Source organism: Gymnoscopelus braueri, assembly GCF_963280865.1.
Source record: "Gymnoscopelus braueri genome assembly, chromosome: 22".
Lineage (NCBI taxonomy): Eukaryota > Metazoa > Chordata > Actinopteri > Myctophiformes > Myctophidae > Gymnoscopelus > Gymnoscopelus braueri.
The window spans coordinates 5111105-5228929 of record NC_137624.1 but is presented as its reverse complement, the minus strand read 5'-3'; the positions used below and the strand labels follow the sequence as shown (position 1 = coordinate 5228929).

Below are 117825 nucleotides of genomic sequence, written 5' to 3'. Positions count from 1 at the left end.
TTATGTATGTTTTTCTGTTTCTTCCTTTCCATATCTCTTTACAGCTTTCTTAAAACTGCAATGATGGGGTTTGTGCAACAAGTAATTTCACCCACTTGTATTATCTGTAAACCTGTAATGTGACGATACATTTGAGTTGAGCTGGGATACAAATTATAGACTACATAGACTACGAAATGTTATATATATTTTTAATTTACTGAACACGGGCCAATTATATTCATACTGGGATCTTTAAGTGAGCTAGGGTTGATGTGTGGATGTACTCAGATTCTCCCTCATATGTCTCTGCTACAACAGGGAATGACGACACTTTTTAGATATTGTCACTCACTGATAGTATTGCTGTTCTGATGTGGTTCTAGAAAAAATTAAACATGGCCAATATGTATATTCATTATATGACATTAAGTAAAACATTCTTACAATAAACTAAAGATCATTCACACAATAGGAATGAAGTAGCTGTATACTATTGACCCTGTGCCTGTGGTGTAAATTAACTAAGTACATGTACTCAAGTACTGTGCTTAAGTACACTTTTGAGAGGATTTTTTACTTTACTGGAGTATTTCCCACTTTCAGTACTTTTACTTCTACTCCACTACATCTAAGAGGCAAATATTGTACTTTTACTCCACTACAATTGTTTGAAAACTTTAGTTACTAGTTACTTTGCAGATATAAATGATTACATTATAAAACATACATTAACCACTTTAGCCCTATTTTATACATAGGCTACTTGAAAATAGCAGATCTACAAGCTCACAACGCATCGCATCGCGACACATTGTCAGCTCGTAGATCTGCTATTTTCAAATATTTTAGTACTTTTACTTAAAGTACCAAAAGTAAAAGTACTAAAATATTTTAAAGTACGGATCTACACGCTGACAACGCGTTGCGATAAGACGCTTTGTGAGCTTGTAGATCGGCTATTTTCAAATATTTTAGTACTTTTACTTTTTGACACCAATACTTTTTTACTTTTACTCAAGTAAATTTTGAATCCCGGACTTTTACTTGTAACTGAGTACTTCTACATTGCAGTATACTTTTACTAAAACATTTGAGTACTTTTTCCACCACTGCCCTGTGCGTATTTTAACAGCAAGCTTATTTTGTAAAGGATTCTCTCTGCATAACATACACTCTAAACACCTAGACCCTCTCAGTATACTATATCTATACTTAGTAAAACAAGCTACAATACAAAAGTATGGTAGTTATAATGTGCATGATAATGTAATTTGACCAACACTGAAAATACTTCATAAACCTTGTTATAAGTTGTTATGTATCATTATGAACATGTATAACGAGTGTTATGAAGCCTTATAATGAATTGTAAATGTGATTATAACGAAGTATAGACCCGACCTTTAAGTAAAGCATTACACAATACACCTTGCTTTGTCTTTGCATGCATCTCTTTATTCATGATTATGTATTCATTTAAAAGCCCTGACAGGTCACCACTGTAATAATATGTGATACAATACAGATATCTACTGTATGAGTTTAGGATTAAACAAAAAAAAAATGAAACCCAAATGAAAACCATGAAAAAGAGTAAATATTGCATCATGCCTTTTATACCACGGCTGTGCTTTTCTAAAATACATGCATGCGAACCTAAACATGTTTAAGGAACACGTCTGATCTTCATCGCTACAGCCTTCATGGAGAAATAACTACCCTTCCAGTCAGACCAGACTACACCTGTTCCCTCATGAAGTGCCTTTACCCAAAGGTAAACACCGTTGGGATTAGCATTGAGACAGGACCCGTACCAAAATGCACCGGAAAAATGCATTGCACAGTTCTTGGGCCACGAGTCCTGATCTTTGTCAAAGGTTGAGAATTTCGTTCCATTGTGATAGGTCAGTGAGTCTCCTGCTCCTCCATCCTTGAAGCCAGAAACCTGCAGATTGTAGCCATCAGCCTCAGAACCCACAGAGAAAGAGGAGTAAGAGGCAAACACTGTGTTTCCCTCAAAGTCTTCCATGTCCACCCTCAGCTGATACTTTTTGTTCTTGGTAAGGAGATGCATGTTCTCCAGTCCCAGCCAGTACTCGCCTGATGCGTCTCCAAACCCAGCTCGGTACTGAGCCCAGGGTCTGTAGAAGTTCACAGTGCCGTCCACTCTTCTCTGGATGACTGTCCACTTCCCTCCATCTGTGCCCATGTCACAGTAGACCTTGGCAGGTGGAGTAGTGGGGTATATGGTGTACACACCACTCGCTGTGGAGACTTTTTTGTAGATTTCGTCACAGTCCAGAACCAGGTTATGATCACCATTGTTGTCGATTTCCTCACAGCCCAGATCCAGGTTGATTCCACAACGAGGAGCAGAGTGGACTGTTACAGCCAGAAACAGAACTGCAGCAACAAGTATCATCTTGAAGTCTTTGAGTTGTAGCTTGTTGTTCAGATCAAAGGACGTCTGAGTGTGTTGAGTGTATGTTCAGCTCCAGTAGAAGGTTTAATGCAGTCTGAGTGTGAGACCCTTCCTTTATAGTTAAGAATGGTGACGTATTGAAACCAAAGAGATCGTATGATAGATAAAGGTACTCTGTCACCAGACCAGTCTGAGCTGCCTATACATATACACACACACACACACACACACACACACACACACACACACACACACACACACACACACACACACACACACACACACACACACACACACACACACACACACACCAACCAACCACATTATTCAAAGCATGCACTGCTCAAGGTGCGGCCATAGTTGAATGATTATAGAGCCCGCCTTGGAACCCAGAGGTCACAGGTTCAATTCCAGACCCTGCAGCAATGTGTCAAAGTGTCCCTGAGCAAGATACTTGACCCCCAACTGCTCCCCGAGACACTGCTCCCTAGTGCCCACTGCTCCTGTCACTAAGGATGGGTTAAATGCAGATACTGGTGTTTTCCAAAATATCCAGTGACAAATACCACAAAGGTGTGTAGACTACATTATTATTATTATTATTATTGTTCTGAATAAACATAAAAATGCATGACCGTCTGTCTAGGATTCTGTTTAATCAGTCTGTCAGTAATAAAGCTATACACGATTATGCATTATGTGAATTCATATTTTGAATAAGCTTGGTGAAAAGAAAAACATCCTTCAACTCGTTAAAACCGGATAAGCATCTGTGTCATTTTAACGATTTTATCGTTGGCTATTACAAAATAGCAGATATACAAGCTCACAGCGCGTCACTTCGTGCCACGCTGTGAGCTTGTACATCTACTATTATTGAACATTTTTGTTTGAAATTTTGATATATATTTTTTTAACACAAATCTTCTCTTCTGGTGGTCCCTGGCACAAAACATTTTCAGATGGGGGGTCCACGTCCAAATACATATAATTATGGGGGTCCTTGGCACGAACATGTTTGAGATTGGCACAAACATGTTTGAGAACTATAGGGTTAATAGTTCCTGGCAACACAACATGTTTACTATATTTAATGAACGTCCTTACTGGAAACTAGCTGCTGTGTTTGGAATGTGAACTGACAGAGGATTCCTGTAGACTGACAGTAAACAGGATAGACAGCTCATCATGTTGTAAATCGACTATTTTTCGGCAAAAATACAAGTACTACAGACCCCTGGGGAACTCCGGTCAGCCAAGTATATCCAGTAGGGTTTAAATGGTTATAAAGAAAACATCACATGGATGCACCTGGGACGTATCATCAGTGTTGTAGCCTGGGGTCATCGGGTATTTCGGGTCTCGCAACACCATCGCCCAGGTGACCCAGCCGCGGTTGATCAAGCCCCGACTTACGTCCCAGTAGCTACCCACGGTCAGTCCTCTTAGGCAGAGACAGGGCCACTCAAAGAACGTATAGATATTTACTTTGACATTTTTAAAATCAAAACACAGTCCCAGAACCGGCTTTGTTTTAACCAAAAAAAAATCAAGCTTGTGGATCTGGTACTTTTGATGCTTTTGTGTGATGATCAGAGTGTATAAGAGAGAGTTGCGTCACGCTTTGATCTCACCGCAAAGCAGGATGTTGCCTCCTGTAGTTCCAAACAGGAACTTCCTCATTGAAATGGAAACAGAACGTCCGCATTCCATTCTTACGATGGGAGTCAACGCTAGTGTCGTCACTCTCATAGTTATATCACGCTGAGTATGATCAAGTGGTCGTTAAAATACACAAAAACACAAAAAGTTTGAATATGGAGTTCAGAGTTTTCTGCCCGACAACCAGTGGTGGAAAAAGTCAGGAGGGGCGAAATCCCAAAACGGCGGTGGCTGCCGCCGCGCCTCCCGCCACGACCGCCGCCTCCCTGGGTCTGTCTGTCTGTCTGTCTGTCTGTCTGTCTGTCTGTCTGTCAAAGGTCCGCGGCCGTAACACACACACAAATGCGCAACCCCGCTCGCCACACGTCCCCTCCAAGGTGAATAAATAATAATTAAAGAATAATAAATTATATTATCTATCTATCTATCTATCTATCTATCTATCTATCTATCTATCTATCTATCTATCTATCTATCTATCTCTCTCTCTCTCTCTCTCTCTCTCTCTCTCTCTCTCTCTCTCTCTCTCTCTCTCTCTCTCTCTCTCTCTCTCTCTCTCTCTCTCTCTCTCTCTCTCTCTCTCTCTCTCTCTCTCTCTCTCTCTCTCTCTCTCTCTCTCTCTCTCTCCCTCTACACTGATAGCTCTTTGCCAAAAATAGCCGATCTACAACCTCACAACTCACGCTGCGAGGCGTTGTGAGTAAATCCTCTAATAGTGACCTCTATTCAATTAAAAACCGGCCCTCTATTAATGACTGGGAGCGCCTTGAAATAAGCAATTAAAAGCCGACCCTTCTATTACAATCCTCTTTTTTTCCCTCTTTTTTTTTAAGTCTGAAGACTCTCGCCTTGGCTACTATATACGCCTGCCGTCGGTTCAAATCACCGTGACACAGCGTAATGTATAAGACAACATTTCAGTAAAGTACTTGAGTAAATGTACTTAGTTACTTTACACATCTGCAGACGAGCTGCTCAGCGTCCGTTCTGGGCGAGCAGCGTTGCAAGAGAGATTAAGCAACACTGCTAGTGTCAACGAGGTCTATGAAAACAAGCCTCGACCACCTGTAAATGCACTGTTTATTTCACACAGTTGATTTCAATAAATGAACCCAGTACATTTTACTAGGTTCCAACTGACACAAAATGTTGATTTATTCATTCTGATCTGTTTGAAAAATAGAAATATAGGCCTCTCTCTTATACATGCCTCCTTTCAATAAAAGCCCGGTACCCACTACAGTTGAAACAAATACAAGCCCCCCCCCCCCTCCTCTGAATGGAACAACTACCGTAACAGCGGAATTTTACACGTGCGTAATTACGCACGTATACGTGCATGTTGTAACATAATAATACACAACGTGTACTGTACCTATATAGCTCACTGTAGGCTAACATTCTTGGGGGTCTTCTTAGGGACCCCCAAGCTCCTCCTTAGCGCCACCTATGGAGCGGTTTCAGAAAAGAAAAAAGGAAACTTATAACAAAGACAGCGGTTTCAGAAAATAAAAAAGGAAAAAAGGAAACTTAAAAAACAGACAGCTGCTGTTGGCATAGGCTATCAGGTCGATTTCGGATACCGCTGTCTCTCTATAGGCTATACCTGCCAACCTCAGACCGTCATATAAAATGACACTTCTGTTCTGGGGGGGTGGGGGGGATGTTCATCAGTGTGGACGATTATTGTTATGCAGTTATATTTATCGTACTTTGGTGTGAACAGACTTTATAGGTTCGACTCATCTGCCTACACGTTCAAATTCCAAATATGAATTGCTTACCCCATGGCCAGGGATGTTAAAATTATGTTCGGGCCCTCCAAAGTACTTGTCTCGTCCGTATTGTTCAATAAAAATACTTTAATCCGATCGGTGGCCATTGTCTCATAATGTATATGAGTGCAATACACCTCTCAACCAATGGGGTCACGTATTTGAAAGCACATAGAGAAAATACGGAAGAAATGTCCACCAATCCGATTCAAATGTTTTTTATTGAACAATACAGAAGATACTGGTATTAATGAGTAAACGTCCATAAATGTAACATCCGTGGCCATGAGGTCAGCACTTTATTTATTTGAAATATGAACGTTTATGTGATTTACGGTCTAAAAAGGGAGACATTGCAAACAACAGGTTGAAGTTCATCCATGACTGTCATGATATGACATTGATGTTTCAGGGCTAAACTCGTTCATGATTAGGCTACCCCGTTCTCAAATAGATTAGCCAAAATAAATAAAATACTGCGGCACTTGGGTATGCACGTTTTATTACTTGATGCTTTGATAAGGGCAGTCAATCCACATAATCAAAGCTGTAACGTTATGCGTTATGATCATATCAATCAATGAAATTAGATATTAAAGAAAGGAGCCCCACAGTCCGTGTATTATGGCCGGTCCAGTAAAGCAGCTGTAGGCCTATGTAATAAAAATGTTTTAAAATGTCCAAATTTCATACAAATCTTTTGAAATAACCAGATCTACAAGCTAACACAAGCGACGCATTGTGACATTGTAGATTGGATTGATGCCAATGAAAGTTATTATAGCAGAACCTTTTTTTTTCTTCGAATTTTTATTCTTTTATTTTGTTGACTTCAGAGCCATGTTTTTCGAATGCAAAAATTAAGCTGTAATAAAGTTAATTTTGAAGTTATTAAATGATATTTATTTCCATAAAAAAAAAAAAGACAAATGTCTGAGATGTGTTTTTGCTCAAAAAAAAATACCGAAAATTGTATCAAAGTCCGGCTTTAATGGACATTTTAACATAAATGGAGATCTTCATTCTTCTGTGCCCTCTTCATCAGTGTCATCATTTGTTGGGATTTCAGGTCGAATAACTGTCTCCCATGTTATTTTCGCAGATCCACCTTGCTGCATCTTGTCAGTGTTTAGATGAATAAGATGATTATTAATCAACATGTATATTAAATTAACCACAATATAGTCAGACTTTCTTTGCTCCTACATTACATTTTTTGTTGTACATAGTGATATCTTTTTTTGCTGTTTTTTTTTGTAATGATATTCGAACTGTGGTGCCACTATATATGTATATGAATTGAATACCAAGGCCCTCATTGGAAACAAGTCTGCAAGGACTTTTATGAACGGACCTGTTAGACAAAGTATTTTAAATGTAAATGTGCTGTTTTACATTTTTTGCCTAATAAAATATTCAATCAATCAAATTAACGCTGCGGATTTCAACGCAACAACTTACTGTTATCGTTATTAGCACTTTAACAAATGGAAGGACGCTGTCAATACTGCTGTCAATACACTGTCGTACATTGAGTTTCTCTGACTGACAGCGGCCTAGAATGACGACATTGAGTTGCTTTTGGTCAGTAATCACCGAGGCCTACTAGATCTAGGTGATTACTGGGGGGCTGTCAGCTGGCACACCTGTCAGCTGGTACAAATACCTAACATCGTTGCTTATCTGTGCGTCATTACGCACGCACGCGGTCATATTTAATTTTTAATTTGTGTGTGTGTGTGTGTGTGTGTGTGTGTGTGTGTGTGTGTGTGTGTGTGTGTGTGTGTGTGTGTGTGTGTGTGTGTGTGTGTGTGTGTGTGTGTGTGTGTGTGTGTGTCACTGACCTGTCAAGCTGCGGGGGGCAGACAGACAGACAGACAGACAGACCCAGGCCGTTAGAGCACACTCACTCACACCAAAAATAGCCGATCTACAAGCTCACTCGCAGCGAGGCGTTGTGAGCTTGTAGGCTATTTTTGGCAAGGAGCTTGACAGATATAGACAGACAGACCCAGGCCGTTGGAGCACACTCACTTTGATTTCGTTTTGATATAATTTCAACGAGGCATCATTCGAGAAGGCTTTCTGTCCGTCAGACATTCACTGTTTGTCATTATAATAATAATATGAATAATAATAACCATCTTATTTACTATATGCGCGGAGTGTGAGCTTGGAGATCGGCTGTTTTTGGCAAAGAGTTATCGGTGTAGAGGGGGGGGGGGAGAGCAGACCACGTGCGTAATTACGCACGGAAAACTCCGGCTTGATATCGTTTTACATTATAATAAATTATATTAAAAAAAATCATTTCATGACTGATAGACCGGAAAATATAAACTTGACAGATCATATAAACATTAAAATTATAAGAATTCAAGTAAAATTGAGAAAGATCTGGCCGAATGAAATCTCAACTGCTCCTCTGTCTCAATGCGCAAAATATGCCACGGTCATGGCGGAGGAGTGGCTGTCAGTGGCGGACCGCCACTGAGAGTGGCGGATCGGGGCGGAAAGTGGCGGTCAGTGGCGGAAAGTGGCTGTCAGTGGCGGTCAGTGACGGTTCGTGGCGGCAGGCTTGGCGTTCGTGGCGGGAGGCGGCGCTCGTGGCGGGAGGCGGCGCTCATGGCGGGAGGCGGCGATTGTGGCGGGCGGCGGTCAGTGGCGGTCGTGGCTGTCAGTGGCGCTCAGTGACGGGTTGTGGCGGGTCCGTGGCGGTCAGTGGCTGTCAGTGGCAGTCGTTCCGCCGTGACGGTGGCGTCTCCGCCGCGGCGGGTGCGGCGGAGAACTGACGGTCTGTGGCGGAGAGGCAGAGGCTCGGCGCTTGTGGCTGAGGCTCGGCGCTCGTGCCAGACGCGCGGCGGTCGTGCCAGATGCGCGGCGGAGGCGCGGCGGCCGCCAACGCCGTTTTGGGATCTCGCTGTCTCTCTAAAAGTCTGTCCCCCTTTCGTCCATACATGGGCATGTTTTGTACCTGTTTTCTCCATACATGGGCAAAAAATAGGTTTTGGTCACTTTGTCCTTAGGCCCCAGCCATAAAAGTCTGTCCCCCTTTCGTCCATACATGGGCATGTTTTGTACCTGTTTTCTCCATACATGGGCAAAAAACAGGTTTTGGTCACTTTGTCCTTAGGCCCCAGCCATAAAAGTCTGTCCCCCTTTCGTCCATACATGGGCTGACACGTCATGTGAAGTCTGGGTCTGGCAGAACCAGGTCTCCTGGTCTTGTTTTGGAAGTGTGTTCTATTTATTATTCTTAATTATTCTATTATAGCTAGATAACATCATTATCCATTGCCTTCATAATAGGAAATTTAATGAGTGAATTTTATAATAGAAAACGAGACATATTGAAAGATGAAACAATAGCCCTAACCCAACATAATATTTTAAAAGGTGTTTACATGGATATGAATGCATTACAAGTCAGCTATGAGGTGGGAGGAAAACAATAATGAAAACAAACTAACACCACAAGTGGATGCAGTTTTCTAACACAATGCAAGGGTTAAACATGTTGTAGACTAATTGAAAACACACGTCCCTATTTTTTTTTTATTACATTTTCTTTCTATTTTAGAGATCATTGAAAAAACATATCAGTCACCAGAATAAGGGTAGTGTTTTGCAATGAGTCTAACATAGTTAAAAGAGAGTGAATTTGAATGGACAGGAGGGTGGCATGTCTGATAATGAATAGCAAAATATTGAATCAAGCAACTTAAAAACTGTCTGGGGTGCACACAAAAGCCAGAGTAGACATAAAGGTGACCCCAGAGGTGTTTTAAAAGTGAAAGACCCCTTTAAAACCGGGAAAGCATCTGTCATTTCAGATTTGAGCTATATAGCAATATATAGAAAGTTTTTCAGAAAATAAATGTGCCAGATGCATCTGCTATGTTTAAAAAAAATTGAAACATTATCGAAAATGTTTTTTACACAAACCTTCACTTCTGGGGGTCCCTGGCACAAACCCTTTTCAGGTGGGGGTCCGCGGCCAAATACATAATCATTTAGAAGGTCCTTGGCACGAAAAGGTTGGAGAACTACTGATTTAGAAGTCATTTATAGAATGGCCTCATGTCTTAATGGGTTAAGTCCACTAGGTTAGAGGGGAGTGTCCTGCCACTGTATTTTGCGTTTGATAGTGTAGAAGCGTTTTGTTTGTTCAGTGTGTTTTGTTTAGATTAGATGCTTTCTTTGTCCGGTTGGTGGGTTTTTGTTGTATTGATTACATTGATTTGGCACTCACCGATCCCTTCCTGTTTGTTTTTGTTCAGACACTCACTTAGTTTTACAAATAAACACTAAATTCACATCATCCATCAATTGCCTTCCTGTTTTTCACTGGATATGTTACTGTCCCTCAATCCCCTAGACCAGTGGTTCTCAACCTTTTAAGGCTGTGACCCCCCCCCCCCCCAACATAATCATATTTGAACTGGGGACCCCCCACCCTGACAAGCACTTATATTGCAGGAGTTGAGGCATTACATTTAGCATGACAAATGGAACCAAATGGACCCTTATATGTCTGTAACTTACAAGTTAAATGAACACTGATGATTTGAAAGTTTAGATTGGGGTCCCAGAGATTTAAATGTTTTTTGTTATTTTTCAAGTATGAAATGGGGGTCCGTGGCCAAGTGCTTTTTGAAATTAGGGATGTTGAGAATCACTGTATGTCCGTGATCATGAGCGTACCGTTTGATTCTGGAGTCCAGGGAGTCTGTGGAGCCGCGGTGGAAGCTCTCTTCCGTCCGTGTGGAGCTCAACAGCGGTTTACAATCCTCCTCCATCGTCACACGGTGGGCCGACTGTCACAGTCTTCTACCTGAAAAACCACCGGTGGACAAAGTATTCAACCACACCGCTTCATCATCAGGGACATACAATTAAACAATTACAATTTAGGCACAAACATGGGGAATACATTTGTTCACCAAATGTGGAATGCCCTACAAACAACCATCAAAAAGTGTGACTCCTTACCCTCCTTCAAAACTGCCATAAAAGAGCACCTATCTGCACTTTGTAACTGGTCCTAGAAAAGTCTTCTAAGCTTGACACCAGAAATGAAATTTCTTTCCCTGTACATAATATACGTTTATTGCTTGCTATTAGTGTCGATGATTTCTTGTATGTTATTGCATGTCTTTAAATGTCTTGATGAATTGAATACACAGGACCACAATGGAAAAAAGCCCTTAGGGCTTTTTGTGTTCAGTTCAGTTTTACCACACATTAAAAGTCTTTGTCATGGTCCTTCAAACGTGTATAAAAAGTTTGAACAAAAACTTCCACTCCTGTGACTTCACTGCCCAAGGGCCAAGCTCAGATTACTTTTCAGCCTAATTATTCAGAAAACCCCAGACCACAGAAAATCCACTGAATGTTCAAAGTTCAGATTTTTTGGGTGTAATTGAGGTCATAAAACCCCCCAAAAAATGTGAAAATGAATGTCACAGAACCTTTAACAGCATTGTATAAGTGTACCACTGTACATTTTGCTAACTTAATAAAGTATTCAATCAATCAATTTAGCAGACACTCATATAGGGCTGTCACGATCATGACATTTTACTTAACTTTACTTATCTCTCCTGTCCGGCCGGAACCAGCTAAATCCAAAATGGTAATTGTTCAGGAAATGAAAAACTAAATATCAATTTTTCAGAAAATGAAGAAAACCTTATATTTTTAAAACAAAGCAATACTGCCTCATCAAACTTGGTATTGTGATTTTATATATTATCAGATACTTGCATGTGTCATTATATTATCACCACTTTACCCAAATCCAGCTCAAGTGGAGTTAGGAGTTTTGTCCAAACACAAATCAAGCGCAAATGGAGTTAGGAGGTTTTGTCCATCATTGATAAGAACAGCTGGCAATGGATCTCAAAGCTCACAACACATCACAACGCATTGTGAGCTTGGAGATCAGCTATTTAAGCGCCATCCTCATATACTCATATACTAAGTATAGATCAAGCTGAATACTGTACTTAAAGGGGTAGTTCACCCCCAAAATAACTTTTTTTCTATTGATTACTCACCCCATGGAGCCTTGAATTCATGGATATTTTTTTGTTTTTGTCGCATTCCTTCCTTTATTATTTGATTTTAATAAATGTGTCCCCATTGATTCCGGTAGGAGACACAAATGCATTTGTGTCTCCTACCGGAATCAATGGGGACAAATTTATTAAAATCAAATTATTGGCTTAGGAATGTGACAAAAACTAAAAGATATCTATGAATTCAAGGCTCCATGTGGTGAGGAATCAATAGAAAAAAAGTTATTTTGGGGGTGAACTACCCCTTTAAACAACTTTTACTTGAACATGCATTGTAAACAACCATGGATCTAACTGTTACTACTGTTGTTCTTCTACAGTTGAGTGCAACAAACAATTCTGCCTCAATACTCAATCATGTATTTAACAAAAGCAATCATGGCACACCAACAATAAATAAATGGCATATAAATGCAAAATACATTCATGAAAAATAGAATCTGTAGCCTATCAAATCTGTAGCCTACTGCACTAACAATAACAACCACAGTTGAATTTACCTATCATATACCTATCAACATTTTATTATCACACTGTTGTGTGTTGTGTGTTGCGTGTGTGTGTGTGGTGGGTGTTTCTTAGTGCTTTAGATTGTCATAAAAGCTGTGAAAGTCTTTTGGCATGATCTCCTTGAGCTCTTGGAGATGTTTGAAACAAACTCCTGCACACACTCATTCTCTGTCCATTAACATTTAAAAAGAAAACACGAGCAGATGACCTTTGTGAAGACACCCTTCTCCTCTTTACTGGGGTGACATCTATCAAACCTTGCACATACATTCTCTTCTCTTCCCAGTTTATGTCCTCCCAAAAGCATTGAAAGATCTTCTCCCTGTCTGCATCATCAAGTTCAATGCAGTGATGCTTGGAGGACTTGACACACGCAGCAGACTGGCATCTCGGTCCCATCACCCGAGGCTCGTTGTTAACCTCTTCTCCCTTCCTCTTGCTAATGTAGGACTGTCCCATCATTCTTCTCCTTTTCCCATCATTCTTCCCTTCTTTCTTGCACTTTCTTCCTCCAGCTGTGTCTTCCTCAGCCACATCATGGGAATATAAAAACACAACAAAAAACAGTGTGTGTGTGTGTGTGTGTGTGTGTGCGTGTGTGTGTGTGTGTGTGTGTGTGTGTGTGTGTGTGTGTGTGTGTGTGTGTGTGTGTGTGTGTGTGTGTGTGTGTGTGTGTGTGTGTGTGTGTGTGTGTGTGTGTGTGTGTGTGTGTGTGTGTACTGTACATCTATTCACTCAACACTCATACATTGTGATGTCAATGTCAATACAACTCATCAATCATGAACACATTATTCAGTATTATACCTGGGACCACTTCCTCTCTCCTCATCCTCTGAGCTTGCCCAGTCCATTCCACATGCCTTCCCATACACCACCTGGACCATTGCACAGCCACACATTTCCTCCAGCAGGGACATACTGTAAAAAAAAAAAAAAAAACTGCTGATGAACAACTTATTGAATGATGGGCAATAACAGTCTGATAAGTTATTGTTATAGCTTGTTAACTAAGACTCCTCAGTCAGCTAACAACTATATTACTATTACAATAATGGTCAACATTTGCATGACTTGCATGAGTAATTAATGCCCTGATACTTCATGACACTGCTTATATAGGACTACAATAATGAGCAGGACTTTAAAATATTACAATATTTGTTTCAAATACATTGCTCTCCTCACAAAAACAGTACTATATATTTTAGAAATTTTCGTCAGAGGCGCCTTTTAATACTTTTCATAGGTTATTATTAAAAAATGTTTTACACAGATGTAGAGGGGGTTCAATAGCGTTGATCTATAAAAAAAAAAAAAAAAAAAAACGAAAAATGGAGTTAGCTGGTCCAGGCTGGACACCGACCTTATCTAAAGCTTAGATTTCTGTTTGGCTAATAGTTGAAAAAGCCGATCTACAAGCTAACAACATGTCACATTGCAGCGCGTTGAGAGTTGTGGATCTGCTATTTTTATGTTTGAAAATGTATGAAAGTGTTTCAACATTATTATGACGATGCAAAATAATTGTGATTATCTCAAAAATATTTGTGATTAGGCGATTATGTAATAATTGTGACTGTCCTACTCGCATGAAAGAGATAAATCCACTAATTGAATGGGTCCCGTGCGCAGCGCACACACTGAATCTGGTTGGTGTCAGCAGCGTCAACTGCTGCTTAGAGACAGCTGATTTCTTCAGCTTTGTGCAAAATGTGTTCAACTTCTGTTCCAAGTCAACAGCTAGATGGACAGTTGTAACTGCAGGATTACAGGCCAATGAAAACAAACGCTTTGAAACACTGAAATCTCTCTCTGACACCAGATGGGCTGCACACGCACAAGCGACACAGGCACTGTGCAGAAATTATGCAAATATTCAAGACTCACTTAAGAGCATTGCTGATGACAACAAACAAACCCCTGCAACTCGAAAAGAAGCAATGTCACTTTACAAAAAAATGAACAAACTCGAGGTTGCTTTTCTGTGTAATATGTGGAATTGTATTCTCCAGCGTTTTCGGACTACAAGTGAGGCTCTACAGGCTGTGCGTCTGGACCTGTGTAATGCAGTTGATTTAGTCCGATCGTTGAGGGGTTATGTTGCAGGCTTGCGAGATAACTTTGATGTGTTTGAGGCCCAAGCTAAAATGATGTCTCCAACAGTCTCAACACTTTACAAAGCAGACATAGATAGACAAAGAAAACGTACAGTTCGGGTGGATGAGTCCACAGCACATGAGGTTAACTTATCAGGCAGAGAAAAGTTCTCATCTGGTGTATATTTGACTGTTATGGATAGGTTAATTGCAGAACTAGATCGCAGGTATAAGTCATATAATGACCTCAGCAACACTTTTGGCTTCCTGAACAATATCGCTGCTCTGTCTGCACAAGAGCTGCGCGATAAAGCAGCTGATCTCCAGAGGAGATATTCAACCGACTTAGAGTTAAACTTTGTGGAAGAGGTTGTCCAATACAAAGAATACATCAGCAGTGATGATACTTCTTCTGCAATAGAGCTTTTCCAGTCCCTGAGGAAAAAAAATCTGCAGTCCTACTTCCCAAATGTGGACATTGCTTTTAGGCTTTACCTGACATTACCTGTGACTAATGCAAGTGGTGAGCGCAGTTTCTCTAAGCTGGCACTAATAAAGAATAGACTGAGATCCACAAAGGGACAGTACAGGCTAAATAGTCTGACTCTAATGTCATTCGAGAGTGACGTACTCCGCAAATTGGATTTTACTGACCTGATTAAGGACTTTTCTGCCAAGAAATCCAGAAAACACAACATCTAAAATGTAAGCATCATACAGAATACAGTTCATATTTCACAGATGTCATGTTCATCTTGTAGACTGTTTCTGTATTGCCTTTGTATGGGATATTATAGCTTGTGATGGTTTGTGTGTTGTGTCCTGTATGCAAACAGAAAAAAAAAGAATATACTGGATCACTACTTGTTAGGGTTGAACACACAGCTTAAACTGTATGGATCACTTATTATTGTGTTTGTAACGCAGCTTGCTTTTGCGTCTGGATCGCTAACTGTTATTGTGTTCTTGATAATAAGAAGCATAAATAAAGCTTTCACATTGCACAGTGCATACTCTTTCTTTATTGCTCATCTCTGTTACAGTGTTTTTATTTATCAGAGCACATTGTGAAAAAAGGAAAACACCAAGTGGCTGGCTGCATTCAGCACCATGGACAGCGACTCTATGTGTCTGTCTCCGACGAGCCATTCCACCATTTCGGGTGGAAAACACACTGCCCCATTTTTTTCGCGGACCGCGGCCGCCGGATTAGACCTGGGGCGAGGGTGTTTTAGGGCGACGGCGACGGTTCTTCTTCTATTGCATTTCTGAATGGAGAGGCGCGATGCGAAACAAAAGAAGAGTAGACCCTTCCCTTCACAGCTAATAGAGAATTTTTAATTTTAAGAATCGGTTCAGAATTGAATGAGTATAATTAAAAGAAAAATAACCCGAGTTTTTTGTGATAATAAATTGGTAATATCAGGCAAAAATATGAATTAAATAACATAACCCTAACCTAACTCCTAATCCTAACCCTAAAACCAAAATAAAGAAACCAGAAACTGGAAAAAAAACTAACCCAATCCGCCCAGAACCGCGAAAAAAACGAACCCAATCCGCCCAGAACCGCAAATTTTTTTAGCCCACGGGCCTCAACTCCTCTAAATCCGGCACTGGTCCTACTCTTATCCAGAGACTTACAATAAGCAAGGTGATCACACACATACTGTAGAATGCAGAGACAGTGTAGTGCTTCAGTAAACTATACAAAGTAAATTTTCTTAATGCGATGCTGTATTGAAGTATAGAAATGGTATTTTTTGCAGAAATGTTCAGAACTATCACAAAATAGTGAAAATAGCAGACCCACAAGCTCACACAAGCTCACACGCTTGTAAGCTGGCAGATCTGCTATTTTCACTATTTTTGAAATAGGGCATGAAGGAGTAGTTCACCCAAAACAATATTTTCACAGATTTGTTTTGTTTTGTCACATTCCTGAGCCAATAATTTCACTAATCCTTTAAGTGGTTAATAGTCATGAGTCAACTGAGGTTAATATACGTCAAACTTGAAAGTTGTCATGTGAAATAGCCAAATTGTGGCAATTATAAGTCTATATTTTATTATTTGCCACCAAGTGAAGTATTAGTTGTGTCATCTGAGTTGTCTCTCTGGTGATTGTGGCTTTACTTAAATGTTTTCCCTTCATTGAAATGGTTCAATGTGAAGCTGTATATGTCAATATATATTTAATGCACAACTCAAGTTGTATATTGTACAGTTTGAGTGTTTATTTAAATTGTCAGTAATTACAAATGTCACTTTGTTCTGGCATCTTATCAGGAGTCATTTCAAGCACCATTTTTAGTATTTCATTGTTCATTTATTTATATTAAATAAAACACATGATGTCATTCATTTTGTTTCTTTGGCAAAACTAAATGAGAAATACGAAAACAGAATTATACAACTTAACCACTTAAACTCCAGCCTCCTTATTGTGGGGAACTGGGCTTTCGCAGAAAATAGTAGATCAACAAGCTTGTGAGTTGTTGCGTGTGACGTGTTGTGAGCTTGTCGATCGGCTATTTTCAGCGAAAGCTTTCCCCACAACAACAGAAAACAGAAAATACACTAGTATAGAGCCCTGAGGGACTCCGGTCAACCATATGGGGTTTAAAGGGCAAGACCACTTTGGTAAAGGTTTGGGTTGTGTAGTTACCTTGCCATGATGTAACTCCAAAGGTGGGCAAGAAATAAAAAATAATTGCTCCATTGATTAGAAATTGATAATTCAAAATATGCTCCTCATTGACTTACATTGTATGGTAAAACTGCTCTCAAAGTCACTCTTTTAGCACAAAAACGAACGCAAACAAAGTTGATTCAGACAATACAGAACATCACCAAACCCAGTACTGTTTTTTTTTTATATAAAAATGTCAACTTCCTGTTGATTTTGCCATTTTTATTAAGTAGAAAACCCGGACTGGATCAGCGGATCCGGATCCAGATCTTCAAATAGTAAAATCAACAGGAAGTTGACATTTTTATTAAAAAAACAAACAGTACTGGGTTTGGTGATGCTCTATATTGTCTGAATCAGCTATGTTTGGGTTCATTTATGTGCTAAAAGAGTGACTTTGAGAGCAGTTTTACCGTACAATGTAAGTCAATGAGGAGCATATTTTGAATTATCAATTTCTAATCAATGGAGCAATTATTTTTGATTTCTTGCCCACCTTTGGAGTTACCTCATGGCAAGGTAACTACACAACCCAAACCTCTACTAAAGTGGTCTTACCCTTTAAGTGGTTATGTGTTTTTTGTTTGTTTTTTGTATGGGATTGATGGCCGCCCGTCCGCCAATCCTGGCATCATGACTTTTTATAACCTGACAAGACCTGAAGAAAATAATTAACCATAGTCAGCACCATAGCCATTAACTATAGTCAGCACCAAAGTCAGCACCATAGTCAGCACCATAGTCAGCACCATAGTCAGTAGCATAGCCATCAACTATAGTCAGCACCATAGTTAGTACCTTAGTCATTTACCATAGTCATTAACCATAGTCAGCACCATAGTCATTAATAATAGTCAGCACCATAGCCATTAATCATAGTCAGCACCATAGCCATTAATCATAGTCAGCACCATAGCCATTAATCATAGTCAGCATAGTCAGTAGCATAGCCATTAACTATAGTCAGCACCATAGTCAGTACCTTAGTCATTTACCATAGTCATTAACCATAGTCAGCACCATAGTCATTAATAATAGTCAGCACCATAGCCATTAATCATAGTCAGCACCATAGCCATTAATCATAGTCAGCACCATAGCCATTAATCATAGTCAGCGCCATAGTCAGTAGCATAGCCATTAACTATAGTCAGCACCACAGTCAGTACCGTAGTCATTTACCATAGTCATTAACGATAGGCAGCACCATAGCCATTAATCATAGTCAGCACCATAGCCATTAATCATAGTCAGCAGCACCATAGTCAGATTGACCATATTCATTAACCATAGTCAGCACCATAGTCATTAACCAAAGTCAGCACCATAGTCATTAACCATTCAAATCAAATCAAATCAAATCAAACTTTATTTATATAGCACATTTACATCGACAGGTCGAACCAAAGTGCTTCACAGTACAGAGCATAGTAGCATAGACAGGCAATGAATTAAATAGAATTAAAAGCAATAGAGTAAAAATGAGTCTTTAGTAGGGACTTGAAGGCCGTCAAAGACCGAGCAGTGCGAACATGGAGAGGCAGGGCGTTCCAGAGATTGGGACCGGCCACGGCGAACGCACGAGCTCCTCTGGTCCTGAAGTGTGTGTCAGGCACAACCAGGAGAGACTGATTGGCCGATCTCAGGGCTCTTGTTGGGGCGTAAGGAATGATCAATTGAGCTAGATATGGAGGAGACAGGTCATTTTGGGCTTTAAAAACAAACACTAAAATCTTAAAATCAATTCTGAAGTGGACAGGGAGCCAGTGGAGGGAGGCGAGGACTGGGGTGATATGGTCACGCCTATTGGTGTTGGTGAGGAGGCGGGCGGCGGCATTTTGCACAAGCTGAAGACGCCGGATAGCGGACTGATCAATGCCTACATAGAGAGCATTACAGTAGTCTAATCTAGTTAAAATAAACGCGTGGACGACTCGCTCGAGGTCGATACGGGGTAGATAGGCCTTTGCCCTGGCTAGAAGCCTAAGCTGAAAAAAGCTAGCCTTGACCACGGAGCTAATATGCTTATTGAATTTGAGTTTATTGTCGAAGGTGACACCAAGGCTCTTAACTGAGGAACGGATATTATCACTGAGGGGGCCGAGTGGGGTGATGGGTGAGCTAGGGTTATTGTCGAAGATGATGACTTCGGTCTTGCTTTCATTCAGAGTGAGAAAGTTTGTGTTCATCCAGGATTTTATATCAGAGAGGCATTTTAACAGTGGCTGGGCGGGGTCTGTGCTGGTCATATTTAACGGTAAATAGAGCTGAATGTCATCTGCATAGAAATGAAATGATAGATTGTGTTGCTTAATGAGTGAGCCTAATGGGAGCATATAGAGCAGAAAGAGGATGGGACCAAGGATGGAACCCTGAGGGACGCCGCAGGTTAGAGGGGCCGCACTAGAGTTAAAATCGCCTAGTCTAACTTTAAAACTACGGTCAGTAAGGTAAGACATAACAATGTCATCACCATTTCTGTGGAGTGACTATTCGGTTTCATTTTTCATTTATTAGAACAAAACTGTAATTTTAACAAGCATAATGTATTATTATAGTGGAGAACAATGGGGCAAAAAGTGGCAAAAATGCAATTCTGTGGTCAATGACCGCTCAAGGTCACCAGAGGTCAGTCAGAAAGTGCTTCCACATCTGAAATCAAACCTTGGGGTATGTAGATGATATGCTGAAAGTTTCATGCTTCTTTAAATGCACAATTATTTTGCTTAACTGCCCCACTAGCAAGACGCATTGTGAGGTTGCAGATCGGCTATTTTCGGCGCACAACACCGTGGTAGAACAGAGCATAAAATAAGCATTAAAATATTTTTATTTTGATGAGAGAGCAGAACCTCTCATGTCACACATCAAATTAATGCTTCACAAAATCACAACCATAGAGTTATAATATTATACGGTATAATATTATAACTCTGTGTCTGGTATAATTTATCATGTATTTACTCTAGGTATAATTTATAATTTATTTACTCCACATGTATAATTTATACCTAGAGTGGATTTCTATGGAGTTGTTTACCGATCGAGTGCATTCTCTCTTTTAGATAGACATACTCTGCCTTTATTTTAATTCTATGGTCTGTGTCGCCCTCAAGTGGACAAAATCTATATATAAAATGCCAAACATTTGTTACAGCTTCTAACTGGTGACAAAATATTTTTCCTGTCTTAAAATGATTTAATTTCATTTTAATTATGCATAAAATGTGAAGATTACAGACCACTCAATGAATGTACCCATTGAATTAACTTTAAAGGCCCGATATAACCCATGACTTTTTTTTTCATTGTATTATTTCATTCCTGAGGGTTATTATACAGTAGTTCATAGATCATAGCCCAACCAGTGCAATTTACCAGTTGGAATACCCGGCGGTATTTAAGGTGCCAATGTACCCATAAAAAAAAAACCCTGCCACCAATTTCTGCCTCAAAATGACTTGATTTCATTCTCGAGGGTTATATTTGGAAAAAAATATACAACCCACCCATTATACCAGAGTAATACCTGGTTGAGGGGTAAGGATTAGACGTTAATAAACTGGGGAAATGAATAGATGTGAATAATATTTTGTCTTTGCTTTAAAGTGACAACAATGAATACAAATACATTTGTTTGGTGTGCAGTGGTGACTCCAAACGGGTGTATCAACAAATATATATATTTTTTTAATTTGTATTAATAATAAAACATAATTAATAATATAGCAGCTAATGTATTATGTATCTTTGCTTTATTGATTTAGAGGGCGGGGAAGGGAAGGGAAGCAACACAATGCAAATTGTATACATTATTATTCTACCATTTCTTAATTCATTGTCAGAAATCCCATCAACAAGATGCAGCTGAGTGTGGTCTAAAAATAAAAGCCTGGAGATCGAGGCTAAAGTGAGGTCTGACTTGGACGTCGTATCGACGTTGTATGGAGGGTACAAGGGGACATCGTGTGGACGTCGTTTCGACGTTTTGTTAGAAGAACCTGTGGTTAGAACGCAGCTGAGGTCCGACTCGGACGTCGTATCAACGTTGTATGGAGGTTACAAGGGGACGTGGTGTGGACGTCGTTTCGACGTCTTGTTACAAGCAGCTGAGGTCTGACTCGGATGTTGTATCAACGTTGTATGGACGTCTTTCCGCGACGTCGTCCTGGGACGTCTTTTTGCAACGTTTATATAGAGTTCTGACTTGGACGTCGTTTGGACGTTGTATGGACGTCCGTTGGTTGTGCGCCCACGCCGCCCAGTGAAACGAGAGTTGAAAACACGTCATATTAACTAGTCTTTGTGCAAGTACAATTTTGAGGCATTTTTACTTTACTGGAGGATTTCCAATTTTCAGTACTTTTACTTCTACTCCTCCACTACATCTCAGAGGCAAATATACAATTATTTGACAACTTTAGTTAGTAGTTACTTAAGCTTACTTTATAGATTTTGATTATTATTACAGAACATACACTTCAGCTCTGTATAAATTTCGTCCATTTGAAAATAGCAGATCTACAAGCTGCGACGCGTTGTGAGCTTGTAGATCTGCTATTTTCAAAAGGCTTTATACATTTTATATACACCTGTATAATGAGCACTTTTACTTTTGATACTTTAAGTATATTTTGATGCCAATACTTTTGCCCTTTTACTCAAGTAAATGTTTAATTCCGGACTTAGGCCTACTTGTAACAGTATTTCTATGATGTTTCAAAATGTATTCTAAAAAATCGTAGATCTACAAGCTCACAACTGTAGATTGGCTATTTTCAAATAGCCGAAATATATATTAGATAGCATGTTATTAGGTTCATTTGTTGACCTGACATCCTTTGTATGGTGGGGTCCTTGGTGGGGTTCCAGGGGGTCCCCAGCAAAATGTGTTAATACAGCATCACAATCAGTTTAACTACTTTAACCATATTTTATACACTGGCTATTCAGAAATATAACTAGGCCTACATCAATTTGGAAACTTTACTAGTTACGTACTTTGTAGATTCAGATTATTATAAAACATACATTAATCACTTAAGCCCCATTTTATATTTAGTCATTCTGTTCTACAAACTGTTCTAAATAGCTGTTGTTGAACAGTTATTTTCAATAAGTTTGACACATTTTAACAAATTGCAGTCTCTCTTATTCACCACTGGAAGGCAGTGTTTGATCTGTAAATGACCAGTTATCTACTCTAACTCTGTGCTTTCATAGATTATAGAAGTCATTTCAGAGTCAGAAGTGGAAACTTGTTTATGGAAATGGAATATTCTCATGAGTTTTTAAACATAAATAGCAGAGGATGTGTCGATTGTGAGTTGTTGCTCCAAAGGTTATTGGTTTCTGACATCATTTTGTAAACATTTGTAGATCTGCTATTTTCAGCAAAGATTTGAGTGGTTCTCAAAGTGGGGTCCGTGGACCGGCAGGGGTCCTAGGGGGTTCCAGGTGTCTCCAACGAAATGAAGGATTTTGAAAGATTTGAAATAATACATGTTTAACAACACAAATCCTCTGTCATGGGGGTCCCTGGCACAATATCTTTTCAGATGGAGGATCTGCAGCCAAATGCATTGGGGGCCCTTAAAATGAAAATGTTTGAGAACCACTGTTGAAGAGGGAAATACTAGTTTACCGAGTATGGAGCCCTGGGGGACCCCAGTCAACTAAGCATTATAGGGTTTAAGAGGTTAACGTTGTGGCTGTCATGACACTGAGCGTACAAAATGGAATCCATTTATCACAGGTCCATTTGGTTCCATTTGTACACTCTCAGAGTTGGACCTGTAAGGATCCATTTGGACCCCTAGTGGTCACTGGACCACACATTGAGAAACAGTGATATATTCGGCAGAAAGCTATATTTTTCATTATAAGCATTAATAAAACATATACAGACAGTCATTTTCATAAGAAACTTTTTTTTTTAACAAAGCTGAAGTGGAGAACACTGGTAAATCAAATCAGAATCAGAATCAGTATCATGGTCAGTATCCTCATGTCAGCATCATGTCAATATCAGGGTCAGTATCATGGCCGTATCACGTAAGTATCATAGTCAGTATCATGTTACTATCATGGTCAGTATAAACATGATATATTGACATATTACTGACCATGATACTGATCATGAAATGGAGAAACAATGACCAGTTCCATGACATTTCTGTCACACAGTGCTGTGGGAGGGGCCTGATGTGTTCGCCCCCGTTGAGAAACACTAACGCAAAGCCATGAAGAGTGCATGCATGTCACTGGAGGCCTCTACATTTATACATCAAGTAAATCACCCCAAAAATATGTATAAAAAATAAAACATTTATCATAATTGGTTTACAAAGCTTAATTTTTATTCTGTTGTCGAAAAAGGGTTATTGAATGGCTTTTATCATCATTCAATTATGAAATTCTCTACATATTTCTTCATTGTTTGTGGACAAACTTAACAGTAATCACCAATTCCCACACAATGGCACATTTTAAGAGGCCAACTCATGTAATTTAACCTCGTCCAACAGATGGTTGCTATAACAACCCAATGTCATCTCCCATTGTTTTGCTCTTATTCAATGAAATAATTGACTTTGTGATTGACGATATGATCATTTATTTTTGTGAATCAGAACACCTAACATAATAGAATGATCCATGTGTGACCTAATGTGTCTGAATTTACAATTCATAACCAATATATATATATATATCTTATTTTACTAGGAATTCATAATGAGATTGAGAATCTCTTTTCCCTACAGTATGTGCATGGGTACATTATGGTTCAGCCTCGTTTTTGTCACCCCCTGCGTAGACACATTTTGCAGACAGGGTGACATACACACATCAACACATACAAACAGCCTACTGTAATTCATTACAACTGTTTTGCATCACGGCTCAATAATAGCATGATAATAACGGCCTCATTTGCATAGGTTTCCCTTGTAGCCTAATATTCATTGTATTTCAACACTAAATCTTCCATTTATCAATTCTTACATTGCATTTTCAGAGTTCAATGCTAAGCAATCAAAACTTCAGACTCTAACAACAGCATGGACTTCCTGTCCAATCTCTAGTGATGGATAGTAAGTTCAACATCATTTCAACATTTCCACAGTTACGTAATAAAAAATATGATTCATAATCATTTCGTTTTTTCCCTCCATTCTCAGCTTGCACTGTCTTCCTAAAGATGCTGTTGATGCTACTTCAGAGTAGCTAGTATGTATGGAAAATCACCTCGCTTAAAGTTGACCGGAGTGCCCCAGGGCTTAACATTAGGACCCCTCCTGTTTTCCCTATACATTAAATACCGTAGCCAATCAAAAAGCTCACAGTGAGCTTGTTGATCGGCTATTTGTTGATCGGCAATTAAGACCATTTGGAGGGTTGTGGTGGGAGAGTGGAGTACTTCTTAAATCAATACTGTATGTTGTATTTATGAATGGACACTACAACATTTCCCTCATAATTCTTGATAGTATTTCAATAAAAAAAATATAGCTGCAAGCAGCGATAAGCGGGGCCAGGGAATAGAGAGAGAGAGAGAGAGAGAGAGAGAGAGAGAGAGAGAGAGAGAGAGAGAGAGAAAAAGAGAGAGAGAGACTAATGAGGAGTGAGTGAGGGCAGGTGTGATTATGGATTGAGAGGGAATGACAGCAGGTGAGGTGGGTAGATCCAATCCATGGGAATAGGCCAGGTGGACTGTTGCTGTTGCTCACTTTCTAAAAGAACATAATTATGAGAAGAGAGAGAGAGAGAGAGAGAGAGAGAGAGAGAGAGAGAGAGAGAGAGAGAGAGAGAGAGAGAGATAGAGAGAGAGACGGAATAGATTGAAGAGAGAGAGAGAGAGACGGAATAGATTGAAGAGAGAGAGAGATAAACGGAATAGATTGAAGAGAAAGAGAGAGAGAGAGAAACAGAATAGATTGAAGAGAAAGAGAGAGAGAGAAACGGAATAGATTGAAGAGAAAGAGAGAGAGAGAGAAACGGAATAGATTGAAGAGAAAGAGAGAGAGAGAGAGAGAGAGAGAATCGGAATATATTGGAGAGAGAGAGAGAGAGAGAGAGAGAGAGAGAGAGAGAGAGAGAGAGAGTGAGAGAAAAGGAATAGATTGAAGAGAAAGAGAGAGAGAGAGAGAGAAACTGAATAGATTGAAGAGAAAGAGAGAGAGAGACTTGGAAAAGGAATAGATTGAAGAGAGAGAGAGACATGGAAACGGAATAGATTGAAGAGAGAGAGAGCGAGAGAGACATGGAAACGGAATAGATTGAAGAGAGAGAGAGACATGGAAACATAATAGACTGAAGAGAGAGAGAGATGGAAGCAGAACGGATTGAATGGACATCTCAACCTATTGCCATTAACAGGAATCGAACCCTCAACCTTCGGATTGACAGGCTGCAACACTACCTATAGTGCTATAGCTTTGTACAGATTGAGGTTGTCTGTTGAAGATAAAAGTGAACCAGTGAAAGCAGCCGACCTACAAGCTCAGAAATACGTTGCTATCTGAAAAGTTGTGAGATTGTAGATCGGAGAGAGAGACATGGAAACGGAATAGATTGAAGAGATAAGGGTTAAGAGTCTTGCTCAGGGACAAATTTCATTTGCTGGCCTGGCCTGGAATCGTATCTGGGGCAACTAGGGGCTCTGGCTCCCTAGGCTGGCTCACTAACCACTCAGCTATGGCCGCCCCTCAAAAGAGAGAGAGAGAGAGAGAGAGAGAGAGAGACATGGAAACGGAATAGATTGAAGAGGGAGACATGGAAACGGAATAGATTGAAGAGAGAGAGAGAGAGAGAGAGAGACATGGAAACAGAATAGATTGAAGAGAGAGAGAGAGACATGGAAACATAATAGATTGAAGAGAGAGAGAGAGATGGAAGCAGAATGGATTGATTGGACATCTCAACCTATTGCCATTAACAGGAATCGAACCCTCAACCTTCGGATTGACAGGCTGCAACACTACCTATAGTGCTATAGCTTTGTCCAGGCTAAGGTTGTCTGTTGAAGATAAAAGTGAACCAGTGAAAGCAGTCGATCTACAAGCTCAGAAACACGTTGCTATCTGAAAGGTTTTGAGATTGTAGATCGGCTATTTTCAGAATGAAGTATGTCATACATTGCAAAAACATACCTTCTCAGATAAGCATTTCATGTTATCTTTATCAATTGCATATGTATTCATTAATACAGTCTTGTTGTTTGCAATGTACTTTAAAGGAAGTCTCCACCAAGGGAGGCTTGAACCGGCAACCTTGCTGTTGTGAAACATTCACTTAAGCGGGAAGCCATTGGACCAACAGACCTGATCCAGTGAAAACGGATGTCAAACAGATGATACCATTTCACGCAAATAAATGAAAAATCCTGGGTTTAAGTGTTTTTCAAACTGCTCAAAATTGCGGAAAATCTAAGGGCGGAGAGAGAGACATGGAAAAGGAATAGATTGAAGAGAGAGAGACATGGAAACATAATAGATTGAAGAGAGAGAAAGATGGAAGCAGAATGGATTGATTGGACGTCTCAACCTATTGCCATTAACAGGAATCGATCCCTCAACCTTCGGATTGACAGGCTGCAACACTACCTATAGTGCTATAGCTTTGTCTAGGCTGAGGTTGTCTGTTGAAGATAAAATTGAACCAGTGAAAGCAGCCGATCTACAAGCTCAGAAACACGTTGCTATCTGAAAAGTTTTGAGATTGTAGATCGGCTATTTTCAGAATGAAGTATGTCATACATTGAAAAGACATACTCTCAAATAAGCATTTCAGGTTACCTTTAACAATTGCACTTGCATTAATTGACACAAGTAAGACGCGCGAACGCTGGAAGCGAACGCAGATTGACTGAGGCTGCTATATTTCAACCACACTGTAGTAGTGCACTGTGCCGTACTCTGCCGCACTCTGCCGGCTGTATACAGGCAGTGCAGCTGCTGGCATTTCAGCACGGAGTTTCGAGTCACATGGGGGCGCGAGCCAATGAGAGCGTGAACACACGCTGTATACAGGCAGTGCAGCTGCTGGCATTTCAGCACAGAGTTTCGAGTCACATGGGGGCGCGAGCCAATGAGAGCGTGAACACACACGGAAAGACCATAAATAAGGGACAGACACACACACACAACCCAAGCACGGTGATATAGTAAGCTCCACTTGGTCGGAGGCCTCCTTCCGCGTTCGCAACAATCATGTTGTGTGCAATGCAACTTAAATGAAGTCTGCATCAAGTGAGGCTTGAACTGGCAACCTTGAGATTGTAAGGCACACACTTAAGCGAGAAACCATTGGAACAACAGACCTGACCTGGTGAATGAGAGAGAGAGAGAGAGAGAGAGAGAGAGAGAGAGAGAGAGAGAGAGAGAGAGAGAGAGAGAGAGAGAGAGAGAGAGAGAGAGAGAGAGAGAGAGAGAGAGAGAGAGAGAGATGGAAACGGAATAGATTGAAGAGAGAGAGAGAGAGAGAGAGAGCGAGAGAGCCATGGAAACGGAATAGATTGAAGAGAGATAGAGAGAGAGACATGGAAACGGAATAGATTGAAGAGAGAGAGACACGGAAACATAATAGATTGAAGAGAGAGAAGCAGAATGGATTGATTGGACATCTCAACCTATTGCCATTAACAGGAATCGAACCATCAACCTTCGAATTGACAGGCTGCAACACTACCTATAGTGCTATTGCTTTGTCCAGGCTGAGGTTGTCTGTTGAAGATAAAAGTGAACCAGTGAAAGCAGCCGATCTACAAGCTCAGAAAGAACGTTGCTATCTGAAAGGTTTTGAGATTGTAGATCGGCTATTTTCAGAATGAAGTATGTCATACATACTTCATACCCTCTCAAATAAGCATTTCAGGTTATCTTTATCAATTGCATTATGTATTAATTGACACAATTACTGGTAGTGTCTGTTGATATTTATAAGTATTTCCGTCCATTATGAACCAAGCCTCTGTGTCCCGAACTACTCTAGATCACTGGTTCACAAACCATTTACCAATAAAGGCATTTTTGTGTCTCCTCGGAACGAAAACTAGTGAAAGTAGCCGATCTACAAGCTCACAAAACGTTGCTATCTGAAAAGTTGTGAGATTGTAGATCGGCTATTTTCACAATGAAGTTTGTCATACATTGCAAAAACATACTCTCTCCAAGAAGCATTTCATGTTACCTTTAACAGTTGCACATGCATTAATTGAGAGAGAGAGACATGGAAACATAATAGATTGAAGAGAGAGAGAGATGGAAGCAGAATGGATTGATTGGACATCTCAACCTATTGCCATTAACAGGAATCGAACCCTCAACCTTCGGATTGACAGGCTGCAACACTACCTATAGTGCTATAGCTTTGACCAGGCTGAGGTTGTCTGTTGAAGATAAAACTGAACCAGTGAAAGCAGCCGATCTACAAGCTCAGAAACACGTTGCTATCTGAAAAGTTTTGAGATTGTAGATTGGCTATTTTCAGAATGAAGTATGTCATACATTGCAAAAACATACCTTCTCAGATAAGCATTTAATGTTATCTTTATCAATTGCATATGTATTCATTAATACAGTCTTGTTGTTTGCAATGCACTTTAAATGAAGTCTCCACCAAGTGAGGCTTGAACCGCCAACCTTGATGTTATGAAACATTCACTTAAGCGGGAAGCCATTGGACCAACAGACCTAATCCAGTGAAAACGGAGGTCAGACAGATGATACCATTTCACGCAAATAACTGAAAAATCCTGGGTTTAAGTGTTTTTCAAACTGCTCAAAATTGCGGACAATATAAGGGCGGAGAGAGAGACATGGAAACGGAATAGATTGAAGAGAGAGAGACATGGAAACAATAGATTGAAGAGAGAGAAAGATGGAAGCAGAATGGATTGATTGGACGTGTCAACCTATTGCCATTAACAGGAATCGAACCCTCAACCTTTGGATTGACAGGCTAGACGGAATAGATTGAAGAGAGAGAGACACGGAAACATAATAGATTGAAGAGAGAGAAGCAGAATGGATTGATTGGACATCTCAACCTATTGCCATTAACAGGAATCGAACCATCAACCTTCGAATTGACAGGCTGCAACACTACCTATAGTGCTATTGCTTTGTCCAGGCTGAGGTTGTCTGTTGAAGATAAAAGTGAACCAGTGAAAGCAGCCGATCTACAAGCTCAGAAAGAACGTTGCTATCTGAAAGGTTTTGAGATTGTAGATCGGCTATTTTCAGAATGAAGTATGTCATACATACTTCATACCCTCTCAAATAAGCATTTCAGGTTATCTTTATCAATTGCATTATGTATTAATTGACACAATTACTGGTAGTGTCTGTTGATATTTATAAGTATTTCCGTCCATTATGAACCAAGCCTCTGTGTCCCGAACTACTCTAGATCACTGGTTCACAAACCATTTACCAATAAAGGCATTTTTGTGTCTCCTCGGAACGAAAACTAGTGAAAGTAGCCGATCTACAAGCTCACAAAACGTTGCTATCTGAAAAGTTGTGAGATTGTAGATCGGCTATTTTCACAATGAAGTTTGTCATACATTGCAAAAACATACTCTCTCCAAGAAGCATTTCATGTTACCTTTAACAGTTGCACATGCATTAATTGAGAGAGAGAGACATGGAAACATAATAGATTGAAGAGAGAGAGAGATGGAAGCAGAATGGATTGATTGGACATCTCAACCTATTGCCATTAACAGGAATCGAACCCTCAACCTTCGGATTGACAGGCTGCAACACTACCTATAGTGCTATAGCTTTGACCAGGCTGAGGTTGTCTGTTGAAGATAAAACTGAACCAGTGAAAGCAGCCGATCTACAAGCTCAGAAACACGTTGCTATCTGAAAAGTTTTGAGATTGTAGATTGGCTATTTTCAGAATGAAGTATGTCATACATTGCAAAAACATACCTTCTCAGATAAGCATTTAATGTTATCTTTATCAATTGCATATGTATTCATTAATACAGTCTTGTTGTTTGCAATGCACTTTAAATGAAGTCTCCACCAAGTGAGGCTTGAACCGCCAACCTTGATGTTATGAAACATTCACTTAAGCGGGAAGCCATTGGACCAACAGACCTAATCCAGTGAAAACGGAGGTCAGACAGATGATACCATTTCACGCAAATAACTGAAAAATCCTGGGTTTAAGTGTTTTTCAAACTGCTCAAAATTGCGGACAATATAAGGGCGGAGAGAGAGACATGGAAACGGAATAGATTGAAGAGAGAGAGACATGGAAACAATAGATTGAAGAGAGAGAAAGATGGAAGCAGAATGGATTGATTGGACGTGTCAACCTATTGCCATTAACAGGAATCGAACCCTCAACCTTTGGATTGACAGGCTGCAACACTACCTATAGTGCTATAGCTTTGACCAGGCTGAGGTTGTCTGTTGAAGATAAAACTGAACCAGTGAAAGCAGCCGATCTACAAGCTCAGAAACACGTTGCTATCTGAAATGTTTTGAGATTGTAGATCGGCTATTTTCAGAATGAAGTATGTCATACATTGCAAAAACAGACCTTCTCAGATAAGCATTTCATGTTATCTTTATCAATTGCATATGTATTCATTAATACAGTCTTGTAGTTTGCAATGCACTTTAAATGAAGTCTCCACCAAGTGAGGCTTGAACCGGCAACCTTGATGTTGTGAAACATTCACTTATGCGGGAAGCCATTGGACCAACAGACCTGATCCAGTGAAAACGGAGGTCAGACAGATGATACCATTTCACGCAAATAACTGAAAAATCCTGGGTTTAAGTGTTTTTCAAACTGCTCAAAATTGCGAACAATCTAAGGGCGGAGAGAGAGACATGGAAACGGAATAGATTGAAGAGAGAGAGACATGGAAACAATAGATTGAAGAGAGAGAAGGATGGAAGCAGAATGGATTGATTGGACGTGTCAACCTATTGCCATTAACAGGAATCGATCCCTCAACCTTCGGATTGACGGGCTGCAACATTACCTATAGTGCTATAGCTTTGTCCAGGCTGAGGTTGTCTGTTGAAGATAAAAGTGAACCAGTGAAAGCGGCCGATCTACAAACTCAGAAACACGTTGCTATCTGAAAAGTTTTGAGATTGTAGATCGACTATTTTCAGAATGAAGTATGTCATACATTGCAAAAACATACCCTCTCAAATAAGTATTTCAGGTTATGTTTAACAATTGCACATGTATTAATTGACACAATCATGTTGTGTGCAATGCAACTTTAATGAAGTCCGCATCAAGTGAGGCTTGAACTGGCAACCTTCAGGTTGTGAGGCACACGTTTAAGGGAGAAGCCATTGGACCAACAGACACAAACTTGTGAAAAAGGAGATCACACAGATGATACAGTTTCACGCAAATAGCTGAAAAATCCTGGGTTTAAGTGTTTTTCAAACTGCTCAAAATTGCGGACAATCTAAGGGCGGAGCTTACTGGTCAACGTGATACATGTGTTCCTCATGAGTCAAGGCACATGTGTAAGCAGGTTTAATGGCTGTCGGCCAAACGAGGCATGACTTTTGCCTGTTTAAAGTTTGCACTTTCAAAAAATCGCTATAGCGCCCCCCTTTGACCAATTGGAGTAAGATTGGTTTCAGTAATATTTGGAATGACCCTCAACATTAACGCAAAGTTTCAAAGAAATGTGAGTCTGCATGTATGTGTTAGGGGCAGATGAATAATTGTCATAAAACTGCAATATTCATTGGCTCATTAAAGCTTCATTTTTTCACTTATGGAAAATCTTTTGCATCAGTTTGTCGGCATAGGTCCAAAGTTCATGTGTAAAACGTTTCGTGCAGATTACTCAAAAATCCCAGGAGGAGATAGGTTTTAACTGTTTTTCATATAATTCAAAATGGTGGGAGATCTAAAGGTCAGAGGTCAAAAGTCAGAGGGTTAAAGTTGTTCATCATGAGTAGACGCATGTGTGTATTGAAGTTTTATGGCTGTAGGTCAAACAGGGCATGAGTTGTACCTGTTCAAAGTTGGCATTTTCAATTGAGTGCTATAGCGCCACCTTTTGACGAAAGATTGTGAGATTTATTTCTTGATAGTTTTTCATGACCATCTACCATATGGCCGAGTTTCGTAAAAAGCGACAGCACGGTTCACCCAGAACTGCGAAAAGTGGCAGAAGAAACAGATTACAGGGAATAGCTGAGCTCTGGCCCCGTAATAAAGAAAAAAGTAAAATACAATAAGCACCGGCAAAAAAGGTCACTTTTTGGGCCCCAGTGGGCGCTATTTGTGCACGGGCCTGCTTTCCCTTGTAAACATCTAAATCTCTCATTGGTTCGCTACATAGTAAAAATCTACATAGCCCACTACACTGAAGAATCCTGAGAGTTCACTTTCAAACTCACGATTTCACGGTGTGCGTAAAGAACCGTCAAAACGTGGGCGGAACACGTGGCATATCCCACAATCCCACGGTCCCTTTTAACTTGACTGTTGAGAAAAGTTTAGAATCTAAATAAAAAAAACAAAAAAACCCGTTCATCTGTGGGTAAAGTAAACACGTTCAGTGATAGCCAACATTAGCATAAATGCCACACAAATGACTTCAGTCATTCAAGCTACAAATAGCCAAGAAAAAGGGCAATTAGCCATAAAATGTAGCCTTGATAAAATGCTATAAAAAAATAAAGTGAACACATTTTTACAGATGAGGAAGGCACATCGTCTTCCTCACCGCCGTCACGCTCGTTTCTTTTGAACCGTCAAACACTGTCGCTTTGCATTATGGGACATTTGCGCTGACCCGGGTTGTTGGTTCGTTCGCTACATTCTGAGGTGCGTTGTGAGTAATTTTGCAGTGGACTTGGATATCGTGGCTGTCGGGTGGAAACCTCAAATGTCCAAAACTGTTACTTTTAAGGATTCGAATGCAAAAATAGCAGACCTGCAAGCTCAAAACCTGTCGCCTCGCGATGCGTTTTGAGCGTGTACACCTGCCATTTTTGCTACTTTTGTGTGACACGGTAGTATGACAAAATAGGGTATTCATTTACGAAAAAACATAAAACGTTAAAATATGTTGATAGGAGCTTTCTACATGACAGCAACTAAATACTGAACAGAGTTTTTCATCAAGGTTTGGAATCACCCTCACAAAAATGGCTGCCACTACATACTGAGCCATCCGGGACCCAGACCCAGACCCATCTGGAACCCATTTGGGACCCAGTTGGGTTCAGCCTCTACACAAAGAACTGTCCCAGAAGGTTGGCGATGCCCAGCAGGATGAGGAAGCTGTGGAAGAGCACAGACGGCCAGCGGAGTCTCTCCTGCCGCTTCAGAGCGATCATGTGGATCAGAGCAGGGAAGATGAACACCAACGCCAGGCCGCACGTTGCACCAGAGTACCTGCAGAGGAACACAGTCTCATTTTATTTTTCCTTTTAAAGAAGAAAGATTACTTTGAGATGTTTATTTTCCCTCATAGATAAAATATTTTCATGAGTTTGTGTGTGTCTGAAATTTTCCATGCAGGCAAATAATTATTTATTCTTTGGATCAATCATAAATACATCCAATATGAATGCATTCATTTTGTGGCACAATTGATTTATAGGATGCATAAATAATAGCTTCAGCCTAAAATTTCAATTGGAAAGGTTTCTTCAGACTTCAGAGATAAAAGTAAGGACATAAATACATCTCACTACTGAAAAGTTTGCTTAGACCAAGTCTCAGTCTGTGATTTGTGAAACTTGTGAAGCTTGAAGATTGCCTACTTTCTGAAAATCTTGACACATCGTCTCTAATTATTTCAGATGTTGGTCTGCGGCCAAAAACTATCAATTTTGGAGGCTCCTTGACATGAAAATGTTTGAGAACCACTGCTCTATGCCATAGAACAAAATGTGAATCCCCTCTTAGGCTTACGTTAACCAGACAGAGGTGATTACAGATTGAATAATAATGTTAGAATGTTCATACCTTATGATGGATCCAATGTTGGGGTAGAACATGGCCATGAGGACCCCAGCGCCAACAATCACAATGTTCAGAGCCAGAACATGAAGGAAACTGAGAGAAAAGATACTCATTAATGACAACATAAACCACTGTCTCCCAAACAGTGGGTCGGGGACCCATGTTTGGGTCACAGACCAATTTTTATGGGTCGCGAGCAAATATCCCTTTATTTTTAGTTTTCCTGCATTTTGTTTTTTTATTTTTAACAAAAATAATTCACGTTTCATAAATTAAAAACAAATTCATAGATTTTTGCAAATTCCATAAAATAGAAAAAAGAAGGAGTGAATAAAGCAGATCTACAAGCTCACAACGCGGCACATCGCGGCAGGTTTTGTACTTGTAGATCAGCTATTTTCACTAGTTTGGGTACTGGAGACACTTCAAATTTCTCTTTCGGGTCGAGTGCTAAAAAGTTTGGGAACCACTGGTAAACCAATAACAATCACAACGTTCAGAACCAGAGGAGGACAGACAGACAGACGGACGGACCGACTCACGGGAGCGAAAACATAATCTCTGCAGATAATCATTACTTGTACTTTTAAGTAATATTTTGAATCCTATTTTCATTAACAGAAATGTTTTTATTCATCATTTTCCAATGTTCAATGCCAAACAGTGCCCTACCTGGGATAGTGTTTTCCAAAGATCTGGCTCATAACCTGCACTCTGACCAGGTAACCCAACAGTGGATAGACTGTGGTCATCTGGAACAACAGACAGGTGCGAGCCACGAACACCATGATGTCACTGCTGGGGAAGTTATCCAAGAAGTTCTGCAGCAAAAACACAACAACACAAAGTCAATAATATACCACTTAAACTCTCTCTTCTTAGTAAAAAACAGACCTGTTTTCAATGAGTCTAACGTTCATTAGAAGGACAATATCAGTCACCAGAAGCAGGGACGTGTGTTTTCATAACATATGGAGTATAAGAACATCTTACTGGTAGGCCTGTCACAATTATTACATAATCGTCTAATCGCAAGTATTTGCAATCGTCATAATCGTGTCCATGTTGAAAGATTTTCACACATTTTCAGATTTAAAAAAAAGCAGAAATAGCTGATCTACAAGCTTACAACGCGTCACGAAGTGACACGTTGTAAGCTTGTAGATCAGCTGTATCTTCTCTCCTAATTGGATGAAATTGGTATCCCGACCTGAAAATGTATTTTCTGTTCACTAGGGCAGTGTCTATCAACCTTTTTTGTGCCAAGGCACACCTGGCATAGCCAAAAAATCCCAGGGCACACCTAGATATACGGTATATATAATTATATATATATATACGGTATATCTATATACACACACTAGGGGTGTGCCGATTTTCACATTTCACGAAACGATACGATACGATACGATATTGGGCGCACAACTTCGATACGATTTCGATACGATACGCACTTTTTTATCATGAAAATATATGGGGGAGAAAAAAAGCAAATGCAAACAAATATTTCTGTTTTTGCATTATTCAGACATGCAAACTTGTAGCTTTTCAGCTTCCACTTGCCGTTTTGAATCCAAATAGGGCAATAGTGTGACACCTGACCCGAAAAAAAACAGCATGTTGTCACCCTTTTCACCTCGGGGCTGTTTGCATGCCTGATTATTATTATTGTTTAAAAAAAAATATATATATATATATATATATTTATTATTATTTATTTTTTTTCAAAATGATTTTTTTAAAAACCTCCTTCAAACGGCGCGGCACACGCACACCTCAGCAGTAGCCCCGGCCCAAAATTGGGACGTTTGCCAGGGTTGATATACACTGCACTAGGGGTGTGCCGATACACTAATTTCACGATACGATACACAATATTGGGCTCACGATATCGATACGATACGATATATGGCACTTTTTTATTATGGAAATACATGGGGGCAAAAAAAGCAAATGCAAACAAATACTTTTTTGCATTATTATTATTGCAAAAAAATATATATATATTTTTTAAAACAAACAAATATAATAATAATATAATATATATAATATATAATATAATATTCACCCGCAACATGGGTTTAACGAGACAGCAGCCAAAATGAAAATCACACTATATGATCCGATAAAAAAAATATATAAGTGCTTAAGATTTTAGCCCAAACCCAACGGGACCCGACCCGGCCCGTCGGCACCGGCTGGGCCGGGTCTACGTTTTTTTTACATCCAAATAAATTCATATATTAATTAATTTGTAGCGTATTGTGTTCACAATAAGCTTGTCATATTAGTCAGATCCCCAAGAGTATATGAAAGCCATTTAAAATAGTTATATATTCTTACACAGCTGATGCCAAATAATTAATCAACAGGGCAGCGCAACTCAAAAGTAGGTCAATTCAATCACTGTCTTGTCATGACGCAGCAGCAGAGAGCCCCCTTTAAAGTTTAAACCATATGTAACCCAGGTCATATAGACTGGTTACCAGATTAATTGATAAATGAGGATATTCTGTCAAGTAATGTCACTATTGAAGAAACAGAGCAGGTCTACCTAACTTGACTGTCCTGTCAACAACAACCCTGCTGCTGACAGAAAGCCAGCCAAGGAGACTGACAGATGAATTCCCCCAATCACATGACACCTCTCTACTACTTCTCCCGCCCCTCTCTGTCACTGCCCCAATTCTCTGCTGTGAATCCCTATACCCAAGAACCAACCTGGCAACCTCCATTGCAGGAGAGATCCCTTGATAGAGACACAGACAGTCACTGAGCCACAGAGCCTATTAAGAACAAAATAATACTTTAACTTTAATCTAAGTAATATAGAAGCCATACCAGACAGCACACACACTTTGCCCATCATCTCATTCTTGCCAGAGGACAAAGAGTTTGTTTCTGATAACATTGGTGAGTTTCTACAAACTTTGTGTTTGCTACTTTAGCAGCTAAAGCAGCCATGCTGTTAGCCATGATAGCAGCTAATAGGCTAAGTGACCATGCAATGCCAATGCAGAGTTAGCACAATTGTTTGGCTAGGGCTAGCATTGTTCCAAGCTAACATACCTGGTTACTTATGTGAGATATATTGTGCACTCTAAATGGAACAGAGCTGTTTCATGTCACCACTGTGGATGACTGTGTGTTGCTTTTATTTCATTTTGATACATTTTGTTATATTTTAGCTTTTGATAAAATAGGTTTCTAAATAAGGGTATGTTCCACCTTCATTCCTAGTGAGTGTGTGCTGGGTGTAGCTGCTCTCTGTCTGCACCACCATTCCTGGTGGTTAGAGGAGCACATTATTTGGATGTCATTGGTGAGAAAAGCACTTTATTACAATGCATCTTATTTTATTTCATTATGAGAATGTATTTTATTTTATAAGAAGTTTGTTGTACTACAAAAGAGATTGTATTTTATTTGAATTGATTGAAAGACATTGTGAAACGCTGTCAAGAAATACTGTTAATTATAGTTTTTCATTGTGGTCCTGTATGCTTGTCATACAGGTCAGGTTTTTGGATGAGGCCAGAGTTTAGGTCTACCAAGGATGGCGAGCTACCAACCCAGGATCGAATGCATGTGAAGACCACCTTTTGATTTTCCTTGGAGACCACCACCTCTGCCCTAACTCCACCACCTCTGCCCTAACTCTATGGTTTTACCAGTGTGGTAGGACAGAACTTTGCTCAAACACAGAACAGAACTGAACACAACACACTGATCTGCACAGTATCTATCCCATAATACTGCACTCCACAGTGTAGTTGGACTGTCAGTGGACTCACTCACATACACACCTCTGTGATTCATGGTGGGGTCATTGACTGAATTGATGTGTATTGTGTATTGATTTGAAGGTAATTGTAAAACCATACTGTGTTGGGTATAAGAGTTCATGGATCCATAGTTCATTATCTAAAATACTCATACAGTTAAAAAGGATATTTACAATTTAAAAAGATATCTACAGTTAAAAGGATATTTAACTAAAACAGATACTTATCAGGGTGCACCCGTAGATCAAAACCTGTAGGATTGAAGGCCTAAACTTAAAGGGTATTTTCACCCAAAATATTCCAAGGGTTTGACAGTGGAATTTACAGTGATTTCATCACTGGTGTAAAGAGGTGACTACAACAGTTACACTGTTACTGAGCTCATTCTATTGTTGTCCATCCTATGTCTGTTGTATGTGTGTATTTTGGTACCATTCCATTTATTTCTGTTTTCTATAATACAAGCCGGCCCTTCTTTATTATATCATACATACCTGTCTGGTCTCTTCATTATTTACTCTTAAATGCTCCAGTAGTCGAACCTTACAGATCACTAGCCCAGGATTAATACCTTATATGGTAGTGGTCAAAGTCCACTATACACAAAGGTGTTACACGTGTTACACATAACATGACATAAATAATTGCTATTTTGGAAAATCATTGTATTTTAATTGATTCAACTTCAGAGCTTTCTTCATGTCTTTTTCACCTCAAAGTAAATGTTGGATTATTTCTTCAAATGATAGCACAGGCAGCGGCCAGTAGAAGGTAACATTGGATGTGATTTCTCCATTGCAAAAATGATTACGGTTATTCTATGAAACATATATTTCATAGAATAACCATAATCATTTTTAAAATGGTTATGGGGCAGCGTATATATTTATATAGCCCTATTTGCTCCAAGCTGTTTTTTAAATAAAATATAGACTGTTGGAATAGGGTAGAATGACTCCTGTTCTTAACGAATTACCAAGATTTAATGAGAAATAAGGCTTCCTTATAAAGAAATGACTGACGGGCTGGGCTGGGTCTAATTTGTCAATTATTAGTCGAGCCGGGCTGAAATATTTAGGGGATATGAAAGCTCTAGTTAGTAGTTTGAAGTGCTCATGTGGCCTTATAGTTGCTTCTTTTTGTTTTCATAGACCTGCGGACTGCGGTTGCTTATTTCTCGCCAAGGCTGGCAACACGGCTCATGGTCCAACGCACAAAGCCATTGTAGTGTCTGTGTGCACTTGATGGGTGATTTTATAAACCAGCGGGTGGTATTAGATTCCACTAACCCCCCCCCCGAAACCCGTACCCATGTGTGTCTGTAGAATTGCAATGTGGGGGATATAGCAACAACACGCCCACGGGCACACCTCCACGCGCAAATAACGGCGTCGGCATAATGGTGACGGGTAGAGCAGGTGCTAGAATAACCTATTGGGGCGGCGCAGCTCCATTATCAGTATTTAACAGGTTAAGGGTAGCGTTGCGGCTGGGAAAACTGGCACAGAATAGAGCCGTAAAGCTAAAAGCTGTCGGCCACCGTTTCCCTGAAACACCTTCGATGAAAGCCAGCCATCCTTCAATCCAATACTCATGTTTAGGCTAGCAAACAGTTAACCCATTTAGACCTGATGCCGGTTCTAAAAACACATTCTCAAGTTTTTTGAAAAGCTTAATTATTTTATTCAAAATGTACTGTATGTACTAAAATGACACAGAGGCGTTCCCGGATTGAAAGGTATAACAACGTATAGGTGTAACAGGTCAAAATGGGTTTTCACCCATTTTTAACCTATCTTCATATAATTGGTCCTCACTCATTTTATCCGCTCTGTGTCTCAGAGGAGGGCTGTGGACAGTTTAGAGACCTGCCTACCAGTGGCATCATCGGTAGGCAGGTTTGGTCATTTCGAACAAGATTTCAGATTTTTACATTTATTATGTTATTAATGCCTAGCAGCAATGATGACGACGCAACGCAGAGAAGAATGCCCACTTCTGGTCAGACGAAGGAGGAGCCAGGCCCGGAGTCAACCCACAGTGCCTAGAGCCTCTTAGTGTCGCCAAAACTTGCTGTTAACATCTCACCTGCCACCCTAAACCCTAACCCCCTAATTAGCACCGTCTCTTACTCCCCTCAAGAGACAGTAGGGGCTGTAGTATGCCACTTGGACACAGACCGGGGTCTGGTCAGCCTCGGTCGGGTCGCCTGGAGGAGGGTGTCTGTTGCGAGACCCGAAACACCCAGTGACTCCAGGTAACAACACTGATGATGTGTCCCAAGTTTGTGCATCGGTAGATGTATTTATTTACAATAACAATGACTTCTGTTTTGGCAAGCTAACTTTCCAGGAAGAGAAAGGCTGTCGTTTCTAATGGATCCCCATCGATGACGTCATTGGTCGGAAGGTTTCTGAACTGTGATAGTCCACCAATGAGACACAGAGTGAACAGACCCATGAGCGAGGACCCCATTATATGAAGATAATAATCTTTTGATTAATCTGAAAAGCATAGTATAGTTGCAGCCCTACTCACGTTGTTATCCTGGTGTTTGTTGCTCTTCATGAGCGTAATGACACAGTTGTGGATGAAGAAGGCCAGCGTCAACACCCCACTCAGCTGAGGGAACAACAGTCTGAACTCTACAGGAGACATGGAGGAGACAAGCTAATGAGTTTACACTTAGGATGCCTGTGAGATTTCTTTGGTTGAAATTTCATTCAAATACGAAAATAGATTAAAGGTTATTTAATTTATATTGTTAGCTTAAAACCAAACATAATTTGTCAAAAGGTTAAAGCTTTATAATGGGATATACAGTAGTCTCTCCAGCTCTTTACTAAACAGAAAAGACATTTTCAGGTGCGTTGCAAATTTGATCCAATAAGGAGAGAGTACCATCAGATTTAATGTTATAGTTTTCCACTTCCAACATTTTAGATGAATCTGTGTGTGAATGGGTGAATGTAATGAACAATCTATGTAAAGCGCTTTGGATAAAAGCGCTATATAAATGCACCTTTTACCATTTACCATTTCATGGACATTATGTGTCATTTTGGACGCATTGTCTTCATGGACATGAAATGGCATCAAAGAGAGGTAAACTGACCTGGAACAAAGTACTCTGTGGGTTCAAACCAGTGGAACTCCATGTGAAAACCCAGACGAAAGGCCTTCAGCGTGACCAGGAAGATCAGATAGACCACTGAGATGGTACCTGAGGACACATCATCAAACTATCACTGAGACAGTACCTGAGGAGGACAACAAACTATCAAATAGACCAGAGGTTCTCAAACCTTTCAGGCAGCGACCCCCCCCCCCCCCCCCCCCCCCACCCCAGAATAATCATATTTGACACACCCTAACAAGCACTTGGAATTGTAGCAGCTGAGGCATTATATAGTTTGACTCTGATGAAAATAGCCAATCTACAAGCTCACGGAGCATGTAGATCGGCTATTTTCACACCAATCTTTAGGTAATATTTGACAATTTGGCCAATGTTATGATGAATCTTTTTACAACTATAGTTTGTTGATTAATTTTGACGCAGTAATAGTCTTAAAGTGGTATTAAAAAGCTCTTAGAGTCCTTAAAGTGTCAAAAATGCCCCAAAAGGAGTGGGACCAAATGATTAGTTATTAAACACGGGCTTACCCAAGAAGGTGAACCTGGCAAAGAAGGAGGCCGAGCGGAAGTTGAGCAGAGGCAGCAGCAGGATGATGAGGTAGAGAGGTATGGTTTCTGTCTTGTTCCACCAGCGATCGAACATGGTTGTATCGTCTGTGGTGTTGCTGTTGCCGTCCCCCAAAACACTGCTGCCCAGAGGGCCCATGTGGGACGGACAGATCACTGGAGCATGCAAAACAGCACGTTAGGGCAGTAGTTCTCAAACGTTTTCATGTCAAGGACCCCCAAATTGATATATATTAGCCCACGGACCCCCCGTTTGAAAAGATATGCAGGGACCCCCATAAGAGAAGATTTTTACGGCGTGGCTCTATAGTTAGCAGCGGTGTTACTCAAACTTTTACATTTCAAGGACCCCCATTTGATACCATTATTTTATCTCCGGTACTCCAATCTACACAGTAAATTCATCAGTGTTAATTTAACCCATTAAGGCCTGAGGTTCCGATTCTACAAATGTCTTCTAAATCCTATGACAGTTTTCTGAAAAAACGTATGTCGTTATATCAGTGGTTCTCAAACTTTTTCATGTCAAGGACCTCCAAAATTATATCTATTTGGGCCGTGGACCATCTCAAACTATTTTGTTCCAGGGACCCCCAGAAGCAAAGATTGAGTTAAAAAAAAATATATATATATATTCAAAGATTTGCACACATTTTCACAAAAAAAAAAAAATTGCAGATCTACAAGCTCATAGCGCGGCTATGAGCTTTATCTGCTATTTTAGAATAGTCAAAGTATAAAATAATGGTTTAAGTGGTTAAACCATTTGTACACTCTCAGACATACATACTCATAAAGGTTCTATTGGTTCCCAACTATCAATCATTTAGCTGAGAAGCCCCTGGAACCCCCCTCAAGGACCCCTGGGGGTCCACCGGACCCCACATGAAGAAAGACTGCATTAGGGGTACGACATAGCCTGATTATCAGACTGAGGAGCTCACTCAGAGAGTGGGCGGGGTCTATGGTCTGGAACCAAGCTAGGTACGACAGCTAATCCAACACATCAATTTCATTACGAAAGACAATCAATTTAAATACAATGATTTTCCAAAATAGCAAACTTCCTGTTTTTGCTGATTGACTAGTGATTCCCACTGTGTCTGTGACTTGTGCCCCAGAAGATAAGCTTTCACGGAAATGAAATAAATGAGGCCATTATTGATCCCAGACCTTTAAGATTACAAAACCACAGATACAACTTGTCTTCAGTGGTATACTAGGTCATATAAACACCCTCATCATCAGTGTGATCTTACCTCGGTCCGAGCCGTTGGTCCCATAGTCTCCTGAATCACTCATACTGACATTGTAAGCATAGTCTGTGGACACAAAATACAAGTTTTAAATGACTAAACCAGAGCCCGATCATTTTTTCAAATCATCATCGACATCCAATGGCTTCCTGGGAAATCATAAATCATAAAACTACAACAATCAAATCAAACCGGCAGCACTATGGTGCCTTAACCCATTCAATCTGGGAATTTTTTATTTGAGCTATAACCATTGTTTTATACTTTGGCTATTCATAAATAGCAGATCTACAAGCTCATAGCGGACTACGAGCTTGTAGATCTGCTATTTGTGCAAATCTTTGAATACATATATATTTTAACATCAAATCTTTGCTTCTGGAGGTCCCCAGAACAAAATATTTTACAAATGTTTGCTTTAAAAATATACAGTATATATATTCAAAGATTTTCACACATTCTCACAATTTTTCTAAAATAGCAGATCTACAAGCTGAGTGCTTGTACATCTGAGCTTGTATATCTGCTATTTTTTAATAGCCACAGACATCTTAAATGACAGAAATGTGTTTCCAGATTGAATGGGTTAAATTAAATGCTGAATAGTGCATTTATATACAGTCTTTATCCAAAGCGCTTTACAATGTGCATTACATTCACACACCAATGGCAGAGGAAACCATGCAAGGCCAACCAACCTGCTCATCGGGAGCAGTTCGGGGTTCAGTTTCTTGCTCATGGGCACTTCGACAGTAATCCAGGATCAAACTGGGAAACCTTCCAATTCCCAAGTGGCCCCTCGACCTCCTGAGCCACTGCTTCCCCCATTGCATTGTATTAGTGCTCAATTATTATTCATTAAGTATATTCAACTCACAACTTGAATGCGACTGCTGCTGGCGGTTACTTACTATGGATGAATTTTCCAGTGTTGTAGAGGAAGTTGGACATCAGGACCCAGTAGACAACCATGGCGCCCATCAGAGACACCAGGGAGAACAACAGGCTGGACCACTGGCCAAACTTGCCAAAGTAGTACTTACACACGTCTGGAAACTCCCAGTCTGATGTAGAAATGTACGCTGTGGAGAGAGAGGGGGATAGAGAGAGAGAAATATATGTCAAGATATAGATAGTTTTATTTTGATGTTTCGGCTATTCAGCTTTCATATGGAAAAGTAAGACAAATAAATTGACTTTTAATTCGGAGTGCGACCGTCCTTTTTTTGATTTTTTTGGGAACAGTTTATTTGGACAACGCACCAGAGTGGTCAGAGCTCGGTGGTATAGAGATAAGTTTAACCCATTTAATGCAGGAACGCATCTGTGTCATTTTACAGCTACGAGCTTGTAGATCTGCTATTTTAGAAAAATCTCGAACATTTGAGCAAATCTTTGAATACAGATATTTTTTTAAACAACATTTTTAACTCAAATCTTTGCTTCTGGGGGTCCCTGGAACAAAATACTTTGATGGGGTTCGGCGTCAAAAAACATAATTTTGGGGGTCCTTGACATGAAAAAGTTTGAGCACCGTTGATAAAGCAACATACCTTTTTTTTTAACTGTTCTAAATATTTTGTTCCAGGGACCCCGCCCCCACGATGACAGCCTGTTTCATAATTGGCTGCGTGCCGATCTACAAGTTCACTGCGACGTGTTGTGAACTTGCAGATCTGGAGAACCAAGCATAAAGAAACAAGCATAAAATGACTTGTCTTAGTTCTACTGGATCTCTTCTCCACTAGTACCTCCCTAACATTTTAGTCTAGTTTTTAATTGTTGAAAAATTGTCAATATTTAGTCATAGTTTTAGTCATCATAGCTTAGTCTAGCTTTCATTTAGTTTTCGTCAGTGAAAGAATTTTTTTTTGTCATGGTTTTAGTCGACAAAATGAACCCTGGTGTAGTTACGTATGGACTTAGGTGACTTCAACACACGTAAACAGCAGTAGAGCATCAACAAGCCCATGGTGATGAGGATGATGATCCCCAACGTGAAGCCAGCCTGACGACAATAAACACACAGTCACACACAGAGCATCAACAAATGCCCTATTCTATACGTCATCACATGACAATGTCGTGCAACAGCAGCAAAAATCGACAATCTACATGCTCACAACACGCCGCAAAATGACACATTGTGAGCTTGTAGATCTGCTATTTTCGCACCTATAATGATGTGCCCAAAATAGACACCAGGTTAAAAGTGGTTAAGTGTGTCTGTGGATTTTATAAATATTGAAACAATGAAAAGCATCAACAAGAGCTTCCGTCAATTGGAACACGTTTTTCTTTTTTTCCATGTCCTGAAAAGTAACAGTTTGGGCCGTACAAATTGTTTCCACCTGACAGTTGATTGTTGTTCAAATGTAACAATTGATGAGGTAAACAAAAACATCCCTATGAGGAAAAAGCTCTTAATGCTGTGTTTCCAAGGGTTTCCAAGTTTTAAGAGGTTATTTAGAATTAGAATTAGGAGCTGTACAAACAGAACTCAAGTATGTGCAAACAGAATAATCACCTGTTTTATTCCCCAGGGTATACTGAGGATGGAAGTCCCCATCATCGTGTTCCAGATAGCGAATCTGACAGGTAGGAGGAAATGACATCATTAGAAACCGGAAACAGGGCAGGTCCGTTTGAGGTACTCGCGTTGTTTCCTCGTGCCTTAGCCCCGCATCCACAGAGGACAGAGGACAGGGGAATCGATCAGGTTGGCTTTTAAAGAATGGGGACGCTCCTCCCTCTGTCAGCGTCATTTTTAAGCGACTGCGATTACTTATGATGTGTCATTTTGTTTTGCTTTTCATGTCAAAACACAAAAAAACACAAAACCCAATCATGGTTAATATGCCCTCAACTTCATTAAAACATTTCAAAATTGGTGACATTTCCCTTTAAAATTTGGGTGACGGCTGGAGGATGGAGGAGGCACAAAATGTGAATATTTGAACTTGGCTATACTTGGCTATTGGCTCTACTTACATGGTGACAATACTGGGGTTTCTAGAGGCACGGTCTCCCGTATTACAATACCAGCAGTCTATCAGAGCTTCCAGTCAGTCTACTGAAGTAGTGTACTCTGCTGCTGAGGATTGCAGCCTCAGCAGACACTCTCTCCTGCGGAGCGTCTTCTACGATGTTGCGTGGCTCCACGTAGAACGGCCTGAGACACAGACACAGTTATCATGATGATGAGCTCTCTCTTATTACACTAACACTAACTAATAAAAGGTATCATGACGTTCAGTTTTATCACACATTAAAAGTCTTTGTCACGGTCATTCAAACGTGTATAGAAAACTTTAACAAGAAATTCCACTCCATTGATCCATGGCAGGTGTTTTTCTCTCACATTTCTAAAGCCTTTTCAACTGCAATGAAAAAAGAAATCTTTGCCTGCGGGTGTCGCTGGTGAGGGATTTTGCCTGTCAATCATCGCCTCTGCTCCGCCCCCCCCCCGCAAAGGAAAGGATAGGGGAGGGGAGGGGCGAGGAGGAGAATGGGCGGGATTAATCGGCTGTGACCTCACTGCCGAAGGGCCAAGCTCAGATTACTTTTCAGCCTAATTATTCAGACCCGTTTTCAAGTTTAAATAGGTAAAAAGTACCCTTTACATTTCTTTATTGGAACGAGGCTTCATGATATCCTCAGAAATAGCCATTTTAACGCAACAAAATGATTTATCATCATTTTAATTAATTCTGGTCTCTATAAAAAAGTGACACTTGTGGTGTTGGGGTCCGAAATGACCCGGCAGAGAAGTGTGGCTTATACATTTTTTGACGGACCCAGGGGGTCTGGCTTATATGAGGCTTTGTACCTGTTTCCTCCATACATGGGCATGGTCACTTTGTCCTTAGGCCCCAGCCATAAAAGTCTGTCCCCCTTTCGTCCATACATGGGCATGTTTTGTACCTGTTTTCTCCATACATGGGCAAAAAACAGGTTTTGGTCACTTTGTCCTTAGGCCCCAGCCATAAAAGTCTGTCCCCCTTTCGTCCATACATGGGCTGACACGTCATGTGAAGTCTGGGTCTGGCAGAACCAGGTCTCCTATTCTTAATTATTCTATTATAGCTAGATAACATCATTATCCATTGCCTTCATAATAGGAAATTTAATGAGTGAATTTTATAATAGAAAACGAGACATATTGAAAGATGAAACAATAGCCCTAACCCAACATAATATTTTAAAAGGTGTTTACATGGATATGAATGCATTACAAGTCAGCTATGAGGTGGGAGGAAAAAAATAATGAAAACCCGCTAACACCACAAGTGGATGCAGTTTTCTAACACAATGCAAGGGTTAAACATGTTGTAGACTAATTGAAAACACACGTCCCTATTTTTTTTTTTATTACATTTTCTTTCTATTTTAGAGATCATTGAAAAAACATATCAGTCACCAGAAGCAGGGTAGTGTTTTGCAATGAGTCTAACATGGTTAAAAGAGAGTGAATTTGAATGGACAGGAGGGTGGCATGTCTGATAATGAATAGCAAAATATTGAATCAAGCAACTTAAAAACTGTCTGGGGTGCACACAAAAGCCAGAGTAGACGTAAAGATGACCCCAGAGGTGTTTTAAAAGTGAAAGACCCCTTTAAAACCGGGAAAGCATCTGTCATTTCAGATTTGAGCTATATAGCAATATATAGAAAGTTTTTCAGAAAATAAATGTGCCAGATGCATCTGCTATGTTTAAAAAAAATTGAAACATTATCGAAAATGTTTTTTACACAAACCTTCTCTTCTGGGGGTCCCTGGCACAAACCCTTTTCAGGTGGGGGTCCGCGGCCAAATACATAATCATTTAGAAGGTCCTTGGCACGAAAAGGTTGGAGAACTACTAATTTAGAAGTCATTTATAGAATCGGCCTCAGGTCTTAATGGGTTAAGTCCACTAGGTTAGAGGGGAGTGTCCTGCCACTGTATTTTGCGTTTGATAGTGCGTTTTGTTTGTTCAGTGTGTTTTGTTTAGATTAGATGCTTTCTTTGTCCGGTTGGTGGGTTTTTGTTGTATTGATTACATTGATTTGGCACTCACCGATCCCTTCCTGTTTGTTTTTGTTCAGACACTCACTTAGTTTTACAAATAAACACTAAATTCACATCATCCATCAATTGCCTTCCTGTTTTTCACTGGATATGTTACTGTCCCTCAATCCCCTAGACCAGTGGTTCTCAACCTTTTCAGGCTGTGACCCCCCCCCCCCCCCCCCCAACACAACATAATCATATTTGAACTGGGGACCCCCCAACATAATCATATTTGAACTGGGGACCCCCCACCCTGACAAGCACTTATATTGCAGGAGTTGAGGCATTACATTTAGCATGACAAATGGAACCAAATGGACCCTTATATGTCTGTAACTTACAAGTTAAATGAACACTGATGATTTGAAAGTTTAGATTGGGGTCCCAGAGATTTAAATGTTTTTTGTTATTTTTCAAGTATGAAATGGGGGTCCGTGGCCAAGTGCTTTTTGAAATTAGGGATGTTGAGAATCACTGTATGTCCGTGATCATGAGCGTACCGTTTGATTCTGGAGTCCAGGGAGTCTGTGGAGCCGCGGTGGAAGCTGTCTTCCGTCCGTATGGAGCTCAACAGCGGTCTACAATCCTCCTCCATCGTCACACGGTGGGCCGACTGTCACAGTCTTCTACCTGAAAAACCACCGGTGGATAAAGTATTCAACCTGTTGTACCTGTTTCCTCCATACATGGGCATGGTCACTTTGTCCTTAGGCCCCAGCCATAAAAGTCTGTCCCCCTTTCGTCCATACATGGGCATGTTTTGTACCTGTTTTCTCCATACATGGGCAAAAAACAGGTTTTGGTCACTTTGTCCTTAGGCCCCAGCCATAAAAGTCTGTCCCCCTTTCGTCCATACATGGGCTGACACGTCATGTGAAGTCTGGGTCTGGCAGAACCAGGTCTCCTGGTCTTGTTTTGGAAGTGTGTTCTATTTATTATTCTTAATTATTCTATTATAGCTAGATAACATCATTATCCTGTCACAGTCTCAGACTGTGCCCGTCTAGGTGTTGTATTTCTATGTTGTGTTCTAGTCGTTCTGGTTCTATGTTGTCTTCTCCAGCTGTATCTCATGTGTAATCAGCCCTCATGCGTATATTAGTCTTGTTCCCCAGTCAGTGCTTGTCGGATCATTGTTTGTGTCACATCCTCTGTCTGTATGTTAGTCTGTAATAAAATCCCAATCTTGGGTTTGAACACTACTCTGCCTGGCTGTCTGCATTTGGGTCCTCACCACACCACCAGATCGTGACATATCCATTGCCTTCATAATAGGAAATGTAATGAGTGAATAGAAAACGAGACATATTGAAAGATGAAACAATAGCCCTAACCCAACATAATATTTTAAAAGGTGTTTACATGGATATGAATGCATTACAAGTCAGCTATGAGGTGGGAGAAAAATTATGAAAACATTTATTTTGAGTATTTTGGGCTGATTTAAATCACAGGTCAAATTTGTTCCGCTAACACCACAAGTGGATGCATTTTTCTAACGCAATGCAAGGGTTAAACATGTTGTAGACTAATTGAAAACACACGTCCCTGGTTCTGGTGACTGATATTAACCTTCTAAAGCGTGTTTTTTATTTTAATTTTTTTGCCGCGGTGGAAGCTCTCTTCCGTCCGTGTGGAGCTCAACAGCGGTTTACAATCCTCCTCCATCGTCACACGGTGGGCCGACTGTCACAGTCTTCTACCTGAAAAACCACCGGTGGACAAAGTATTCAACCACACCGCTTCATCATCAGGGACATACAATTAAACAATTACAATTTAGGCACAAACATGGGGAATACATTTGTTCTACTGCTATGCCACCAAATGTGGAATGCCCTACAAACAACCATCAAAAAGTGTGACTCCTTACCCTCCTTCAAAACTGCCATAAAAGAGCACCTATCTGCACTTTGTAACTGGTCCTAGAAAAGTCTTCTAAGCTTGACACCAGAAATGAAATTTCTTTCCCTGTACATAATATTCGTTTATTGCTTGCTATTCGTGTCGATGATTTCTTGTATGTTATTGCATGTCTTTAAATGTCTTGATGAATTGAATACACAGGACCACAATGGAAAAAAGCCCTTAGGGCTTTTTGTGTTTTAAAGGTTTCATGACATTCAGTTTTACCACACATTAAAAGTCTTTGTCATGGTCCTTCAAACGTGTATAAAAAGTTTTAACAAAAACTTCCACTCCTGTGACTTCACTGCCCAAGGGCCAAGCTCAGATTACTTTTCAGCCTAATTATTCAGAAAACCCCAGACCACAGAAAATCCACTGAATGTTCAAAGTTCAGATTTTTTGGGTGTAATTGAGGTCATAAAACCCCCCAAAAAATGTGAAAATGAATGTCACAGAACCTTTAACATCATTGTATAAGTGTACCACTGTACATTTTGCTAACTTAATGAAGTATTCAATCAATCAATTTAGCAGACACTCATATAGGGCTGTCACGATCATGACAATTTACTTAACTTTACTTATCTCTCCTGTCCGGCCGGAACCAGCTAAATCCAAAATGGTAATTGTTCAGGAAATGAAAAACTAAATATCAATTTTTCAGAAAATGAAGAAAACCTTAATATTTTTAAAACAAAGCAATACTGCCTCATCAAACTTGGTATTGTGACTTTATATATTATCAGATACTTGCATGTGTCATTATATTATCACCACTTTACCCAAATCCAGCTCAAGTGGAGTTAGGAGTTTTGTCCAAACACAAATCAAGCGCAAATGGAGTTAGGAGGTTTTGTCCATCATTGATAAGAACAGCTGGCAATGGATCTCAAAGCTCACAACACATCACAACGCATTGTGAGCTTGGAGATCAGCTATTTAAGCGCCATCCTCATATACTCATATACTAAGTATAGATCAAGCTGAATACTGTACTTAAACAACTTTTACTTGAACATGCATTGTAAACAACCATGGATCTAACTGTTACCACTGTTGTTCTTCTACAGTTGAGTGCAACAAACAATTCTGCCTCAATACTCAATCATGTATTTAACAAAAGCAATCATGGCACACAAACAATAAATAAATGGCATATAAATGCAAAATACATTCAGGAAAAATAGAATCTGTAGCCTATCAAATCTGTAGCCTACTGCACTAACAATAACAACCACAGTTGAATTTACCTATCCCTATCAACATTTTATTATCACACTGTTGTGTGTTGTGTGTTGCGTGTGTGTGTGGTGGGTGTTTCTTAGTGCTTTAGATTGTCATAAAAGCTGTGAAAGTCTTTTGGCATGATCTCCTTGAGCTCTTGGAGATGTTTGAAACAAACTCCTGCACACACTCATTCTCTGTCCATTAACATTTAAAAAGAAAACACGAGCAGATGACCTTTGTGAAGACACCCTTCTCCTCTTTACTGGGGTGACATCTATCAAACCTTGCACATACATTCTCTTCTCTTCCCAGTTTATGTCCTCCCAAAAGCATTGAAAGATCTTCTCCCTGTCTGCCTCATCAAGTTCACTGCAGTGATGCTTGGAGGACTTGACACACGCAGCAGACTGGCATCTCGGTCCCATCACCCGAGGCTCGTTGTTAACCTCTTCTCCCTTCCTCTTGCTAATGTAGGACTGTCCCATCATTCTTCTCCTTTTCCCATCATTCTTCCCTTCTTTCTTGCACTTTCTTCCTCCAGCTGTGTCTTCCTCAGCCACATCATGGGAATATAAAAACACAACAAAAAACAGTGTGTGTGTGTGTGTGTGTGTGTGTGTGTGTGTGTGTGTGTGTGTGTGTGTGTGTGTGTGTGTGTGTGTGTGTGTGTGTGTGTGTGTGTGTGTGTGTGTGTGTGTGTGTGTGTGTGTACTGTACATCTATTCACTCAACACTCATACATTGTGATGTCAATGTCAATACAACTCATCAATCATGAACACATTATTCAGTATTATACCTGGGACCACTTCCTCTCTCCTCATCCTCTGAGCTTGCCCAGTCCATTCCACATGCCTTCCCATACACCACCTGGACCATTGCACAGCCACACATTTCCTCCAGCAGGGACATACTGTAAAAAAAAATACAAACTGCTGATGAACAACTTATTGAATGATGGGCAATAACAGTCTGATAAGTTATTGTTATAGCTTGTTAACTAAGACTCCTCAGTCAGCTAACAACTATATTACTATTACAATAATGGTCAACATTTGCATGACTTGCATGAGTAATTAATGCCCTGATACTTCATGACACTGCTTATATAGGACTACAATAATGAGCAGGACTTTAAAATATTACAATATTTTTTTCAAATACATTGCTCTCCTCACAAAAACAGTACTATATATTTTAGAAATTTTCGTCAGAGGCGCCTTTTAATACTTTTCATAGGTTATTATTAAAAAATGTTTTACACATATGTAGAGGGGGTTCAATAGCGTTGATTTATGAAAAAAAAAAAAGAAGAAAAATGGAGTTAGCTGGTCCAGGCTGGACACCGACCTTATCTAAAGCTTAGATTTCTGTTTGGCTAATAGTTGAAAAAGCCGATCTACAAGCTAACAACATGTCACATTGCAGCGCGTTGAGAGTTGTGGATCTGCTATTTTTATATGTTTGAAAATGTATGAAAGTGTTTCAACATTATTATGACGATGCAAAATAATTGTGATTATCTCAAAAATATTTGTGATTAGGCGATTATGTAATAATTGTGACTGTCCTACTCTTATCCAGAGACTTACAATAAGCAAGGTGATCACACACATACTGTAGAATGCAGAGACAGTGTAGTGCTTCAGTAAACTATACAAAGTAAATTTTCTTAATGCGATGCTGTATTGAAGTATAGAAATGGTATTTTTTGCTGAAATGTTCAGAACTATCACAAAATAGTGAAAATAGCAGACCCACAAGCTCACACAAGCTCACACGCTTGTAAGCTGGCAGATCTGCTATTTTCACTATTTTTGAAATAGGGCATTAAGGAGTAGTTCACCCAAAACAATATTTTCACAGATTTGTTTTGTTTTGTCACATTCCTGAGCCAATAATTTCACTAATCCTTTAAGTGGTTAATAGTCATGAGTCAACTGAGGTTAATATACGTCAAACTTGAAAGTTGTCATGTGAAATAGCCAAATTGTGGCAATTATAAGTCTATATTTTATTATTTGCCACCAAGTGAAGTATTAGTTGTGTCATCTGAGTTGTCTCTCTGGTGATTGTGGCTTGACTTAAATGTTTTCCCTTCATTGAAATGGTTCAATGTGAAGCTGTATATGTCAATATATATTTAATGCACAACTCAAGTTGTATATTGTACAGTTTGAGTGTTTATTTAAATTGTCAGTAATTACAAATGTCACTTTGTTCTGGCATCTTATCAGGAGTCATTTCAAGCACCATTTTTAGTATTTCATTGTTCATGTCTTTATTTATATTAAATAAAACACATGATGTCATTCATTTTGTTTCTTTGGCAAAACTAAATGAGAAATACGAAAACAGAATTATACAACTTAACCACTTAAACTCCAGCCTCCTTATTGTGGGGAACTGGGCTTTCGCAGAAAATAGTAGATCAACAAGCTTGTGAGTTGTTGCGTGTGACGCGTTGTGAGCTTGTCGATCGGCTATTTTCAGCGAAAGCTTTCCCCACAACAACAGAAAACAGAAAATACACTAGTATAGAGCCCTGAGGGACTCCGGTCAACCATATGGGGTTTAAGTGGTTATGTGTTTTTTGTTTGTTTTTTGTATGGGATTGATGGCCGCCCGTCGGCCAATCCTGGCATCATGACTTTTTATAACCTGACAAGACCTGAAGAAAATAATTAACCATAGTCAGCACCATAGCCATTAACTATAGTCAGCACCAAAGTCAGCACCATAGTCAGCACCATAGTCAGCACCATAGTCAGTAGCATAGCCATCAACTATAGTCAGCACCATAGTTAGTACCTTAGTCATTTACCATAGTCATTAACCATAGTCAGCACCATAGTCATTAATAATAGTCAGCACCATAGCCATTAATCATAGTCAGCACCATAGCCATTAATCATAGTCAGCACTATAGCCATTAATCATAGTCAGCATAGTCAGTAGCATAGCCATTAACTATAGTCAGCACCATAGTCAGTACCTTAGTCATTTACCATAGTCATTAACCATAGTCAGCACCATAGTCATTAATAATAGTCAGCACCATAGCCATTAATCATAGTCAGCACCATAGCCATTAATCATAGTCAGCACCATAGCCATTAATCATAGTCAGCGCCATAGTCAGTAGCATAGCCATTAACTATAGTCAGCACCATAGTCAGTACCGTAGTCATTTACCATAGTCATTAACGATAGGCAGCACCATAGCCATTAATCATAGTCAGCACCATAGCCATTAATCATAGTCAGCAGCACCATAGTCAGATTGACCATATTCATTAACCATAGTCAGCACCATAGTCATTAACCAAAGTCAGCACCATAGTCATTAACCATTGTTTTTAATGTCATAACAATGTCATCACCATTTCTGTGGAGTGACTATTCGGTTTCATTTTTCATTTATTAGAACAAAACTGTAATTTTAACAAGAATAATGTATTATTATAGTGGAGAACAATGGGGCAAAAAGTGGCAAAAATGCAATTCTGTGGTCAATGACCGCTCAAGGTCACCAGAGGTCAGTCAGAAAGTGCTTCCACATCTGAAATCAAACCTTGGGGTATGTAGATGATATGCTGAAAGTTTCATGCTTCTTTAAATGCACAATTATTTTTGCTTAACTGCCCCACTAGCAAGACGCATTGTGAGGTTGCAGATCGGCTATTTTCGGCGCACAACACCGTGGTAGAACAGATAATATAAAATAAGCATTAAAATATTTTTATTTTGATGAGAGAGCAGAACCTCTCATGTCACACATCAAATTAATGCTTCACAAAATCACAACCATAGAGTTATAATATTATACGGTATAATATTATAACTCTGTGTCTGGTATAATTTATCATGTATTTACTCTAGGTATAATTTATAATTTATTTACTCCACATGTATAATTTATACCTAGAGTGGATTTCTATGGAGTTGTTCACGGATCGAGTGCATTCTCTCTTTTAGATAGGCATACTCTGCCTTTATTTTAATTCTATGGTCTGTGTCGCCCTCAAGTGGACAAAATCTATATATAAAATGCCAAACATTTGTTACAGCTTCTAACTGGTGACAAAATCTTTTTCCTGTCTTAAAATGATTTCATTTCATTTTAATTATGCATAAAATGTGAAGATTACAGACCACTCAATGAATGTACCCATTGAATTAACTTTAAAGGCCCGATATAACCCATGACTTTTTTTTTCATTGTATTATTTCATTCCTGAGGGTTATTATAGTTCATAGATCATAGCCCAACCAGTGCAATTTACCAGTTGGAATACCCGGCGGTATTTAAGGTGCCAATGTACCCATAAAAAAAAAACCCTGCCACCAATTTCTGCCTCAAAATGACTTGATTTCATTCTCGAGGGTTATATTTGGAAAAAAATATACAACCCACCCATTATACCAGAGTAATACCTGGTTGAGGGGTAAGGATTAGACGTTAATAAACTGGGGAAATGAATAGATGTGAATAATATTTTGTCTTTGCTTTAAAGTGACAACAATGAATACAAATACATTTGTTTGGTGTGCAGTGGTGACTCCAAACGGGTGTATCAACAAATATATATATTTTTTTAATTTGTATTAATAATAAAACATAATTAATAATATAGCAGCTAATGTATTATGTATCTTTGCTTTATTGATTTAGAGGGCGGGGAAGGGAAGGGAAGCAACACAATGCAAATTGTATACATTATTATTCTACCATTTCTTAATTCATTGTCAGAAATCCCATCAACAAGATGCAGCTGAGTGAGGTCTAAAAATAAAAGCCTGGAGATCGAGGCTAAAGTGAGGTCTGACTTGGACGTCGTATCGACGTTGTATGGAGGGTACAAGGGGACATCGTGTGGACGTCGTTTCGACGTTTTGTTAGAAGAACCACAGTCTATGGTTAGAACGCAGCTGAGGTCCGACTCGGACGTCGTATCAACGTTGTATGGAGGTTACAAGGGGACGTGGTGTGGACGTCGTTTCGACGTCTTGTTACAACGCAGCTGAGGTCTGACTCGGATGTTGTATCAACGTTGTATGGACGTCTTTCCGCGACGTCGTCCTGGGACGTCTTTTTGCAACGTTTATATAGAGTTCTGACTTGGACGTCTTTTGGACGTCGTATGGACGTTGTTGGTCCGTTGGTTGTGCGCCCACGCCGCCCAGTGAAACGAGAGTTGAAAACACGTCATATTAACTACCCAGACAGCACCCAGCGTCGCTGCGACGTCAGAATAAGAGCGTCATATCGCCGATACATCGCGTTACATTTCTGTGCATAGCGTGGGTGTTGCTAGGGGATCGGCAGAGCGACTTATTTTCCCTGCGTTGGCTATGTAGGGGCTATGTTGCTGCTACATCGGTGCTATGTCGCGTTCAACAGGATGGATTTTAATCAGAGTTAAATAGTTGGCTCACTTGCCTTTCACGCCACAGGGAGGCGCTAACCTCGCGTCACCAGTCTAGGGATGAGCTGTGAACCACTCCCACCTTACTAGCTGCTCGTCAGAGCCCAGCTGGTGATACAACAACACTTTCTCCGGCCGACTTTCTCCTCATTTCAGCTGTTTAAAACAGGTTTGTAATGTAAAACATCACAGTTATGCACTAGAAATGGTTAGGATATGTTCTAAACTTCATAATTTCATGGATGATATGTCAAATATGTTTTTATTTTTTAGGTTATATTGAGCTGAAAACTTCAGTTCTGTTAGTAGCCTACGTCACGCTAGACTAGACACTACACAGGGCGGTACCTGTTTTATGGCTACACATGTTTTTCTATTTATATTCGACTTATTGACAGCTTATTTTTTAAGATAATGGTTCAAAATGACACATTGTACTGTACACATGAGGAAAAGAGTGCCAGGCTTAGCTTATATGCTCCTAGCCCTGTTTGGAACCTCACTCTCTGTACGAAAGCTATCGTGGAGAGGGGACCGTACCTATGTTCCCCAGGTTCTATGTTCCCCAGGTTCTATGTTCCCCTCCCCCCCAAAAAAGGTTCTATGTTCCCCGGGTTCTATGTTCCCCGCTCAACCAAAAAAGGGTTCTATGTTCCCCACTCATCCAAAAAAAAGGTTGTATGTTCCCCACTCGACCAAAAAAGGTTCTGAAAAAGCTTCTATGTTCCCCACTCAACCAAAAAAAGGTTCTATGTTCCCCGCTCACCCAAAAATGCAGGAAATGGTGAGACATTTAAAAAGGTTTAAATACATGTATTTATACCCATTAGTTATTTGTAATTTTTCAGTTTTTAAAGTGTCAAAATATCATGTTTTGAAAACTTCTTTGACATGACTCAAAATCTATTTGGGGTGTCACGATACATTAATTTCACGGTACATATGATACGATACACGATATTGGGCTCACGATATCGATACGATATTATTATCATTTTTACTATCATCAACATTGGCCATCATCTTCAATTTCAAAGTGCTTAATTTATAAAGCATATAAAAAAAGTTACAAAGTTTTTTACACACAAAAATAAATACAACTAGAAAAAGTGCTCCTCGGAGCACAGGTCTACGCCAGGTCAGGTACGTTATTGTGGCCTCCTGGTGGCGGTATAATAAGCCAATGTGAAAAGGGTGCCATTTCTTCCTAGGCCTTTCACGGCAATCGGACACTGCATTTATGATTTGTGACATTTTGTTCCAAAAATGTGTTTTGCTAAATTAGACCTGCTGGTGGCGCTATAACAGGCCAATGTGAAATAGGTGGCATTTCTTCCTCGGCCTAGTGGGAATGTGCGTGTGAAATTTCACGGAAATTGCAAGCTGCGTTCATGATTCGAGGCATTTTGTTCAAAACGGACCAATCCTGCAAACTTTAGCCAAGCCAACCTTAGCCAATCAGGATGGAAATCGGACAGATCCGGGTTGATCACATGACTATAGAGATACTGTGGAACGATTTGCATGGCGTTTGGATAAAATCTGTAGGAGTAATGTAAAAAAATGTTTTTTGCACAAATCGGCCTCCTGGTGGCGCTATAACAGGCCCATGTGAAAAATTTGGGGCAGAGGTTCTGAATTGGTATCGAGGGAGTGTATGTGCATAGTTTCGCAGCGAGCGGGCTAATGGTGCCGGAGATTAGCTGGTAACACACGGACAGGACACACACACGGACGGACGGACGGACGGACGGACAGGGGGTAAAACATACTCTCTCGCAGGGCCGCATTAAGGCCCCTCAGGGCCGTGGAACTACACCAAATCAAAGGCCCCCCCTCAACATTAATCGGACAATATTGGGTGCGTTCACGCGCACGTGCGTTTGGTGCACGTGCCACCGCCAGCACGATCGGTGCTGACACAGGCACTGGGCAGAGCCTTTCCAACTTCAGTCTATGCTATAACTACAGTGTCTATCATTACAAATTACATTTATTATTAAGGAGGTTACTTTATGGTCATTACAGTCGTAGCCTACTAGACATATGGTGATGAGATGGGTAACAAATGTTTCATATTTATTTTCTTATTCTTCATAAGAAATTCAACAATTCAAGTTTAGAATTGAGAAAACAATACTCAGCAGAGATGGTAAAAGTACTACTCACTTTCTTTACTTAAAGTAGAAGTATCCTCAGATACATTTACTTATGTAAAATGCGACTTTAGTAAAAGTACTCATTCAACTAATTACTCAAGTAAAAGTACAAAAGTACAGGCTCTGAAATGTACTTGAAAAGTTAAAGTAAAAAGACCTCTTGAAGTCTACCGCAGTGGTTCTCAACCTTTTTACCACCTCAGAAAATAATATTATGGCTCACCTTTATGACCGACTGATGTTAAAATACAGTAGCGTAGACCTACTACCCCATCCTATTCAGCTATTTGCACAGTACAAATGTATTAAGAATATGTCATTTAGATTTTCACAGTGTACATTATGGTAGCACTAAGACAGACAGACAGACAGACAGACAGACAGACAGAGATGACATTAACAACCGTGAGCTACATTATTCAAACACAGCACGTGAGATACAGTCTAAGCTAAGCCTACTTCAAACAAACACACACACGCACACACATCTTCATTGTAAGGTTAACTCACCATGCTGCGCCGAGGTTCAAAGAGTTTAATGCACGGCACTTCCAAAGTTTGTACAATGTTTAAGTCACAGGAGCTGGTTTTCATATCGTAAATATGAACGTTGGCCCAAATCTTGCGTTTAATCCACATGGTTCTTGTTTATTTGTGTTGCTGTCACAGACCATGATAGCAGAGTCATACTGGTTAACAGAAACAAACTTACCCTAAAAGCGGAGGATTTCAAAATAAGAGCCGCTTGTAAAGATTAGTCGACAGTAGTTTAATTTTTTTGTCTACTTACAGGAAGTAGAAGTGACACATCAGTACCAGCGACGTATGCAAGAGGTTTGCATCTGTTCTGCCGCGCAACATTAAAACTAAAGCAACATATGTTTCTAAATATATATAATTCACACAGCAGGGCCCGAATGTATACATTTTTATAAATAAGAAGAAGAAGAATATATATAATATTATAATAAAATAATATAAATTTAAAACAAAATTACAATAATATATATATTTTTTAAATACATAATTCACACAGGGCCCCTGCAGGCTGCAGGCCGTGGAACACAAGTTCCACTAAGTTCCGCGGTTAATGCGGCCCTGCTCTCTCGCCATGCCTTTCGGCCTGGTGGAGACAATTATGCAAGCTTAAAGGACAACCCATCTTCACCCATTTTCATATAATTGGTCCTCACCAATGCTTATTATCATTATGGTACAATTTTTGTCCAAGATGGCCACCAGGGGAAAGGGGCGGGCAAGTTTCTGATAGTAATTTCTCCCCATTATGTTCAGTTGTGTGTGTTCAGAGATGTTATTAATAATTGGAAATTAAACATTTATTTTGGGTGAGCGGGGAACATAGAACCTTTTTTTTGTTAATGGGGAACATAGAACCTTTTTTGGGGTAAACGGGGAACATGGAACCTTTTCTTTGGTAAAAGGGGAACATAGAACCCAGGGAACATAGAACCTTTTTTGGTAAGTGGGGAACATAGAACCTTTTTTGCGGGGAACATAGAACCTGGGGAACATAGAACCTGGGGAACATAGAACCTGGGGAACATAGGTACGGTCCCGTGGAGAGTGAGGGTCACTGTGTGTATATATTGGGCCTTGAGAGAGAGGTGTGTGTGTACTAACCTGACATGTTGGAGATGATTCTTGAACAAATTGAATGATAAATAAATGGTAATTTATTTATTTATTTAGTATAATGTTGTGTATGTATTTTTATGTGATGTCTATCTGCTCTGTTTTTGTTTGATTTTTTTATAGGCTTTTTTTTTTTTAAACAAGAGCCTTACTGTTGTCATGTTTTATATAATTGAAAAATGCAAAAAATAAGGGGAAAAAGGAGGAGATTGGTACTGGAACAGAACTAGTATTATCTGTTAAAACTGTTATTGTGTGTCATGCTTGGTGCCTTTAGATTTTTGGCTGATGGCTGCTGGGACTGATTCTGTGACCTATGAACTACGAATGAGACACATGACCAGACAAGACCACGGACATACAGCCAGTGACCGGCGACCACAGGGCACGAGGGATCCAGGCTGAGAAAGTATGCTGTGCATCTGGTACGTTCAAAGTGACTCTGTATCTCTTGTACATTCTTGTGTCTTTCTTCACCAGCGACTATATAGACGCCTTAACAGACTACGTCACACTAATAAGAACCAGTTTGCGCACGCAGGCCGGCACCAACTGAACCCCACTGCTCATAAGATGCGATGTAAAAGTGGTCACAGCCTCACGTGTAAAAATGCATCCCATCAAACTTTCAGATGCTGTTTTTCTCCCAGTGTGGAGGAAGAATGCTTAGGATTTTTACTGTGATCTCTCGCTCTTGAAATATATAATCCTTGGTTTCTGTTGTGTGTAAACAATAATAGCAATTCAAAACAGTTGTCCCCCAAACCCCACCTCCAGTGGCTGTCATAAGAATGGAGGGAGCGCTCTATGATCATGGCACCAGAACCTGCTCTTGCTCACGCAGCTGCAGCCCGTCCGTCCCGCAAAGGTGTCGTGCGCAGAGAACGTCTGAGAACAGCAGACCTCCAAGCTCACAACAGTCTCATCCGCGACGTGATTGTGAGCGTGTATATCAGCTGTTCTCGGCACGCAATACCGTTGCGGGGTGAAGTACATATGTCTCACTAGGACGCACCTCACTAGCCAACACACAAGAGGGGGTTGAATGAACTAAAACCAGCGCACCCCAAAACAGCAGGTTTGGGGTTTGGAAATCTGTTGGGAATTGATTACATGAAGCAGTCACCTGTGCGTCCAGTGTCAATGTTTGTTAACAAATAATTGGTCTATACTACACTGACTACTTATATTGACACATCAAAATGTACACTTTGTTCAATTGTAAACTTTTGTTGTATTGCCAAGTGTTCCATTTTTCTTTTTTTGGGACTTTTCTGACTTTATTTATAGGTATAGTGGAGAAGGACAGGAAAAAAGATGTGAGAGATGGGGAGAGACGTGCAGATCGTCGTGAACGGGACTCGAGGCCTCCCATCTTTTTAAGCAGCTCAGCCAACACCAGACATTTCTGAGACTTGTATCCCAACAACCTGAATGTGAGTTTTTAATTTTGATGCCTTTTTATTCAATGGTGTCCTCTTTGTAGCTGAAGACTGAAGACTATCTATTCCACTGTACATTTGTAATAATTATCCTCTCTAGGTAACATGCTGGCCATGCAAGCATGTTACCTAGAGAGGATATGTTGTGCTGTTGACAGCCCCTCTCCACACCAGGTATACTTAAAGAAAGGCTATCTTGATTGACTTATGATCCCTACCACCTAAGCCGTTTTTAATAAGCTACTGTGTGTGTGTGTGTGTGTGTGTGTGTGTGTGTGTGTGTGTGTGTGTGTGTGTGTGTGTGTGTGTGTGTGTGTGTGTGTGTGTGTGTGTGTGTGTGTGTGTGTGTGTGAACTAACCAAACAACAGATGTTTCTTGACAAAAAATAACTAATTGAATGATAAACAAATGTTTATTTTTAAAAATAGACTGATAAAGGTACAGAGAAACACAGCAACCAGTACCATATGTTCATTTCATCTGTTAATACTGACATTTATCTGTTATTGTGTGTCATGCTTAGTGCCTTGAGATTTTTGTCTGATGGCTGTTGGTACTGATTCTGTGATCTATAAACAAGACATATGACCAGAGAAGACCAAGGATATGCAGCTAGCGGCAGGCGACCACGGCATGACGGGACTTAAGCAGCTCAGCCAACACCAGACACTTCTGAGACTTATCAGTGATCACCCAACACCTAAATGTAAGTTTTCAATTTGTATCTTTTTTTTATTCAACGTGTCCTCATTGTAGCTAATTATGAAGACGATGTATTCCACTGTACATATGGAATAAGTATCCTCCCAGGTACATGCCGGCCATGTCAAATATGCTGGTGACAGCCCCTCCCCACACCTCAACACCAGGTATACTTAAAGAAAGGCTATGTTGATTAATTCATAGTCCCTAATCCCCTGAAGCAAGCCCATTTTATGACCATGCATACACCTCATGGTACACTAGTACCATGGTACACTTAAGGCATTAAAAGCAAAACTTCAGACCTCCCAAAACAAACTGATCAGGTTACTACTAAACCTCACACCTAGGACGTGTGTGTGTGTGTGTGTGCGCGCGCGCGCTCCGGCACCGTTGGCCCGGTCGCTGCGAAACTGTGCACACCCACTCCCTGGATGCCAATTCAGAACCTCTGCCCCACATTTTTCACATGGGCCTGTTATAGCGCCACCTGGAGGCCGATGTGTGCAAAACCCATTTTTTCCTATTACTCCTACAGCTTTTAACTAAACGTCATGCAAATCGGTACACAGTATCTCTATAGTCATGTGATCTACCCGGATCTCTTCAATTTCCCATATTCCATCCTCATTGGCTCATTGGCACATTCCCACTTGGCCGAGGAAGAAATGCCACTTAAAACTTTTCAAATCAGCCTCATGGTGGCGCTATAACAGGCCGATTTGCATTTTTAACTATAACTGCACCGATCTGCGTGAAACTTTGCACGCACACTCCCTAGAAGCCAAGGAAAAACATCTGCACTGCATTTTTCACATTTGCTTTTTACAGCGCCACCAGGAGGCCGACTTATGTCAAATAAATTTTTGGATATTAATCCTTCTTATCCAAACATCACACAAATCGGTACACAGTATCTCTATAGTCATGTGATCAAGACGCATCTGTCCGATATTTCATATTCCATCCTGATTGGCTAAGGTTGGCTTCCAAAGTTTGCAGGATTGGTCCGTTTTGAACAAAATGTCTCAAAGCATGAACGCGGCGTGCGATTTCCCTGAAAATTTGCACGCACATTCCCACTAGGCCGCAGAAGAAATGCCACCCTTTTCACATTGCCCTGTTATAGCGCCACCAGCAGGTCTACTTTAGCTAAACACATTTTTGGAACAAAATGCCTCAAATCATGAATGCATGCACATTCCCACTAGGCCGAGGAAGAAATGCCACCCTTTTCACATTGGCCTATTATAGCGCCACCAGGAGGCCACAATAACCTACCTGACCTGGCGGAGACCTGTGCTCCGAGGAGCACTTTTTCTAGTTATACTATAGGGTGGGATGGCTCAGGGTAGAGGACAGAGTACAGCAACTTGCAATGGGCCTGGTCTTCAATATACTCAAGGGATCATTGAGCCCATGTACCTGTCTAACTGCTTCAAGAACGTGAGAGACACATGCAGGCCCAACATCAGAAGGAGCTCCACTGAACTCGTTCAACCCAGATTCGGCACAAACTTGGGGTTAAATTTGTTCTGTTATGCCACCAAAGTGTGGAATGCCCTACCAACACCCATCAAAAAGTGAGACTCCGTACCCTCCTTCAAAACCGCCATAAAGAGCACCTGTCTGCAATTTGCAACTGGTCCTAGACAAGTCTTCTAAGCTTGACACCAGGAATGTATTCAATCAATCAAAATGGCTTGATACCGTAATGTCAATCTTTACAGCAGCTATAAGTATAAATGTCAAACCACATAACATTGAATTTATTTCATTGTGTTTTCCGCTGTAGATCTTGAAAGTACTCTCTACTGCACATCAAGAGCCAGAACAAGCACAAGGTATCTCTATATGTATATATTAAAATATTGTTTATGTTGACTGTTTTTGTTCATTCGTTTTCTCACATGCATTATCAGGCCAAAAACTAAATATGCTCTAGGCCCTCTTGAAGAAAACGGCACAGGGCTAACAATCTGTAGAGCTGGAAAGTGTTAAACTGTATTTTGTATTCAACATTGGGACCATATTCCTTTACAGCAAAGAGTGAAGACTGCACAAGGTACATTTTAGCCACATTAACCCTATAGTCCCTATTCTGGACACGTCATAATAGACAAACCATCTGTGAAAGTTGCCGATCTATAGCTCACAACATGTCGCGTTGCAACGTGTTGTGAGCTTGTAGATCAGCTATTTTCGGCACAATGGATTTGGTGTTGCAGTGATGGCATCGAAGAGATGCAAGGCTTTAACTAACACCATATTGGTGTATATCAGTGGTTCTCAACCTGTGGGTCGGGATCCCCAGGGGGGTCCCCACATGATTTTGGGGGGGACCATTACTGCATCAAACTATACCATAAACGGGTAAAACATTGGCCAAATTGTCAAATAGCCTAATATAACAAAATTGTGAAAATAGCCGATCTACAAGCTCACAACGCCTCGCAACGTGAGGCATTGTGAGCTTGTAGATCTGCTATTTTCACAATATTTATCTGTGGAACCGAGTCAAACTAAATTGAATGCCTCAACTCCTTACATTCCAAGTGCTTATCAGGGTGAGGGGGTCCCCAGTTCAAATATGATCATTTTGGGGGGTCACGGCCTGAAAAGGTTGAGAACCAGTAGTGTATATAACACCATATTGGGAGGCTTCCACGACGAGGTGGTCATATTAATGCTCTTCTCCTTAAACGGGAGAATGGCGAAAGCCTGAAACGTCACAGCAGCACTCGGGTGCAATGAAGCACTTTGCAACAGGAGCCCACAGTGTGCAAGCCTTTTTTGTTTTACAACATGGGAAGAGCGCCTTAAGGAAGACAGCCACTGGGGCGCCCGCTGGCCTAGTGGTCCTTTGCTGGGTGTCACCCCCCATCTCTCTCCCCGTTTCCTGTCAGTCTACTTTCCTATCAATAAAGGCAGAAAAAGCCCCCAAAAATATCTTAAAGAAAGACAGCCATCCATTCTGTCAGTGGAAGAGTTATCTGTTGATTGCTTCTTCACGGTGTACACATGTGATTGATAAGATGTATAGTCATGAAGGATTTTTTTCCCTTGTCTGTACTACGCAACATCTACAGTGTATTTGCTGTTGATGTTTTTTTGTTTGTTTGTTTTTTCATTGCAGAAGCCATTGGGACTACATGTACAAGCTACAAAGCATCAAGTCAACAGCGCCATGACCGATCACTTCAAACAGGCTTCAGGTCGAAAGTGGTGGTGGGGGCTAAAGAAACGGACTGCAATCAACAACAGAATGAAGTGGTCTTCTTGTCTTTGTGGGCTCCTCAGCTTTATCATATCGTTAGCGTGAAACAGAAACCTTGCATGTCTAAAACTGTTTCGTTTTCAGGAAATGGGGAAAAAGAACCTGTGTTCCAATGTAGTATTTAGTCACAAGCTCTTTTCATTGGTTAAATATTTTTTAAACCCACAGACACACTTGACCACTTTCGCTTTACATTTTTTTTTTAATGGCAGATCTATAAGCTCACATTCTGTCGCTATGCGTTGTGAGCTTGTGGATTCACTGTTTTTGCTACTTAAACTCATGGTTCAAGGTTGTTTTATGTTGTTACATCTTGTGCACAGGTAGATGGACTGCATTTATGCATTTAACGCCTTTATAGTCTTTCCGGCCCTTCAAATCGCTGTACGATGTACTTCACATTCACCCATTCACACACCGATGGCGGAGGAAACCATGCAAGGCACCAACCTACTATCGGAAGCAGTAGGGGTTCAGTGTCTTGCTCAAGGACACTTATGATACTTAGCCAGCTTCCTTCCTCTTGTATGTCAAAGTAGGGCATTCATTTACTAAATATTCTAAAATAATAGTCTGCACACTATGGCTTGCAGGGCACCCAGTTAAAAGCTTTATTGGGTATATCAGAGGTCTTCAACATTTTTCAGGCCAAGGACCCCTTAGCTGAGCGAGAGATGGAGCAGGGACCCGCCGCTACATACTGGATTCATGTTAAATGTGTGTTTTCAGACATTTAACCACTTAAAACCCTCAATACTTTGTAAGCTTGAGCTTTGACCTGCTCTTTTTTTCCCTGTACACAAAACCTCTTTGCCGAAAATAGCAGATCTACAAGCTCGTATGCTATTTTCGGCTAATGTTCCACCCAGAATAGGGATGCAAGGGTTCAAGTGGTTAATGTAAAAAATGAGAAAAAAAATCCCTATCACACAAAGATTTGGCGGCCCCCCTTCAGTATCTCTGAGGGGTCCTAGGGGTCCCGGAGCCCCTGTTGAAGACCCCTGGTGTATATCATACAATAAAGCTTTTGACTTGGATCCCTGCAAGCCACAATGCAGACTATTTTAAAATTGCCTGTAATTTTTGACATTTGTGACATTCTGCATAATGAGTACTTTTACTTTTGGTACTTTAAGTACATTTTAATGCCAATACTTTTGTACTTTTACTCAAGTACATTTTGAATTCCGGACTTTTACTTGTAACAGAGTACTATATTGCAGTATTGATACTTTTACTTAAATAAAAAATGTGAGTACTCTTTCCACCACTGGTGTTGTGACTTGTGACACTGCACTTTTTGGACTTGTTTTATTTTTATATATTGCTCTGTATATTATGATTATATTTGCACTGAAAATAACAGACTACATAAAGAAAAAGGTTTCGTACAAAGCTTTGCTAAATGTTTCTTTGTTGAAATGACAGGGAAAAGGGTATTGTGAATGAAGTAGAATTTTGCAGAACAATTTTAAAAGGTATAGTAAGAAAATGTGTCATTTCTATGCAGTGGTAGGCTAAACAATGGAAAACTATTACTGTTAAACTAACTTATATTTAAATATCCAGAGACCAAAGACATTTTAATTTATATTTATCATATGAAAGGCTTCCATTACCAGGTACAGCAGGTAAGGACTTTTTCTAATAAATGATTTATTCATTTTAGATTTTTGGAAAATATTAACCATCATAAAACAATGTTTGCACATGTAGAGTAGTGTAGAATAAGTGTAGAATGGACAGCGTGAGAAGAGAGGATAAAGAGAGGACAAGGAGAGAATGAGGAGAGGGTGAAGGGAGGATAAGCGTCCAACCGTCGGAATTAAGATCGCACAGAGAGAGCAGCGATGTCGGCGCAAAAGCGGCCAGCGACGTCGCGGAGACATCTTCCCAGTGAGCAAACGCTCCCCACGCGACATAGCCCCCCTACAATGCTACAGAGGGATGTAGGCATAGGCACTACATCGGCGCTATGTCGCTGTGCTGTCTGGGTAGTCTTTGTGCAAGTACAATTTTGAGGCATTTTTACTTTACTGGAGGATTTCCAATTTTCAGTACTTTTACTTCTACTCCTCCACTACATCTCAGAGGCAAATATACAATTATTTGACAACTTTAGTTAGTAGTTACTTAAGCTTACTTTATAGATTTTGATTATTATTACAGAACATACACTTCAGCTCTGTATAAATTTCGTCCATTTGAAAATAGCAGATCTACAAGCTGCGACGTGTTGTGAGCTTGTAGATCTGCTATTTTCAAAAGGCTTTATACATTTTATATACACCTGTATAATGAGCACTTTTACTTTTGATACTTTAAGTATATTTTGATGCCAATACTTTTGCCCTTTTACTCAAGTAAATGTTTAATTCCGGACTTAGGCCTACTTGTAACAGTATTTCTATGATGTTTCAAAATGTATTCTAAAAAATCGTAGATCTACAAGCTCACAACTGTAGATTGGCTATTTTCAAATAGCCGAAATATATATTAGATAGCATGTTATTAGGTTCATTTGTTGACCTGACATCCTTTGTATGGTGGGGTCCTTGGTGGGGTTCCAGGGGGTCCCCAGCAAAATGTGTTAATACAGCATCACAATCAGTTTAACTACTTTAACCATATTTTATACACTGGCTATTCAGAAATATAACTAGGCCTACATCAATTTGGAAACTTTACTAGTTACGTACTTTGTAGATTCAGATTATTATAAAACATACATTAATCACTTAAGCCCCATTTTATATTTAGTCATTCTGTTCTACAAACTGTTCTAAATAGCTGTTGTTGAACAGTTATTTTCAATAAGTTTGACACATTTTAACAAATTGCAGTCTCTCTTATTCACCACTGGAAGGCAGTGTTTGATCTGTAAATGACCAGTTATCTACTCTAACTCTGTGCTTTCATAGATTATAGAAGTCATTTCAGAGTCAGAAGTGGAAACTTGTTTATGGAAATGGAATATTCTCATGAGTTTTTAAACATAAATAGCAGAGGATGTGTCGATTGTGAGTTGTTGCTTCAAAGGTTATTGGTTTCTGGCATCATTTTGTAAACATTTGTAGATCTGCTATTTTCAGCAAAGATTTGAGTGGTTTTCAAAGTGGGGTCTTTTTTGGGGTCACATTTTAAGAGGCCAACTCATGTAATTTAACCTCGTCCAACAGATGGTTGCTATAACAACCCAATGTCATCTCCCATTGTTTTGCTCTTATTCAATGAAATAATTGACTTTGTGATTGACGATATGATCATTTATTTTTGTGAATCAGAACACCTAACATAATAGAATGATCCATGTGTGACCTAATGTGTCTGAATTTACAATTCATAACCAATATATATATATATATCTTATTTTACTAGGAATTCATAATGAGATTGAGAATCTCTTTTCCCTACAGTATGTGCATGGGTACATTATGGTTCAGCCTCGTTTTTGTCACCCCCTGCGTAGACACATTTTGCAGACAGGGTGACATACACACATCAACACATACAAACAGCCTACTGTAATTCATTACAACTGTTTTGCATCACAGCTCAATAATAGCATGATAATAACGGCCTCATTTGCATAGGTTTCCCTTGTAGCCTAATATTCATTGTATTTCAACACTAAATCTTCCATTTATCAATTCTTACATTGCATTTTCAGAGTTCAATGCTAAGCAATCAAGACTTCAGACTCTAACAACAGCATGGACTTCCTGTCCAATCTCTAGTGATGGATAGTAAGTTCAACATCATTTCGACATTTCCACAGTTACGTAATAAAAAATTTGATTCATAATCATTTAGTTTTTTCCCTCCATTCTCAGCTTGCACTGTTTTCCTAAAGATGCTGTTGATGCTACTTCAGAGTAGCTAGTATGTATGGAAAATCACCTCGCTTAAAGTTGACCGGAGTGCCCCAGGGCTTAACATTAGGACCCCTCCTGTTTCCCTATACATTAAATACCGTAGCCAATCAAAAAGCTCACAGTGAGCTTGTTGATCGGCTATTTGTTGATCAGCTATTTCCGCCAAATGTCCCCCCCCCCCCCCAGAATGGGTATGCTAGGGTTCATGTGGTTTAGATTTTGGACAAACCTGTCACAAAAAAAATACTGTTCAATGAGTATTTTATCAAATACGTAGGTACAGCAGCTCATTTCATTTCACTGACAACCATTAATCATTTTGGGGGTTTAAGGTCTATATATACTTGGTCTTATGTAACTTAAACACACTCCTTGCTTATAGTTGTTACATCTACTGTATATGTGTGGCTACAAAGCTGATCCAGAGTCAAGGAGGTGAGAAAGATGTAGTTTGCCTTTCATTGACAGGTGTATTTGCATCTTCTAGCAGTAGTTTATTCAGCTTTTTAAGGTCTTATATTTCCCAATCAAATGGATTTATTTACCGACTGAAGCTTTCATTTTAACAGAAAAAGAAAACCAACTCACTGTCCTGTGACTGACATGCCCAAACGATAATACATACAATAATAATGTTTTTCATGACCAGATTAATTTCGAAATTTCGTAAGATGCAAAGTTGATTGATTAACTGACTGACTGATTGATTGATTGACTGAGACAATTAAGACCATTTGGAGGGTTGTGGTGGGAGAGTGGAGTACTTCTTAAATCAATACTGTATGTTGTATTTATGAATGGACACTACAACATTTCCCTCATAATTCTTGATAGTATTTCAATAAAAAAATAAAGAAAAAAGAAAAATACAATAAGCACCGGCAAAAAAGGTCACTTTTTGGGCCCCAGTGGGCGCTATTTGTGCACGGGCCTGCTTTCCCTAAGTAAACATCTAAATCTCTCATTGGTTCGCTACATAGTAAAAATCTACATAGCCCACTACACTACTTTCACTACAAACGATTTCACGGTGTGCGTAAAGAACCGTCAAAACTTGGGCGGAACACGTGGCATATCCCACAATCCCACGGTCCCTTTTAACTTGACTGTTGAGAAAAGTTTAGAATCTAAATAAAAAAAACAAAAAAACCCGTTCATCTGTGGGTAAAGTAAACACGTTCAGTGATAGCCAACATTAGCATAAATGCCACACAAATGACTTCAGTCATTCAAGCTACAAATAGCCAAGAAAAAGGGCAATTAGCCATAAAATGTAGCCTTGATAAAATGCTATAAAAAAATAAAATGAACACATTTTTACAGATGAGGAAGGCACATCGTCTTCCTCACCGCCGTCACGCTCGTTTCTTTTGAACCGTCAAACACTGTCGCTTTGCATTATGGGACATTTGCGCTGACCCGGGTTGTTGGTTCGTTCGCTACATTCTGAGGTGCGTTGTGGGTAATTTTGCAGTGGACTTGGATATCGTTGCTGTCGGGTGGAAACCTCAAATGTCCAAAACTGTTACTTTTAAGGATTCAAATGCAAAAATAGCAGACCTACAAGCTCAAAACCTGTCGCCTCGCGACGCGTTTTGAGCGTGTACACCTGCCATTTTTGCTACTTTTGTGTGACACGGTAGTATGACAAAATAGGGTATTCATTTACGAAAAAACATAAAACGTTAAAATATGTTGATAGGAGCTTTCTACATGACAGCAACTAAATACTGAACAGAGTTTTTCATCAAGGTTTGGAATCACCGTCACAAAAATGGCTGCCACTACATACTGAGCCATCCGGGACCCAGACCCAGACCCATCTGGAACCCATTTGGGACCCAGTTGGGTTCAGCCTCTACACAAAGAACTGTCCCAGAAGGTTGGCGATGCCCAGCAGGATGAGGAAGCTGTGGAAGAGCACAGACGGCCAGCGGAGTCTCTTCTGCCGCTTCAGAGCGATCATGTGGATCAGAGCGGGGAAGATGAACACCAACGCCAGGCCGCACGTTGCACCAGAGTACCTGCAGAGGAACACAGTCTCATTTTATTTTTCCTTTTAAAGAAGAAAGATTACTTTGAGATGTTTATTTTCCCTCATAGATCAAATATTTTCATGAGTTTTTGTGTGTCTGAAATTTTCCATGCAGGCAAATAATTATTTATTCTTTGGATCAATCATAAATACATCCAATATGAATGCATTCATTTTGTGGCACAATTGATTTATAGGATGCATAAATAATAGCTTCAGCCTAAAATTTCAATTGGAAAGGTTTGTGGTATCTGATGACTGAAGGCTACAAGAAATATGAAATTATGATTTAAGTACATTGGTTTACTAAAATAAATTGCAGGCCGGGAAAATACTAAAGAAAATCACACGCCTGCTACATCAATGACTAGGTGTGACACTCTGTTTACACTTTCTATGGTAAGACAATAAAAGACAGATAGAATCAATTTAAATATATGGAAATAGCCTTTTGTGTGAACAGATGTCCCAGTGGGAAACCTCTTTGAAGCAGGGGCCACTGACGGCAATTATCGGCTCTGGAATGCAAGACAGATAAAGTCTTTTGTCTGATTTACAGAGTCAATAGACAGCTGCTGAACCATTTGACGTGAAGATCACCTGTTTGAAGTATTTTAAACCTCTAGCTAATTGCTAGAGTTATACAGTACTAATAATTGAATCTAATGTGAAAACATAATGATATTCTGATATGAAACTTAGAACTTGTTGAATACACACAGGATACATTGTGCTAAGGATTTTCTACTCATACTTCTTAATAAAACTGGATTAAAGATTCACAGATTAAATAATCAATGAAGTTCACATACTAAATAGTAACCACCTAACTCTCTTTAAGTTCTTCTCATAGTAATTACATGCCGGCACACGGGAAAACTCTGAAGTGAGCTTATATTTTTAATAAGACTTTATGAGTGTAACTTTGGTTCGCAATGATTTAATGAAATAACCTTTGGTCTTATTTTAATGTGTGTAATATATTGAATGTAGATAATTGATTGAAGCTATGTTTAATTAATGAAATGAAGGGACAAATGTACTAATCATGATACATGCTAAGGATTAAATACAGTTGCATTTGCATACTAATTCAACACGCAACCGCTGCTACAGAGAGACAGGGTCTCTGTGATTGGCCGAGAATCATGTCACTAAGAGGCGGGTTTTGGGTCAACCCCGGATACAGTAACATGTGAGAACAGTATATATGCAATAGCCTTGCTTAGTTCATGGCGCAATACAACATTTGGAATCGTGTATCTGTTCGCCATTTCTGACAATAAAACATTGTTTGAAAACGACTCCCTCGGACTCTAAAGCTTGTGAATTATTCCCACCAAAGAGAAACATTTCTGCTTCCGTCTTTTAAACGGGCTCAAGTTACGACAGGTTTCTTCAGACTTCAGAGATAAAAGTAAGGACATAAATACATCTCACTACTGAAAAGTTTGCTTAGACCAAGTCTCAGTCTGTGATTTGTGAAACTTGTGAAGCTTGAAGATTGCCTACTTTCTGAAAATCTTGACACATCGTCTCTAATTATTTCAGATGTTGGTCTGCGGCCAAAAACTATCAATTTTGGAGGCTCCTTGACATGAAAATGTTTGAGAACCACTGCTCTATGCCATAGAACAAAACGTGAATCCCCTCTTAGGCTTACGTTAACCAGACAGAGGTGATTACAGATTGAATAATAATGTTAGAATGTTCATACCTTATGATGGATCCAATGTTGGGGTAGAACATGGCCATGAGGACCCCAGCGCCAACAATCACAATGTTCAGAGCCAGAACATGAAGGAAACTGAGAGAAAAGATACTCATTAATGACAACATAAACCACTGTCTCCCAAACAGTGGGTCGGGGACCCATGTTTGGGTCACAGACCAATTTTTATGGGTCGCGAGCAAATATCCCTTTATTTTTAGTTTTCCTGCATTTTGTTTTTTTTATTTTTAACAAAAATAATTCACGTTTCATAAATTAAAAACAAATTCATAGATTTTTGCAAATTCCATAAAATAGAAAAAAGAAGGAGTGAATAAAGCAGATCTACAAGCTCACAACGCGGCACATCGCGGCAGGTTTTGTACTTGTAGATCAGCTATTTTCACTAGTTTGGGTACTGGAGACACTTCAAATTTCTCTTTCGGGTCGAGTGCTAAAAAGTTTGGGAACCACTGGTAAACCAATAACAATCACAACGTTCAGAACCAGAGGAGGACAGACAGACAGATGGACGGACCGACTCACGGGAGCGAAAATATAATCTCTGCAGATAATCATTACTTGTACTTTTAAGTAATATTTTGAATCCTATTTTCATTAACAGAAATGTTTTTATTCATCATTTTGCAATGTTCAATGCCAAACAGTGCCCTACCTGGGATAGTGTTTTCCAAAGATCTGGCTCATAACCTGCACTCTGACCAGGTAACCCAACAGTGGATAGACTGTGGTCATCTGGAACAACAGACAGGTGCGAGCCACGAACACCATGATGTCACTGCTGGGGAAGTTATCCAAGAAGTTCTGCAGCAAAAACACAACAACACAAAGTCAATAATATACCACTTAAACTCTCTCTTCTTAGTAAAAAAAAGACCTGTTTTCAATGAGTCTAACGTTCATTAGAAGGACAATATCAGTCACCAGAAGCAGGGACGTGTGTTTTCACAACATATGAAGTATAAGAACATCTTACTGGTAGGCCTGTCACAATTATTACATAATCGTCTAATCGCAATTATTTGCAATCGTCATAATCGTGTCCATGTTGAAAGATTTTCACACATTTTCAGATATAAAAAAATGTCTGCTATTTTTACATGAATAAAAATGAATAAATAATGTATTTGTATATTTCAGTTATTTGTCATATCTGCTGTGTGCAATTTTTGATTACGAAGCCTAAAAGGCTTTATACGTTCCAATGTTCAATGGCCAAACACACAATGAAATCGTTAATCGCAATCATTTGAGACAATTAATCGTCAACTTAAATGTGTAATCATGACAGCCATACTTACTGGTTCAATACAGCTTTTAGCCAGAGGAGGAGAAGGGAAAATACCAAAGATCAACACTCCCACATACAGGTAGGTCAGTCCTACCAGGATGTATGCTATAGACAGGTCCCGTACCTGGAAAACACAACATATGCATTCATTTACCACAATGTACACACACACCCATTTATCACCCTTCAATCTTACAGTGTTCATTTTTTTGTGGTGCAGAAAAAGGATAGTCATGTTGTATTTTAAAGCAAAATGCCAGATGCTAGACTCTAGCATCTGGCATTTTGCTTTAAAATACAACATGACTATCCTTTATAGTATAAACAAGTGAAATTGGAAGTGATTAACCCTCTAGCAGCTAGAGGGTTAATCACTTCCAATTTCACTTGTTTATACTGTATCCTGCATGAGTTCTCTCTCCTCATTGGATGAAATTGAAATGTATTTTCTGTTCACTAGGGGTGTGCCGATTTCACAATACGATACACGATATTGGGCTCACGATATCGATATGATACGATATATGGCACTTTTTTATTATGAAAATATATGGGGGAAAAAAGCAAATGCAAACAAATACTTTTTTGCATTATTATTATTGCAAAAAATATATATTTTTTGAAAAACAAACAAATACTTCTGTTTTTGCACGAAAACGTATTGTGATATATCGCGGAACGATATATCGGCACACCCCTACTGTTCACTAAAGAGCTGGAAATACAGGGAGACTTCTGTTCATGAATAAAGACTCTATAGCAATCATTACTATCACAAAATGGAGCTATTTCACACATTTCAACAAGAAATATCACCTACGCCACCACCTTCAACATATTCTTTCATACACTTTGGTTAAAATACAACTGGATTCATTCAAATAAAGTGTAATTTGTTAGAATAAGTCCCATATTGTAGCTTTAACCCAAAGACACGCAGACGGACAATTATTAGAGTCTATTAAGTCAAAGCTTGTCTACAAAAATGGGCTTTGACATGTGATACAAAATACAATATGGCTTTTTCTTCACTGATATGAAGGTGGTTCTAGAGTCCAAGGGCTAAAGCTAAAAGCTGTCGGCCACCGTTTCCCTGAAACACCTTCAATGAAAGCCAGCCATCCATCAATCCAATACTCGTGTTTAGGCTTGCAAACAGTTAACCCATTTAGACCTGATGCCGGTTCTAAAAACACATTCTAAAGTTTTTTGAAAAGCTTAATTATTTTATTCAAAATGTATCTACTAAAATGACACAGAGGCGTTCCCGGATTGAAAGGTTATAACAACGTATAGGTGTAACAGGTCTAAATGGGTTTTCACCCATTTTCAACCTATCTTCATATAGACTGAAAGAACGAGCCCAATCGATGGTCTTGAAGGGCGGATCCAAACCCAGCCGGCGGATTCCTCCGGCGCTTCCTATTGCTTCACCAATCTATGTCCCCGCCTCCCCTCCCCCTCCCCCCCCGGCCTGTGCACGGAGCACGCTGACGTCACCAAATTTAGAGCGACGCCCCTCTGCACTCTGATTGGTTAGGAGATAACAAGGTCCTAAGACCAGTGTTCCTGCATGGTTCGCCCAGGCTTTTTTTCTTTTGAAACAAAAAAAAAATGGGTATGGGTTTCCGAAGCTAATCTTCATATAATTGGTCTCAGAGGAGGTCTGTGGACAGTTTAGAGACCTGCCTACCGGTGGCATCATCGGTAGGCAGGTTTGGTCATTTCGATTTTTATCTATGTTATTAATGCCTAGCAGCAATGATGCCGACGCAACGCACAGAAGAATGCCCACTTCTAGTCAGACAAAGGAGGAGCCAGGCCCGGAGTCAACCCACAGTGCCTAGAGCCTCCTAGTGTCGCCAAAACTTGCTGTTAACATCTCACCTGCCAACCTAAACCCTAACCCCCTCATTAGCACTGTCTCTTACTCCCCTCAAGAGACAGTGGGGGCTGTAGCATGCCACTTGGACACAGACCGGGGTCTGGTCAGCCTCGGTCGGGTCGCCTGGAGGAGGGTGTCTGTTGCGAGACCCGAAACACCCAGTGACTCCAGGAAACAACACTGATGATGTGTCCAAGTTTGTGCATCGGTAGATGTATTTATTTACAATGACTTTTGTTTTGACAAGCCAACTTTCCAGGAAGAAGAAAGGCTGTCGTTTCTATTGGATCCCCATCGATGACGTCATTGGTCGGCAGGTTTCTGAACTGTGATAGCCCACCGATGAGACACAGAGTGAACAGACCCGTGAGCGAGGACCCCATTATATGAAGATAATAATCTTTTGATTAATCTGAAAAGCAAAGGATCGTTGCAGCCCTACTCACGTTGTTATCCTGGTGTTTGTTGCTCTTCATGAGCGTAATGACACAGTTGTGGATGAAGAAGGCCAGCGTCAACACCCCACTCAGCTGAGGGAACAACAGTCTGAACTCTACAGGAGACATGGAAGAGACAAGCTAATGCGTTTACACTTAGAATGCCTGTGAGATTTTTTGGTTGAAATTTCATTCAAATACGAAAATAGATTAAAAGATAATTACATTTATATTGTTAGGTTAAAACCAAACGTAATTTGTCAAAAGGTTAAAGCCTTAACCCATTCAATCCGGGAACGCATCTGTGTAATTTTAGATTTGAGCTATAAACATTGTTTTATACTTTGGCTATTCATAAATTGCAGATCTGCTATTTGTGCAAATCTTTGAATACATACTTTTTTTTAAACAACATTTTTAACTCAACTCTTTGCTTCTGGAGGTCCCTGGAACAAAATATTTTACAAATGTTTGCTTTAAAAATATATATATTCAAAGATTTGCACACATTTTCACGATTTTTCAAAAATAGCACATCTACAAGCTGAGTGCTTGTACATCTGAGCTTGTATATCTGCTATATAATAGCCACAGACATCTAAAATGACAGAGATGCGTTCCCAGATTGAATGGGTTAAATTAAATGCTGAATAGTGCATTTATATAGCGTCTTTATCCAAAGCACTTTACAATGTGCATTACATTCACACAACAGTCATGGCAGAGGAGACCATGCAAGGCCAACCAACCTGCTCATCGGGAGCAGTTCGGGGTTCAGTTTCTTGCTCATGGGCACTTCGACAGTAATCCAGGATCGAACTGGGAAACCTTCCAATTCCCAAGCGGCCGCTCAACCTCCAGAACCACTGCTTCCCCGATTGCATTGTATTAGTGCTGAATTATTATTCATTAAGTATATTCAACTCACAACTTGAATGCGACTGCTGCCGGTGGTTACTTACTATGGATGAATTTTCCAGTGTTGTAGAGGAAGTTGGACATCAGGACCCAGTAGACAACCATGGCGCCCATCAGAGACACCAGGGAGAACAACAGGCTGGACCACTGGCCAAACTTGCCAAAGTAGTACTTACACACATCTGGAAACTCCCAGTCTGATGTAGAAATATACGCTGAGGAGAGAGAGAGAGATATGTCAAGATATCATAGATTGTTTTATTTTGACGTTTCGGCTAACCAGCCTTCATATGGAAAAGTAAAACGAATGAATTGACTTTTAATTTGGAGTGCGACCCTCCTCGTTTGGATTTGATTAACAGTTTATTTGGACAACGCACCAGAGTGGTCAGAGCGCGGTGGTATAGAGATAAGTTTAACCCATTCAATGCAGGAATGCATCTGTGTCATTTTACAGCTACGAGCTTGTAGATCTGCTATTTTTGAAAATAGCAGATTTTAAAATCTTTTAATACATAGATTTTTTTAAACAACATTTTTAACTCAAATCTTTGCTTCTGGGGGTCCCTGGAACAAAATATTTTGATGGGGTTCGGTGGCAAAAAACATACTTTTGGGGGTCCTTGACATGAAAAAGTTTGAGCACCACTGATAAAGCAACATACCTTTTATCAAAAAAAACTGTTTGAGACATTTGTAGAATCTAAATATATTGTTCCAGGGACCCCGCCCCCACGATGACAGCCTGTTTCATAATTAGCTGCGTGCCGATCTACAAGTTCACTGCGACGTGTTGTGAACTTGCAGATCTGGAGAACCAAGCATAAAGAAACAAGCATAAAATGACTTGTCTTAGTTCTACTGGATCTCTTCTCCACTAGTACCTCCCTAACATTTTAGTCTAGTTTTTAATTGTTGAAAAATTGTCAATATTTAGTCATAGTTTTAGTCATCATAGCTTAGTCTAGCTTTCATTTAGTTTTCGTCAGTGAAATAAATTTTTTTTGTCATGGTTTTAGTCGACAAAATGAACCCTGGTGTACTTACGTATGGACTTAGGTGACTTCAACACACGTAAACAGCAGTAGAGCATCAACAAGCCCATGGTGATGAGGATGATGATCCCCAACGTGAAGCCAGCCTGACGACAATAAACACACAGTCACACACACAGCATCAACAAATGTCCTATTCTATACGTCATCACATGACAATGTCGTGCAACAGCAGCAAAAATCTACAATCTACATGCTCACAACACACCGCAAAATGACACATTGTGAGCTTGTAGATCTGCTATTTTCGCACCTATAATGATGTGCCCAAAATGGACACCAGGTTAAAAGTGGTTAAGTGTGTCTGTGGATTTTATAAATATTGAAACAATGAAAAGCATCAACAAGAGCTTCCGTCAATTGGAACACGTTTTTCTTTTTTTCCATGTCCTGAAAAGTAACAGTTTGGGCCGTACAAATTGTTTCCACCTGACAGTTGATTGTTGTTCAAATGTAACAATTGATGAGGTAAACAAAAACATCCCTATGAGGAAAAAGCTCTTAATGCTGTGTTTCCAAGGGTTTCCAAGTTTTAAGAGGTTATTTAGAATTAGAATTAGGAGCTGTACAAACAGAACTCAAGTATGTGCAAACAGAATAATCACCTGTTTTATTCCCCAGGGTATACTGAGGATGGAAGTCCCCATCATCGTGTTCCAGATAGCGAATCTGACAGGTAGGAGGAAATGACATCATTAGAAACCGGAAACAGGGCGGGTCCGTTTGAGGTACTCGCGTTGTTTCCTCGTGCCTTAGCCCCGCATCCACAGAGGACAGAGGACAGGGGAATCGATCAGGTTGGCTTTTAAAGAATGGGGACGCTCCTCCCTCTGTCAGCGTCATTTTTAAGCGACTGCGATTACTTATGATGTGTCATTTTGTTTTGCTTTTCATGTCAAAACACAAAAAACACAAAACCCAATCATGGTTAATATGCCCTCAACTTCATTAAAACATTTCAAAATTGGTGACATTTCCCTTTAAAATTTGGGTGACGGCTGGAGGATGGAGGAGGCACAAAATGTGAATATTTGAACTTGGCTATACTTGGCTATTGGCTCTACTTACATGGTGACAATACTGGGGTTTCTAGAGGCACGGTCTCCCCCGGTAACCGTGAAGGTGGTCCCTAGAGCACTGTAGATGTAGATCTCCTCCGGCCGTGGGATCACATGGTCCGGGGGGCTCTGTGGGGGGTTTAAGATAATGATGAGTAATTGAAAAAGTAATCGATAGTATAATCGCTAATAACATTTTTGATAGTTGCAGCCCTAAATGCTTGTGGCAGTGATTTGACACAATAGGCCTATATATATATACATATATATATAAGAACAAATGCAATAATTATTGTTTTCTATTCAATAACAGTGTGTCAATGTTTTATCATTTAATCATAACAGTAAAATATTCTATTCCATTTTCCAATTTCTCTCATGTACCTCCTGTAGTACCCCTGCATACCCCTAGGGGTGGATATAGGCTACCTCCATTTGAGAAACCATCTGGTCTGACATCCAGATAGTCTACTTGAACATGTGTGTGTGTGTGTGTGTGTGTGTGTGTGTGTGTGTGTGTGTGTGTGTGTGTGTGTGTGTGTGCGTGTGCGTGCGCGTGTGCGTGTGCGTGTGCATTACAATACCAGCAGTCTATCAGAGCTTCCAGTCAGTCTACTGAAGTAGTGTACTCTGCTGCTGAGGATTGCAGCCTCAGCAGACACTCTCTCCTGCGGAGCGTCTTCTACGATGTTGCGTGGCTCCACGTAGAACGGCCTGAGACACAGACACAGTTATCATGATGATGAGCTCTCTCTTATTACACTAACACTAACTAATAAAAGGTATCATGACGTTCAGTTTTATCACACATTAAAAGTCTTTGTCACGGTCCTTCAAACGTGTATAGAAAGTTTTAACAAAAAATTCCACTCCATTGATCCATGGCAGGTGTTTTTCTCTCACATTTCTAAAGCCTTTTCAACTGCAATGAAAAAATTAATCTTTGCCTGCGGGTGTTGCTGGTGAGGGATTTTGCCTGTCAATCATCGCCTCTGCTCCGCCCCCCCCCCCAAAGGAAAGGATAGGGGAGGGGAGGGGCGAGGAGGAGAGTGGGCGGGATTAATCGGCTGTGACCTCACTGCCGAAGGGCCAAGCTCAGATTACTTTTCAGCCTAATTATTCAGACCCGTTTTCAAGTTTAAATAGGTAAAAAGTACCCTTTACATTTCTTTATTGGAACGAGGCTTCATGATATCCTCAGAAATAGCCATTTTAACGCAACAAAATGATTTATCATCATTTTAATTAATTCTGGTCTCTATAAAAAAGTGACACTTGTGGTGTTGGGGTCCGAAATGACCCGGCAGAGAAGTGTGGCTTATACATTTTTTGACGGACCCAGGGGGTCTGGCTTATATGAGGCTTTGTACCTGTTTCCTCCATACATGGGCATGGTCACTTTGTCCTTAGGCCCCAGCCATAAAAGTCTGTCCCCCTTTCGTCCATACATGGGCATGTTTTGTACCTGTTTTCTCCATACATGGGCAAAAAACAGGTTTTGGTCACTTTGTCCTTAGGCCCCAGCCATAAAAGTCTGTCCCCCTTTCGTCCATACATGGGCTGACACGTCATGTGAAGTCTGGGTCTGGCAGAACCAGGTCTCCTGGTCTTGTTTTGGAAGTGTGTTCTATTTATTATTCTTAATTATTCTATTATAGCTAGATAACATCATTATCCATTGCCTTCATAATAGGAAATTTAATGAGTGAATTTTATAATAGAAAACGAGACATATTGAAAGATGAAACAATAGCCCTAACCCAACATAATATTTTAAAAGGTGTTTACATGGATATGAATGCATTACAAGTCAGCTATGAGGTGGGAGGAAAAAAATAATGAAAACTGCCTTCCTGTTTTTCACTGGATATGTTACTGTCCCTCAATCCCCTAGACCAGTGGTTCTCAACCTTTTCAGGCTGTGACCCCCCCCCCCCCCCCCCCAACACAACATAATCATATTTGAACTGGGGACCCCCCAACATAATCATATTTGAACTGGGGACCCCCCACCCTGACAAGCACTTATATTGCAGGAGTTGAGGCATTACATTTAGCATGACAAATGGAACCAAATGGACCCTTATATGTCTGTAACTTACAAGTTAAATGAACACTGATGATTTGAAAGTTTAGATTGGGGTCCCAGAGATTTAAATGTTTTTTGTTATTTTTCAAGTATGAAATGGGGGTCCGTGGCCAAGTGCTTTTTGAAATTAGGGATGTTGAGAATCACTGTATGTCCGTGATCATGAGCGTACCGTTTGATTCTGGAGTCCAGGGAGTCTGTGGAGCCGCGGTGGAAGCTCTCTTCCGTCCGTATGGAGCTCAACAGCGGTCTACAATCCTCCTCCATCGTCACACGGTGGGCCGACTGTCACAGTCTTCTACCTGAAAAACCACCGGTGGACAAAGTATTCAACCACACCGCTTCATCATCAGGGACATACAATTAAACAATTACAATTTAGGCACAAACATGGGGAATACATTTGTTCTACTGCTATGCCACCAAATGTGGAATGCCCTACAAACAACCATCAAAAAGTGTGACTCCTTACCCTCCTTCAAAACTGCCATAAAAGAGCACCTATCTGCACTTTGTAACTGGTCCTAGAAAAGTCTTCTAAGCTTGACACCAGAAATGAAATTTCTTTCCCTGTACATAATATACGTTTATTGCTTGCTATTAGTGTCGATGATTTCTTGTATGTTATTGCATGTCTTTAAATGTCTTGATGAATTGAATACACAGGACCACAATGGAAAAAAGCCCTTAGGGCTTTTTGTGTTTTAAAGGTTTCATGACATTCAGTTTTACCACACATTAAAAGTCTTTGTCATGGTCCTTCAAACGTGTATAAAAAGTTTTAACAAAAACTTCCACTCCTGTGACTTCACTGCCCAAGGGCCAAGCTCAGATTACTTTTCAGCCTAATTATTCAGAAAACCCCAGACCACAGAAAATCCACTGAATGTTCAAAGTTCAGATTTTTTGGGTGTAATTGAGGTCATAAAACCCCCCAAAAAATGTGAAAATGAATGTCACAGAACCTTTAACATCATTGTATAAGTGTACCACTGTACATTTTGCTAACTTAATAAAGTATTCAATCAATCAATTTAGCAGACACTCATATAGGGCTGTCACGATCATGACATTTTACTTAACTTTACTTATCTCTCCTGTCCGGCCGGAACCAGCTAAATCCAAAATGGTAATTGTTCAGGAAATGAAAAACTAAATATCAATTTTTCAGAAAATGAAGAAAACCTTATATTTTTTAAAACAAAGCAATACTGCCTCATCAAACTTGGTATTGTGACTTAATATATTATCAGATACTTGCATGTGTCATTATATTATCACCACTTTACCCAAATCCAGCTCAAGTGGAGTTAGGAGTTTTGTCCAAACACAAATCAAGCGCAAATGGAGTTAGGAGGTTTTGTCCATCATTGATAAGAACAGCTGGCAATGGATCTCAAAGCTCACAACACATCACAACGCATTGTGAGCTTGGAGATCCGCTATTTAAGCGCCATCCTCATATACTCATATACTAAGTATAGATCAAGCTGAATACTGTACTTAAACAACTTTTACTTGAACATGCATTGTAAACAACCATGGATCTAACTGTTACCACTGTTGTTCTTCTACAGTTGAGTGCAACAAACAATTCTGCCTCAATACTCAATCATGTATTTAACAAAAGCAATCATGGCACACCAACAATAAATAAATGGCATATAAATGCAAAATACATTCATGAAAAATAGAATCTGTAGCCTATCAAATCTGTAGCCTACTGCACTAACAATAACAACCACAGTTGAATTTACCTATCATATACCTATCAACATTTTATTATCACACTGTTGTGTGTTGTGTGTTGCGTGTGTGTGTGGTGGGTGTTTCTTAGTGCTTTAGATTGTCATAAAAGCTGTGAAAGTCTTTTGGCATGATCTCCTTGAGCTCTTGGAGATGTTTGAAACAAACTCCTGCACACACTCATTCTCTGTCCATTAACATTTAAAAAGAAAACACGAGCAGATGACCTTTGTGAAGACACCCTTCTCCTCTTTACTGGGGTGACATCTATCAAACCTTGCACATACATTCTCTTCTCTTCCCAGTTTATGTCCTCCCAAAAGCATTGAAAGATCTTCTCCCTGTCTGCCTCATCAAGTTCACTGCAGTGATGCTTGGAGGACTTGACACACGCAGCAGACTGGCATCTCGGTCCCATCACCCGAGGCTCGTTGTTAACCTCTTCTCCCTTCCTCTTGCTAATGTAGGACTGTCCCATCATTCTTCTCCTTTTCCCATCATTCTTCCCTTCTTTCTTGCGCTTTCTTCCTCCAGCTGTGTCTTCCTCAGCCACATCATGGGAATATAAAAACACAACAAAAAACAGTGTGTGTGTGTGTGTGTGTGTGTGTGTGTGTGTGTGTGTGTGTGTGTGTGTGTGTGTGTGTGTGTGTGTGTGTGTGTGTGTGTGTGTGTGTGTGTGTGTGTGTGTGTGTGTGTGTACATCTATTCACTCAACACTCATACATTGTGATGTCAATGTCAATACAACTCATCAATCATGAACACATTATTCAGTATTATACCTGGGACCACTTCCTCTCTCCTCATCCTCTGAGCTTGCCCAGTCCATTCCACATGCCTTCCCATACACCACCTGGACCATTGCACAGCCACACATTTCCTCCAGCAGGGACATACAGTAAAAAAAAAATACAAACAGCTGATGAACAACTTATTGAATGATGGGCAATAACAGTCTGATAAGTTATTGTTATAGCTTGTTAACTAAGACTCCTCAGCCAGCTAACAACTATATTACTATTACAATAATGGTCAACATTTGCATGACTTGCATGAGTAATTAATGCCCTGATACTTCATGACACTGCTTATATAGGACTACAATAATGAGCAGGACTTTGAAATATTACAATATTTTTTTCAAATACATTGCTCTCCTCACAAAAACAGTACTATATATTTTAGAAATTTTCGTCAGAGGCGCTTTTTAATACTTTTCATAGGTTATTATTAAAAAAAAATTTACACAGATGTAGAGGGGGTTCAATAGCGTTGATTTATGAAAAAAAATAAAGAAAAAAAAAGAAAAATGGAGTTAGCTGGTCCAGTCTGGACACCGACCTTATCTAAAGCTTAGATTTCTGTTTGGCTAATAGTTGAAAAAGCCGATCTACAAGCTAACAACATGTCACATTGCAGCGCGTTGAGAGTTGTGGATCTGCTATTTTTATGTTTGAAAATGTATGAAAGTGTTTCAACATTATTATGACGATGCAAAATAATTGTGATTATCTCAAAAATATTTGTGATTAGGCGATTATGTAATAATTGTGACTGTCCTACTCTTATCCAGAGACTTACAATAAGCAAGGTGATCACACACATACTGTAGAATGCAGAGACAGTGTAGTGCTTCAGTAAACTATACAAAGTACATTTTCTTAATGCGATGCTGTATTGAAGTATAGAAATGGTATTTTTTGCAGAAATGTTCAGAACTATCACAAAATAGTGAAAATAGCAGACCCACAAGCTCACACAAGCTCACACGCTTGTAAGCTGGCAGATCTGCTATTTTCACTATTTTTGAAATAGGGCATTAAGGAGTAGTTCACCCAAAACAATATTTTCACAGATTTGTTTTGTTTTGTCACATTCCTGAGCCAATAATTTCACTAATCCTTTAAGTGGTTAATAGTCATGAGTCAACTGAGGTTAATATACGTCAAACTTGAAAGTTGTCATGTGAAATAGCCAAATTGTGGCAATTATAAGTCTATATTTTATTATTTGCCACCAAGTGAAGTATTAGTTGTGTCATCTGAGTTCTCTCTCTGGTGATTGTGGCTTTACTTAAATGTTTTCCCTTCATTGAAATGGTTCAATGTGAAGCTGTATATGTCAATATATATTTAATGCACAACTCAAGTTGTATATTGTACAGTTTGAGTGTTTATTTAAATTGTCAGTAATTACAAATGTCACTTTGTTCTGGCATCTTATCAGGAGTCATTTCAAGCACCATTTTAGTATCTCATTGTTCATGTTTTTATTTATATTAAATAAAACACATGATGTCATTCATTTTGTTTCTTTGGCAAAACTAAATGAGAAATACGAAAACAGAATTATACAACTTAACCACTTAAACTCCAGCATCCTTATTGTGGGGAACTGGGCTTTCGCAGAAAATAGTAGATCAACAAGCTTGTGAGTTGTTGCGTGTGACGCGTTGTGAGCTTGTCGATCGGCTATTTTCAGCGAAAGCTTTCCCCACAACAACAGAAAACAGAAAATACACTAGTATAGAGCCCTGAGGGACTCCGGTCAACCATATGTGGTTATGTGTTTTTTGTTTGTTTTTTGTATGGGATTGATGGCCGCCCGTCCGCCAATCCTGGCATCATGACTTTTTATAACCTGACAAGACCTGAAGAAAATAATTAACCATAGTCAGCACCATAGCCATTAAATATAGTCAGCACCAAAGTCAGCACCATAGTCAGCACCATAGTCAGCACCATAGTCAGTAGCATAGCCATCAACTATAGTCAGCACCATAGTTAGTACCTTAGTCATTTACCATAGTCATTAACCATAGTCAGCACCATAGTCATTAATAATAGTCAGCACCATAGCCATTAATCATAGTCAGCACCATAGCCATTAATCATAGTCAGCACCATAGCCATTAATCATAGTCAGCATAGTCAGTAGCATAGCCACTAACTATAGTCAGCACCATAGTCAGTACCTTAGTCATTTACCATAGTCATTAACCATAGTCAGCACCATAGTCATTAATACTAGTCAGCACCATAGCCATTAATCATAGTCAGCACCATAGCCATTAATCATAGTCAGCACCATAGCCATTAATCATAGTCAGCGCCATAGTCAGTAGCATAGCCATTAACTATAGTCAGCACCATAGTCAGTACCGTAGTCATTTACCATAGTCATTAACGATAGGCAGCACCATAGCCATTAATCATAGTCAGCACCATAGCCATTAATCATAGTCAGCAGCACCATAGTCAGATTGACCATATTCATTAACCATAGTCAGCACCATAGTCATTAACCAAAGTCAGCACCATAGTCATTAACCATTGTTTTTAATGTCATAACAATGTCATCACCATTTCTGTGGAGTGACTATTCGGTTTCATTTTTCATTTATTAGAACAAAACTGTCATTTTAACAAGCATAATGTATTATTATAGTGGAGAACAATGGGGCAAAAAGTGGCAAAAATGCAATTCTGTGGTCAATGACCGCTCAAGGTCACCAGAGGTCAGTCAGAAAGTGCTTCCACATCTGAAATCAAACCTTGGGGTATGTAGATGATATGCTGAAAGTTTCATGCTTCTTTAAATGCACAATTATTTTTCTTAACTGCCCCACTAGCAAGACGCATTGTGAGGTTGCAGATCGGCTATTTTCGGCGCACAACACCGTGGTAGAACAGAGCATAAAATAAGCATTAAAATATTTGTATTTTGATGAGAGAGCAGAACCTCTCATGTCACACATCAAATTAATGCTTCACAAAATCACAACCATAGAGTTATAATATTATAACTCTGTGTCTGGTATAATTTATCATGTATTTACTCTAGGTATAATTTATAATTTATTTACTCCACATGTATAATTTATACCTAGAGTGGATTTCTATGGAGTTGTTCACCGATCGAGTGCATTCTCTCTTTTAGATAGGCATACTCTGCCTTTATTTTAATTCTATGGTCTGTGTCGCCCTCAAGTGGACAAAATCTATATATAAAATGCCAAACATTTGTTACAGCTTCTAACTGGTGACAAAATCTATTTCCTGTCTTAAAATGATTTCATTTCATTTTAATTATGCATAAAATGTGAAGATTACAGACCACTCAATGAATGTACCCATTGAATTAACTTTAAAGGCCCGATATAACCCATGACTTTTTTTTCCATTGTATTATTTAATTCCTGAGGGTTATTATAGTTCATAGATCATAGCCCACCCAGTGCAATTTACCAGTTGGAATACCCGGCGGTATTTAAGGTGCCAATGTACCCATAAAAAAAAAACCCTGCCACCAATTTCTGCCTCAAAATGACTTGATTTCATTCTCGAGGGTTATATTTGGAAAAAAATATACAACCCACTCATTATACCAGAGTAATACCTGGTTGAGGGGTAAGGATTAGACGTTAATAAACTGGGGAAATGAATAGATGTGAATAATATTTTGTCTTTACTTTAAAGTGACAACAATGAATACAAATACATTTGTTTGGTGTGCAGTGGTGTATCAACAAATATATATATTTTTTTAATTTGTATTAATAATAAAACATAATTAATAATATAGCAGCTAATGTATTATTTATCTTTGCTTTATTGATTTAGAGGGCGGGGAAGGGAAGGGAAGCAACACAATGCAAATTGTATACATTATTATTCTACCATTTCTTAATTCATTGTCAGAAATCCCATCAACAAGTCAAGATGCAGCTGAGTGAGGTCTAAAAATAAAAGCCTGGAGATCGAGGCTAAAGTGAGGTCTGACTTGGACGTCATATCGACGTTGTATGGAGGGTACAAAGGGACATCGTGTGGACGTCGTTTCGACGTTTTGTTAGAAGAACCACAGTCTATGGAACGCAGCTGAGGTCCGACTCGGACGTCGTATCAACGTTGTATGGAGGTTACAAGAAGACGTGGTGTGGACGTCGTTTCGACGTCTTGTTACAACGCAGCTGAGGTCTGACTCCGATGTTATATCAACGTTGTATGGACGTCTTTCCGCGACGTCGTCCTGGGACGTCTTTTTGCAACGTTTATATAGAGTTCTGACTTGGACGTCTTTTGGACGTCGTATGGACGTTGTATGGACGTTGTATGGACGTTGGTTGTGCGCCCACGCCGCTCAGTGAGACGAGAGTTGAAAACACGTCATATTAACTAGTCTTTTTGTGCAAGTACAATTTTGAGTCATTTTTACTTTACTGGAGGATTTCCAATTTTCAGTACTTTTACTTCTACTCCTCCACTACATCTCAGAGGCAAATATACAATTATTTGACAACTTTAGTTAGTAGTTACTTAAACTTACTTTATAGATTTTGATTATTATTACAGAACATACACTTCAGCTCTGTATAAATTTCGTCCATTTGAAAATAGCAGATCTACAAGCTGTGACGCGTTGTGAGCTTGTAGATCTGATATTTTCAAAAGGCTTTATACATTTAATACACACCTTTATAATGAGCACTTTTACTTTTGATACAAGTATATTTTGATGCCAATATTTTTGCCCTTTTACTCAAGTAAATGTTTACTTCCGGACTTAGGCCTACTTGTAACAGTATCTATATGATGTTTCAAAATGTATTCTAAAAAATCGTAGATCTACAAGCTCACAACTGTAGATTGGCTATTTTCAAATAGCCGAAATATATATTAGATAGCATGTTATTAGGTTCATTTGTTGACCTGACATCCTTTGTATGGTGGGGTCCTTGGTGGGGTTCCAGGGGGTCCCCAGCAAAATGTGTTAATACAGCATCACAATCAGTTTAACTACTTTAACCATATTTGATACACTGGCTATTCAGAAATATAACTATAACTATAACTAACCTACATCAATTTGGAAACTTTACTAGTTACGTACTTTGTAGATTCAGATTATTATAAAACATACATTAATCACTTATATTTAGTCATTCTGTTCTACAAACTGTTCTAAATAGCTGTTGTTGAACAGTTATTTTCAATAAGTTTGACACATTTTAACAAATTGCAGTCTCTCTTATTCACCACTGGAAGGCAGTGTTTGATCTGTAAATGACCAGTTATCTACTCTAACTCTGTGCTTTCATAGATTATAGAAGTCATTTCAGAGTCAGAAGTAGAAACTTGTTTATGGAAATGGAATATTCTCATGAGTTTTTAAACATAAATAGCAGAGGATGTGTCGATGTGATGATTGTGAGTTGTTGCTCCAAAGGTTATTGGTTTCTGACATCATTTTGTAAACATTTGTAGATCTGCTATTTTCAGCTAAGATTTGAGTGGTTCTCAAAGTGGGGTCCGTGGACCGGCAGGGGTCCTAGGGGGTTCCAGGTGTCTCCAACGAAATGAAGGATTTTGAAAGATTTGAAATAATACATGTTTAACAACACAAATCCTCTGTCATGGGGGTCCCTGGCACAATATCTTTTCAGATGGAGGATCTGCAGCCAAATGCATTGGGGGCCCTTAAAATGAAAATGTTTGAGAACCACTGTTGAAGAGGGAAATACTAGTTTACCGAGTATGGAGCCCTGGGGGACCCCAGTCAACTAAGCATTATAGGGTTTAAGAGGTTAACGTTGTGGCTGTCATGACACTGAGCGTACAAAATGGAATCCATTTATCACAGGTCCATTTGGTTCCATTTGTACACTCTCAGAGTTGGACCTGTAAGGATCCATTTGGACCCCTAGTGGTCACTGGACCACACATTGAGAAACAGTGATATATTCGGCAGAAAGCTATATTTTTCATTATAAGCATTAATAAAACATATACAGACAGTCATTTTCATAAGAAACTCTTTTTTTTAACAAAGCTGAAGTGGAGAACACTGGTAAATCAAATCAGAATCAGATTCAGTATCATGGTCAGTATCATGGTCAGTATCCTCATGTCAGCATCATGTCAATATCAGGGTCAGTATCATGGTCAGTATCCTCATGTCAGCATCATGTCAATATCAGGGTCAGTATCATGGTCAGTATAAACATGATATATTGACATATTACTGACCATGATACTGATCATGAAATGGAGAAACAATGACCAGTTCCATGACATTTCTGTCACAGTGCTGTGGGAGGGGCCTGATGTGTTCGCCCCCGTTGAGAAACACTAACGCAAAGCCATGAAGAGTGCATGCATGTCACTGGAGGCCTCTACATTTATACATCAAGTAAATCACCCCAAAAATATGTATAAAAAATAAAACATTTATCATAATTGGTTTACAAAGCTTAATTTTTATTCTGTTGTCGAAAAAGGGTTATTGAATGGCTTTTATCATCATTCAATTATGAAATTCTCTACATATTTCTTCATTGTTTGTGGACAAACTTAACAGTAATCACCAATTCCCACACAATGGCACATTTTAAGAGGCCAACTCATGTAATTTAACCTCGTCCAACAGATGGTTGCTATAACAACCCAATGTCATCTCCCATTGTTTTGCTCTTATTCAATGAAATAATTGACTTTGTGATTGACGATATGATCATTTATTTTTGTGAATCAGAACACCTAACATAATAGAATGATCCATGTGTGACCTAATGTGTCTGAATTTACAATTCATAACCAATATATATATATATATCTTATTTTACTAGGAATTCATAATGAGATTGAGAATCTCTTTTCCCTACAGTATGTGCATGGGTACATTATGGTTCAGCCTCGTTTTTGTCACCCCCTGCGTGGACACATTTTGCAGACAGGGTGACATACACACATCAACACATACAAACAGCCTACTGTAATTCATTACAACTGTTTTGCATCACGGCTCAATAATAGCATGATAATAACGGCCTCATTTGCATAGGTTTCCCTTGTAGCCTAATATTCATTGTATTTCAACACTAAATCTTCCATTTATCAATTCTTACATTGCATTTTCAGAGTTCAATGCTAAGCAATCAAGACTTCAGACTCTAACAACAGCATGGACTTCCTGTCCAATCTCTAGTGATGGATAGTAAGTTCAACATCATTTCGACATTTCCACAGTTACGTAATAAAAAATATGATTCATAATCATTTAGTTTTTTCCCTCCATTCTCAGCTTGCACTGTCTTCCTAAAGATGCTGTTGATGCTACTTCAGAGTAGCTAGTATGTATGGAAAATCACCTCGCTTAAAGTTGACCGGAGTGCCCCAGGGCTTAACATTAGGACCCCTCCTGTTTTCCCTATACATTAAATACCGTAGCCAATCAAAAAGCTCACAGTGAGCTTGTTGATCGGCTATTTGTTGATCGGCTATTTCCGCCAAATGTCCCCCCCCCCCCCCCCCCAGAATGGGTATGCTAGGGTTCATGTGGTTTAGATTTTGGACAAACCCGTCACAAAAAAAAATACTGTTCAATGAGTATTTTATCAAATACGTAGGCTCATTTCATTTCACTGACAACCATTAATCATTTTGGGGTTTTAAGGTCTATATATACACTTGGTCTTATGTAACTTAAACACACTCCTTGCTTATAGTTGTTACATCTACTGTATATGTGTGGCTACAAAGCTGATCCAGAGTCAAGGAGGTGAGAAAGATGTAGTTTGCCTTTCATCGACAGGTGTATTTGCATCTTCTAGCAGTAGTTTATTCAGCTTTTTAAGTTCTTATATTTCCCAATCAAAATGGATTTATTTACCGACTGAAGCTTTCATTTTAACAGAAAAAGAAAACCAACTCACTGTCGTGTGACTGTGACATGCCCAAACGATAATACATACAATAATAATGTTTTTCATGACCAGATGAATTTCGAAATTTCGTAAGATGCAAAGTTGATTAACTGACTGACTGATTGATTGATTGACTGAGACAATTAAGACCATTTGGAGGGTTGTGGTGGGAGAGTGGAGTACTTCTTAAATCAATACTGTATGTTGTATTTATGAATGGACACTACAACATTTCCCTCATAATTCTTGATAGTATTTCAATAAAAAAATAAAGAAAAAAGTAAAATACAATAAGCACCGGCAAAAAAGGTCACTTTTTGGGCCCCAGTGGGCGCTATTTGTGCACGGGCCTGCTTTCCCTTGTAAACATCTAAATCGCTCATTGGTTCGCTACATAGTAAAAATCTACATAGCCCACTACACTGAAGAATCCTGAGAGTTCACTTTCAAACTCACAATTTCACGGTGTGCGTAAAGAACCGTCAAAACGTGGGCGGAACACGTGGCATATCCCACAATCCCACGGTCCCTTTTAACTTGACTGTTGAGAAAAGTTTAGAATCTAAATAAAAAAAAACAAAAAAACCCGTTCATCTGTGGGTAAAGTAAACACGTTCAGTGATAGCCAACATTAGCATAAATGCCACACAAATGACTTCAGTCATTCAAGCTACAAATAGCCAAGAAAAAGGGCAATTAGCCATAAAATGTAGCCTTGATAAAATGCTATAAAAAAATAAAGTGAACACATTTTTACAGATGAAGAAGGCACATCGTCTTCCTCACCGCCGTCACGCTCGTTTCTTTTGAACCGTCAAACACTGTCGCTTTGCATTATTTGCGCTGACCCGGGTTGTTGGTTCGTTCGCTACATTCTGAGGTGCGTTGTGGGTCATTTTGCAGTGGACTTGGATATCGTTGCTGTCGGGTGGAAACCTCAAATGTCCAAAACTGTTACTTTTAAGAATTCAAATGCAAAAATAGCAGACCTACAAGCTCAAAACCTGTCGCCTCGCGACGCGTTTTGAGCGTGTACACCTGCCATTTTTGCTACTTTTGTGTGACACGGTAGTATGACAAAATAGGGTATTCATTTACGAAAAAACATAAAACGTTAAAATATGTTGATAGGAGCTTTCTACATGACAGCAACTAAATACTGAACAGTTTTTCATCAAGGTTTGGAATCACCCTCACAAAAATGGCTGCCACTACATACTGAGCCATCCGGGACCCAGACCCATCTGGAACCCATTTGGGACCCAGTTGGGTTCAGCCTTTACACAAAGAACTGTCCCAGAAGGTTGGCGATGCCCAGCAGGATGAGGAAGCTGTGGAAGAGCACAGACGGCCAGCGGAGTCTCTTCTGCCGCTTCAGAGCGATCATGTGGATCAGAGCGGGGAAGATGAACACCAACGCCAGGCCGCACGTTGCACCAGAGTACCTGCAGAGGGACACAGTCTAGTTTTATTTTTCCTTTTAAAGAAGAAAGATTACTTTGAGATGTTTATTTTCCCTCATAGATAAAATATTTTCATGAGTTTTTGTGTGTCTGAAATTTTCCATGCAGGCAAATAATTATTTATTCTTTGGATCAATCATAAATACATCCAATATGAATGCATTCATTTTGTGGCACAATTGATTTATAGGATGCATAAATAATAGCTTCAGCCTAAAATTTCAATTGGAAAGGTTTCTTCAGACTTCAGAGATAAAAGTAAGGACATAAATACATCTCACTACTGAAAAGTTTGCTTAGACCAAGTGTCAGTGTGATTTGTGAAACTTGTGAAGCTTGAAGATTGCCTACTTTCTGAAAATCTTCGTCTCTAATTTTTTCTGATGTTGGTCTGCGGCCAAAAACGATCAATTTTGGAGGCTCCTTGACATGAAAATGTTTGAGAACCACTGCTCTATGCCATAGAACAAAACGTGAATCCCCTCTTAGGCTTACGTTAACCAGATTTCAGATTGAATAATAATGTTAGAATGTTCATACCTTATGATGGATCCAATGTTGGGGTAGAACATGGCCATGAGGACCCCAGCGCCAACAATCACAATGTTCAGAGCCAGAACATGAAGGAAACTGAGAGAAAAGATACTCATTAATGACAACATAAACCACTGTCTCCCAAACAGTGGGTCGGGGACCCATGTTTGGGTCGCAGACCAATTTTTATGGGTCGCGAGCAAATATCCCTTTATTTTTAGTTTTCCTGCATTTTGTTTTTTTATTTTAATTATTTCAAAGGAATGTCAAAAATGACAAAAATAATTCACGTTTCATAAATTAAAAACAAATTCATAGATTTTTGCAAATTCCATAAAATAGAAAAAATAAGTAGTGAAAAAAGCAGATCTACAAGCTCACAACGCGGCGCATCGCGGCAGGTTTTGTACTTGTAGATCAGCTATTTTCACTAGTTTGGGTACTGGAGTGCTAAAAAGTTGGGAACCACTGGTAAACTAATAACAATCACAACGTTCAGAACCAGAGGAGGACAGACAGACAGACAGACGGACAGACATAACTCACGGGAGCGAAAACATAATCTATCCTATTTTCATTAACAGAAATGTTTTTATTCATCATTTTGCAATGTTCAATGCCAAACAGTGCCCTACCTGGGATAGTGTTTTCCAAAGATCTGTCTCATAACCTGCACTCTGACCAGGTAACCCAACAGTGGATACACTGTGGTCATCTGGAACAACAGACAGGTGCGAGCCACGAACACCATGATGTCACTGCTGGGGAAGTTATCCAAGAAGTTCTGCAGCAAAAACACAACAACACAAAGTCAATAATATACCACTTAAACTCTCTCTTCTTAGTAAAAAACAGACCTGTTTTCAATGAGTCTAACGTTCATTAGAAGGACAATATCAGTCACCAGAAGCAGGGACGTGTGTTTTCATAACATATGGAGTATAAGAACATCTTACTGGTAGGCCTGTCACAATTATTACATCATCGTCTAATCACAATTATTTGCAATCGTCATAATCGTGTCCATGTTGAAAGATTTTCACACATTTTCAGATATAAAAAAAAGCAGAAATAGCTGATCTACAAGCTTACAACGCGTCACGAAGTGACGCGTTGTAAGCTTGTAGATCAGCTATCTATTAAATAGCAGAAAAATAGCAGATTTTTTTTTAAATAGCAGAAAAATAGCAGATCTACAAGCTTCGTGACGCGTTGTAAGCTTGTAGATCAGCTATTTCTGCTATTTTTACATGAATAAAAATGATATGTAAATAAGTTATTTGTATATTTCAGTTATTTGTCATATCTGCTTTGTGCAATTTTTGATTACGAAGCCTAAAAGGCTTTATACGTTCCAATGTTCAATGGCCAAACACACAATGAAATCGTTAATCGCAATTATTTGAGACAATTAATCGTCAACTTAAATGTGTAATCATGACAGCCATACTTACTGGTTCAATACAGCTTTTAGCCAGAGGAGGAGAAGGGAAAATACCAAAGATCAACACTCCCACATACAGGTAGGTCAGTCCTACCAGGATGTATGCTATAGACAGGTCCCGTACCTGGAAAACACAACATATGCATTCATTTACCACAATGTACACACACACCCATTTATCACCCTTCAATCTTACAGTGTTCCATTTTTTTGTGGTGCAGAAAAAGGATAGTCATTTTGAATTTTAAATCAAAATGCCAGATGCCAGAGGGTTAATCACTTCCAATTTCACTTGTTTATCCTGTATCCTGCATGAGTTCTCTCTCCTCATTGGATGAAATTGGTATCCCAACCTGAAAATGTATTTTCTGTTCACTAGGGGTGTGCCGAATTTCACGATACGATACATGATATTGGGCTCACGATATCGATATCAATACGATATATGGCACTTTTTTATTATGGAAATATATGGGGGGGGGGGGGGGGAAAGCAAATGCAAACAAATACTTTTTTGCATTATTATTATTGCAAAAAATATATATATATATATATATTTTTTAAACAAACAAATACTTCTGTTTTTGCACGAAAACGTATCGTGATATATCGTGGAACGATATATCGGCACACCCCTACTGTTCACTAAAGAGCTGGAAATACAGGGATACTCCTGTTCATGAATAAATACTCTATAGCAATCATTACTATCACAAAATGGAGCTATTTCACACAGTGTTTTTGTTAGGCTCCAATCCATCTGGAAGTCAAAAACAGTACACGCTAAGAACCAAAATCCGACTCTACAGCAGTAATGTTAAGTCAGTACTGTTGTATGGATCTGAATGCTGGCGAGTCACAATAAGTGATATGAAGAAAATCGATGCCTTCCATAATCGATGCCTGAGGAAAATCTGGCGCATTTTCTGGCCTGAGAGGATATCCAACGAAGAGCTACACAGGGTGACCAAGTGCAACAGCATAGTGTTAGAGATCAAACGCCACCGATTTCGATGGCTAGGTCATGTGTTCAGAATGAGTGCTGCACAATTAATCGAAAAAAGATCGTGATCTCGATTCCGACACCTATGCAATCTCGATTTTAAATTATGGCGATTTTCTTTTCAATTAAAAAAAAAAAAAAACTTTTTTTTTTTTTTTTTTTTTTTAAACTTTTTTTTTTACATTATATTTTTATATTTACAAGAGAATCGTGTGAGAATCGTGATCTCAATTCTTATGGAGGAAAATCGTGATTCACATTTGAGCAAGAATCGTGCAGCACTACCACGGTGAGGATCGTTTTAGGTCGCTTTAGGATGGACTCCTGCAGGGAAAAGAAAGAAAGGTCGGCCCAAAACAACCTGGCGACGAACCGTGACTGCTGAGCTAAAGGAGATGAACCTGACATGGGGCGAGGCACAACATGCAGCACAAGACAGGTCCCGATGGAGGCAGATCGTTAACTTGGACACAGACCGGGGTCTGATCAGCCTCGGTCGGGTCGCCTGGAGGAGGGTGTCTGTTGCGAGACCCGAAACACCCAGTGACTCCAGGAAACAACACTGATGATGTGTCCAAGTTTGTGCATCGGTAGATGTATTTATTTACAATAACAATGACTTTTGTTTTGGCAAGCTAACTTTCCAGGAAGAGAAAGGCTGTCGTTTCTATTGGATCCCATCGGTGACATCATTGGTCGGCAGGTTTCTGAACTGTGATAGCCCACCGATGAGACACCATTATATGAAGATAATAATCTTTTGATTAATCTGAAAAGCAAAGGATCGTTGCAGCCCTACTCACGTTGTTATCCTGGTGTTTGTTGCTCTTCATGAGCGTAATGACACAGTTGTGGATGAAGAAGGCCAGCGTCAACACCCCACTCAGCTGAGGGAACAACAGTCTGAACTCTACAGGAGACATGGAGGAGATAAGCTAATGAGTTTACACTTAGGATGCCTGTGAGATTTCTTTGGTTGAAATTTCATTCAAATACGAAAATAGATTAAAGGTAATTACATTTATATTGTTAAAACCAAACATAATTTGTCAAAAGGTTAGTATGGAGTTACATTTGTGTCTTTATTAACCAAACAAAAGAAAAACATTTGAGAGAGAAAAAATATAAACAGAGCAAAGAATAGTTTTGAATGAAAACAAATTAAAACAGCAAGCGAAAAATAATAATTTGTAAGCAAAGGAAATTATATAAACAGAGCAAAAAAATATTTTTAATTAAAACAAATTAAAAACGAAAAAAATATATAAGATTTGAAAGAAAAGAAAAAATAATTGAGAACAAAACTTTTAAAATTCAAGAGTAAAGAAATAAGGAAAAACTGTTTAAACTACATAAAACAAAATACTTAGTAAAATGTTTGGGAAATAAAATGTTTTTAATGTTTTTTTTCCTCATTTGCGAATGAAAGTAGTTTTTTCTGATTGCAAAATGCCTTCTCTCTCAAAACCTATGTCTTTGGTCTCGATTTTTTTTTCTCTCTCTTGGATTTGTTTGTGTGAGGGGTTAAAGTTCAGAAGGCGGGTCCTACGCTGATAGATGTAAGACACCTCTCCATTGGTCACTTGGAATCTGAGTGACAGCTCCCCCTTCCTTATGTAGCTTGTTGAATGCAGGGATGGAGGTGTGTTACGGCCAGCATGGTTTTTTGATTGATTGAATTATTAGCAGTTTGCAAAAAAAAACTAAAAAACATGAAAGTATAATGCAAGGTCAGCTAAGAGTATTTAAAACCCAAGAAAGATGACTTGTTTCCATTGGGGTCCTTTGTACTCAATTCATAGACATTTAATGACAGACAGATATACACTACTATGCAAAACATCATAAAAAACTAAAACAAAACAAATATGTACAGTAAACAGTTTGAGTAAACAGATTGATGGAATACTTTATTAACAGTAGGATACAGAGGTACAATTGTACAATGATTGTTATAAGGATAACACAAAAAGGCTCGTTTCCATTGTGGTCCTCTGGGACTGAGGTCAGAGCTCCATTCCAGCTCTGGACGCTACACTATTCGTTACAATATTGAGCATTTTAGGCTATTAGCAATTCAGATGATTCCCTAATGTTAGGTTTCTGTTCTACTACAGTTTGTGATCTGTATTTAAAATTGTTGTATTGTTGTTACTGTTATAGTAGGCCAGTGGTTCCCAAACTTGGGATCGGGACCCTCAGAGGGGGTCCCCAGATTAGCTTAAAGGGATACTTCACTTTCGGGCCGGGGACACATTTAAAAAAAATATTAAAAATAAATGAAAAAAGTTATGGAAAATTCATGGCCCCCTCACACATTAGTAGGACACTGCGTGTCGTGAGGGGGCCATGAATTTTCCATAACTTTTTTCATTTATTTTTAATATTTTTTTTAAATGTGTCCCCGGCCCGAAAGTGAAGTATCCCTTTAATGGGCAACATTGGTTTCTCTCTCAACAATAAACAAACCAACCTATACAGTATAAGTGTATACAGGGTAACACATTTCTAAAGTGACAATTTAATGACTTTTAAGACCTTTTTAAGGCATTGTGCGCTTGTAGTTCGGCTATTTTCACAATATTTATCTGTGGAACCGAGTCAAACTAAATCTAATGTCTACAATTTCAAGTGCTTGTCAGGGTGGGTGGTCCCCAGTTCAAGTATGATTATTTTGGGGGGTCCCCGGTTCAAATATGATTATTTTAGGGATTCACAGCCTGAAGCACACTATCAGACGAAACGTTTCCAAAGCAGTCTATCTGGAATGGGCCTGGCCAATAGGCCAGTCACTTCAGCCTTGCCTTAATTAGAATAACGAATATAACATAAAATAATGTAGCTTTATTTTATAATTTCAAAGGGTTCCGAGGCTGTGAATCCCTAAAATAATCATATTTGAACTGGGGACCCCCCAAAATAATCATACTTGAAGTGGGGACCACCCACCCTGACCCAGGCATTAGATTTAGTTTGACTCGGTTCCACAGATAAATATTGTGAAAATAGCCGAACTACAAGCGCACAATGCCTTAAAAAGGTCTTAAAAGTCATTAAATTGTCACTTTAGAAATGTGTTACCCTGTATACACTTATACTGTATAGGTTGGTTTGTTTACTGTTGAGAGAGAAAACAATGTTGCCCATTAAGCTAATCTGGGGACCCCCTCTGAGGGTCCCGATCCCAAGTTTGGGAACCACTGGCCTACTATAACAGTAACAACAATACAACAATTTTAAATACAGATCACAAACTGTAGTAGAACAGAAACCTAACATTAGGGAATCATCTGAATTGCTAATAGCCTAAAATGCTCAATATTGTAACGAATAGTGTAGCGTCCAGAGCTGGAATGGAGCTCTGACCTCAGTCCCAGAGGACCACAATGGAAACAAGCCTTTTTGTGTTATCCTTATAACAATCATTGTACAATTGTACCTCTGTATCCTACTGTTAATAAAGTATTCCATCAATCTGTTTACTCAAACTGTTTACTGTACATATTTTTTTTGTTTTTGTTTTTATGATGTTTTGCATAGTAGTGTATATCTGTCTGTCATTAAATGTCTCTATGAATTGAGTACAAAGGACCCCAATGGAAACAAGTCATCTTTCTTAGGTTTTAAATACTCTTAGCTGACCTTGCATTATACTTTCATGTTTTTTTGTTTTTTTTGCAAACTGCTAATAATAATAATAATCAAAAAACCATGCTGGCCGTAACACACCTCCATCCCTGCATTCAACAAGCTACATAAGGAAGGGGGAGCTGTCACTCAGACTCCAAGTGACCAATGGAGAGGTGTCTTACATCTATCAGCGTAGGACCCGCCTTCTGAACTTTAACCCCTCACACAAACAAATCCAAGAGAGAGAAAAAAAAAATCGAGACCAAAGACATAGGTTTTGAGAGAGAAGGCATTTTGCAATCAGAAAAAACAACTTTCATTCGCAAATGAGGAAAAAAAACATTAAAAACATTTTATTTAGCACAACACATTTTATTACCCAAACATTTTACTAAGTATTTTGTTTTATGTAGTTTAAACCGTTTTTCCTTATTTTTTTACTCTTGAATTTTTAAAGTTTTGTTCTCAATTATTTTTTATTTTCTTTCAAATCTTATATTTTTTTGCTTGCAAATATATTTTTTTGATTGCGTTTTTAATTTGTTTTAATTAAAAATATTTTTTGTTCTGTTTATATAATTTCCTTTGCTTACAAATTATTATTTTTTGCTTGCTGTTTTAATTCGTTTTCTTTCAAAACTATTCTTTGCTCTGTTTATATTTTTTCTCTCTCAAATGTTTTTCTTTTGTTTGGTTAATAAAGACACAAATGTAACTCCATAGGTTAATGCTTTATATTGGGATATAGTCTCTCCAGCTCTTTACTAAACAGAAAATAAATGTTCAGGTGGGTTGCAAATTTGATCCAATAAGGAGAGAGTACCATCAGATTAAAATTTATATTTAATTTTTTTTTGTCATCACTTACAATTTCACAGTATACAAATACTCGACTACTTTGATTAACTGTTGCATCATCATCATTTTAAATGTCTTCACGGACATCGTATGTCATTTTGGATGCATTGTCTTCATGGACATGGTATGGCATTCAAGAGAGGTAAACTGACCTGGAACAAAGTACTCCGTGGGCTCAAACCAGTGGAACTCCATGTGAAAACCCAGACGAAATGCTTTCAGCGTGACCAGGAAGATCAGATAGACCACTGAGATGGTACCTGAGGACACATCATCAAACAATCACTCAGATGGTACCTGAGGAAGACAACAAACTATCAAATAGACCAGAGGTTCTCAAACTTTTCAGGCAGCGACCCCCCCAGAATAATCGTATTTGACCCACCCGAACGAGCACTTGGAATTGTAGCAGCTGAGGCATTACATATACCGTAGTTTGACTCTGATGAAAATAGTCAATCTACAAGCTCACGGAGCATGTAGATCGGCAATTTAAAAAATAAAATGCCTCTCCCGACCCAGTTTGATAATACCTTCATCAATGATATACAACACTGGTTCTCAGCCAGTGGTTCATGGACCACCATGCATTATTACAGGTGGGGCAATACACAAATCCATGGAGCGCTGCCCTGTAGGTGGCCCTTACTGCGGTGTCAGTCAGCTGGAGTCACGTTTGACTAACCACACACACACACACACACACACACACACACACACACACACACACACACACACACACACACACACACACACACACACACACACACACACACACACACACACACACACACACACACACACACACACACACACACACACACACACACACACACACAAACTTTACAAAGATGTACAGAAAATCGGGACAACCACCTACAGTGTACATCAGGTGCCAGTAGTTTATGGCTGCTCTGCTAACGTCAACAGACGGACAGAACCGCAGCAGCAGCTGACTGACACCGCAGCAATGGCGGCACCACAAAAAAAAGAAACTAAAAGTGCTGCCAAACAGTGTAGTGGGACAGAAATGTTTCGGTTAAAAGAACATCCTGAATGGATTTTGTCATTGCACCTGAAAATCTAGCATCGGTCGGGGTCTAATGATAACAAACATGAGACGGCCGTAGCTTAGTGGCTTATTAGCTTCTGTTCTATTAGCTAGAATGGGTAAATGCAGAGGAAAAATGTCACATATTTGCTCAAATACAACGACAAAAATACACCCAAAGGAGCAGGGACCAAATTATTTACCCAAGAAGGTGAACCTGGCAAAGAAGGAGGCAGAGCGGAAGTTGAGCAGAGGCAGCAGCAGGATGATGAGGTAGAGAGGTATGGTTTCTGTCTTGTTCCACCAGCGGTCGAACATGGCTGTATCGTCTGTGGTGTTGCTGTTACCGTCCCCCAAAACACTGCTGCCCAGAGGGCCCATGTGGGACGGACAGATCACTGGAGCATGCAAAACGGCACGTTAGGGCAGTAGTTCTCAAACCTTTTCATGTCAAAGACCCCCCAAATCTACAGTGAATTCATCAGTGTTAATTTAAGTGTACAAATACGGGTCCATTTGGTTCCATTTGTACACTCTCAGAGTTACAGACTCATAAGGGTTCATTTGGTTCCTAACTATCAATCATTTAGCTGGGAAGCCCCTGGAACCCCCCTCAAGGACCCCTGGGGGTCCACCGGACCCCACATGAAGAAAGACTGCATTAGGGGTATGACAGCTAATCCAACACATCAATTTGATTACGAAAGACAATCAATTTAAATACAATGATTTTCCAAAATAGCAAACTTCCTGTTTTTGCTGATTGACTAGTGATTCCCACTGTGTCTGTGACTTGTGCCCCAGAAGATAAGCTCTCACGGAAATGAAATAAATGAGGCCATTATTGATCCCAGACCTTTAAGATTACATAACCACAGATACAACTTGTCTTCAGTGGTATACTAGGTCATATAAACACCCTCATCATCAGTGGGATCTTACCTCGGTCCGAGCCGTTGGTCCCATAGTCTCCTGAATCACTCATACTGACATTGTAAGCATAGTCTGTGGACACATGAAGAAGAAAAAAAATACAAGTTTTAAATGACTAAACTAGAGCCCGATATTTTTTTCAAATCATCATTCGACATCCAATGGCTTCCTGGGAAATCAATAAAACTACAACAATCAAATCAAACGGCAGCACTATGGTGCCTTAACCCATTCAATCCGGGAACGCATCTGTGTCATTTTAGATTTGAGCTATAACCATTATTTTATACTTTGGCTATTCATAAAGAGCAGATCTACAAGCTCATAGCGGACTACGAGCTTGTAGATCTGCTATTTGTGCAAATCTTGGAATACATTTTCTTAAAACAACATTTTTAACTCAAACCTTTGCTTTTGGAGATCCCTGGAACAAAATACTGTACAAATGTTCGCTTTAAAAAATTAAAAAAATATATATTCAAAGATTTGCACACATTTTCAAGATTTTTCAAAAATAGCAGATCTACAGGCTGAGTGCTTGTACATCTGAGCTTGTATATCTGCTATTTTCTAATAGCCACAGACATCTAAAATGACAGAAATGTGTTTCCAGATTGAATGGGTTAAATTAAATGCTGAATAGTGCATTTATATACAGTCTTTATCCAAAGCGCTTTACAATGTGCATTACATTCACACACCAGTCATGGCAGAGGAAACCATGCAAGGCCAACCAACCTGCTCATCGGGAGCAGTTCAGGGTTCAGTCAGTTTCTTGCTCATGGGCACTTCGACAGTAATCCAGGATCGAACTGGGAAACCTTCCAATTCCCAAGCGGCCCCTCAACCTCCAGAACCACTGCTTCCCCCATTGCATTGTATTAGTGTTGAATTATTATTCATTAAGTATATTCAACTCACAACTTGAATGCGACTGCTGCTGGCGGTTACTTACTATGGATGAATTTTCCAGTGTTGTAGAGGAAGTTGGACATCAGGACCCAGTAGACAACCATGGCGCCCATCAGAGACACCAGGGAGAACAACAGGCTGGACCACTGGCCAAACTTGCCAAAGTAGTACTTACACACGTCTGGAAACTCCCAGTCTGATGTAGAAATGTACGCTGAGGAGAGAGAGGGGGATAGAGAGAGAGAGAGAGAGAGAGAGAGAGAGATATATGTCAAGATATCATATTATTTTATTTTTTCCATTCGCCTCAAGGGTGACAGACGTTTCGGCTATCCAGCCTTCATATGGAAAAGTAAAACAAATGAATTGACTTTTAATTCAGAGTGTGACCCTCCTTGTTTGGGTTTGATTAACAGTTTATTTGGACAATGCACCAGAGTGGTCAGAGCGCGGTGGTATAGAGATAAGTTTAACCCATTCAATGCAGGAACGCATCTGTGTCATTTTACAGCTACAAGCTTGTAGATCTGCTATTTTTGAAAAATCTTGAACATTTGCGCAAATCTTTGAATACAGATATTTTTTTAAACAACATTTTAACTCAAATCTTTGCTTCTGGGGGTCCCTGGAACAAAATATTTTGATGAGGTACGGCGGCAAAAAACATTGGTCCAGGGACCCCGCCCCCACGATGACAACCTGTTTCATAATTAGCTGCGTGACGATCTACAAGTTCACTGCGACGTGTTGTGAACTTGCAGATCTGGAGAACCAAGCATAAAGAACCAAGCATAAAATGACTTGTCTTAGTTCTACTGGATCTCTTCTCTACTAGTCCCTCCCTAATATTTTAGTCTAGCTTTTATTTGTTGACGAAATTGTCAATATTTAGTCAAAGTTTTAGTCATCATAGCTTTGTTTTCATTTAGTTTTCGTCAGTGAAATCGTGAACATTTTGCAAATCTTTGAATATATATTTTTTAAAGCGAACATTTTTAACTCTGTTACAACTTCTAGGGGTCCCTGGAACAATATATTTTGAGATGGGGGTCCACGGCCAAATACATATAATTCTTGAGAACCACTGATATTATAGCAACATTAGTTAGGATTTAGAATATATTTGTAGAATCCCCAGGAGCAAAGATTTGAGTTACAAATGCTTGAGTTACAAAACATATATATTCAAAGACCCACGATTTTTCCAAAAAATAGCAGATCTACAAGCTTATAGCGCGGCACTCTGTGCCGCGCTATGAGCTTGTAGATCTGCTATTTTTGAATAGCCCAAAGAAATCTAAAAATGACAGATGTGTTCCCGGTTTGAATGGGTTAACACTGGTGTACTTACGTATGGACTTAGGTGACTTCAACACACGTAAACAGCAGTAGAGCATCAACAAGCCCATGGTGATGAGAATGATGATCCCCAACGTGAAGCCAGCCTGACGACAATAAACACACAGTCACACACACAGCATAAACAAATGCCCTATTTTATACTTCATCACATGACAATGTAGTGCGACAGCAGCAAAAATAGCAGACAATCTACGCGCTCACAACACGCCGCAAAATTACACATTGTGAGCTTGTAGATCCGCAATTTTCGCACCTATAATGATGTGCCCACAATAGGAACACCAGGTTAAAAGTGGTTAAGTGTGTCTGTGGATTTTATAAATATTGAAACAATGAAAAGTATCAACAAGAGCTTCCGTCCATTGGAACATGTTTTTCTTTTTTTCCCCATGACCTGAAAAGTAACAGTTTTGGCCATACAAATTGTTTCCATTGTTGTTCAAATTGAACAATTAATGAGGTAAACAAAGTACATAATCCCAATGAGGAAAAAGCTCTTAATGCTGTGTTTCCAAGGGCTTCAAAGTCTTAAGAGGTTATTTAGAATTAGAATTAGGAGCTGTACAAACAGAACTCAACAGAATAATCACCTGTTTTATTCCCCAGGGTATACTGAGGATGGAAGTCCCCATCATCGTGTTCCAGATAGCGAATCTGACAGGTAGGAGGAAATGACATCATTAGAAACCGGAAACAGAGCGGGTCCGTTTGAGGTACTTGCGTTGTTTCCTCGTGCCTTAGCCCCGCATCCACAGAGGACAGAGGACAGGGGAATAGATCAGGGTTGGCTTTTAAGGAATGGGGACGCTCCTCCCTGTCAGCGTCATTTTTAAGCGACGGCGATTATTTACGATGCATCATTCTGCTTTTTGCTGGCTATTTCATTAGGCTATTCTTGGCCAGCGATACCGTCGGTATATTAATTTAAATCGGGCTGAAAGGGGAACTTCATACATAATAAAGACGATGGATGATGGAGTGTGTTTCTTTCTGTGTTTTGATATTTTTAACATGATTCCCTCGACTATGACATCAAAGTACAGATCGGAATGTCAGTTCTTCCTGGACTACGGCCTATGTTTCCTGTAGTTCCAGTCAGACCTTCTCCTCCAGCTGATGTCAAAACACAGAAAAAACACAATCATGTTTATTATGCCCTCAATTTCATTAACACATCGACCGCCAGAGGTTAATCTCATAATGTACTCACCAGTGCCAAGGTGTTTTTGTTGTTTTTTTCATGTCGCCATAGATCTTGTTAAAATCCTTAAGATTGAGCCGTACACGGTCTGTTTACATCCGCGACATCCCACTGTATCTCCCAGTGAAAACCACGTGTCAAACGGGGTATCCATGTTGTAGTTAGAGCGGATTACGTTAAACAGTGAAATGCAAGGAGAAAAAACTACAGGAAGAGAATTGAGTTTCAGTTTCGTCTGTAGAACGAGGGCGGACGTGATCGTCAAAACCGGATCCCAAATAATTCCGTTTCCGGTCATCAAACCGGAAACGGAAGTGGATCAAAAAAATTCCGAAAGTGCACCCGGAATTTTTTTGCGCGAAAAGACCGTGGACCGTAGGGCTACGGTCTCGGCGCTTAACAGTTGGATTTAACGGGCCGTAGGACTACGTTCTTGGCGGTTAATGTGTTAAAACAGGATGTGGTTGCAAACTCGGTGACATTCCCTGTTAACATTTAGGTGGCGGCTGGAGGATGGAGTAGGCAAAAATGAGAATATTGGAACTTGGCTATTGGCTCTACTTACATGGTGACAATACTGGGGTTTCTAGAGGCGCGGTCGCCCCCAGTAACCTTGAAGGCGGTCCCTAGAGGACTGTAGATGTAGATCTCCTCCGGCCGTGGGATCACATGGTCCGGGGGGCTCTGTGGGGGGTTTAAGATAATGATGAGTAATTGAAAAAGTGATCGATAGTATAATCGTTAATAATGTTTTTGATAGTTGCAGCCCTAAATGCATGTGGCAGTGATTTGACACAATAGGCCAATATATATATTTTTTAATAAGAACAAATGACCAGACTAGTACCGTACTACAATATTTTGTACAGAAAACTTCAAAAGAATGCTATGAATGTACGATAGGACACATTTTGAAGACTATAACATTACAAATAAGAAATGGAGTGGAAAAAGTTGCAAATAGTGCCTCATGAACTGATTTGTTTTAAACTGTGGTCATAACATTTCACTAAGTCCATTTTTGATGTCAATAAGTTAAAATGATGTGCCAATAAGTACTGTTTTCTATTCAATAACAGTTGTGATAGTCAGGTTAACTCGGTTTAACACTTTAGAGATCAGCAGGTTCACACAAAGTGTGTCAATGTTTTATCATCTAATCATAACAGTAAAATATTAGTTTCCATTTTCCACTTTCTCTCATGTACCTCCTGTAGTACCCCTGCATCTCCCTAGGGGTAGATATAACCCCATTTGAGAAACCGTCTGGTTGACATCCAGATAGTCTACTTGAACAGAGTGTGTGTGTTGTGTTGTGTTGTGTTGTGTTTGTGTGTGTGTATTACAATACCAGCAGTCTATCAGAGCTTCCAGTCAGTTTACTGTAGTAGTGTACTCTGCTGCTGAGGATTGCAGCCTCGGCAGACACTCTCTCCTGCGGAGCGTCTTCTACGATGTTGCGTGGCTCCACGTAGAACGGCCTGAGACACAGACACAGTTATCATGATGATGAGCTCTCTTATTACACAACTAATTAAAAAGGTGGGTGTAAATGATAGTTTTTGGTTAAAACAAAAACAAAAGCTTTATATTGTGATAGTAATCGTTGCTTATAGAGCGTTCGTTCAGTGGTATCCCCACCTGAAAATGTAGTTTCTGTTTACTAAAGAGCTGGAGAGACAGGGAAGACCCCTGTTCCTGAACAAACACTCTATAGCAATGCTCACAATATAGAGCTATTTAACACATTAAAAAAAAATTACCAAAATGTATCACTTACACCAACCACCTTTATAACCCACCCACACCATCTCTTGCATGTCTTCTCTGTTTCCTGTGACATGACCGATGATGTCACATGACCTTTGAGTGTCATGTCTTCAGTTCCAATAAACAGACAGCAATAAACAGCAAGAACACAGAAACGAACCATCGTCAAAGCCTGATTTATACACCAACAAACTACACTATAAAACCTGGTCAAACATTGGTCCAAATTGTCAAATAATAAAAAAGGCAAACGATTTGAAAATAGCCGATCTACAAGCTCACAACGTTGCGAGCTTATAGCGTTGTGAGCTTGTAGATCGGCTATTTTCAGCGGGTGACACCGTCATTATGATGAAGTACACATTATGATGAAGTATTACACAAGCTTTTCCCCCAATTAGGAATGGCTAACCGTATACACGAGGTGAAGAAAACCCTGTCTAGGACTAATTAACTAACTCATATAAATCTATCTATAAATGGCACGGAATCTGTGTGTGCGTGTGTGTGTGTGTGTGTGTGTGTGTGTGTGTGTGTGTGTGACGTGTGCATGGCATAACTCGAGCACCGTCCAACCGCTGAACTTCAGACTTGGCATGTGAATCCTTGAGGACCCAAGGGTGTGTTGTGCTGACGGAGTGGGAATTTCAGTCGATCCCTGATGTGATCAATATGAAGTCAAAGTACCGACGCCACAGACTGGCCTCCAAGTACTACAATAATGGGTACTGCACAAGGGAATGTGGTCCGAACAGGCATTGGCCTAGTTATGTTAATAAAATATTATATAGAATTGTAACTCACAAGACTATACCAGGGTTACAGGCTTATTCTGTTTGTCAAACTGACTGTCAGAATACATATCTTTCAGACTGCAGCATGGATGTATGCTCGATGCTGGTTGGAAAATCTACAATAAACATAATTTTCTTTTATTCCACACGTTTATGTTAAAGGGATATTTCACTTTAAAACCCTTCTGGGGTCATTTCAACGTCTACTCAGGCTTTTGTGTGCACCCCAGACAGTTTTTATGTTGCTTGATTCATTAGTTAGATATTTTATCAGATGATAAATATAGAAACCCATTTTAACTCCAAAACCCATTTTAACCATGTTGTAGACTAATTGAAAACACACGTCCCTGGTTCTGGTGACTGATATTGCCCTTCTAAAGCGTGTTTTTTTTTTTTCAATTACATTAAAAAAAGAAATTAAAGATCATTGAAAAAACATATCAGTCACCAGAAGCAGGAACGTGTGTTTGCAATGAGTCTAACATGGTTAAAAGAGAGTGAATTTGAATGGACAGGAGGGTGGCATGTCTGATAATGAATAGCAAAATATTGAATCAAGCAACTTAAAAACTGTCTGGGGTGCACACAAAAGCCAGAGTAGACGTAAAGATGACCCCAGAGGTGTTTTAAAGACCCATTTAAAACCGGGAAAGCATCTGTGTCATTTCCGATTTTAGCTATATAGCAATATATAGAAAGTTTTTCAGATAAGAAATGTGCCAGATGCACAAGCTTGCATTTTTTACACAAACCTTCTCTTCTGGGGGTCCCTGGCACAAAACATTTTCCGGTGGGGGTCTGTGGCCAAATACATATCATTTAGGAGGTCCTTGGCACGAAAAGGTTGGAGAACTACTGATTTAGAAGGCATTTATAGAATCGGCCTTAATGGGTTAAGTCCACTAGGTTAGAGGGGAGTGTCCTGCCACTGTATTTTGTGTTTGATAGTGTAGATAGCGTTTTGTTTGTTCAGTGTGTTTTGTTTAGATTAGATGCTTTCTTTGTCTGGTTGGTGGGTTTTTGTTGTATTGATTACATTGATTTGGCACTCACCGATCCCTTCCTGTTTGTTTTTGTTCAGACACTCACTTAGTTTTACAAATAAACACAGAATTCACGTCGTCCATCAGTTGTCCATCAGTTGGATATGTTACTGTCCCTCAATCCCCTAGACCAGTGGTTCTCAACCTTTTCAGGCCGTGACCGCCGCAACATAATCATATTTGAACTGGGGACCCCCCAACATAATCATATTTGAACTGGGGACCCCCCAACATAATCATATTTGAACTGGGGACCCCGCAACATAATCATATTTGAACTGCGGAGTGGGGACCCCCCACCCTGACAAGCACTTATATTGCAGGAGTTGAGGCATTACATTTAGTTTGACTCGGTTCCACAGATAAATATTGTGAAAATAGCTGATCTACAAGCTCACAACACAAAAAGGTCTTAAAAGTCCTTAAATTGTAACTTTACTGTCATGTAGGGAACCCACAGGTTGTGAACCACTGCCCTAGAGCAGTGGTTATAAACCTGTGGGCCGTGAGTATACTGTAAGTTCATTTATTAATTTGGGGGTCCTTGACATACAAAAGATTGAGAACCACTGCCCTATACTATACCAGCATCAGCTCTTCTAGGTCCTGGGTTCAAAGGCCCGGTGGTATATTTATTTTTTAATTTCCATATTGTTTAATAAAAACAAAAAAAACAATGGTCCACGACAACAGAAGCAAGACAACACAGCAACACAAGCTTCCAGTAGATTCCACTTCCACGTTCCAAACTAATTGTGTGTGTGTGTGAGAGAGACAGCGTGCGTACGTTGCGTAATATGGAAAGCTAGTTAGTAGCTGTGAAATACCGAAGTGGATTAAAGTTAACACAAACTGGCGAGGTCACACACACACACACACACACACACACACACACACACACACACACACACACACACACACACACACACACACACACACACACACACACACACACACACACACACACACACACACACACACACACACACACACACACACACACACACACACACACACACACACACACACACACACACAGGGCTCTAACCAGTAAACAAGTTTAAAAGCTTAAAGGTCCAATCCAGGATTGTTCTGAACATAACAATAAGGCTTATTAACCCTATTAACTTTCTTAACCAATCATAAATCAAAGTACGGTATATAGGTCTGTACAATTATAATGTTAACAAACCTATTAAAAGGCGGCGTAAGTGATATTTTGAGGTTAAAACTAAAAACTCAAAATGTTAAAGCTCTATATTGTGAGAATAATCATTGCTATAGAGTGTCTGTTCAGTAACAGGGAGTCTCCCCCGTCTCTAATAAACAGAAAATACATGTTCAGGTGGGACACCCATTTCATCCAATCAGGAGAGAGCACCCATTAAGCAGCTTATGCTTTATAGTGTTCCACTTCCAATACCAATTGCTGCATCCTGTATCCTGCATGAGGTCTCTCTCCTGATTGGATGAAATTGGTATCCCGACCTGAAAGTGTATTTTCTGTTTACTTAAAGAGCTGGAAAGATGGAGACCCCTGTTACTGAGCAAAACACTCTATAGCAATGACTACTATCACAATATAGAGTTATTCAAGACATATTTTAACCCCCAAAATGCATTTATTCCATTTAAGATCATTATGATTAACCACCTAGAGTGTAATATACTATTTATGCACTGTTTAGTCACTAAAATGTCCTTCAAAGTCAATGCTGTGGTCAATGCTGTTAGCTTGACCACAACACAGAGCTCTTTCACTGAAGTGCATTCGTCATGAATGATCTTTATCATGCCAGCGTGTGTCTGTTTAATCTTTCTAGGCTCCAGCCTCGTCACACTTCCATGAGAAACCCCTCTTACTAAACAAGCAAAAGAATGAATATTGTGTTTGACTTTGACTTCAAAGAATATGCTCATTATAATGGCCATATCATTGGAGTCTCAAGTCATATGATATGTGTTTACCATGTTATTCATGGCTATGATTTTACTGCCCATATCATTCGCTGCAAACGGCATGTCATGGACCATGTTATTCCCAGAATCGGCGTATAATTCAAAGAATTTGTGGCAGCTGTAGCTTAGTGGGTAGAGAGAGGCAGTCTATCAGCAGTTCGCAGGTTCAACTCCCGGCCCCGGTCTATGTGTCAAAGTGGCCAATGAGCAAAACATTTAACCCCTAACTCGAATGCGTTAGTGTGGGTTTTGCAAAATAAATTAGTAGAAATCGACCCCGGAGGAAAGATCGATTTATGAATGCTACTGGATTCACCTTCCATCCTACTGTAACAGAAACAGACGGTAACAATCGTGTACACCACTGGTTCTCAAAGTTGGGTCCAGGGACCGCCAGAGGTCCTTGAGGGGGCTCCAAGGGTCCCCAGCTTCAGGATTGATAGATAAGAGCGTACAAATGGAACCAAATGGACCCTTATGTGTCTGTAACTTACAAGTCAAATGAACACTGATGATTTTAAAGTTTAGATTTGATACCTTTTTTTTAAAGGTATCAAATGGGGGTCTGTGGCCTGGTGCATTTTGAAATTAGAGATTTTGAGAATCACTGGTGTGTATGTCCATGATCATGAGCGTACCGTTTGATTCTGGAGTCCAGGGAGTCTGTGGAGCCGCGGTGGAAGCTCTCTTCCGTCCGTATGGAGCTCAACAGCGGTCTACAATCCTCCTCCATCGTCACACGGTGGGCCGACTGTCACAGTCTTCTACCTGAAAAACCACCAGTGGTCACTGCTCAAAGTATTCAACCACATCATCCTAGAAAATTTCACTTAACGTTACTTGCATAAAAGCTTAGATTTCTGTTTGGCTAATGGAAATAGCCGATCTACAAGCTCACAACATGTCACATTGCAACGCATTGTGAGCTGGATCTGCTTTCCACTGTTTTTGTTTGAAAATGTATGAAAATGTTTCAACATGGAAACGATTATGCAAAAATAATTGTGATTATCTCAAATCATTGTGATTATAGGCGATTATGTAATAATTGGGACTGGCCTACTCTTATCCAGAGACTTACAATAAGCAAGGTTTAGAATATTTCAATTTTTTTCAGAAATGTTCAGAACTATCACAAAATAGTGAAAATAGCAGACCCACAAGCTCACACGCTTGTAAACTTGCAGATCTGCTATTTTCACTATTTTTGAAATAGGGCGTAAAGGAGTAGTTCACCCAAAAGATTACTTATTTTCACAGATTATTTTGGTTTTGTCACATTTCTGAGACAATAATTTGACTACTCCTTTAAGTGGTTAATTCAAAAGGTAGTTTTTCCCTTACTAGAAATGTAGGGGAGTCAAAAGTACAATATTTGTCTTTGACATGTAGTGGAGTGAAAGTCATGAAAGAAAAGGATCTAACCCAGACTCTAAAAAGTTACTTAAGTACAGTACTCAAGTAAATGTACTCTGTTACTGTCCAGTGTCCACCACTGGTGACAACAATAGGAACTCAAGTCACTCATATACAGTAAAACCATCTGTTCATTTAACTCTGAGCGTACAAATGTAACCAAAATGCATAAATGGCCACTGAGGATTTTACTGTATAGTGTACAGACACTAAAAACTATACAACTTGTACACTACTGTAGCAGCATGTAATATTGAATTCCTATAACGCTGAGCACGGTTTGAAAATATTCACAAAGGCATTTATCATCACACCACTCACGAATATTCACAGTATTGCAACAGTTTATAATAACAATAATAATAATAATAATAATAATAATAATAATAATAATAATAATAATAATAATAATCCGAAAATAAATATAACAAAAATAAATATAACAAAAATAATAATAATAACAATTATTATTATTATTATTATTATTATTATTATTATTATATCAATAAAATATATGAAGTAAATATTTCATAATATTACAGTTTGCTTGGATGGGGGGGAAATGCTGATCAAAGCTCAATAAGCATGTGATCTTGAATACAGCAAGTCTATTTCAGCCAGGAAGGGAAAAAGGGGGGGGGGGGGGTCTAGGAATGTTTTACAGATTAATGTATTTGTTATAGAAATGAATTAATGTACTTACTGATCACTGCCCTGCCTGTCAGGATCAGGAAAAGGGTCGTTATACTTTGTTCAGAATGTCATCAAATCACTAGAGGAGGGTTTTCCTCACAGCTTGGAGCTCCCTTCCTTTTCGACAAGAGAGACACACCGTCGTACCATGAAGTGCAATTTAAGACCGACTAATTGAAATTAAATTGAATGTAATTAGATCAGATCAAATTAGATTAAACAGCTTCTTACCAGACTTCCAGACTTGGTGTGTTTCGTGTTGTCAGGTCTTCCGCTGAGCCCCAGTCAGCTGATGTGCAGTGTTGCCAGATTTTGTGAGGGAAATAAGCAACAAGCCCAAAAGAGGCGACGACAGGACAACTGGGCACGAAAACCATCTCTGGGCACATCGACAAGTGTTTTTTTTAACTTTACATAGCATGCTGTTTTGTTGTTGGTAGCCTAAGTGATATTTAACCCACTGTTCTTTAAACCCCCAAACACAACATGTACTTTTGACCTCTGTACTATTTTGGCAAATAAACTCTTATGTTATATTGTACTTTTGACCTAGTTGTACTAGTAGTGTGTTGTGTTTGGATGGTTTAAAGAACAGTAGGTTAAATATCACTTACCAACAACAAAAGCAGCATGCTAAAATTGTGATGCGTAGTGAGCTTGTAGATCTGCTATTTTCAAAAAAAGTTGAAATAAAATGTGGAATATTTGGAATATTTTTGAAACTTTTCTAACAACACAAATCTTGTATGGGGGTCTCTGACACAAAATATTTTCAGATGGGGGTCCGCGGACCGGGACAAATACATATTACTTTGGGGGTCCTTGACATGGAAATGTTTAAAAACCACTGGTTTAAACAATATTAGGATATTGCAAGCCCAAATAAGCAACTACACTTTAGAAACAAACAAGCCCCCAAAACCCGGTCGCAAATACCAATATTTACAATATTTACAAAACAAGCCCAAAGTCGCTTATAATAAGCGGACATGGCAACTTTGCAGCTGATGTTTACAACAAGACGCCGGTCACGTGATCATGTTTTTATTACGTTTCATTTTGTTTTTATTTAATGTGATTTATTCCGTTTTAATTGAATAACTTAAGTAGCCTTGTTCTGACGTGGATGCTAAATGATCATAATTATTATGTTTATATTTATATTATTATTGATGAAATACGACTTCCTTGTCAAGGGCTTCCGCGTCCAATGGTCACGTGATACGTCGTCACATTTTGGCTTGGGTTTATTATTCTATTTTATTATTTCTTCATTTGATGTAAATAAAGCACCGTTGCCTTGTTTTTAATAGTGTTCCATAAAATAACGTTTATTATTCATGTGTTATTATTATTGATCAAAAAACACAAGTTCCGACCGGCCTTGATATCAAGGCTATGCGAAGAAGGAGAGGTCGTATACGTCACTTTAGTGGTCTGTGTCTGTCAGACCTGCGAGGGCCCATTTGGAACCCCCTCAAGGAACCCTGGGGGTCCCCAGACCCCACTTTGAGAACCATTGTACTGCAGAACAGAGCAGAAGGGGGGGTTGGGGGGCTCCTGGCCCTCTTGGACAGTAAAAAAAAAGGCAGTATCAATATGTCAGTACAATATACACAGTATCTGTGAAGAAAATACAGTACAGTGTCGTGTACATTTGTGTTAAAGACTGCAACAGTTTGTTATAATGTGCTTTGTTTATTTGTAGTTTTTTGTCAAAAAATCTGACCTCTTTGTTCCACTGCCTGACACCACTGTAACCTTTATTTTGTCTGAAAAAATAATAAAGAGATTTGTCCAAAAAAAAAGACTGCAACAGACTAGAGCAAAAACAATATGAATACCCGCCGGGTATTGATATTGTTTTTAACTGGTATCAGTCCAAATACAGAATCAGTATAAATAGGCCTACAGTTTGAGTACAAATACATTATCAGTAGAGAGGAGTAAGTATTATTTGTCAGAAAATACATTAGGACAGCAATTGATGCAGACAACCCCCAAATAAACCAAGAGCAAAAGAAAAAAACACACCAGTTATTATGGACTGAGCAGAGCGACCATGTGCAGCTTTGTTTAACCTCCTCAGTCAAGACTACCTGCACAAAGGACTGACCCAGTCTGTTATTGTTCTGCCTGGAGGAGGATCAAAGTGTCTGCTCAGTTACGCCACTTTTCACTTGTTCTTAAAAGATTTTTTTTTTAATGAAAATATTTCGAAAAATTGTAGAATTTATATATTTATATATATTTTTTATGTAGGAAACGAAAACTCCCGACCCATACAAATGGGTCCCCGGCCCAGTGTTTGGTAAAGACACCTGTAGAGGGTGTCTGAGCAGACAAGCTCAGTGTCTTGTTCAAGAGTACGCCTAGGAACTTGCAGGTGGTCATGATGATCTCCACTGACACCCCGTGGATGGTGCTGGGGACTGGGGGTGAATTATTTTGCTGGTGCGGTTACGGTGGTCCACCACCAGCTCCTTGGACTTGCTTGTGTTGAGCCGGAGGTGATAACTGTCCCTCCACACTTGAGTTAAAGCACCTAGTTACTATCCACCACTGAAGAAGGAAGGCACTGGAGCAAACTCAGACAATTAAAGCCTTTTTAATAAGAGGGTGCAGGCAAATAACGTGACAATTTTTCCATGTCAATACAATACATCATGTCATTACTTTCCAACACTGTACGTACATGAAAGTGGATTATGTGCTACTGTATGTTTTTGTCTCATAAGCAACAACTGCACAGTGATGGTGAAGAAAGGGAAATGGAAAGACATGCACTTTCTGACTAGCCTCAAATCAAATGACAATTTTTTTCCAGCCGACAGTGAACTGAGAAAATGAAGGAAGAGAAATCTCTAAACCATATGTACATAGTACTTACATGAAACTGCTGAAAGTGCTGTCATCAGTGTTTTAAAACTACCATAAATAATTTCTACATAATTGATTCATGTGCATAACCGTTTTTTCCCCCTTTCTATTGTTGATCTTGCCCTTATTATTACAACTATTGACTCATTCTGTGTTTGCATAATTTGAATAAGCAGTCTATAATGACATGTAGAAGTTATGGTGATTTTCACTGTCTTGTGAATGTAGATCTCATCAGTCTTGAAAAAC

At 39.5% G+C, this 117825-nt stretch overlaps 4 protein-coding genes and 2 long non-coding RNA genes across 7 annotated transcripts; 2 read left to right on the top strand and 4 right to left on the bottom strand.

Annotated features, from left to right (window-relative positions):
• Nucleotides 1–1554: 1554 nt before the first annotated feature.
• Nucleotides 1555–10640, bottom strand: LOC308078322 (microfibril-associated glycoprotein 4-like; the record flags this gene model as incomplete). Its single annotated transcript, XM_080419440.1, has 3 exons — nt 1555–2364; nt 7372–7397; nt 10546–10640. 3 exons carry the CDS (start codon nt 10638–10640, stop codon nt 1649–1651), a joined length of 837 nt encoding a protein of 278 aa, XP_080275566.1. The 3' UTR covers nt 1555–1648.
• Nucleotides 10641–33217: 22577 nt separating this feature from the next.
• On the bottom strand, nt 33218–82459 carry LOC308078321 (neutral amino acid transporter 9-like). Its single transcript, XM_080419439.1, has 16 exons — nt 82347–82459; nt 80670–80799; nt 80096–80214; nt 45476–45539; nt 44863–44956; nt 43860–44030; nt 42952–43014; nt 41654–41848; nt 41103–41210; nt 40526–40632; nt 40333–40405; nt 38559–38583; nt 36924–36951; nt 34875–35023; nt 34206–34295; nt 33218–33629 (listed from the first exon to the last, which is right to left on the bottom strand). The coding sequence occupies exons 1-16, from the start codon at nt 82439–82441 to the stop codon at nt 33464–33466; spliced, it is 1677 nt and encodes a 558-aa protein (XP_080275565.1). The 5' UTR covers nt 82442–82459; the 3' UTR covers nt 33218–33463.
• Nucleotides 36957–38451, top strand: LOC308078528. The gene is made up of 3 exons (XR_013932533.1): nt 36957–37115; nt 37443–37524; nt 37718–38451. It is a non-coding gene; the product is annotated as an uncharacterized lncRNA (long non-coding RNA).
• Nucleotides 60690–67043, top strand: LOC308078527. The gene is made up of 4 exons (XR_013932532.1): nt 60690–60802; nt 61668–61813; nt 64318–64366; nt 65659–67043. It is a non-coding gene; the product is annotated as an uncharacterized lncRNA (long non-coding RNA).
• On the bottom strand, nt 70763–77938 carry LOC308078191 (neutral amino acid transporter 9-like; the record flags this gene model as incomplete). The annotated part of the gene is made up of 6 exons (XM_080419314.1): nt 70763–71698; nt 73427–73516; nt 74097–74245; nt 74743–74856; nt 77064–77195; nt 77804–77938. 6 exons carry the CDS (start codon nt 77936–77938, stop codon nt 71533–71535), a joined length of 786 nt encoding a protein of 261 aa, XP_080275440.1. The 3' UTR covers nt 70763–71532.
• Nucleotides 82460–91161: 8702 nt separating the features above from the next.
• slc38a9 (solute carrier family 38 member 9) lies at nt 91162–114981 on the bottom strand. 2 transcript variants are annotated; one of them, XM_080419656.1, is made up of 16 exons: nt 114928–114981; nt 114707–114813; nt 113226–113355; nt 108370–108499; nt 107584–107702; nt 106408–106471; nt 105807–105900; nt 104499–104669; nt 103553–103615; nt 102814–103008; nt 101712–101819; nt 97875–97981; nt 96079–96192; nt 95260–95408; nt 94631–94720; nt 91162–94072 (listed from the first exon to the last, which is right to left on the bottom strand). In XM_080419656.1, the coding sequence occupies exons 3-16, from the start codon at nt 113318–113320 to the stop codon at nt 93907–93909; spliced, it is 1665 nt and encodes a 554-aa protein (XP_080275782.1). In that variant the 5' UTR covers nt 113321–113355; nt 114707–114813; nt 114928–114981; the 3' UTR covers nt 91162–93906. The 2 variants fall into 2 exon arrangements, with proteins under 2 accessions (XP_080275782.1, XP_080275783.1); XM_080419657.1 differs by lacking the exon at nt 114707–114813 and having other exon boundaries at nt 114928–114980.
• Nucleotides 114982–117825: the final 2844 nt, after the last annotated feature.

Coding starts and splice junctions, on each gene's coding strand:
- LOC308078321 (XM_080419439.1), bottom strand. CDS start 82,441: ATGGAGGAGGATTGTAGACCGCTGTTGAGCTCCATACGGACGGAAGAG. Junction 80,800..82,346: donor CTGGACTCCAGAATCAAACG/GTACGCTCATGA, acceptor TCTGTGTCTCAG/GCCGTTCTACGTGGAGCCAC. Junction 45,540..80,095: donor AACCCCAGTATTGTCACCAT/GTAAGTAGAGCC, acceptor CCTACCTGTCAG/ATTCGCTATCTGGAACACGA.
- slc38a9 (XM_080419656.1), bottom strand. CDS start 113,320: ATGGAGGAGGATTGTAGACCGCTGTTGAGCTCCATACGGACGGAAGAG. Junction 107,703..108,369: donor GAAGCTCTGATAGACTGCTG/GTATTGTAATAC, acceptor AACCCCCCACAG/AGCCCCCCGGACCATGTGAT. Junction 103,009..103,552: donor GACCAACGGCTCGGACCGAG/GTAAGATCCCAC, acceptor TGCATGCTCCAG/TGATCTGTCCGTCCCACATG.